At 45.9% G+C, this 137568-nt stretch overlaps 2 protein-coding genes across 8 annotated transcripts; one reads left to right on the top strand and one right to left on the bottom strand.

Moving 5' to 3' along the window:
• Positions 1 to 53092: 53092 nt before the first annotated feature.
• On the top strand, positions 53093 to 99153 carry STAMBPL1 (STAM binding protein like 1). Of its 7 annotated transcripts, XM_043980284.1 has the most exons (12): positions 60214 to 60228; positions 74923 to 75046; positions 77720 to 77805; positions 81988 to 82205; positions 83751 to 83826; positions 86456 to 86551; positions 89655 to 89997; positions 91024 to 91148; positions 93204 to 93341; positions 95719 to 95831; positions 97135 to 97234; positions 98848 to 99151. In XM_043980284.1, exons 3-12 carry the CDS (start codon positions 77776 to 77778, stop codon positions 98902 to 98904), a joined length of 1296 nt encoding a protein of 431 aa, XP_043836219.1. In that variant the 5' UTR covers positions 60214 to 60228; positions 74923 to 75046; positions 77720 to 77775; the 3' UTR covers positions 98905 to 99151. The 7 variants fall into 7 exon arrangements, 6 of the variants coding, with proteins under 6 accessions (XP_043836216.1, XP_043836221.1, XP_043836220.1 ...); XR_006354633.1 differs by lacking the exons at positions 60214 to 60228; positions 74923 to 75046 and adding an exon at positions 53093 to 53461 and having other exon boundaries at positions 93204 to 93345; positions 98848 to 98890; XM_043980281.1 differs by lacking the exons at positions 60214 to 60228; positions 74923 to 75046 and adding an exon at positions 53093 to 53461.
• A 6848-nt stretch (positions 99154 to 106001) lies between these two features.
• ACTA2 (actin alpha 2, smooth muscle) lies at positions 106002 to 119888 on the bottom strand. Its single transcript, XM_043982665.1, has 9 exons — positions 119733 to 119888; positions 112866 to 113022; positions 110689 to 110817; positions 109419 to 109529; positions 108673 to 108757; positions 108105 to 108266; positions 107483 to 107674; positions 106912 to 107093; positions 106002 to 106255 (listed from the first exon to the last, which is right to left on the bottom strand). The coding sequence occupies exons 2-9, from the start codon at positions 112992 to 112994 to the stop codon at positions 106112 to 106114; spliced, it is 1134 nt and encodes a 377-aa protein (XP_043838600.1). The 5' UTR covers positions 112995 to 113022; positions 119733 to 119888; the 3' UTR covers positions 106002 to 106111.
• Positions 119889 to 137568: the final 17680 nt, after the last annotated feature.

The raw sequence follows: 137568 nt of genomic DNA, 5'->3' as shown, positions 1-137568 counted from the left end.
CCTTAAGTGCCCAGCTCCAAGGGTTCTGCGCACGTTGGAGGGCGATCGCTGGCTTGTTGGGTTAGATTGTCGGCCCCCAGGTGTGCGACCCATCCCCAGGACTCCTTCAGCCTCTTAGGGGCAGAACAGAAGGCCTCTAGGCTAGGGCTGCAGCAGCCTGTGACGCTTGCTGTGACTGAGCCAACCTGCATCTCCCACAAACATTTCGTAAGCCTCGAGGATGTGCCTGGGCAAGTCATGTCCTCTCCGAGCTCTGAAGGACTCCCCCAGGCTCCAGGCTGCAGGGGACACGCTGACCTGCATGGGTGCAGGGAGTTCCCTAGACCACAAAACCCCATCCCTCCCCTGCCCTAAATGTACTCCACGCTATTCCGACTGTGCAACACTGTGGTATGGACTGGGGAAACAAAGACCCCAAACCCCCAAACGAACAGTCCCTGCCCTGAAGGAGCCAAGTGCAGCGGCAGCCGGAGAGGCGCAGGGGCCGGATCTGGAGTCAAAAAGATTTGAGTTCAAATCTAGACACTTATTAGCTGTGTGACCCTGGGCAAATCACTTCTCTGTTTGCCTCAGTTTCTTCAACTGTAAAATTGGGGACAACGATAGCACTTACTTCCCGGGGTTGTTGTGAGGGTCAAATGAAATAACTTATATAAAGTGCTTTGTAAGTCTTAAAGCATGGCAGAAATACTAGTTGTTGTTGCCACTACCATTGTTTTTATCCATTGGACGGTCTAAACCTGTCTCTAAAACTCCCCCTCTCACTTCTGGTCCGGCTTCTGTGGCCTAACCCCTCTTCCATAGGAACTGCCTTTCACTGCCCTGAAGTCCCTGATATCTCCAAACCCGAGATTTGGAAATATTTGACTTTGACGGCAGATGGTTTGATGAGTCACCAGTGAGGAGCCTTCTGGGAGGACAGACTGGGATGATTCCAGTGGGTGGGAGGATGAGGGACTAGACCAAAATCTCACTCAGGGACCCCACCCTTTAGTCATAATTGGGACAGTGAATAAACTTAGTAAATAAACTCTAACTATTCAGGCAAATTCAAAACATGCATTTGGGAGCAGCTAGGCAGCGCAGTGTACAGGGTACCAGGCCTGGAGTCAGGAGTTCAAATGCTGCCTCGGACACTTAGAAGCTGTGTGACCCTGGGCAAGTCACTTAACATGTTTACCTCAGTTTCCTCCTCTGTAAAACAGGAATACTAGGAGCACCCGCCTCCCAGGATCAAATGAGATGATCATCATAAAGTGCTTAGCACAGTACATGACACATAGTAAGTACTATCTAAATATTGCCTGTTATTATTAATTCCACACACACACACACACACACACACACACCACTTAGCAGATCTGAATGGGACCATTGACCTAACGTGAGTTTGAGCTTTGTCCCTTACTGGCTGTGAGAGCTTGGACAGATCATCAGTCCTCTCGGGGCTCAGTTTCCCCATCTGTCAAAGAGGGGTTTGGATGAATGGCTCTTCGAACTCTGACTTCTGTGCTCCATGGTCACATGCCATAATTGCCCCCAAACGTACGAGCTCAGCCACAGGGGCATGAGCTGGCACGTGGCTCCTACCTCTAGACGAAACATCGGGGCCATCTTGCCCAACCCCCTTCCTTAAGAGATAGGAATCGAGGCCCAGGAGTTGGTCACTTGCCCCACAAGCAGCATTTGAACCCAGCTCCTCTCAGAACAGGGCCACGATGATTCGCCCTCCACTTGTCAGGGCCAGCCTGTCTGGGCACACACAGCGCCAAGTCCCTGCCCCAGGAGGTTCACATTCTTAGGTAGCCTGTAGGTCAAAAGTAGACACCTGTCAGCACAGGGTGGAGCCAGCCAGAGACAAACCTAGAATCAGGGAGGGCCCTCAACAATTGCAGTCTGTGGCCTCCTGCCATTCCTGACTGTGCTGCTACTGCCCCGCCCACTCAGAGCCCTGACAGGCAACCCCTGTTCCTCCAGACCTTCCCTTTCCTTCTTCCCCCCTCCCCAACCAAGTGGGCTTTCCCTCATCCACGGATTAAGCCATCAGCTCCCAGCTTTCCAGGGTGATGACTCATTATCTGATCAATGAATTATACTACAGTGTTAATGACTGATAATAGATACGGGAGGAGCAGATCATAGTTGTCTTGGGATATAATCATAGCTTTCATTTATGTAGCACAAAGCTAAGGCGACATATATGATCTCATCTGATCCACACACCCCTGTGAGGTAGGTGCTGTTATTATCCCCATTTTAAAGAGGAGGAAATTGAGGCTGAGGGGTTAAATAATACTAATTGCTAGCAGTTCTATAGTCCTTTAAGGTTTGCAAAACAACTTGCAAATATTATCTTATGAAGTATCCATTTGGGGATTTGAACCCAGGTGTCAGTGGGTCCCCAGTGTGGCCCAGGACTCCAAAAGGAAGTCCTAATAGACTTGTTCTGCTCTTCCCTAAAGAGAGGAACTGGTGGTGGGGGTGGGGTTGGGCGAGGGTGGGAGGAGTAATGGGGGAGGGACAGGCTCTTAAGGAACAAATGAGATAAGGAAAAATATACTCAGCTTGAAGTGTAGAATCCCCTAAAAATGGACCTGGCTGCCCCTGAGGGAGGGGCGCCTCCTTACAGGGGGCCTTTGAGCCTCGTGTGGATTTGCTGGGTAGAGAAGATGCTCATTCAGACCTGGGCTGTGCATGCTGAGTCCCTCTCTTCCCTGAAGCTCCTTCCTGAAGGCGAGCTTACAGGGACCACAAAGGGTCAAAGTGTGCCGCGCTTCCACAATTCCACAAAACTATTGTTTCCCCAGTGCCTTGACTCAAAGGGATGACGTCAATCAATGGTGGTGCTTCCAAACAGTCAGCCCCTGAACCTCAAGATATAGGCTTCGGCCAGAGCCAGTCCTTTCCAGGGGCTTACCCAGTCCCAAGGGGGCTTGGTCTAATTTTCAGGATGGACAGAAGGGAGACTTCTGGGAGACTGTCTCCACCCCCTACTCCGGGCAGGGCAGGAGAGGGTGTCAGTGCTCTGTTACAAAGGGTGAGATGCTCTGTCCCCTCTCCCAGGCAGGCATCCAAGACCACATAAGTGGGGCATGCCTGCCTTTTGGCCCCTCTGCTTTGTGAGAGCTTTTACTTGGCAAAGCATCCCTTCAGCCCTGGGAGTGGCCCAAACCCACTGGCCAGAGGCCAGAAATTAGGAGCTGACCTTTTCTTTCCATTAGCAAACCTTGCAATGATTTTAGTACACCAGCCTAAGGACCAAGGAAGCACCTGCCCAGCGTGCACAGCAGGTCCTGGCTCTGACCCCAGGACCCTAGGTGACTTTGGGCAACTCGCTGAAGCTCTCTGATCCTCAGTGTCTTCCTCGGTCAAGAGGCCACTCATTTCCCATGCCTCGAGAGGTCTTATGAGGGAAGTGCTTTGGAAGCAGGATCCGCTCTGAGTATGGTTGCGCCGTGGCTGTGGGGTTCTCCCATCACCCCTTGAGCTTGTTGGGGAAGAGAACATCCATTCTGGTCCCACAACTCATTCCCCGCTCCTTCATTCCACAATCTATCGAGGACTTACTGACATCTCTGGATCCTAGATTTAGAACTGGGAGGGATGTTTATGGTTGGTGAGTCCAGCCCCTCGTTTTACGCATGAGGAAACTGAGGCTCCAAAAGGCCTGGTGACTTATCCAGGGTCACAGTTAATACACCCCTAAGGCACTTCTCTGTGGGTCCTTCTCCAGCCTTCTCTGCACTACACTCCACACCCCCATGCCCGGCAGGACCCTGCAGGCTCAGGGCATTCCAGGGCTAAGGGAGTGGCAAGTTGGTTAAGAAGTGAAACAAACTCTCTATCGGTTCTCCCCAACCCCACAACGGCCTCCCCTTCCCTAACCCATCTTCAGCGTTGGCTCCTGGGATCAGCCGCTCCTGCTGCTCCTCCCGCCTAGAGGGTCAGCGTCCTAACCTTTATCCCGTCTCCTTCCCCTCTACCCTTCAAGCATCAGCCCCCTCTCAAGTATCCACTTCGGACCTTCTCTTTTCTCTCTATTTTCTTCATTGGCCCCCAATATCCAGTGCCTCATGGGGTCCACTACACCCAGTCAGGTTCCAGCCATGCTCCGCAGTATTCTCCCATCACTGCCCTGACACCGAGTGTGCCCTATTCCAGGGCTGCAGACAAAGCAGATCAGTCCTGCCATCGGTCCTCCAAAGTCTGTGTCAGCCTATTGCCCCAAGGTGCCACTCAGCATCACTGTCACTTTCCAATCCAGAAGAACCCTCACCAGCTATCCGTCCCTTAGACGTGTCTTCAGTTAGGTGACGCTCAAGTACACAGAGCCCTGGACCTGCAGCCAGGAGACCTGAGTTCAAATCAGCCTCAGACAATTCCTAGCTGTGTGACCCTGGACAGACCACTTAATCTCTGTATGCCTCAGTTTCCACAACTGTAAAATGGGAATAATAGCACCTACTTCCCAGGGGGGGTCGATCAAATGAGATCCTATTTGTAAAGGATTGAGCACTGTGCCTGGCACATAGTAGGCATTCTAAGTTGTTATTGTCATTAGATTATAAGCTTCCTGAGGACAGGGACTGTCTTTTCCTTTTCTGTTGGTGTCCCCAGCACTTTGTCAGTAGTTAACAAGCATTTATTAAGTGCTTACTATGTGCTAGTGGGCAGCTAGGTGCCCAAGTGGATAAAGTGCCTGGCCTGGAATCAGAAAGAACTTTGGTCAAGTATGACCTCAGACACTTCCTACCTGTGTGACAACCAGGTTTTGCAGTGGACAGAGCACCTGGCCTGGAATCAGGAAGACTCATCTTTCCAAATTCAAATCAGACATCTACCTAGCTGAGTGACCCTGGGTAAGTCACTTCGCCCTGTTTGCCTTAGTTTCCTCATCTGTAAAGTGAGCTGGAGAAGGAAATGGCAAACCACCCCAGGATCCCTGCCAAGAAAATCTCAAATGGGTCACAGACAGTCAGATACAGCTGAAAAATGACCCCACAACAGCATTCTGGGCATTAATTAGCGCAGTGCTTGACCTATACTATGCACTTAGTGACTTTTTATTCCTTCATTCATCTTAGCCACCTCGTAGCGTCCATTGTTGTCTTGAGGTGGAGCACTCCCACCCACATCTTAGTAGCTGACACCTTTCTTAAGGTCTGCTCCTACATCTTCAGCTACTCACTGGAAATCTCCCCCGGGGTCCGTCCCCACCCCCCTCCCCGTCACTTGAGACTCAAAGTGACCCAGCCCCAACCCTGCCCCTCTCTAACCTTCCCACGTCTGTTGATAGTGCTTCTATTCCCCCAGGGACCCACCCAGTCCCAAAGCCTTTGACTCTTTGCCCTTGTCACCCTAACTGTTTAATCAGCCTCTGAAACCTGTCGGGACCAACACCTATCCTTATCTCTCCCTCATTCCCTCTTCCTACCAAGATCCTAACCTAGTTCTATTAACTTTCACCTGAACAACTGCAGTAGCCTCTGACCTGATCTGTTTCCATCACTAACTTGATCAACAACCTTCAACGCTCTCCACTAACTATCCTTCTGAACCCGGCATTCCGGGGCCCCCACAGCCTGGCTCCAACCTCCCTTTCCAACTTTAGTTCATACCCAGATAGACTGCAGCCAGTCTGAACACTTCGCACTTCCTACATCTCATCCTGTTTCCATGTGTTCCTCCAAGCCTGCATCTCCACCTGTACAAACCTTGGGGACTCCCTCCTTCCTCCATGACTTCTCCAGAGTCCCCCAGCTAGAAGCAAGTCCTCCATCCCCACCCAACCCTGTCTTCTTCATCTGATAAATGAGAGGATAGAATAGCTGACCTCGCCTCTAGATCTAAAGCCACGAGCCGAGGATTCCGACATTTCCTGGATATTTCTAACATTCTAACTTGTGGAGTGCACGTCTGTGGAATTAATTTACTAAGCTCCCCAAGGACAAGGACTGTGGGACAATTTAAATCTGCACTCCCCTGATAGCCTAGCATGGTATACTGACTGTAAGTGATGCTTCAACAATAGTTGTTGAATTGAATTATTTGTTGGATGGTTCCTGACCTCAAGAAGTTTACGGTCTAGTGGAGAAGACGATGTAAATGTATAAAAAGGAAACAAAAGCACAAGAGGTATCCTAAGAAAGACGATACTAAAAGACATAAATGGGAGAAAGTGACTCTGAGCTCTTGAGAGGAGGGAGTAATTCCAGTGTTCTGAGACGCTTCTCAGATACTCTCAGCCATCCGCAAGCCACCTGTCCCATGCATATTACACACAGCAGCCCAGAAAATGCCAAACATTGGAGGTCAGAAGAGGGGAGGCTGAGAGGTTAGATGTACTTCTACCCCAGGTACAATGGTCAGCATCTGCTAGCTTTTCACTCTAAGGAAAGAGAACTGGCTGAGATGAGCAGCTGGCTGCCAGAACCACCCCAGAGTAGAAATGGGATGGCTGGAGAGATGGGGGCATCCCCCTCACTGACATGGACACCGGCAAAGGTGGGATGACCACGTGTCAGAGATGTCTTGTGGGGGCACAGGTCTAAAGAGTTCAAACCACGTTCTTCCACATCTAGACAGGTGATTTCAAAGAACCATCGGTTTCTCTGGCCGATGAAGAATTGACATCTGAGAATAAAGTAAAATCAGGAAAAGACTTGAAGGTCATTAAGACCAACCATTCATTTTATAGTGTAGAGAACAATTAATAATAACCAAGGAAACAATCCAAGATATACAATTTATGAGCCAAACAGGCAGAGTGAATGGGTCTTTGCACCAGGCCCAGAGAGCAACAAAGGCCCTTAGAGCTCTAAGGGACCTCAGAGACAAATCCTGCCACAGACACTTAGTAGCTGTGTGATCCTGGGCAAGTCATTTAAACTCTATCTGCCTCAGTTTCTTCACCTACAAAATCAAAATAGTAGGAGTGTCTTTCTCACAGAGGTATTGTAAGGATCAAACGAGATAATAATGTAATGTCCCCTGCAAAGCTTGAAATGCTATCTAAATGTCAGCTAAAAGAGAGACAAGTCCTGGGTGTCCTGGGATGGAAGAGAGCATCTGGATTGGCAACAGTGAGCAGACAGAAGAAGATGTGAAGGACAAAAACAAGTGAGTTTCCTTCCTCTGGGAAACAGAGGCAACAGCAAATAATGTAGGGAGAGAGTGAGAGCCAGACTGGGAGCCAGGAAGACCTGGGTTCAAATCCTGTGTGACCCTAGGCAGGTCACTCTCAGTGCTCTAAGCAAAGCTCAGATACAGGAGACTATATTTCAGAGATGCATTAGTAGACAGTTTTCTCATTTAGGAGTTACTCAAAGCAATGGAATTCCTTGTCCAGTCCCTGTTCTTATCATTCTTCAAAGTTAGCAGTTGGAAGACCCATGCACATGGCTCAATAGAACATCTTACTTCACTTTCTCCCCATCTTCTTGAGAAGTCATCGTCAGATGTACTTTGAAAAATCTTAGTTTCCCCAATATTTAAATGGCCAAAAGACAGCTTTCTAAAGAAGAAATAGAAACTACCAACAACTATATGAAAGATTGTGCAAATCACTCATAACAAGAGAAATAAAAATTTAAATAACTTTGAGCTTTCAACTCACTCCCAGAAAAATTATGATAAAAAATTAAAATAGTCACCACTCCAACAGGATAAATGGGTGTGTATATATATATATATGTATGTATATATGTATGTGTGTATGTATGTATATATACACCTGTAGCAGCAGCAGTAGTAACATTAGTTGTTATAAATATCTGAGGTGGGTTTTGAACCCGGGTCTTTTCTGACCTAATCACGGTACATGCCAGCCTGGATAATAATTTGGAGCTATTCTAGGAAGGGCACTAAACTTTTCCTATGCCTCGATCCGGTGATCCCATTACTGGGGATCTATGCCCCAAAGAGGCTCAAAGACAGAAGGAACAGACTCTCCAGTGCCCAAGTGTTAGTAGCAGAACCTTTTGAAGTAACAACAAAACTGGAATTAAAGGGGGAATCCATCCACTGGAGTATGGCTGAACAAACAGCAACCTCTGAATACGACAGAATGTGATGCCACTTTAAGAAGTAGCAAATATGAGAAATTCGGAGAAACAGGGAAAGAGGCTCTTATGAACTGATCAATGTCAAGACAAGAGAACTATGAGAACAACCTACACCAGGTCTCCAAATAACATAAACACAAAGGACTCTGGAGAGCAGGCGAGCTTGGAACAATTACAATGACTGGAGGATGCATGATGAAATATACCTCTCTCCTCTTAGAAGAGGTGGGGGACTGCTGGTGCAGAATGCTGCATACACTGTCTTGTTTTTGTTTTTGTTTTGCTCGGGGCAATGGGGGTTAAGTGACTTGCCCAGAGTCACACAGCTAGTAAGTGTCAAGTGTCTGAGGCTGGATTTGAACTCAGGTACTTCTGAATCCAGGGCCGGTGCTTTATCCACTGTGCCACCTAGCCGCCCCTGCATACACTGTCAGAAATGATCACTGTGTTAATTGGTTCTGTTTAGATGTCTTTCTTTGTTAAAATAATAACTTCCATAGGGAAATGGCTGTATATCTGGAAATGATTCTGATGTCAAACTAAAGGCTTCAATCAAAAATTTCCTTCATGTTTTATTTTTTGAAGTAAAGTACCTTTCTCAATTCAGACTCAGTTCCCCTAAAAAGAGAAATACCTTTAGTTCACTGTGGGGGTTTCTGGTCCCCACCCAGCCCCAAAGAAAGATTTCAAGGGTATCCAGTGGCATGCTCTGTGGATGGAGGATGTGCAGGAAGATAAAAGGGGATTGCTGGGTTGTACCACAGGATGGAAGACTCCCAACAAGAAGAACAGGGGTCCGTGGAAGAATTGAAGCAGGGCTTTCTCCTCAATGCCAATGAAGGAGAAATCCACCTTTCTCCAAGTACTGAATGGCCCAGCAATGCCCAGCAGGCCCACACTTGGAGTTCCTCGATTCCTCTGCCCACTTGCCCCCACCCCATGACCCTTGGAGAAGCACTATCCCATTGCTGAATGAACTGTGCACCAGAAAGCTGTGTCTGCTTTGATTGCTCACTAAATCTATGAGTGCTCTGGGCAGGAAAAGGGAGCAATCTCTCAGCAGGGCACTGGAGAAAGACAAAGAGACCGGGCCCCTGCAGAGGGTAAATAGAGACATAGGGAAGAAGCCTGGGCCTCTGGAAGGAGGCCCCCGGGCTCTGATGGGGCTTCTCAGTGTGTCTGCAATGCAATGTGGCCTAACTGGTTGGGGAACTGGCTCAGGTTGGAGAGGGAGGGAGGAAAGCCAGGCTGATAATGAGCCCAAGGTGCCTTTTTTTTCCCCCTGCTGTCTGTCATTCAGAGTTGTCCTTGGGACCTTATTTATTTAGCTTTAATCCACTTTGCATTACGGAGAGTTAACTTGTAATTCAGGAAAAAGTCAGTTGAGTAATTGAGTAATTCAAATAGGAGAGGCTGCTTCGTGTTCTACCAGGAAGAGGTGAGGATGCTGACGCCTACCTAGTGAATTCCTGCATCCCCGAGGGTTCCTGATGTCCCTTTTTTCTAAGGTATTGTAGGGAAATGGATCTGATTGCGTGAGTGTTGAGTCTCCCCAAACCAGGACAACAGGTAGTCCCAGTGCTCAGACAAAACATTCAGGCAAGCCTCCAGATGACACGTCACCGCTGTGTGAAATATCCGAATACTGGAGAAAGTCCAAATGCCCCCTTCTCCCACTTTCCCGGTGAACTTCTGATATCGAGGGCAAACGCCCTGGAATCTCTACCTGGTGGAGACAGAATGATTCTCCGTCACATTTAGGCGGCAAAATTTAGGATGAGAAGGATCATTGATCAGGAGATGCACAAACCGATCCCAACTTCATTTGACAGATGAGGAAACTGGGGCCCAAAGAGAGGTGAAGTGATTCCAAGGTCACATGGACACTAAGTGGCAAAAGATCTTAGTATGTTAAGGTCCATGCACCCCCATGGACAAATTTCAGGGAGTCTGTGGACTTGGATGGGGGGGTCACCTTTTAATTCTCACTAACCTCTAACCTAAACTTAGCATTTTTTAAAATTGTGAATGTAGGCAACAACCATTATCCTGAGAAGGGCTCCCTAAGTTTCACCAAAATACGAAAAGAGGATTGAGGACCTTGGTTTTCTTCAATATCCCTTCACTTGCCAGAGAAGGAAACTGAAACCCAGAGAGGTAAAAGTCACTCTGCCAATTTACACAGGCAGCAATTGGTAGAGGTGAGATTCGAACCCAGGGCCTCCGGCTGGAGAATCAGCTTCTCTCCGTCCTACCACACTCCCAGAATAAACAGGAGATCGAAACTGATGTCTCGGAGCTCACACAGGTAGGAGCTGTCTGGTTCCTAAACCCACTTCCCCTTTTTCTTAGTTAAGTAACAAGATCAAGGGATCAAGTAATTTCCTGTTGTAAAAAGTAACGAAATGGATCAAAAATACAAAGGAGGGTTTTTGTCAAATCTGCCCTTGATTTCCAAAGTAAAGGCAGTGAGGAAAGACCATCCAAAGAAGTAATGTCCACCCCAGGGGGACTGACCGACAGGAAGGGAGAGAGGGATCGGGGAGATCCTACCTCGGAATACAGGATGCCCATGGTGCTGAACCCCGCAGACTTTTGAAGAGCCCCCGGCCCGGCTGGCTTCAGCTCTCTTCCCAGGGTCCCGGGGCTGGCCTGAGTTTGCTTCCAATTCACACGAAAATCCTCCAGAGGAGATCGCGCTCAGGAAGCCAGAAAAGGCAGCAGATCCGTGCTTCAGTCACCCCGTACCCCGAGTGCTTTCCCAATCCTTGTGCACAGACAGAGAGCCCCACGCCCTCCACAGCCCAGCCCAACGAGAGAAAAGCCAGCGGTAGCTCACCACAGAGCGCACTAGCTCTGCGAGGTCCTGCCCAGCGGAGCAGGCTTCTGAGTCATCGGCAGCAGCAGCAAGGATGGCTGCCTGCCTGAAGCCAAACACATTTGGCTGGGGGAGAAAAGTCTTCCCAAGTACGGAACCATGGGAGAAAGGAGACTAAGGAGCCATAGCTGAATTGGGACCCTGGGAAATGTAGTACTTGTGACTACTAGAACCCGCCATGGCTCCCTAGTGCTTTGGAATAAAATGATAAAGTGGATCAAGTGCAATGATTGTAAAATACTTTGCAAACCTTAAAATGCTATACCGATGCCAGCTAGTGGTGCAATTATTTTTTGCTAAAAAATAAAATGCAAATTGTGGACTGGCATGTCACACTCTACAAAATTCCTCCAGCCTAGCTTTCTACTGATCTCACATTAATATTTAATGTGTAGGCCGTCTCAGGTGCCTCCAGGTTCCTATTACCTGTTGCTTCATTTATTCTTCTTTTTAAAAAAAAATCTCATCTGATATATTCTGTAAATACTAAGTCAGCCTATGGATGAATTTCCAGCACAGAACTTTAATTAAAATGGCTTGGCGGATGAATACAGTAATTCAATAAAAGAACAATAAAATGGCTGAATGTTGAGTGGTTATCGTGACCAATTTTGGTCCCAGAAAAGAAGTAAGGAAATGGGCCTCCCTTCTTTATTTGAAAAGGAGGGGGACTATTGGTGTGGAGTGTTGCATATACGGTAAGACAGTCACTAGGTTGGCTTTGTCATAAGGGAAGACCCACTGTTGGAAGGTTGGGGATTACAAGAAGCATTAAAATGTGACATTAAAAATGCATCCATAGGGGCGGCTAGGAGTACCTGAGTTCAAATCCGGCCTCAGACACTTAATACTTACTAGCTGTGTGACCCTGGGCAAGTCACTTAACCCCAATTGCCTCACTAAAAAAAAAATGCATCCATGACACTTAAATTAATTCATTTAAAATGGGGTAGCAGGGCAACTAGGTGGCACAGTGGATAGAGCACCCTCCCTGGATTCAGGAGGACCTGAGTTCAAATCCGACCTCAGACACTTTACACACTTACTAGCTATGTGACCCCAGGCAAGTCACTTAACCCCAATTGCCTCACAAAATAAAATAAAAATAAAATGGGGTAGCAGTGTAATAATGGGACACTGAGTCAGATATTAAAAGTTCTTAGCACCTCTTAACAGATGACTGTTACCTCCTACGTTGGTCTCCTGAGGAGGGCCTATGTCATCTTCCTTTTAACCAATCTTTCTCTAAGAAGCTTGTAAAAAGTGACTCAGGAGACATGGTGTTGGGGAAACTCTGCAGTCCTTAGGAGATGTGTTTCTCAGAATGGGAACCAAAGATTAGGGAACACTGGCTATCTCTTAGCAAAAGACCCCCAAGTAGGAAATACTGGGTTCCTTGGCCTGGGTACGAGAGCATCATGGAAACTGTGCCATCTTTATTAACCCTCGTGGTCAAAGACTCCATAAGACACCAGGATTTCAGACTAGTTGCTATTTTCTTTTTCTCTCTCCCCAGCTCACACTCATTCTTCTCCAACCCTGGCTCATGCCTTCTAAAGACTTTCCCCAGAGCATTTTCAAAACCTTCCACACTTGGGAGATTCTCAGGGCAGTTTCATACATGGCCTCCAAAGTGGACTAAGTTTCTGGGCCTCTCATATAAAGACCCCATTATTCATCCCAGCCATACTGGACATAAAAGGTTCTGCAAGCGTCTGCCATCTCCGAACAATTGTATGGGCTCCTCTAGACATCCCATGTCTGAAATGCAGATTTGCTTCCTGTTTACCTGTTAAGATCTGTCTCTTCCTTTCAGGGAAAGCTCAGGTTCAACGTCCTCCAAGAATCCTTCCCAGAGATGCCTCAACTGAAAAGGCTCTTTCTTCCTCCTCAGATTTCTCAAAGGTCTCTCTGGATCTCTTCTTTGCCCCCAATACACACTGCCGTGTTTTATATTCATGTCCTGCCTACTTCCCTCCACCAACCCACTCCTCCAGTGCCCGGAGGTCAAGGGGTATGTTTATTCATCTTTGTATCTCCCCCAGCACCTACCACACTGCCTAGTACAGAGTAAATACTCATTGGGTGTTTGTTGGATGAATGAAGTAATGAATGAATGAAGTAATGAATGAATGAATGCATGCATGCATGAATGAATGAAGTAATGAATGAAGAGGTATGGGTCAGTTTTCTCCTCAGTAAAATGAGAAAGTCAGTCAATACATATTTATGAAGCAAATTTATTATGTTCCAGGTACTGTGCTAACCCCCGGGGACATAAAGACCGGCAAACTGAAGTCCCTGCCCTCAGGGACTTTATAATCTAATGGGAGAGATAAGACACAAACAAATGTAAGGGAGATGAATAGATGGTAATTAAAAGAAAGGAAGCTTTGGAATGAAGAGGGATTGAGGAAGGCTTCCTCGAGAAAGTGGGATTTTAGTTGGACCTTGAAGGCCTCTGGGGAGCCCCTAGGTGGAGATGAGGAGAGAGCATCCCAGGCACGGGGCGGGGGGGGGGGGGCGGTCTCCCCTGAGACCTCTCTGGGACCCCTCCCTCTCCCACCCCAGCCCCCACAATCTGCAGAGGACGGCGGACGCGCCTGGGCTAGAGAATCCAAATCAGGGAAGTGTGAGGCATTTAGAAAGAGGAGTTTAGGTCCCGGAAAAGGGCTGCGGATTTTGCCTGGACTTGACTGCTCTGGCAGAAGCGATTACTTTTTGATTTGTTTTGCCTGAAGTAAAGGCAAGGTTGACGATTATGCGTTCTAGGTTTTCCCTCCAGTTCCAGTTCCAGTTCAGGAAGTCTGTTTGTGGCGGGGGGGGGGGGGGGGGGGGGGACGCTATCAAGACTAAATAAATAGATCAAACAAGGAAGTCCGCGTGGAGAAAAGAATCTAATGGAATTCTGAGGCAGTGCTACTTTAGGGGAGGATCCACCAGGCTTGAAATAAGGACAGGGTTCAAGTCTTACCTCGAGCACTCAGCAGCTGGGCGGCACTGGGCAAGCCCCTTGGAGCTTACTCCATCACATCTAAAATGGGGGAAATGATGCACTAGCTGTGTGACCCTGGGCAAGTCACCAAACCCCAACTGCCTTAAAACATCCAGGGCCATCTCCAGTCATCCTGACGTACATTGTGCTACTGGACCCAGACGGCTCTGAAGGAGATAGTGAGGCTGGTTTGCACAACCCTCCCTTAGTTGAGTCCAGTTCACTGCAAGTCATGACATCACCTCCTGATGCCAAGATCCACTTCGAGAAGGAAGGACAAGCAACAACCTACCACATTGGGCTGCACGGTGCTAAATGTTTAACAACCAGCTCTCTGGAAATACTATGTAGAGCGGCACTTTTAAGTTGGTTTACATTTTCTCCTTCACTTTCTTATGTGTAAACAATCCACAAAAACGTTCGATCAAGACCTTATTCGGGGCTTCTGTTGATTGCTGAGGCGCAAGTGCTCACAAGGAAAATTTAAGTGCCGGCTGTGTAATCACAGCCTTGCACTCTGGCCCAGAGATTCTGGGCTCGTCAGTCGGCTTGCCCCAAATCTTGCCCAGAACCAGGCTTCTCTAGCATTTCCTCGCCATTTTTAAAGCATGTCAGCCCTGTTCCTGACTCTCCAGACCCCTTTTATTTGTTTCCCTGAATTAGAGTGTGAGCTCCTCTAGGAACTCAAGAGGGCTGGGGCTGACCGGTTTGCTTGTATGTGGGTCTGTCTTTTGTCTTTGCTTTTATTTGTAATCTCAACCCTTACTTAGCACAGTGCCTAAAATTAATATGTCCTTACTAAATTCTCATCTAGCAGCCTGACTTGCTAATTCATAGATGACATTATGAAATGAGGGCAGGCACACCTGCTTCTTTAAGTACTTTCTGGGAAAGGTAGTGATAGCAACGGGAAGTGAGACAGTAATTACACTTTGATAAGGCACAGAGGGTGCCCGGGCGAACATGAATGGAAAGAACAGGGTGTAAAGGGGGAGGGGTACAGAGGCAAGATGGCATGGGGATGAGGGATGGCGTGGTCAAGGAAGGCAGGCAGTGATGGGGAAAAGGATATGGAGGGGGGAGAGGCACAGAGTTCCACATAACCACGGATGTGATTTGGCGGTGCTCAGCAGCATGGACCCAAATAGAACAAGAGGGCTGGGGATGGGCGTTTGAAGTTTTATTTTTATAGTATTGTTGTGGGGGAACAGACTGACTGTTATCTGTGCCACCTTGGGGTTAGTTCATTAACATATCCACCTCATCTCAAAATTATCACTAACATTTGGTGTTCGGCTGGTCTGACTGCGGATTTCTGGAGCTTATCTGAGCTTTATGGCGCATAGGAGCAAAAGTCCCCGGAGGCAAGGGCTAAAAGCGCCCCCTGACCCAGCACGATTACAAGGTGGGATTTGTGATTAATATGAGATACAATTTGTAATTAAGCTCCTTTGGTCTTTGGGAGAGTCTGTGTGGGGCCTCTCGTTTCCCCGTATGCCATCTTCCTTCTGGCTGCTGCCACCTTCTACGGGCTACTTGTAAACTTCCTTATACTGATTAGAAAGAGTGGGGAGGGTGGTCAAGGGGACCAGAACAAGATACAATTTGAACACATCCCTATCTATCTGATTATTTATCATCTATGTCTATATCTATCATCAATGTTTATATCTATATCTAGCTGTTTATCTTTCTGTCTGTCCATCCATCCATCCACCTACCCATCTCTTTCTCTCTCCACACACACATATACATACACACATGCATATACACACTATATATGTATATATATATATATACATATATATATATATTTCTATCTTCCTATCTATTCCCAGTGCTTAGCACAGTGTCACAGAGTAAGCTCTTAGTAAATGTTTTCATGCTTTCATTCATTCATTCATTCATTCATTCATTCATTCATTCATTCATTCATTCATTCAGGATCAAAGGAGGGCCCCATCCCCCAAATCCTGAGCATTCTCTTTCCCCAGTTTTCCTTGTGCTGCTCTTAGCTGTGTGCCTATGTCCCCTCTGTCAAATATAAGCCCCCAGCCCTTAGCTCAGAACCTGGTACTGAGTAGGCATCTTATGAATGTTTGTTGAATTGAATTGGAGGCACAGTCATAGAAGGAGGTATCCAGCGGAGAGCTCCGATGACAGCCGGTGTGTTCCACCCGGTTCTCGCCCAGTCCTCAGAGTAGGCCATGGTCTGAGCAATGCACACGATCCTCTCGTAAGGGCAGCGCCTGTTAATCCTCGGCAGTCCCTTGCATTTGGGAACAATTAGCTATCTGCCACATTTCTGGGTTCCCTCGAGTTTTCTCCCGGCCTCATCTCCATCACTTATAATTAGGTTTGGGGTCTGTTTAAACTTATGCCAAACAACAAAAGCAGAACCAGGGGGCTGATCAAGGCAGCTCCAATAGTGGACATGAACACACTCTAAAAGGCCATTGGACTCATTCCTTTCAATAGCCAGTCTTGTTTTCTGATGAAACACATTTTCCCCTTGTCAGTCGAGAGGTGGGAGGCTACAGGAGGGAATGGTCTATATGCTGTGAGATACAGCCACTGTGCTGGTCAGTTTTTCTTATTTGTTTTTCTTTGTTTCCAGAGAGGATTCTGGGGCAGTAGCTGGTGGGGAGGGCAATATCATAAAATACCTCCAGTAAAAAGTTTTAAAAGGAATCAATAAAAAATGTTTTTAATTAGTTCTGGGATTCTGAGATTGGGTTATAATAATGTTCGCTTTGTGCTAATGGAGACTCTTCCAAACCTTGAATCATCTTGCCAATTTTAAACTTAATTTTGATCATTTGGGTCCAAGGAAAACTCTCATGAGAGGCACTGGGATTTCTACTTGACAAAGAAATCAGCCAGCCAGATAAAGGCATCTGGGTATAATTTTAAAGTCTGAAAAAAATGCTTGGAGGAATTTATGAGCTCTTCAGTGTGGCAACTCCCACTGGTGATGCTGACTGCAGCCTGTCCACGCCTGCCCACGCCTGCCCTTTGACATTGGCTTGGGTTTTTTAAACAATATTTGGGGTTTTTCCCCCAATTACACACAAAAGCAATTTTTAACATTTGTTTTTTTAATTCTGAATTCCAAATTCTCTCTCCCCGCCCTGTCTCCATCCCTGCCCCCCCCCCCAGCTTTAGGCAGCAAGCAATTTGATATAGGTTTCATATGACATTTGTTCCCATGTGCCCAGTTCACCCCAGAAGGTTCCACCGACAGCTCAAGACTCCTCTGCACCTTCCTTTGACATTGCTAGGGTACTGAATTTCTACTTGTTTCTTCTTTGTAACTATTCAAATCAAATTACATTTAAATTTAAAATGAATTGCTGTGATAGACTTCGCTCTTCTCAACAATGCAATGATCCAAGACAATTCCAAAGGATTCATGATGAAAAATGCTCTCCGCATCCAGGAAAAGAACTGTGGAATCTGAATGCAGATTGAACCATCCTATTTTCATTTATTTTTAAAATTTTTCTTTCTTGAAGTTTTCCCCCTTTGTTCTGCTTATTCTTTCACAACATGACTAATGTGGAAATGCGTTTTATGTGATTTTATATATATATATCAGGTCACTTGCCATCTTGGGGAGGGAGGAGGGAAGGGAAGGAGGGAAAAAAATTTGGAACTCAAAATCTTATAAAAACAAATGTTGTAACTATCTTGTAACTGAAAAAAAATAAAATACTATTAAGAAAAAAATTAATGAATCTTAGGAAATTTAGTCCTCCAAAGGGGAAGAGCTCGGAAGGACATCTGCAAGTCTCATTTCCAGAAGAGGACAGAGAGCCTCAGAGGCCACACAACTGATCAATGGCAAGCCATTCCTTTAATTCCATTTCCTTGGGCTGATACTCCTGTGTTCTTTCCACCATTATGCATTTTCATGATGTCCATTTTGCCAATACAATAACAGAGTCAGAGAGAGTAGGATCATACTATCCTAGCTGCCCCACATTATGTAAATATTAGCTATTATCATTAATGATACTTTTATATTTATGTTGAATATATTTACATTTGGACCCAGTATCTCCCCCAGTAGAAAGTAAGATCTTGAGGATGGGAATCATTTTCTTTGTACCTGTATTCTCAGCACCTAGCAGAGCATCTGCCACACAGTAGACAGGGTGACACAGGCACCTCGTCTTGTTCTCACGAGGCTTTGTTTCCTTTGACTGTAACACATGCTATCCCTTTAGTTGTTGTCTTCAGAGGTTTTATGGGTCAGCCTCACGTCCAGGTGATCATGGGCAACAACCCGTCTGGGACAGAGATGCTGCCTCAGTGATGACCTGTCAATGACAACGCTATGGTTATCTCTTGAATTCTCAAGGATATTTTCAGGTGTGGGCTTATCATCCAGGAGCTGGTCAGCAGTTAGTCTGTGAAGGAGAATGAGCCCTGATAAAGAATCCTGATCACTAAAGTCAATCTGTTTAGATATTCAGTCAAGGCTGGTTTTTTCCACCGGCAGTTGTAAATTGCAATGTCTCCCATTTCCTTGAAAATTTACATCTGCCAATAAATCTGAAGTCCCTAAGAGTGAGCTTTCTGTGGGTCACAGTATCAATGAGCTGGTCTTGTGTTGATATCCTAAATGTCTCAAACGCATATGACTCAGCCCCTTGTCAGATGCTTCTATGTTGACATGTTATTATTATTTATGTGACCGTGATTATTATTATGTGTGGGAACTCCCTTTGCCAACGCAGATTGCCACTCATCCATGACTCCACACTTAGAGGGTTGCCTCAGGCTCAAGGGACTTGCCCATGGTCACACAGCTGGTGTTAGAGATAGGATTGAAATGTAGGTCTTCCCTCCTCCAAGTCCAGCTCTCCCGTGACATGATAGGCACTTGATTCTCCTGAGGGAGAAGGCCTGTCTCTTCTTAGTCAGAGGCCAGCAGGTAGTATCACTTGGGGGTGACTGTCAACAAAGTGAGAAGCTTGTTCAGACAAGCCGGGAGCCTTTGTGAATGTTTCTCTCTCCTTTGCTATTCATTGGCTTGCTTGCAAAGCACCTACTATGTGGCAGGCTCCATGCTTAGCAATGGAAATACAGGGACAAAATAAAACAAGCCCGCCCATCTTGTATTCCTCCTGCTGGGGGTCTTCCTTCCTTGGTCTCTCACTACAGAGGATGGTGATGACCTCCAGTGGGGGCACACCTGCCTGACCTCACCCAGAGACCCACCCCTCCCCCCACCCAGGAGGGAAGGAAAACATGCTGTGTGGTCTCGAGGACAGGGCTTGCACCATTTCCTGTGCCGATGCCATCGCTGCTTCTGGGAAACAATTGGCTCCCTTCGATGTTTAATTTGGACCTTGGTTCTGTCCAGGTGGAGTTGTGGGAAGCAGACTGGAAAATTAAAAGGCTGCATACTGGGCTCTGGGGGCTCTGAGCAAGACCCTTACAGACTAAATGTTAGGATTCAGAGCTGCCAAGGATCAGGGAGACCATCTAGTTCTACCCTCCCCCTCATGTTACAAAGGAGGAAATTCAGGGCCAGGGAGGGAAGTGATTTACTCAAGATTTCAGAGCTGACGGGAAGCTATACCTGGGGTGAGATGACTTGAGCTTTGTACCAGGATGCTGAACTTTAGAGGGTGCTAAATTGTGATAGACTTAACTCTTCTCAGCAATATGCGATGATGCAAGACAATGCCAAGAGACTTATGATGGAAAATGGTCTCCACATTCAGGAAAAGAACTATGGAGTCTGAATGAAAACTGAAGCAGACTATTTTCACTTCTGTTGTTGCTTTTTTGTTGTTGTTATTGTTTGTTCTTTCTTGCATTTTTTCCTTTGGTTGTGTTTAATGTGGAAATATGTTTAACATGATGGTAATGTATAACCTATATCAAATTGCGTGCTGGCCTTGGGAGGGGGGAGGGAAGGAAGGGTGGGAAAAAAATTTGGAACTCAAAAATACCTTTACATGTCATTGAGAAAATTTTTTTTAATTTTTTTAATTAAAAAATAGAGGGTGCTAATAGCCCTTGTAGATATAATCAAGCTTGGCACTGAGTCACAAGAGAAGTTAGTTCTGATAGGAAGACTGCTTCCTCCCATCCCCTCTTCCACTCTGATACACCAAGTGAGTTCTTCCCTGGCCTGGTTCTGCCTCGCTTACACCCCTGCCTCCCTTTTCCCAGAGACTCCACTGCAGGGCCTTGTATCCCAAGAGCAGGTGTCTCTCTTCTAGGTGTCCCGCCCCCTAAACTGCACTGGGTTTGTCCTGTATGCATTTTGTGGTGCACGTCTCTAGGTGCCAGCATGGCTAATTAGAACTTTGGTGGCAAAGGTGGGAACCTACGCCATGTTCTTCAGCTCCAAACCCAGCACTCCTTCCCCTATGTCACTATGTCATTCCTCCAGCACAATGGCATTGATAAAGATCACTATGCCCAGGGACCCTAAGGCGTGGCCAGTGCTAGCAGTATATCTCTTGAGTTAAAGTGAATGGCCATTTTTCAGATGGGGAGACTGAGGGCTCAGAGAAAAGTGAGGCAGGATTCCAACCCAGGTTTCTTAACTCCGAGTCCAGCCTTCTTTCCCCTGCTCTCTGCTTCTTTCCTCCGTAAAACGAGGGAACTGGGCTGGGTGATCTGGGTCTTGACAGTCTAGCCCGAGCTCTGTGACTAACCGGGTGCTCTTCATCTGTGCTGCCTTGACTGGCCCCAAATCTGGTCCCTTGATGAGGCTGATGATCCAAGATAGCAGCTGGTGGGGAGGCTGGGGCCGTCTGGGTAAGAGGTGGTGTTCACACCAGCTGGGGCTGAGGAGTCAGACTAGATCCCATCCCCCCAGCGTCCCTCGATCAAGGCCAGGTGACTCATTCAATCCAGTCCAAGAAACATTTATGAAGGGCCTGGGATGCAGAAACCAAAACAGAACGGCCCCTGCCCTCAGGGCTCTTATATCCTCCTGGGGAGTAGGGATACCAAACAGGCAAGCGACACAAAGTAATTTGCAGGAGAAGTGGGAATTCAAGAAGGTGGGGAGATGGGGAAAGGCTTCCTGCAGGAGGGGGTCCCAGAAGCGGGCATGAAGGGAGCAGGGATCCCATGAGGCCGAGGTGAGGAGGGAGGCATGGAGATGTAGACGTGGAGGAAGGCACGGCAGATGTGGGGGAGAGCAAAGCAGGAGGTGGGATGGAGAGGACCCAGCCGGACCAGGGCAGAGAAGAGATGAACAGAGTCCTGGGAAAGGACTAGAAAGGCAGGTGGGAGCCGGATGGCAGGGGCTCTAAATGCCAGGCTGAGCACCTCCCCCTTTTCTTCCTCCTCTTCCTCCTCTGTCACTCACACAGGAGTAACCGGCCCCCCTGGGGAGCCCTTTATGCTTGCCGTGGCTGTACTTAGAGCTGGAGGGGACCTTCAGGAGGATCTGAGCCAACCTCCTCTTTTCTAGCTCACGGAGCTGACAGCCCCAGGGGGGCGTGGTTTCCCCAAGATCCCCTAGGGGCCAAATGACAGAGGCAGGATTCAAACCCAGGTCTCATGGAAGCCTTTGTCATTATGCCAGACCTACTCTGAACAGCTCTATCCAGGCCGCTCCTTGAGCAGGAGAGGAAACAGAGGCAGCTTCTGAGCAGCAATCCCATCTGGGAGCGCCTCCTCCCTTCTGTCTTGGACAGACTCTGTCAAGCTCCAGCCTGTCCTGCACCCAGTCAACAAAGCAGGAAATGCCTCATTTCTAAACACAATTAGGAGGAAGCAATTGTAAATCTCCACACCCATCCTGTATCTTTGCCAAGGGGCACAAATATCTCCCTAAGTAACCTTGAGAGCCATTTAACCCAGGACCGTCCTTGCTGCCCTTATCTGATAGCCAGGATGTGAGGTCACATTGGACTAAGTGGTTTCTGAGTTTCTTTCCAGAAGAAATCTGTGGTCTTATGATCTATGTTTTATCTGGCTAAAGGCCCCCCAGGCATTTATTCAACAAGCATGTATTAACTGCCTACTGTGTGCCCTCTACAGCAATTATTGAGCACCTACTATGAGCTAGGCATCGTTAAGTGCTGAAATTAAACGAAACTTTCCTTACCCTTGAGAACTTTATCATCCTCAGATTGCAATATCCAAGAAGCACTCTCTGGCCAGCTAGTTTATGACTCATAAACCTGGGATCTCCCCTCCACCAAGGCAGAACAAAACCCAGCCATGGTTTTAGTAGATCAATCCTGGGCAGTTGCCCAAGGCACCAAGGAGTGAAATGACCCTTGAAGCCAGTAAGTGTAGCAGGCAAGATGTTAACATCAATCTTCTCGACTCCAAGCCCTAGTGGTTCTAACTACTAGGCAATACTACCTTTACAGTGATATACTTGATACATAACTCCAGCTGTGGAGTGGATAGAGCACTGGGCTTGGGAAGACCTGAGTTCAAATTCAGTCTCAGATACTTAGGAACTACATGACCCTAGGCAAGTGACTTTTAACCAGTTTCTCCAATGTATAAAATGGGAATAATAATAATAGCACCTCCATCAAAGGCTGTTAGAGGGTCAAAATGAGATAACAAATATAAAGAACTTTGCAAACCTTAAAGTGATTAGTAAACGGGGGGGGGGGGGGCCTCTCAGGTTGTTTTTGTTGGGGTTTTTTTGTCGTTGTTGTTTGTTGTTTGTTTTTTGTTTTTGTTCTTTTTTTTTTTTGCAGGGCAATGAGGATTAAATGACTTACCCAGGGTCACACAGCTAGTAACTGTCAAGTGTCTGAGGCTGGATTTGAACTCAAGTCCTCCTGAATCCAAGGCCGGTACTTTATCCACTGCACCACCTAGCTGTCCCTCTCATTTTTTTTTTGTTTTGTTTTTGTGAAACAATTGGGGTTAAATGACTTGCCCAGGGTCACACAGCTAGTAAGTGTCAAGTATCTGAGGCTGGATTTGAACTCAGGTCCTCCTGAATCCAGGAAAAGTGCTTTATTCACTGCGCCACCCAGCTGCCTCCATCATTGTTTTTTTGTTTGGTTTTGTTTGGTTTTTTTGCAGGGCAGTGGGGGCTAATTGACTTGCCCAGGGTCACACAGCTAGTAAGTGTCAAGTATCTGAGGCTGGATTCGAACTCAGGTACTCCTGAATCCAGAGCTGGTGCTTTATCCACTTCGCCACCTAGCTGCCTCCCTCATTGTTTTTTTGTTTGTTTGTTTGTTTTTAGTGAGGCAATTGGGGTTAAGTGACTTGCTCAAGGTCACACAGCTAGTAAGTGTTAAGTGTCTGAGGCCGGATTTGAACTCAGGTACTCCTGACTCCAAAGCCAGTGCTTTATCCACTGCGCCACCTAGCCGCCCCTTCATTGTTTTGTTTTTGTTTTTGTTTTGTTTTTTTAGTAAGGCAATTGGGGTTAAGTGACTTGCCCAGGGTCACACAGCTAGTAAGTGTTAAGTGTCTGAGGCCGGATTTGAACTCAGGTACTCCTGACTCCAGGGCCGGTGCTCCTTCATTGGTTTTTAACATGGGCTTAGGATAAATCAGAAGTTTCTCCAAAGATGACCAGATAACAGGACAGACCTGTGGAGGAATCAAGGGATTATTAAAGTTTATATTGACCAACTAGATATCAGGATAGACATACATAAGAAGTAAGGGGAGGTAAAGCTCTACAGCAGGACAGTCAGTTAGCTGTAGCATGCTACCTGACCAGAGCTAGGAGACAGATAACCCCAGAGGTCAGGACCATTATTCCAAATCTAAAATCTCTCTGACTCTCAGGAATATGGCAAGTGCCCAAGCTCTCCCCCAAAAGGAACTTTTCAATTTCAGGTGGACACACCATCTATCCTCTATAAAAGCTTTGGCCTTCCTTCTCTTCTGGAAGGAGGGGAATGTTTCTGAGCCCTCCTCCCCAGGGGCGAAGTCTAGGGCTTACCCCTCAATCACTTTCTCTAGCATCAAATAGAGGACTATTTTAATTCTAACTGGACTGCCTGTGAGAGTGCAATTCTTTACAAAGGAATACTTAAGGATTCCCTACCCTCCTTTCCCCCAGGACAGTTTTGTTGTTTGTTTGTCTGCTTTTAATGATTATTAGTAGCATTTCCTTATTTATGCAATTTCCAGTGATTGGGAATCTGCCTCGAGGTCAGGAAGACTTGGGTTCAAATCCTACTTCTGACATAACCTGGCAGAATTCCAGGCCACAACCGCCAGCTGCAAAAAGGTGCCCACCTACCTTGGGAGAGAGCGTTCTTTCACCAGGCCTTCCTTTTACTGATGAAATCACTGATTCTAACCAACGCACACAATTTCCTCCCACTGATCCTGGATGCTCCATGGTGGGGACCAAAGAGAACAAGTCTCGTCAGTGTAGCTCTCTAATGGACTTAGAAGATGTGGGTTCAAATCTGCCCAGCCACTCACTACTTGTCTGGGCCTCAGTTTCCCCACCTGTTAAATGAGGAGGGTCACCTCTGTGGGCTTTAAGGTCCCTTCCAGACCTAGACTTATGACTCTAGGGTCTCTCACCCCTTCAAATGGTTGAGGACAACCTCCCTTTTCCAAGGTCCAGTCTGGGCCCACTGGGTAGAAGATGCAGGCAGGTGGATCTCTACCTTCTAGAAGAAATGATAGGCCACCAGAGCTGCCAAGGAAAGCTTCCCCAAATGGCTGAAGCAGGCTGAGTAGGTAGTGAGTTCTCTGAAGGTGATGAAAAAGAAGATGAGTAACCCCTCCTTGCTTATTTTTCTTTCTTTCTTTATAACATTCTTTTTAAAAAAAATTTGAATCCCAAATTCTCTTCTTCCCTCCCTCCCCCATTCAGAAGGCAAGCAATAGGATACCCATTATTCATGTGAACTCATGCAAAACATCTTTCCAGATCAGCTGTGGAAGGCACCCTTCTTCTAAGGGAAAACCTTCTTGGGTACACACAGAGTTGGGCGCACTCTGAGGCCCCACCCAGCTCTGGCTTTCTCTAATTCTTTAGTGGATCAGGAAAGGCCCCTACTTGTTTCCTGTCTTGAATCAGAGAGGACAATGGCATTGAGACTTGAGGCTGAGATTATCCTGGATTCTATAACTAAATGGATGACCCTGGATTAATGTCTAGTCCACTGGGGTAAAAGGATGGAGACCTGAGGCGGAGGGAGGGGGACCCTGATGAGGGGTAGCGGAGGTGCCCTGAGGCAGGGGACTTGGGCCTGGGGACTTTCAGCTAAGAACTACCAGAGCATCCTAAGTCCCTAAGGGAAGATGTCATTTAGTTCAACCCTTTCTCTTATAAATGAATGTATTATGAAAAAGAGAAAAGGGGGGAAAATTGTACAACAAATATTTATAGCAACTCTTGGTGGAGGCTAAGAATTGAGAATCAAGGGAACGTCCATCAATTGAGGAATGATGGAAAAAGCTGTGTTATATGATTGCAGTGGAATGGACTTGTGCCACAGGAAATGACAAACAGGATGATCCCCGAAAAACCTTGAAAGACTAATGAACATCAATGTATGGTGAAGTGAGCAGAGTTGGGAGGACATTGTGCATAGTGACAGCAGTATTGTTCAATGAGCAATTGTAAATGACTTAACTGCTCTCAGCAGTGCAATGATCCAAGACGATCCCAAGGAACTAATGAGGAAGCTTAGTATGCACGCCATAGAAAGAACTGATAAAAAGAACACTTGTGGATTGCACATATATAACCTGGTTGTGATCTTGTGGAGGGGGGAGGAAAGGGAGGGAGGGAGGGAGAAAAATTTAGAACTCTAAATCTTATGAAAATGAATGTTGAAAACTACCCTTACATGTAAATGGAAAATAAAATAAATATTTGTTGAAAGAGAAAAAAATAAATTAATGTATTAAAGCTCAGAGGAGGAAGGTCCCACAGGGAATAAGTAGAACCACAGGCTTGGGGACCCAGAGACGAGAAGCTGGTGGTCCAAACCTCTCATTGCACAGATGAGGGACTGAGGAGCAGAAAAGGGAACTGACTTACCCAGGGTCAAGCAGACGTGACAGAGGCCCTCTGGTCCAGCCTCCTCATCTGACAGATGGAGAAATGAAGGCCCCTCGCATGGACTGAGAGCCAGAGCTATCCACTAGAACAGGATCCAGAGACTTCTTGTGTCTATCTCGCCTTCCTCTCTTCTTAATTATTCAAAACCCCCGTTAGCTCCCTGTAGAGACTAGAAAAAGGGCCCTTTATGTGCCTCCAGAAGGGCTTATTCAGAGGAAGCAGGGAAGAAGGACAGGCATCTGGGAGACAAGACACAGACGGGACAATAGGGACCCTGGCTGGCATTTCTGCGTCACCGTGGGGATCGCAAAGTACCGCATATACATGATTCCATTTGGTTTTCCCAACAACCCGGGGCAGAGGGTGGTATCATTAACTCCATCTCTACAGATAAGGAAACTGAATTTCCGTGACTCGCATAGGATCACACACATACTGCCCAGGAGTGATCCAGGTCCAGGTCTTCCTAGTCTAGGTCTAGAGCTCCACCTAGTTGTGCCTATCCACAATCTGCGGGACGTGGGGGACGAGGCTCCCCCCGGGCCACATTTTCTCTAGTGCGGCAGGGGGGAAAACACTGCATTTTGGGTCAGAAGACCTAGGGTTCAAACCCCAGCCCCTTCTTAGCCATCTGTGCTCCGTGAGCAAATCTCTTAAATCCTCCTGGGACTCGGTGTTTTTTTTTTTTTTTCATTTAGAGAGTGAGGGGGTTGGGCCAAATGACCTTTCAGCTCCCTCTGGCTCTAAATCTATGATCCTATGATCCCGAGTCACTTTCCGTCTCTGGCCTCCATTTTCTTATCTGCAAAATGGGAATGTTGTAGCATCTGACTTCCAGGATTCCTCCCATGAGTCCTACGAGTCCATGAGCCCACAGCTACATGAACGCAAAGTCTCATTCCCATTCTATAGCATACTGGGAAAAAGAATGTCTGGTAAAGGTTTCAATATAATATAAACCAGGGCTTCTTAAATTTTTTCTACTCACAACCTCTTTTTGTTGGAAAAATTTTTTCATGACCCTGGATATAGAGGTATACATAACCTTTTACTGTTGCCAAATTTTTCACGACCCCCGCATTCAGTTTATGAATGTAATGGAATACTATTGTGCTGTAAGAAATGGTGAGCAGGCAGATTTCAGAAAAGCTTGGAAAGACTTAAGTGCTGAGTGGAGTGAGCAGAACCAGGAGAACGTTGTACACAGTAACAGCAACATTGTATGATGATCAACTGTGATAGACTTGGCTCTTCTCAGAAATGCAATTATCAAGGACAATTCCAGAGGACTCATGATAGAAAATGTTCTCCACATCCAGAAAAAAGAACTGTGCATTCTGAATGCAGATTAAACCATGCTGTTTCTACTTTTGTTTTTTTTGTTTGTTTTGTTTTTTGAGGTTTTCCCATTTTGTTCTGATTCTTCTTTCACAACATGACTAATGCAGAAATATATTTAATGTGATTGTACATATATAACCTATATCAGATTGCTTTCTGTCTTGGGGAGGGGAGGAGCGAAGGGAAGAGAAGGAGAAAAATTTGAAACTAAGAATCTTTATGAAAACAAATGTTGAAAACTATCTTTACATGTACCTGGAAAATACTAAAATACTTTTATCACTAAAAACTAACTAACTAAATCATTTAAAAATAAGTTTTGATATAAACAATCAAAATTATTTCTTAATTGCCTACTATGTGCTGGACACTAATTAATTCTAATTATATGCTAGGATACAAAAAGAGGCAAAAGATAGACCCTGCCTTCAAGGAGCTCATAATCTAATTCAAGAGACAATGTGCAAACAAATATATCCAAAACAAACTGTATGCAGGACAAATAGGAGATAACTAAGAGAGGGAAGGCACTGAAATGATGAGAGGTCAGGGAAGGCTTCCTGCAGAGGGTAGTTGGGATTCATAGAGGACAACAGGAACAGACATGGTAATCCTTAGGATTGGGTTGGGGGTGGAGGGATGGAGAAAATAAAGTCAAGTGGAAAAAGAAGCAGCCTAGGACCCAGAAATATAGCTAGAAATTCCATCCAAACAGGAGCCTTGACTACCAAAGGCAGAAGAGAGCCCAGGTGGAATGGAGGTAGGGACCAGTAAGACTTGAAACAGGGTTCCACCCACGAGCTGCATGAGGCCACCTCTTCGGCAGAGAAGGAGCAATCGCAGGGCTCAAAAATAACTGCTGGAGGTCTCTGCGACCTCTCCATGGCAAAGGAAGGGGTTTGTGACCAAATGGCTGTTCATTCTGGGTCCCTATTCTAACGCCTCTTGGTCCCCGGTGATGACAAGATTCCCTATGACTAATTCTTTGAGGAGAGCAAATTATAGTCAAGAACAGTCTGAACCAACCAAGCACGTACTTAAGAAGCCCAGGTTACCACAAGGACGGTTTGATGCTCCAGAAGATTCCAATGTAGAACAAGAGCCATTAGAAAAATACAGAAGGAAAAAGAGCCATAGACCCTGGTCTCCAGAAACTTATGGTGTATTTGGGGAAATAATAGCATTGTTTTCCAAATTGTAGGTTATGCCACATTGATAGGAGATAAATCTTCCTGTGGGATCAGGAAAGTTTGAAGCATTGACCAAAATTATTGGATATTTTAAAAATATTTAAAAATAATTTTTGGATAAATATATCCTTTTACTTAATTAAAAACAAAGTTCAAATCAAAATCAACCTGTGAAACTAGCATCAAATTCTTGATGGTGAGGTAGCAGAAAGGGAATATACAGTTGTATAGCTGAAGGCAACGTGCCTCAACATCAGTGGCATGAAGTGACTAGGTAGTTACAAGGCAAGGACCTGTTCCTTACACCAGAGTGAGGACTTGGGCACTTTTATCCTCCAGTGCTGCTTGAAGGCTCTCCACCAGTCCTTCCCTCTGGTAGAGGAGCCTAACCTTTTTATTTATTTATTTTGCAGGGCAATGAGGGTTAAGTGACTTGCCCAGGGTCACACAGCTAGTAGGTGTCAAGTGTCTGAGGCTGGATTTGAACTCAGGTCCTCCTGAATCCAAGGCCAGTGCTTTATCCACTGTACCACCTAGCTGCCTCCTAACCTTTTGACAATGAATTCGGTTCATTGATTATTTGATATTTTATGCATTTTTACTTTATATATAAGTTGTTTTTTGTTATAAAATTGTGAACTCTTAATTTTACTTGAATAAAATGCAAGCTAAGAAAAAAAAGACTTGAAACACTTGGCTTCAGACACTTGCTAGTTGTATGACCCTGGGCCAGTAACCTAAGCACTGCCTCAGTTTCCTCAACTCTAAAATAGGTGTAAGAATAGCACCTACCTGTGAAGATCATCCGAGATAATAATTTTAAAGCACTTAGCGGAATGCCGGGTATATAGTGGGTATTATAGAAGTCCTTGTTTCCTTCCTTCCTTCCTCATCAAGAAGCCTGGGGAGGAGATCTGGGTGGACTGTCTCAAAGAGATAGCTGGGGACAATATAATGGTTCCCTCCGAGGAAAAAAAATAAATAACATTAGATTGGTATTTAAACCCTAGACCTTTAACTCAGACTGACAGTTTATACTAAGCAGAGACAGGGAGGAGAAAGTTCCAAACAGAGAGATTAGTCAAAGAAATAAATAGTAGATGCTGGTCTTTATCATTGTGAAGAAGGGACCAGGCGCTCACACACACACACACACACACACACACACACACACACACACACACACACACACACACCCTCTTTGATTCAAGCTTCTTTTTCTCTGTGTCCTTTGTTTTCTGGATGTGGTATGAGTTAAGGTTATTTTAATTTATGCCCCATGATCTTATATCAATCATTCTATTTCTTGCATCAAAAACAGGAGAGGGTTACGATTAGAGTGCTGGTCTACCAGACTAGGCTGGGCTTTCATCCAATCCTTGACAGAACAGCAAATAGTCTGGTGGACAAAGGATGCTCAGGCTGAGGATGCATGTGCTAAGACATCTCCTATCCTCTCTCTTCATCCCACTGCATCCAAAAGTGACCTTAGAAGTCACCTATATAGTCCAACCCACTCATTTTACTTTTGAAGAAACTGACACCCAGAGAAACTGACTTGTACAAGGCCACACCCCTGTAAGGGAGATACTACAAGTGTTCTCAATCCCGTGTTAGAGATGAGGAAATCGAAGTACAGAGGAGTTGAGTGACTTGCCTAAGACGACACAAGTTAGTGGCAGAAGTAGGACTTGAAATCAGGTTGGTGTCTGGCATCCAGAAAAGCCCTGAAGACAATAGCCAGTAGCCTTATTTTGGAAGTAAACTCCCTGAAATCCACAAACGGGGAGCCTAATGCAGACCTGAATCTGTCCAAAGATGAACAAGAGGAAGGGGCCGTTCTAGATTCTCTCACCTCGGTAAATGTCCCATTGTACATTGACACAGGGCGCCCCCTTTTGGCATTGGCATGCTGTGCAATTCCCACAATCCACAAAGTCTTGCCAAGGAGGGAGGGATACACAGGAAACAGATTCCCCTTGTAAAATCCCTTCATTGCATATTCCCAATGACCCTGGAGACAGGAGGAAGATGTCTTTATGACACCAAAGCGATGAGGCTGTTTGAATGGAAGGTGAGACTTTAAATAACATCCACTTTACACAGAGGAAAACTCTGGATCTTTCTCAAATGAAGCCCGAAAGGGAATCCACCTCCTCCGGGAATGGAAGCTTGGGCTGACAGCCAGGCTGGCCCTCACCTGCCTCCCTACAGGCTGGGTCATTCGTCCAGGATAGCGTACCAGCCTCCTCGACCGTTCCCAAGGTCGTAGTAGTCACAGCTACGTGCTCAGATCTGGAGGATCTCCAAGAACTGCTCTGTGTCCAGACCTCACTCACTCTGTCCAGCCAAGCCTCCTGCCCCATCTATGCCATGGCCCAGGCCTGGTGGGGGCCCAAAAGTAAAGTCCCATGGACCACCCTCATAGAATAGTGCTCTGCACCTGCATGGGCCTGGAAAGAGCAGTGGATGGTTGTGGCCTTGGGTAAATCCCATTGCTGGTCTGAGGCTGCACTTCAACATCAGTAAAGCAAAAGGACGGTCCCAGCTGTGAGTGTCAAATGTGGGATAGGGCACAGCGCCTTGAATCGGGAAGACCAGTGTTCAAATTCTGCCTCAGAAACTGATGAGCTGCCCGAGTACAGGCGAGCCATTTCATCTCTGGGCCTTACTATGTTATCTGCAAAACTGAAGGCGCTTCACTACAGAATGCGAGATTCCCCGCTGCTTCACCCTCTCACTAAAAGTAGCCATTCTCCAGAAAGCTCTTGTGTTGTTGTGCAGTTGTTTTCTGTCATGTCTGGTTCTCTGTGACCCCATTTAGGTTTTCTTGGCAAAGATACTGGAGAGGTTTGCCATTCCCTTTTCCAGCTCATTTTACAGATGAGTAAACTGAGGCAAACAGGGTGAAGTGACCAGATTTGAACTCAGAGAGATGAGTCTTCCTGATGCCAGGTCCGGCTCTCCATACAGCATTGCTTCTACCACCAGAAGCTGCCTGGGGGCTGCTCTTCTCTGGGTAGCCCAGCAGGCCCAGCAACTTCAGATGTCTTTGGGCACCCTGGGAGATAATCTTCTATCCTCAGCAATGTTTGAGGCGGAAGGCTTTGTGAATATCAATAGGCAGCCAGATGGTGTGGTGGGCAGTGCACACACAGACCCCATCTGGACAGAAGGAACAGAACTTCCAGTCTGGATGAACAAAAGTGTGGTGGCTCGGTCCTGCCCTGGATTCAACTCAGGTCAACAAGCATTTACTAAGCACCTACTATGTGTAAGACAGTGTGCTGAGCACTGAGAAGACAAAGTAAGGCAAAACCTTCCAAGTCCACAAGGAGCTCAGTCTAGCGGGGGGGGGGGGGACAGCATGCACCCCAAAAGACAAATACAAGACACTAATTACAAAGTAAATAAGAAGGATTATCTGGGATGGAGAGAATGTGAAACTAGGCCTTTGGAGTGCAGAAGAGGGTTGGGGATGCCCAGAGACAAAGGTGGGGAGGGAAAGGATTCCAGCTGCAAAAGTTCTGGCGTGATATGTGTCTTCAACAATCTTGGACTGAATTGCTTTTGGTTATTTTACACAACATGGCACAGAACAATATCAGCATTGGAAATATTTGGAGGATGAAAATAAGGACAAGAAAGAGAAAGAAAGTGAGCCTGAAGCATTTAAAAATGAAAGAACTGAGTCTTATGCAACCCCATCAATTCTCCAGTCTCCAGCTGGGTCTCATTTGCAATGAGAAATGATCCAACAATTTCTGAAAATCAAATATAGAATGACATTTTGAGACAGACCATAGGACATTTGCTGCAATCAGCCCAGTTCAGAACACATCAAAAGACCACAAAGGAGGCCCCACGCCAAGCACTGCAAGGGAGATCCATTTATTTAATTGGATAAACTCACAGGTTTTTCTAATCCCAGAAAAATAATGTACACAGTAACGAAAACTGAAATAGATACTAGAACAAAGCCAAATGCTGTGTAATTGTGATGGCCATGCTCTTCTGGAGAATAGATTAGGAAATGTACCTCCTCCCTTTTCTTAGAGAGGTGGGGGACTAGGGGTGTGGAATGTGCCATATTCTCCCAGCCATGGTTGGTATAGGTTTGTTAGTTTCACTGTTATAAGGGAAAGCTCATTGCCTGTGGGGTTGGGTCAAAAGAGATGGGACTGGGGGTGGAGATAGAAGTATATCAGAGAATGTTGAAGGTTTGTTTTTTTAAAGCAGCAATAAAAATTTAATTTTAAAACAATTTTAATTTCAAAATGCAGTCAGCATTTACTTAGCACCTACTATGTGCCTGACACCATGTCAGATGGTAGGAATACCAAGTGGGGGAGGGGAAATTGGGAATGAGTATTTATTTATTTTGAAATAAACTTTTTAAAATAGTTTTGAGTTCCAAATTCTGCCCCTCCTTCCCTCTTCCTCCTCCCTGAGGTAGTAAGCAATCAGATATGGGTTATACATGGGCAAAACATGTAAATGTTTTATGTTAATATGTGTTTAAGGCTGAATTTGAACTCAGATCTTCTGACTCCAGGCCCAGCACTGTACTTTACTACTTAGTTGCCCCAGTGAAAGAACCCTTACCTTCAGAAGGCTTATAATCTACTAATTGGACAAAATATGGAAACAGGTAAGTAGATGTATAACAATTTGAGAGGGGGAAGCACTAATTTAGAGGGGTGGAGAGAGGGTCCCTATGGAAGGTGGCCCAAGAGCTGAGCCTCGATTGAGACAAGGAATTCTAGGAGGCAGAAGGGAGAGAGGCACATGCCAGGTCTGGGGGATTGGATGGAATGTGGAATTCGGAGAATGGCCAAGAGCCCAGTGTGGCTGGCCCAGAGAGTGTAGGAAGGGGAATCATATGCAAGGCTCAGACCAGCTGCAACCCAGTTGTCGAAGGCTTTAAATGACAAACTGAAGACAATCTTTTAACCCAGAGCCAATAGGGAGCCACTGAGGGTTCTTTTAAAAATGAATTTATTGGCCAAGATGGCGGAGAGGAAGCAGCAAGCTGCCTGAGCTCTCCTTCTGTTCCCTCAAAACGAACATTAAATCAAGCCTCTGGACGGATTCTGAAACTACAGAACCTGCAAAGAGACAGAGAGACACAGTCCTCCAACCAGAGATAATTTAGAAGACTTCAGGAAAAGGTCGGTCTGACTCGGGCAAAAGGGAGGCCCAGCGCAGGGCAGCAACCCAGCGCCGAGGGGGTCGGGGCAAGTCAGCAGGAGCTGCGGGCCACAGCCGAACAACTGAGGCTCCCGGAACCTGGTTCAAAAATCTGGTGGCCAAGAAGGACAGTGGAAAAACCTACCTGCACCGGCCGAGAGGGCCACGAACGGCGGGATCAGACGCCGGGGTCTGGCGCCTGGCTGGCCGAGCACAATCAGACAGGAAGTGCAGGGCGGGGGATCTCCACACACCATAAAGGCCTCAGAGTAAAAGCCTGGTCACACAGCACCTATACACCGGCACAAGAAGCCCAAAACAGGGACCCTGGTGCCCCCAGAGCAGACCTCAACTTAAAGAATAAATAAATAGGCTGCAATAATGAGTAAGAAGCAAAAAAGAGCCCTCTCCATTGAGAGCTTCTGTATCAATAGGGAAGAAGCCAACACAAACTCAGATGAGGACAATGGCCTCAAATTGGCTACATCTGAAGCCTCACAAGGGAAGGTGAATTGGTCACAAGAACAAAAAGCCTTCCTGGAAGAGCTCAAAAAGGATTTAAAAAATCAATTGCAAGAGGTAGAAGAAAAAATGGGGAGAGAAATGAAAGCAAAACAAAAAAACTATGAAAAAAGAATCAGCAGCTTGGAAAAGGAAGCTTAAGAAAACAAAGCCTTAAAAAATTCATTTGGCCAAATGGAAAAAAAGCTGCATAATCTCACTGAAGAAAACAATACTTTAAAAAATTCACTTAGCCAAATGGAAAAAAAAGTGCATAATCTCACTGAAGAAAACAATACTTTAAAAAATTCACTTAGCCAAATGGAAAAAAAGGTGCATAATCTCACTGAAGAAAACAATGCCTTAAAAATTAAAGTGGGACAGTTGGAAGATAAGGAATCCATGAGACACCAAGAATCAGTCAAGCAGAATTAAAAAAATGAAAAAATAGAAGAAAATGTGAAATACCTCATTGGAAAGACAACTGATCTGGAAAACAGATCGAGGAGAGACAATTTGAGAATCATTGGATTGCCTGAAAGCCATGACCAGAAAAAGAATCTAGACACCATATTCCAGGAAATTATTAAGGAGAACTGCCCTGATATCATAGAATCAGAGGATAAAATCATCATTGAAAGAATCCACCGATCACCTCCTGAAAGAGACCCCAAAAGGAAAACTCCAAGGAATATTGTAGCCAAATTCCAGAATTATCAGGTGAAGGAGAAAATACTCCAAGCAGCCAGAAAGAAGCAATTTAAATATCATGGAGCCACAGTCAGGATTGCTCAGGACCTGGCAGCTTCAACATTAAAGGACCGCAAGGCTTGGAATATGATATTCCGGAAAGCAAAGGAGCTTGGATTGCAGCCGAGAATCTATTACCCAGCAAAAATGTGCATTTTCTTTCAGGGGAAAAGATGGACATTTAATGACATTGGGGACTTTCAATCTTTCCTGGTGAAAAGACCAGAACTGAATAGAAAATTTGATCTCAACATACAAGACTCAAGAGAAGCTTAAAAAGGTAAACAGAGGGGGAAAAAAAGTTACCCTATTAGGTTAAACTGTTTTTATCTCTACACAGGAAGATAATACTCATAACTCTTAAGAACTGTAAATGTATTTGGGCAGAGAGAAGGACTTTATATAGAGGGTATAAATATAAATTGTCTTTGATGTGATGATACAAAAGAATTAAGGGGATAAAAAGGGAGTCTATGGGGAGGAGAGGAAAGGGGAGGTGGAATGGGATGAATTATATCATATGAAGAGGTGGAAAAAAACCTATTACAATAGAGGGAAAGAAAGGAGGGGGGAACATGGTTTCAACCCTATTCTCATTAGATTTGACTCAAAGAGGGAATAACATATACGTTCATTGGGATAAAGAAACTTAACTCATTCTTTAGGGAAACAAAAGGGGAAGGGAAAGGGGGGGACTGATAGAAGGGAGGACAAAAGCAAGGGAGAAAAGGGTAAAGAAAAGAGAGGGGGGTGATAAAAAGGGAGGGCAGATCGGGGGAGGCAGGGGTAAGAAGTAAAACGTCGGTGAGGAGGAATAGGGTGAAAGAAGGGGGGAAAAGTACAAAGGGGGTAAATAGAATGGAGGGGAATAGCCAGTCAGTAATAATAACTTTGAATGTGAATGGGATGAACTCTGCTATAAAACGGAAGCGAATTGCAGAGTGGATTAAAAACCAGAACCCTACAATATGCTGTTTACAAGAAACACATTTGAAGCAGAGAGATACACACAGAGTAAAGGTAAAAGGCTGGAGCAGAATATATTATGCCTCAGCTAAAGTAAAAAAGGCAGGGGTAGCAATCCTTATCTCAGACAAAGTGCAGGCAAAAATAGATCTCATTAAAAGAGATAAGGAAGGAAATTACATCTTACTTAAAGGTACTATAGATAATGAAGTAATATCAATATTAAATATGTATGCGCCAAGTGGTATAGCATCCAAGTTCTTAGAGGAGAAGTTAAATGAGTTACAAGAGGAATTAGATAGTAATACTATACTAGTGGGGGATATGAATCTCCCCCTCTCAGAATTAGATAAATCTAGCCAAAAAATAAATAAGAAAGAAGTGAAAGAGGTGAATAGATTACTAGAAAAGTTAGACATGATAGATGTCTGGAGAAAATTGAATGGGGATAGAAAGGAATATACCTTTTTCTCAGCAGTACATGGCACATTTTCAAAAATTGACCATGTGTTAGGGCACAAAAACATCATAGTCAAATGTAGAAAGGCAGAAATAGTAAATGCATCCTTCTAAGATCATGATGCAATAAAAATTACATGTAAGAAAGAGCCAGGGAAAAGTAGAATGAAAATCAATTGGAAATTAAATAATTTCATTCTAAAGAATGAATGGGCCAAACAAGAAATCATAGAAACAATCAATAACTTTATCCAAGAGAATGACAATAATGAGACAACATACCAAAATCTATGGGATGCGGCCAAAGCAGTGCTTAGGGGAAAATTTATAGCTCTAAATGCTTACATGAATAAAAAAGAGAAAGAGGAGATTAATGAATTGGGCATGCAACTTAAAAAGTTAGAAAAAGAACAAATTAGAAATCCCCAATTAGACACTAAATTAGAGATCCTGAAAATTAAAGGAGAAATTAATAAGATTGAAAGCAAAAAAACTATAGAATTAATCAATAAAACTAAGAGCTGGTTTTATGAAAAAACCAATAAAATAGATAAAATATTGGTTAATTTGATTTAAAAAAAGAAAGAAGAAAACCAAATTACCAGTATCAAAAATGAAAAGGGTGATGTTACCACCAATGAAGTGGAAATTAAAGCAATAATTAGGAAATATTTTGCCCAACTATATGCCAATAAATTTGACAATCTAAATGAAATGGATGAATATTTACAAAGATACAAACTGCCCAGGTTAACTGAAGAGGAAATAAAATCCTTAAATAAACCCATATTAGAAAAAGAAATTGAACAAGCTATTAATGAACTCCCTAAGAAAAAATCCCCAGGGCCAGATGGGTTTACGGGGGAATTTTACCAAACATTTAAAGAACAATTAATTCCAATATTATACAAATTATTTGGAAAAATAGGGGAAGAAGGAGTTCTACCAAATTCATTTTATGACACAAATATGGTGGTGATACCAAAACCAGGCAAAGCAAAAACAGAGAAAGAAAATTATAGACCAATCTCCCTAATGAATATTGATGCTAAAATCTTAAATAAGATATTAGCAAGGAGATTACAGCAAGTGATCACCAGGATAATACACTATGACCAGGTGGGATTTATACCAGGAATGCAGGGCTGGTTCAACATTAGGAAAACTATTAACATAATCAACCACATCAATAAGAAAACCAACCAAAATCATATGATTATCTCAATAGATGCAGAGAAAGCTTTTGACAAAGTACAGCACCCATTCCTAATAAAATCACTAGAGAGTTTAGGAATAGGGGGAGCTTTCCTTAGAATAATAAACAGTATCTACCTAAAGCCATCAGCAAGTATTATATGCAATGGAGATAAATTAGAGGCCTTCCCAATAAGATCAGGGGTGAAACAGGGATGTCCATTATCACCCCTATTATTTAATATTGTTCTAGAAATGTTAGCTTTAGCAATCAGAGAAGAGAAGGGAATTAAAGGAATTAGAATAGGCAAGGAGGAAACAAAACTATCACTCTTTGCAGATGATATGATGGTATACTTAAGGAATCCTCGAGAATCAAGTCAAAAATTACTTGAAACAATTAACAACTTTAGCAAAGTAGCAGGATATAAAATAAATCCACATAAATCATCAGCATTTCTATACATGACCAACAAAGTCCAGCAGCAAGAGATAGAAAGAGAAATTCCATTTAAAGTAACGGTAGATAATATAAAATACTTGGGAGTCTACTTGCCAAGACAAACCCAGGAACTCTATGAACACAACTACCAAACACTCTTCACACAAATCAAATCAGATCTAAATAATTGGAAAGATATCAATTGCTCATGGATAGGCAGAGCTAATATAGTAAAAATGACAATACTGCCTAAATTAATTTACTTATTCAGTGCCATACCAATCAGACTACCTAAAAATTATTTTATACAGCTAGAAAAAATAATAACAAAATTCATCTGGAAAAACAAAAAATCAAGAATATCCAGGGAAATAATGAAAAAAAATTCACAGGAAGGTGGGTTAGCGGTACCAAACCTGGAGCTTTACTATAAAGCGGCAGTCATCAAAACTATCTGGTACTGGCTAAAAAATAGAGTGGTAGATCAATGGAATAGGCTAGGCTCAGGAAATGCAGTAGTAAATGACACTAGTAATGTAGTGTTTGATAAACCCAAAGACTCCAGCTTCTGGAATAGGAACTCAGTATTTGACAAAAACTGCTGGGAAAACTGGAAGATAGTATGGCAGAAATTAGGCATAGACCAACATCTTACACCTTATACTAAAATAAGGTCAAAATGGATACACAATTTAGACATAAGAGGTGATACCATAGGTAAATTAGGAGAGAAAGGAATAGTGTACCTATCAGATCTTTGGAAAGGAAAACAGTTTTTGACCAAACAAGAGATAGAGTATATTATAAAATGCAAAATGGATGATTTTGATTATATTAAATTAAAAAATTTTTGTACAAACAGAAGCAATGCATCCAAAATTGGAAGGGAGGCAGAAAGCTGGGAAACAATTTTTGAGGCCAGTGCTTCTGATAAAGGCCTCATCTCTAAAATATATAGGGAATTAAATCTAATTTATAAGAATCCAAGTCATTCCCCAATTGAGAAATGGTCAAAGGATATGAACAGGCAGTTTTCTGATGAAGAAACCAAAGCTATCTATTCCCATATGAAAAAATGCTCTAAATCTCTAATGATTAGAGAGATGCAAATTAAAACAACTCTGAGGTACCACCTGACACCTATCAGATTGGCTAAAATGACAAAAAAGGAAGATAATAAATGTTGGAGAGGCTGTGGGAAAATTGGAACACTAATGCATTGTTGGTGGAGCTGTGAGCTGATCCAACCATTCTGGAGAGCAATTTGGAATTATGCCCAAAGGGCAATAAAGCTGTGCATACCCTTTGACCCAGCAATCCCACTTTTAGGTCTTTTGCCCAAAGAAATCATGGAAGGGGGAAAGGGACCCACATGTACAAAAATATTTATAGCTGCTCTTTACGTGGTAGCAAGGAATTGGAAGTTGAGGGGGTGCCCATCAATTGGGGAATGGCTGGACAAGTTGTGGTATATGAATACAATGGAATACTATTGTGCTGTAAGAAATGATGAGCAGGAAGAGTTCAGAGAAACCTGGAGGGTCTTACGTGAGCTGATGATGAGTGAGATGAGCAAAACCAGAAGAACATTGTACACAGTGTCATCAACATTGAGTGTTGACCTACTGTGATGGACTATATTCTTCTCACCAATGCAATGGTACAGAAGAGTTCCAGGGAACTCATGATAGAAGAGGATCTCCAAATCCAAGAAAAAAAAAGAAAGAAAGAACTGTGGAGTATAGATGCTGATTGAACCATATTATTTCTTTTGTTTTGGGTGCTGTTGGTTTTTTTTTTCTTTCTATTTTGAGGTTTTGCATCACTGCTCTGATTCTTTCTCTTGTAACAGGATTAATGCAGAAATAGGATTAATGTTATTATGTGTATATATATCTATATGTATATGTATAGAGTTATATAGATATAACCTATATCAGATTACCTGCTGTCTAGGGGAGGGGGGAGGGAGGGGTGGGAGGGAGAAAAATCTGAAATTGTAAAGCATGTATAAACAAAAGTTGAGAACTATCTTTACGTGTAATGGAAAAAATAAAATACCTCATACACTCCAAAAAAATGAATTTATTGGCATCTTTTATTTTTTCATCACCTCTATTTCCCACTTCTCTTACTCAATCACACCTACACCAGAATGTGCTCTACAGTTTGTCAAACACTTTACATACAGAATTTTCTTCAATCTTCACCATAACCCTGGGAGGTAAATAGTTCAAGTATTATTATCCCATTTCAAATATGTATAAGATGAGACCCAGAGAGGTTAAATGATTTACCCAGAATTAAATAACTACTTAAATAAAAAAAATGTAAGTGGTTAAATAAGGTCTGTGGCACTCTCAGTTCTCCTAGTCAGATCTTTCATTTTTTTCTTTTGTTCAAGGTTTCTTATACAAAATGACTAATCTGGCCATGTTTTACATCATTGCCCATGTATAACCCATATCTGATTGCTTACTGCCTCAGGGAGGAGGAAGGGGAGGGAGGGAAGGAAGGATAGAATTTGGAACTCAAAACTATAAAAAAAAAGTTTATTTCAAAATACATAACTACTCATTCCCAATTTCCCCTCCCCCACTTGGTATTCCTACCATCTGACATGGTGTCAGGCACATAGTAGGTGCTAAGTAAATGCTGACTGCATTTTGAAATTAAAATTGAAGTCATCCTGCTTGTCATTTCTGATAGCGCAATAATGGGAATAAGCATTTATATAGTGCCTACTATATCTGTGCTAAGCAATTTTATAAATAATTTTTATAAATCTTATCTCATACGATCCTCACAAGCACCCTGGGAGGTAGGTTCTGTTATTGTCCCCATTTTATGGTGGAGAAAGCCAAAGCACACAGAGATTAAGCAATTTGCCAAGGGTCACATTGTTAATATGTGTTTAAGGCTGAATTTGAACTCAGATCTTCTGACTCCAGGCCCAGCACTGTACTTTACTACTTAGTTGCCCCAGTGAAAGAACCCTTACCTTCAGAAGGCTTATAATCTACTAATTGGACAAAATATGGAAACAGGTAAGTAGATGTATAACAATTTGAGAGGGGGAAGCACTAATTTAGAGGGGTGGAGAGAGGGTCCTATGGAAGGTGGCCCAAGAGCTGAGCCTTGATTGAAACAAGGAATTCAACAATTGGGGGGCAGGAGAAGCAGCAAGTCATAGGACCCCAGATTTAGGGCTGGAAGGAACCTTAAAGACCATCTATCCCAAACCCCTCATTTGTTAGATGAGGAAAGAGAGGTCGAAGAAAGGGAAAGGGGGCTTCCATAACCAATGCTTGATGATTTATTGACTGTTTAAATTCCCAGTCTCAAATCTAGTGGGTTGTCACTTCTGACTACCGGGCTATGTCTTAGTCAATGGCAAAATTCTTGAGCAGAAAAAAATTCCTGGGGCCAATTCACTTCCCACAAATGGCCGGAGCCTCTGCTGTGTTTTACGCTGGGGAGGAGAGAGTGAGACCTGTCTTCTAGTCTTTGCAATGAGCCTCTTCAATGGGCTCACAGCTGTGTGATGCCGCGCCAAGGTGCCCTAAGCTAGAACGCCGATCCGGTTCTTGAAGCCTTCTTTGGTCAGATGGTGGCAATGTGCTACCTTCACCAGTTCAGAAATATGGCATCGATGTGTAGCCTCTCAAGAGAGATGCCCTTTCCCCCAACACCTTCCTTTCCTAGGAATCATTCTCTTTCCACAATAAGTGAGAAGGGATAAGGATTTGGAGAGGCGCAGATTAGGTTCCAGATGGATGGATAATAAGGACCTGTATCCATAATAAAACAAGCGACGTTAGGGACCAATTTATCCATTAATCAGTGAGCATTTATTAAGCATCTGCTGTGTATCTCACGCTGTGCTAGGAGTACAAAGACAGAAATGAATAGTTCCTACTCTCAAGGAGCTTTCATTCTAGAAGGGGAAATATTAAGTAGATGTAGAAGTATAATAAAAAAATATATATCAATCAGTCAACAAGCATTCATTAGGCACCCACTGGGTTCCAGGCACCGGACTAGATTCTGGCGCTACAAAGACAGAAGTTGTGGTCCCTGTGTGTGTATGTGCCACAGTGCGGCCAACACGGCAGAGAAAGAGGGGGAAGGGCTAGCGCGGTGCACCCAAAAGACATGGCTCCTCCTCTCTCACCCTCCCTCCTGTGCAATGGTTTCCCACGACTGGCTGAGCTGCCTCACTCAGCTGTGACCTCCTTTCCCAACCCTTATCTCACCCCTTGGATTTGTTTATCCACAGTGAAGTCGGCTTTGACCCAGCTCGACTCCCTCCTGCTACCTTCACAGGTTCACTTGCTCTCAGCCCCGCAGGGGGCCTCCCAGGCTGTCCAGTGAGCCCCCTTCTGGACATCGGCCCCCTCCCACCACCCAACAATGGGCACGCTGCTGAACCACCCTCTGTGGTGAGGGGCTCACTCCCTTCCTGTTCGTGAGGCAGCTTTTCCACCTTGGTGCCACTTTGGTTGTTATGCTGAGTCTCCATGCCTTGTGTTCCTTATTCTGCTCCAGAGGACGAAGGCAGAGCGAGCCAACCCTTGTCCTCGAGTCAGTCCTTCAATCCTGCTCCCTACCTCCCTCTTTCTTCCTGGGACCCTTAGATTCCATGATTTTCAGGCCCTTCCTCATTCTGGCCACTGACCTCTGCTCCAGCTTGCCATTGTCCCTTCTACAAGGTGACCCCAACTGCTGGACACAGTGCTTGGGTTTGATAGAAAGAGGGAAGGATCCCGTGGGGCGTGTTCTAGGCTCCCCCCAGCCTCTGGGCTTCCATTGACACCACTCCCCAGGATGCCTGAAATCCCCGAGCCTTATGCGGAGACCAGCCCACACCTATAGGGCCACCTCCCACACAACCGCAGTCAGGGCACATTGTGCAATCAGTGGAGCCCAAGAACTCACCCCCTTTTTTGCCTTTCCTGTTACCCTATCACCTCTTAGTGTGTCTGAAGTTTACTACAGCCCCTCCGACTTCTTCACAGGAACTAGCCACAGCACTCTCATTCTGTATGTGTGAGGCTGATTTTTTTTTAACCTATGCATATTTGTAACTATTAAATGTCATTTGATTGTTGTACATAATCATACAAGGATTGCTTGCAGCCTCGGGGAGGGGGGAGGGGAGGGAGGGAAGGAGGGATAAAAATGGGAACCCCAAACTATAAAGAAAAATGTCTATTACATTAAATATCATTTGATTACATTCATTCAATATTTACTCAATGAAGCTCCTTGGGAATCCTGATTCTACTATTAAATATGCCAGCCGAAGCTCCCAGCCTTGTGTCATCTGCAAATTTAAGAAGGGTGACATGGGGGCTGCTAGGTGGCGCAGTGGATAAAGCACCGGCCCTGGATTCAGGAGTTCCTGAGTTCAAATCCGGCCTCAGACACTTGACACTTACTGTGTGACCTTGGGCAAGTCACTTAACCCCCACTGCCCCGAAAAAAAAAAAAGAAAGGTGACATGGTTCCTTTTGCCCAGATCACTAATATAAGTGGTAATAGAGCCAAGCACAGACTCCTGGGTTGCTCACCCCAGGCTGGTGCCTTGAACTCACTGAAAGCAGCTAGCAATCCTCTGCTTATCTGGTCACTTAATTTGCTTTTCCATTCCCAGTTGACCATTTTTATTCAGCCCTTCTTCTTATTTAGACATCTTCCAGAGGAGCAATCCTTTTGGAGATGAACCTGGTGATTTTCTCTGCAGGTGTAGCAACTCCCCCACCCACCCATCCACTGTCCCCACCTCAGAAGCCATAGCTCCTGAAGACTCCCAAAACAAAGCTCCAGACACCAAAGTCCTTGGCTCTGCCAAATGGCTCAACATCAGAAACCACTCATATTTTAGCAGTGGAAATGCCATGAAGGAAGGGCTCTGACCTCCTAAGAACCACGAGGACTTTCCCTCTGGTGGGCAGACGAAGTCACTTGTAGATGTTGCCTTCTCTTATTGGACTGTGAACTTCTTGAGAGCAGGAACTATCCCCTTTGTTTTTATTCCCGGGACTTAGCACAGTCTCTGACACACAGTAAGTGCTTAATACTTTTTCATTCATTCATTCATTCACATCTGGAAGCTGCCTATACCATAGCTCCAATCCCTTTCCCTATCCCTTCCCAGTCTGAAGGTCATTATCCTCGGTAGAGAGAATCAACTTGGACCATCTTCCCCCAGCAGGAGGTTCTCCCCTTCCTGGCCTGGAATTGCTGCAATCATTGATACATTCACCAACCCTGCACCTGTCCATGAGGATCCAACCATCATTAGGCAGGCCAGTGTTCTGCACCTGTATGATGAACACTGCTTCCCTCCATTCTTGGAGGGACACTCAGTTGTTAAGCAGCCCAGCATTGGTTGCTTGGTTGGAACTAAAATTAAAACTATGGAATGCTTTGAGAATTTGGGGAAAGCAAGTATCGTTTCAACTTTTTATTTTTTTCCTCATTGCTTGGCGTGGCATATATTTAATAAATGATGTTCTAGACCATTCTCTTTCCTAGGCATCAGTTTCCTTCTCAGCAAATTGACCTCTAAGGTCCCTTCCAAGTCCAACTCCACACTATGATTGATGTTAGAAACTCTAAGGCCTCTCCCAGCTCTAAATCTCTCACGTGGTACAATAGTTGGGGGCGGGGAGAAGAAATGGTCTTGCCTAATTACTTGAGCTGGAGGTGAATGCGTTGAAGAGCCAGGTCTGGCCATTTTGTTATCGAAAATGTTGGAAGAAAATGGGGCTTTGAGGATGCAGCCTTCCTGCCAAGGGCTGGTGTGGTTGGATCCCCGACTAAGAAGAATAAAGATGGCCATTCACTGTTGACTGTAGGCTTTGTCCATTGGGCCATTTCACCCACAGGAGTAGTAATCCAGAACCAGAGGTCCCATATAATTCAGAGCAACCATGTGACCGAGAAGTAGGAAGACCAGGGTCTAGGGAGCGGGTGCTAAAAGCCACAGGGCCATGACCTTTCCCCCTCAGAACTCAAGGGGTTCTCTGCTCTCACTTCTTGAGAGCAACTTTTTAAAAATGTGCAGGTGTGTGTGTGTGTGTGTGTGTGTGTGTGTGTGTGCTCGTGAGCACCTGAATCTGTACATGAACGAGTTCTCTCTTGCCCCCACTCTCTCCCTAATAGGTTCCATCAGGTTAGAGATGTTTTCTTAAACTCTGTGCTGCTCCAGGTGCCAAGCACATGGCTTTACATCGTGTCTTTTCAAGGTGCAGGGAAAGGGTAAGGAGTCAACCAAAGACAATGTTTAAGCACCTACTGTGTTCCAGGTACAATGCTGAAGCTGGAGATGCCACAAAGGCAAGAAACCTGCCCTCCAGAAGCTCCCAGTCAAAGTGCTCATGATCTCATCAGAGTAGAGAATTTCCAGGGTGGAAAGTCTCTCTACTGAAGCGAATGCAAATCAGCAACTCCACCAGGACAGTCTTAGAAAGTGGTCTGGGGCCATCGGGAGATTAAAAGACTTTCCCAGAGTCACACAGGGTCTGTGTCAGAGGCAGGCCTTGAACCCTCCAAGACCATCCCAGAAGCCATCAGCAATGGCTGGACATTTTCTGTCTTTTCAGGAAGCTCCCCTCCGAGTGACCATTTTGGGCTTTCCTGTCACCTTCAAGTCCAGGTGCTTCCTCTGCACCTCTGCTTATGAGGAGAGAAGGGAAGAACAGAGGCTTCAAGGCAAGGTCATCTGGACTGGATGTTTATATCACAGGCTTGGAGGCTAGAAGTGACCTCTGTGACCAGTCTACACCTAAACAAGCATCCCTTGGAAGCATCATCAGTGAGTGGCTATCTGACTCTGTGGAAAGACCTCCAGTGAGGAAGACCACCCCACCCCCACCACCTCTCAGAGCATCCCATTCTTCTGTCCCTGGGGCAACTCAGATTATGAGAAGATTTTCCCGTATACCCAACTTAAAGCTGCCTGTTTGCAGTTTCTCCCCTCTGCTCCAGGTTCTGACCTCTGTGGCCCCTTCCATGTGGAAGTCCTTCAAACAACTGGAAGACTGCTGTTGTTTGCCATGCCCTTTATGACTTCTTTGATTTGATATCCCTTTCACTAGGGTGAAGTCCAGCTGATTGGTGGCTGAGTGTGAGCAAACTGGCCCATTTAGGCTACCCTGTCTCCTGGCCAGTCCTAGACACCAGACTGACCTTCCCTCCACCCTCCCAACTATTTGATCATCCACTCAGCCCATCCCACCATTTTGTCTCCTTGGTACAAGTGAAACAACTCCACTGTCATTGATGGAGAAAATAATTTATTACAGAAACACTGAGAGATCCTCCCTCTTTTTGTCTCTGTCTTTCTTCCAGTTTCATCTTACAAGGAGATGAACTGGCACAATCAATTGAGCCCCATGCCAACCTTTCTGCAGTCACTTTTTACTCCATCTCCTCAGCTTTATGAGTCAAAAGTATTCATAATTCTCCAATTTCCCCCCCATAAAATTTTGCAAATCAATTTGTATTCTGAACTGGCATCACCCTTGGCTGCTATATCTCTCCACTTGGCAAAGGGATAAGTGTTTGCTAGTTTGTGTGGTTTCTAGGTTCTTTTGGCCTCCCCATTCTGGTAATTTCTGTACAATAATGAAACTTAGTAAATGGTGAGGGTCTCTATTGTTATCTGTTATTTTATCCATTTCCCATGTTCAGCATCAATATCTCATCTGGGTCAGGATTGAGCTATTTTATAAGCTCCTACTTACAGATAGAAGAGAATTTAGAGGCCATCTGGTCCAGGTTCCTTATTTTACAAATGAGGAAACTGAGGCATGGGGTTATTAAGTAACTTCCTCAAGGTCATATGGATAGTAAAATGGCAAAGCTTAGATTAGAACCTAGACTTCTGACTCAAATCCACTGTTCCTTCATACTCTGCTACCTTCTTTAAGGTTATACCAAATCTTATCTTTATTCTTTTTCTACTGAATCTTTTTATTTTGATGATCTTTTCTCTAACCAGTTAATGGTCCAAGAGCACACAAACTATAGATCCCCAATTCAGAAACTCATTTCCTGTTTCTTAAGATGTCATCAGTTTCACTTTTTTTCTGGGAGAAGGGGAGGGGGGGATGTTGCCTTGTCTGAGACCTTCCAAGTATAATTTATTCTGGATTACCTCACTGACTTCTTTGTAGAATGTCTTTACCCTTCATCATTAGCTTATTTATTTATTTTTTTTAGCAACAAACATTTATTTTATTTTTTTCCAGTTATATGTAAGGGTAGTTTTAAACATTCATTTTCATAAGATTTAGAGATCCAAATTTTTCTCCCTCCCTCCCTTTCCTCCCCCCTCCACAAGATCACAACCAGGTTATATATGTACAATCCACAAGTGTTCTTTTTATCAGTTCTTTCTATAGGGGTGCATAGTAAGCTTCCTCATTAGTTCCTTGGGATTGTCTTGGATCATTGCATTATTGAGAGTAGATAAGTCATTCACAATTGCTCATTGAACAATACTGCTGTCACTACGCACAATGTCCTCCCAGCTCTGCTCACTTCACTATACATCAATGTTCATTAGTCTTTCCAGGTTTTGTTATTTCCTGTAGCACAAGACCATTCCACTACAATCATATACCACAGCTTTTTCCATCATTCCTCAATTGATGGACATTCCCTTGATTCTCAATTCTTAGCCTCCACCAAGAGTTGCTATAAATATTTTTTGTACAATTTCCCCCCTTTTCTCTTTTTCATGATTACTATTGTTAACTGTTTCCCTTCTATCCTATTCCCTTCCCCATGATATTTATTCTATTATCCATCTTCTTTCATACTATCCCTCTTCAAAAGGGATTCGCTTCTGTCTGTCCCCTTCTCCACTTTGCCCTTCCTTCTTTTGCCCCTCTCTCTTTATCCCCTTCCCCTTCTATTTTCCTGCAGGGTTATTACTTCCTTGAACCAATTCTGATGAGATTGAGGTCTTTGAGCCAATTTTGATGGGTGTTAGGCTCATTTACTGCCCAGATTAAATAGATTACTCCATCAGTTGGGGGTGTATGTGTGTGTGTTAGTCCCTCCTTGAGGCAACTCTGATGAGTTTAAGGTCTTTGAGCCTTTCCTGATGAGTGTAATATTAATTTACTGCCACGATTCTCTCCCATCTCTTCCCCCACTCCATAAGCCTTTTCCTGTTGCTTTCATGTAGGATTTCACCTCTGCCCTTCCCCCTCCCCCAGTGCATTTCCCTCACCCCTCAATTTAACCCTAAGGATGTCATCACCTAACTAGGTGACACAGTGGACAAAGCATCACCCCTGGACCCAGGGGGATCCCAGCCAAAACTCAGCCTCAGACACAAGACAGTTGCCCACTGTACAACCCCAGGTATGTCCCCCAGCTCCAATTTTTTATGGTTCTCTAGGGTCTTGTATTTGAAAGTCAAATTTGCCATTCAGTTCAGGTCTTTTCATCACAAATATCTGAAAGTCTTTTTCATTAAAGTCCCATTTTTTCTGCTGAAAGATTATGCTGAGTTTTGCTGGGTAGGTTATTCTTGGTTGTAATTCCATTTCCTTTGCCCTCTGGAATATCATATTCCATGCCCTCCGGTCCTTTCATGTAGAAGCTGCGAGATCTTGTGCTATCCTCACTGGGGCTCCACAGGACTTGAATTCTTTCCTTTTGGCAGCTTGCAATATTTTCTCCTTGACCTGAGGGCTCTGGAATTTGGCTATAATATTCCTAGGAGTTTTCCTTTTGGAATCTCTTTCTGGAGGTGATCAGTGGATTCTTTCCATTTCTATTTTAGCTTCTTCTTCTAGAATTTCAGGGCAATTTTCCCTGAGAATATCTTGGAAGATAATGTCTAAGCTCTTTCCTTGATCATGGTTTTCAGGTAGACCAATAATTTTCAAATTATCTCTCCTGGACCTATTTTCCAGGTCAGCAGTTTTTCCCAGAAGATATTTCACATTGCCTTCTATTTTTTATTCATTTGGATTTGCTTTATTGTGTCTTGGTTTCTCATAAAGTCACTGGCTTCCATTTGTTCAGTCCTCATTCTTAGGCAATTATTTTCATTAGAGAGCTTTTGTACCTCCTTTTCCATTTCACCAATTTGACTTTTCAAGCTGTTGACTTTTTTCTCATGTCTATCCTGCATCACCCTCATTTCTCTTTCCATTTTTTCCTCTACCTCTCTAACTTTATCTTCAAAGTCTTTTTTGAGCACCTCTATGGCTTGAGACCAATTCCTATTTTTCTTGGAAGCTTTAGATATAGGGGCCCTGATGTTGACATCTTCCTTCCTCTGAGGGTGCCCCTTGGTCTTCTTTGTTACTGAAAAAACCTTCTATGGTCCTCACCTTTCTCTGTCAGCTCATCTTGCCTTTCTTTTACTTGACTTTTAGCTCCTTACAGTGGGGCACTGTTTCCAGGCTGCAGTATCCCAGGCTTAAGAAGTCCCACATGGTATGATTTAAGGAGGATCAGGTTCTTCACTCACCTGCCCTGTTCCTTGATGCGTAGATGACCCCAGAGTGATTGCTAGCTCCAACGAGCCTGTGCCCCTCCCCCACCTGGGCCACTGCTACTCAAGCCTACCTCCTGGTTCTTAGCAGGGGTGAAAAACCCAAGTTCTGCCTCAGCACCAGCATAGACCCGTGTAGTCTCCCCCCTGCCCAGGGCTCAGCCCTCTCACCAGACTGTGAGCTTAGTTCCAGATGACACTGGCGCTTCAGCTGATTCAGAGGCTCTGGGGGTCTCCTTCTCTGATGAGGCCTTCCTGGGGCTGGATCTGTGTCAGGGTGACTGTGGGGTTGGGCTTGACTCCTGTATCAGCACAGCAGCTCCCTCCTTCTGACCTTCCAAGCCGTTCTTGGTTAGAAGATGATTTCAGCACATTCTTCTGTGAGTTTTGCTGCTTGGGGCATTTTTCTATGGGGTTATTTGGATGTTTTTTGGAGCAATCGTGTCATGAGTTCAGGAGCTCACTGCCTTTCCTCCCCATCAATAGCTTTTGATGCCTAAATCACAATTATCTTCATTTAGGACATTCCACCTCCTGCCTCAGCAACTTCGCATAGGCTGCCCCCCTCTCCTGGTCAGTGTCCACATCTGGAACCCACCTCCTCACCTTTGCCTCTTAGAATCCATCCCAACATACACACTCAAGTAGGTATAGCCATATACTTTTGCCCTGAGGGGGAGGAGGGAGAGAAGGGAAGGGGGGAAGGGCAGCCTGGGGGAGAGAGCAGTAAAAAGCAAAACACTTTCAAGGAAGATGAAGATGTTCTGCATTACTGCACAAGTATGACATATTGAACTGCTTGATCTCATAGGGAGGGTTGAGGAGGGAGGGAGGAAGGAAAATTTAGAACACGGAATTAGCTCAGGGACCCTGATCTCATTGGAGTGGGCTCATGGAGGGAATAGCTTTCATACCCAATTGGGAGGAATAATCTATTTAACCCTGCAGGAAAGTAGGAGGGGAAGAGGCTAAGGAAGGAAGGGTGAAAAAAAGGGAGTGCAGAGTGAGGGAGAGGATAGTCAGAAGTAAAACACTTCTGAGGAGGAATAGGTAAAAATAAGATAGAGCAAATGTCATGGGAAGGGAGTGGGATGGAGGGAAATAGTTATGATGATTGATTATAATGGCAAAACATATGGTACCTACTTTGCTGGACTTTTATGAAGAAAATTCTCTGTCAAGCTTAAGGTACTATATACAGGTTATAATGAACAGGATACTATCAGAAAAACCTGGAAAGACCTACATGAACTGAAGCAGAGTGAAATGTACTGTATACAAAATAACAGTAATAGTGGAGGATGATCTGCTGGGAAGCATGTGGTTATTTTCATTTATTTTTTTAATGAGGCAATTGGGGTTAAGTGACTTGCCCAGGGTCACACAGCTAGTAAGTGTTAAGTGTCTGCGGCCAGATTTGAACTCAGGTACTCCTGACTCCAGGGCTGGTACTCTATCCACTGTGCCATCTAGCTGCCCCCATGTGGTTATTTTCAGCAAGGCAATGATCCAATATTACCCTGAAGGACTTATGAAGATTGCAGCCCATCTGCCGAGAAAGAACTGATAGTATCTGAAAACAGGTGGAAACACATTTAAAATTTTTTTTCTTTTCCTCTTTGACAGTTCCTTAATCTGAAATTTTGGTTTTCTTGGCTGTTTACTCTCACAACTAGCTAATACGGGAATTTTTCCATGACTACTCATATATAACTTATTTTGAATTGTTTGAGTTCTTGTGGGTGGGGGGTGGGAATGGAGGGGGGAAGAGAAGTTGGAACACAAAGTTTTTTCCTCTACCTCTCTAACTTTATCTTCAAAGTTTTTAAAAAATTGATGTTAAAATTTTGCTTTTACATATATTTGGAAAATAAAATTCTATTCAAAATTAAAAAAAGAATCCATTCCTCAAAGCTCAAATACCACCTCCTACATGCAGTCTTCCCTGATTTCCCCCTGCTGCTAGTGCCAACCTCAAAATTACTTGAGTTTTAGTTTATGTATAGTTTATACTTACATATACTTACACATCTTTTGTTCCCCTCCAAAGAATATTTTACAGGGCCCATTTATTTCTTGTCTTTGCATCTCTGGTGTCTAAAATATTTAATAAATGATTGTTGATTGATCTTTTCAAATTATTAGTTAAAAACTTAATATTGAACACTGATCCAGGGAATTCACCTTCCTTAGTAAAGATTTGCATTTAGATTAGTTAATTGCAATGAATTAAAACTCAAACAAACAACCGTTCTCCATCCCTCTAAGTCTCTAATAGGATTCTCTGGTTGTCTATTCATTCTCATCTCACCTCTGTGGGACAGCTAGCTGGACATAGATAACTGGACCTCCAGTGAGGAAGACCAGAGTTCAAATCTGGCCTGAGATACTTACAGACTGTGTAACTCTGGTCCAGTCACTTAGCTTTTCTCAACATCAATTTCCTCATCTGTAAAATGGTGACAATAATAGCACCTTCATCCCAGGGTTGTGGTGAGGGCTAAATGAAGTGACAAGGGTGCCGCACTTTGCAAGTCTTAAAGTACAATGTAAATGTACTATCTATATAAAGTTGTCTCCAACAACAAGAACAGCACCGGTGTAAAGATAAACGACTTTGAAACGCTTAAGGAATCTTAGAGTTTCAATGACCAAGGGAGGATTCCAGATGCCAGGCAGAGGTGGTGGATTTGAGGTGCAGAATGAGCCACAAGGACAGTGTGGGGTTTTGTGTTTGCCTGACCCTGCTCATTGGCCACCAGTTTTGTTTTTGTTTTCTACGTTTAAATGGGAGGGGTGGGAAGGAGAAAAAAATCAATGCTTGTTCATTGAAAAATAAAATGTGATGAAAAAAGTAAGATTCTCCTGCATGGGAGAACCACAACCTATTTACAGCTCCATGTCTGATTATCAGCTAATTAAGGAGCATTTCTTAAGCAGAGGTTGTGCTCTTGTAGGCTGGGATCAAGACGGGGCAGCGAACAGGGACTGGACTTGTGATTTCACAGATGCAAGAACCAGGAAAGTTCCTCCACCAATGCAGACTGGCACTCTCTCCTGCGATGGGTAGCCTGGGAGAGTCGCCAGGAACTCCAAGACGTTAAGCCACCGGCCTAGGGTCACACACTCAGGGTCGGACTCAGGGCAGGAACCCAGGGCAAGCCTCCCTGGTCCCGAGTACAGCTATCCAGCCCGAGCCACAATGAGCTTACATCCTCTGGGAGCCAACGAGCTCGCTTCCTGTTTTCTGCCAGGATGCATCAAGGCTGAGCGTTAATCCTTGGGAGCAAGCAGCCCGCTCCCGCCTGGCTCTCGCGCCCCGCTTCCTTCCCCTCGCTCCCCGCTCCGAGTCCATCCCAGCAGGGGCATCGTTTCGTCCGGGTGACCTTTCTCAGCTCCTAGGCGCTGAGGGGCCCTGGCCCTGTGCCCTTGGAAGGTGCCTCCCTTTACCTGCCCGCGGCCTCAGGATGCTGCGGTGGCAGCCGCTGGAGGAGGAAGAGGAGGAGGAGGCGGGGCGGGGGCGGGGATGCAGGGGCGGGGCCGGGACCGGGCCGAGGCGGCTCCGGGGCGGGGCCGGGCCAGGGGCCATAGAGTTCATGAATCCTGGCAGAGAGGGTGTTTCAGGCCCGGCTCTGCCGCAGGTAACCCGCCCAGCCGCTGCCCAGGGGCGCCCAGGAGGGAAACGGGACTCACAGAAGCCTCGGGAGGAGGAGCGGGAGGCGGGCGCTGCCCCAGACACACGATCGCGATCGGGGAGAGCCAGGGAGGAAGGAGCAGCAACCCCTGGGGAGCTGGCGGGCTGGGAAGGGGAGCCGGCAGTGCGCAAGTAGGGCGGGCTGGTGGACGGCTAGGCGTCCAGGCTCTTCCTCTGCTCTGCTTACTCGCGGTGTACCTCCGATGCCCGGCCGGCCGGCATAGGACTGGCCCACTGACCCCGACGAGGGATCCTGCGCATCCCGGGCTGCTGGTGAGCAAACGTGTGTGTGCGCGCGCGCTTGCGCGTGTGATTGTGTATGCGTGTGTGTACGTGTGTCTGGGGTGCGCTTGTCCGCACTCACGCACGTGTGTCTTTGTACGGGGATGGGGGGGGGGGTCTCTTGTATTTCCCCACGCTTGTCGCTCTGTGTACGTGTGTGGTTGTGTCTGGTAGCCTTTGTATTCGCGTGAGCTTGTGCGGCCGTGAGCACCTGCTCGGGTCTCTGGTCCGGGATGTTGGGGGGAGGGGGGGAGGCGGAAGTGTGCGCATTGCTGACAGCTCGCTCCCTCCCTCCCGAGTGGCCGCGAGGAGCCCAGGTGCCAGTGGAGGAGGCCCCTTCTGAGCCCTGAGCCCCGCATCCCCAGCTGGCAGGAGCCGCAGAGGGGGATTCCCCAACCCCCCACCTCCATCCCACCTAGGACAGGCGAGGAAAGTGAGGCAGCCAGAGGGAGGGAAAGGTCACACACGCACCGAGTGAGGAACGTGGAAGCCATCTCTGGCTACTCAGGGGATGGAAGGGAGCGACCTTTCGCCCCTTGGGGAAGACGGGCGGAATTGACCGTGAGCTAGGAGTAGTAAAGTAAGCCAGCAGCTGTTTGTGATGAAACTTCCTCTGCAGTCCTCAGGGGGGATGCCACCGGCCGGGTAAGGTCTGATATGCACGCACGCTCGCTCGCTCGCTCACTCACTCGCTCGCTCACTCACTCACCCCACTCTGGACCAGCTCCGGTCTGTGTGAGACAGAGCTCAAGCACTTGCCGGAGCGTGTGTGTAAGCGGGGAGGGAGGGGGCTCAGAGAAGAAATCCCAGGGCTCAGTGGTCCAGGCTATTCATGAGCCACTCTCCGAGACTCCTCCAGCTCGCGATAAATAATTTAAACAATAAATAAGCGCCATCAGGGCTAGTCTACTCAGAGATGCTGGAAGAGGGAGTATTCAATGTGGGATTTTCTAGAGGCACAGAAATTACCGTGACTGTTGTTGCCTTAGATTCAAATTCCTCAACCCGAGGGGATTAAAAACAACTCTGTGCTGTTAATATTTTATTAGTACAGATTAACAGGGTGAGGCAGCCTGACATTCTTAGAGCTAGAAGGACCGTAGTCCAAACCCTGTCCTCATTCTACAGATGGGGAAACAATTCTATAGAGGCTTGTGACTTGCCTAAGGTCACACAGTCCAACATTCTGGGGAAATGCTGCAAGTTCCAGAGAAAGAAGGCAACAGAACTGTTATTTTGAAAAGCGAGCACTCTGATTGCCAGAGCCTGTCATTGACAGTGAAACTGACTGATGTCAGGGCAGGAGGGCTTTTTTTTTTTTTCTAGATCTAACACTGGTCCCTGAATGTTCCTGGTCACACTGGGCCTTCCTATTGTGGGAGCAGAGTTCCCAGCAGAGCAAACAGATGGGCAAGAGTTTGACTGAATGTTTCTTCCTAAAGTTTTGTAGGAAAAAAGCAAACTGCTTTCCAGTGTACCTTCTTTACTTGTCTCTCTTTGCTTTAATTTCTATTTCTTGTGCCCAAGTATTTCAACTACTCCATTGCTCTCATTCTCTTTATCCTTTTTCCATCTTTCTCTTTCTCTCCTCCCTCCTCCCAGTCTGATCTTTCCTTCCCCTCTCATAGTCCTGTTCCCTCCTCTTTTCTCTTCTCTCCTCTCTCTCCTTTCCCCTCTCCTCCCTCTCCATCCTTTCTTATCTTTTCTTGAGCCTTGGAGTCACTCACCAATTTAATGTTCTCAGACGGGATGCTAACTTTAGCTCCCACAATTATACCCTGGGACTGTGGCAGCAGAGAATCTTGGAGCTGAAATTGACCTTAGCCATCCTAGCCCTCTTTTTGCAGGTGAGAAATCTGAGTCCCTGATCTGGGAGTGGCTTATCCTGTCACCCAGCTGGGCTGAGAACCCAGGTCTCCTAACTCCCAGTGCGGGCTTTTCTCCCCAGGACAAGGATGCACATTCTAGCACATTACGCTGTCTGGTTTCTGGGCTTATTTCAGTTGATGCCCCTCTTCCTCCTTTAGACTCACTAGCTAGGTCATTTTTGCGTGTCCCTCAGAGGTATTCTCTTCAGGACACATCTCAGGTTGGATGGCAAAGCTGAGCCATGTCCCTTTGCCCGACAGGTCATTTAACAGATAAGGTCACTGATCAGAGAGGGGGGATGATCAACCCAAGGTCACACAGCCACAATGGCAGAATCGAAGTTTTGGAACTGAATACACCTTAGAGGTCTCCTAGTTCAAATGCCTTATAGGGAGCAAGCTGTGAGCAGAGGCAAAATGCCCACAGGTGGGAAACTGCAGGATTGAAATCCAGATCCATAGTCTCTGCCTCCAAAATCAGCTCCCCTCCCTTCTAATAAGTGTCAGGACCAGCACTGGCCCAAGCCTCCTAAGGTCCTCCCTGCAGGCCTTTTCAGTAGGCATTGGCACATCGTAGGGGCCTAATAAATGTTTATTGACGGACTGTGAAAATCCCAGGGACTGGGATTAGGAATGGGGATCCTGGTGCATCTATAGACCTGCCACAGAGAAGGGAGTGTGACTTTGAACCTTCGGTGCTGGCTGTTGGGGCAGCTAGGTGGCAAAGTGGCTCGAGCATTGGCCCTGAAGTTGGGAGGACCTGAGTTCAAATCTTGCCTCAGATACTGCCTAGCTGTGTGACCCTGGACAAGTCATTTAACCCAAATTGTTTTAAACGTCTGGAGCCATCTCCAATCATCCTGATATAAATCCTGCCACTGGACCCAGATGGCTCTGGAGGAGAGCGTGAAGTTCGTGGCCTTGCACAGACCTCCCTCGCTTAAATCCAATTCACTGCAAGTCATGACATCACCCCAATGTCATGGTCCTGGACAAACGCCTGGGTCTCCCCTTCCCACAGAGCTCCAAAGATAGAGAAGAGCAAGCCATTATTTTACAGATGAAGAAACTGAGGCCCAGCGAATTTAGGTGACTTGCCCAAGGTCATGGAGTGAGTGTCAGAAGTGGGATTTGAACCCAGGTTCCCTAACACTAGAACTAGCGGTCTACATTGGAAGACACAGTTTTCTTTGTCAGGAGGGATTCTCCTCGTGGAGGCCAGCTGGATGAGCTTTGAGCAGAGTGACCCATTCATTTCCCTCCCACCCCCATCCCCTCCCTTGGTCTGCCCACTTACCAAAGAGCCAAGATTCAAATTATTTGTTAATATGTTCTGCATAATTATTTCTAAAGTTAAAAATAGCCAAACGCGCATTATTTTGGCCCATTGGTGCAGGTTGCTTAGCGACATGGTTCAGGGTGAGTTTTGTGCTTCCTTGGTAACCCCTGTGTTTTCTAGGCAGCCCCTTGTGCTAGAGAGAAGCATCCTGGCCGCCCAGGCTTCCGTGAGCTCCCCCAGCTGTCATAAGACTGATAATAAGTGGAAAGAGGGATGGCCTGGGAGTCAGGAGAGACGCAGGTTCGACTCCGCACTCTGACACCTTCTAGTATGGGACCTCGGGCTCCTCAGGGGGCCTCAAAAGCCTCTGTTTCTTCATAGGGAAAATGGGGCTATAGTCCTTTTATGCCTTGGCAGAGAATCCTAGACTTGCCATTGGCAGGGACCTTAGAGAGTTTAGGGACCGTGCCCATCATTTTAAAGGTGAGGAAAGTGAGGTGACGCACGTTCTACTGGACTGCGCTGCCTCCCCGTCAGTCTTCGAAGGGGAGGAATCTGTTACACTAAAAAGGCTGTAAAAATGTGAGAGATTTGTACTGAGATCGCTCCTTTGAAAAGCAGGGCCTCAAAGGCCCCATTGTCATTGCTAGCATTCATACTCCCCAGATGGTGAAACCCGGGCCACGGAGGGAGAGTGAGCTGTCCAAGGTCACACAGCAGGGAAGAGCCCAAGCAGCAGCTCTACTCCCAAGCTGGGCTCTCTCCACTCCCTGCAGGGCAGGAGTCAGAAGACCTGGGGGAAAGGAAGAGAGATGAGGATGAGGGTGACCACTTACAGAGGCCTCTCCCTGAAAGGAGAGAGCGTGGGCAGGGAAAGCCCCCACCCTCCAGGAGAAAGCCTGGCCTTTGAGGCAGGGATGGTTTTGTCTTGGAGCCCCCAGACCTGCCAACGGGCCTGGAACATGGCAGGCACCTAAAACATTTTTTTTTTTTTGGTGAGGCAATTGGGTTAAGTGACTTGCCCAGGGTCACACAGCCAGTAAGTGTTAAGTGTCTGAGACCAGATTTGAACTCAGGTATTCCTGACTCCAGGGCTGGTGCTCTATCCACTGCGCCACCTAGCTGTCCCCACCTAAAACATTTTCTTGAAATGATTTGATTGGTTTAGGAGAGAGAAAAGGGAGCAGAGGAAGGGATGAGTTTGAGTCTGGACACAGGGCCAGAGATTTGGAAGTAGAAGGAAAATTCAAGCTCGACTCGTCTGAACTCTTCAATGTTTTATTTATTAATATGTATTTACTTTTGTTCTAATGGGTTGACATTTTAGATACCTACTATTTTAAAAAATGCTTTATATTGGGGCAGCTAGGTGGCGCAGTGGATGGAGCACCGGCCCTGGAGTCAGGAGTACCTGAGTTCAAATCCAGCCTCAGACACATAACACTTACTAGCTGTGTGACCCTGGGCAAGTCACTTAACCCCAATTGCCTCACTAAAAAAAAAAATGCTTTATAGATTTATTTATACAAAAGTGGTTTAACCCACTAATTTTATGGATGAGAAATCCAAGGCTGAGGGAAGTTAAATGACTCACCCCAAATCACACAGGTAGTGAGCATCAGAGTGGTTATTCAGTCATGCCCAACTCTTCGTTGACCCCCTTTGGGGTTTTCTTAGCAAAGATACTGGAGTGGTTTGCCATTCCCTTCTCCAACTCATTTTACAGATGAGGAAACTGAGGCAAATAGGGTTAAGTGACTTGCCCAGAGTCACATAGCTAGTGTCTGAGGCTAGATTTGAACTCAGATCTTCCTGACTCCCAGCCTGGCGTTCTCTCCACTGCACCACGTAGCTGCCCATCAGAGGCAAGATTTGAACCCACATCCTCTGACTCCAGAACCAAAGCTCTTTTATCTCGATTCCCCCAGAGCCATTAACAGACTGTGAGCTCACCCAGTCTGTCTCATTATCTCAATATTTCAGCATTCCTCTCTGTGATCCTTAGTTCTCCTGATCCCTCCTCAGGATTCTTTTGCTCATCATATTTCTTTCTTTCTTTTTTTTAGTGAGGCAATTGGGGTTAAGTGACTTGCCCAGGGTCACACAGCTAGTAAGTGTTAAGTGTCTGAGGCCGGATTTGAAGTCAGGTCCTCCTGACTCCAGGGCCAGTGCTTTATACACTGCGCCACCTAGCTGCCCCCATCATATTTCTTTAACGTGGCTGAAGCTGTAGTTTCCCTAGCAAGGGTTTAATGTTCAGAAAATGATCAAAGTGCTTCCACTTGACCACCTGCAAAGTCTTTCCCAGCCATGATCTCAAAACACTTAGTCCTCCGAAGAACCCTATAAGGGCAGTAAGGTGGGTGTTACCCCATTTTACAGATGAAGAAACTGAGGCCCGGTAAGGTTATGGGGCTTGCACGCATGCCCAGGAGTAGGAATTGAACCCATGCTTTGCCCCTCCAAATCCAGGGTCACAGAACCCCAGGATAGAAAGGGCCTTTGAGGCTGCTCTGTTCTGCCACATTCCCAGAGAGGATGCCCAGCCTTTGCCTAAAGACTCAGACCCGTAGGCAGGCTGCCCAACTTTGGGATGGCCCAAGTGCTTCAAGCCTAAATGGATCTCTGTGTCTTCCCCCTTTGGTCCTGGTTCTTCCCTCTGGTCCCCCTTCCTCATGGCAGCCCCTGGAAGGTTCAGAGGCGGCCAGCAGACCCCTCTTGTCTTCTCCAGCTAAGCCTCCCCAGGCCCTTCCTCCCACCCTCCCCGCACACTCTCTTTCTGGTCTTATGTAAGGCGATGGGTGAGCCCCTCCCCCTTGCACACGCTGCCCGCAGGGAGCCAGCCGCACACCCTTTCCATTAGCCCTGCTGCTTAATGTGCTGGGCACCAGGCCCTGCTCCGGATTGTTTGATTGGACTGTCTCCACTAATTCTGAAACAGGAGACCTGCTGTTAGTCATTTTTCATTAACCTTCCTCATGACTGGGCAGAGTGTGGGGAAGCTTCCTGTTTGTTCTGTCACCACGAGGGTCCAGAGAGAACCAGCACCCACTTTCTGTCTCCAACTAACTGTCTCATTTACCCATCCGTCTCTGTCTCTCCCCCTGCCTCCCTCTCTTTCTCCCCCTCCCCCTCTCCATCTCTGTCTTCTCTCTTTCCCTTCCATCTTTCCTCCTCCCCCTCTATCTCTGTCTCTCCTCCTACTTCCCTTTCTCTTCTCCCCATCTCTCTCTCTCTCTCTCTCTCTCTCTCTCTCTCTCTCCCCTTACTTCCTCCCTTCCCCCTTTGCACCTCCTTTGTGAGGCCAGCCATTCAGACTGCACAGAGCATCCCTCCCTCCAGCTCACAGGAAGGACCAAGGGCAGAAGGGGCGGGCTTCTGGGTGGGAAGGACCCAACACAGACTTGAAGGACTTCTGTGGTTTGATTCATCTTGCTAGAGCGATCATTTCCTGTGCATTTTGTCATCTTGTTTTTATGAGCGGGGAGCAGAGAGGTTTTCTCCTCCATCAGATGAGGGCCCAGCTATGTGAATAACTCCCATTTATTTATACGGTGCATTAAGGCTTACAAATGCTCTGTCTCCATTAATTGCTCCACTGGACCTCTGAGGTAGGTGCATGATTATTTCCCATTTTCCCACTGGGGAAACAGAGGAGAAGTTACTTTCCCGAGGTCACACAGCCAGTGTCCAAGGGGAGATTTGAACCTGGGTCTTCCTGACCCAGGGTGTGATACTGTCACCCCTCTGCTATAGCCATCCCTGCTTTCTAGCCTACGAATAAATGATATGTAATGTAGGTTACTGGGTCCCTTAGTAAAAGAGTGATGGATTTCAGGGAGAGACAGTGGATACTGTAAAGAAAACCTCTTTGAACTGGGAGTCAGAAGCATGGGCTCTGATGCTCACTGTGTGGTGCTGTGCAAACTGCTGACTCCCTCTGGGCCCCAGAATTCTTTTTTTTTCTTTTTTTTTTTAGTGAGGCAATTGGGGTTAAGTGACTTGCCCAGGGTCACACAGCTAGTAAGTGTTAAGTGTCTGAGGCCAGATTTGAACTCAGGTACTCCTGACTCCAGGGCTGGTGCTTTATCCACTGTGCCACCTAGCTGCCCCTCTCAACATTTGTTTTCATAAGATTTCTAGTTTCAAATCTTTCTCCCTTCCTCCCCTCCCTCCCCTCTCCCCAAGACAGCAAGTAATCTTATATAGGTTATATATGTACAGTCACATTAAACATATTTCTGCATTAGTCATGTTATGAGAGAAGAATCAGAGCAAAATGGAAAAACCTCAAAAAAGAAAAACAACAACAACCCAAACAATAGAAATAGTATGGTTCGGGGCAGCTAGATGGCGTAGTGGATAGAGCACCGGCCCTCGAATCAGGAGTACCTGAGTTCAAATCTGGCCTCAGACACTTAACACTTACTAGCTGTGTGACCCTGGGCAAGTCACTTAACCCCAATTGCCTCACACAAAAAAACAAGAAAGAAAAAAAAAGAAATAGTATGGTTCAATCTGCATCCAGAATCAACAGTTCTTTCTTTTTTTCCCTGGATTTAGAGAGCATTTTCCATCATGAGCCCTTTGGAACTATCTTGGACCATTGTATTGCTGAGAAGAATCAAGTCTATCACAGTTGATCAACACACAATGTTGTTGATACTGTGTACAATGATCTCCTGGTTCTTCTCATCTCACTCATCATCAATTCATGCAAGTCCTTCCAGGTTTCTCTGAAATCTGCCTGCTCATCATTTCTTACAGCACAATAGTATTCCATTACATTCATATACCACAACTTGTTCAGCCATTCCCTAATTGATGGGCAATCCCTCAATTTCCAATTCCTTACCACCACAAAAAGAGCAGATATGAATATTTTTGTATATGTGGGTCCTTTTCCCTTCTTTATGATCTCTTTGGGAAAAAGACCTAATAGTGGTATTGCTGGGTCAAAGGGTATGCAAATCTTTATAATCCTTTGGGCATAGTTCCAAACTGCTCTCCAGAATGGTTGGATCAGTTCACAGCTCCACCAACAATGCATTAGTGTTCCAATTTTCCCACAGCTTCTCCAACATTTATTATTTTCCTTTTTTTTGTCTTATTAGCCAATCTGATAGGTGTGAGGTGGTACCTCAGAGTTGTTTTAATTTGCATCTCTCTAATAAATGGTGATTTAGAGTATTTTTTTCATATGGCAATAGATAGCTTTGATTTCTTCATCAGAAAACTGCCTGTTTATATCCTTTGACCATTTCTCAACTGGGGAATGACTTGTATTCTTATAAATTTGATTTAGTTCCCGATATATTTTAGAAATGAGGCCTTTATCAGAAGTACTTGCTATGAAAATTGTTTCTCAGTTTTCTGTCTCCCTTCTAATTTTGCATGCATTGCTTCTGTTTGTACAAAACCTTTTAAATTTAATGTAATCAAAATCATCCATTTTTGCATTTCATAATATTCTCTATCTCTTGTTTGGTCATAAACTGTTCTCCTTTCCAAAGATGTGAGAGATAAACTATTCCTTCGTCTCCTAATTTACCTGTGGCGTCACCTTTTATGTCTAAATCATGTACCCATTTTGACCTTATCTTAGTATAAGGTGTAAGATCTTGGTCTATGCCTAGTTTCTGCCATACTATCTTCCAGTTTTCCCAGCAGTTTTTGTCAAATACTGAGTTCCTATCTCAGAAGCTGGAGTCTTTGGGTTTATCAAACACTACATTACTAGTGTCATTTACTACTGTGTTTCCTGTGCCTAGCCTCCTATTCCATTGATCCTCCACTCTATTTCTTAGCCAGTACCAGATAGTTTTGATGACTGCCACTTTATAGTAGAGCTTCAGATTTGGTACCGCTACAGAGTTTCTATGCCTCGCTCAATCATTTTTTAATGTATTTCTAGTATGTCGTACATTAGAAAAAATTCAGTATATCACAAGCTGTCTGATTCTATAAAGTCTTTGAACCACATTTTTAAATGGCGGGCACAAACTTCCTCTCGGACCTGCACAGTCCGCACTGCTCCAAATACCAGCAATGGAATGTGTCCGTTGAGCTGGCTTTTGGAATGGCTGTCTCTCCTTTGGAATGAATCCCCGAACGTCCAATGTGCCCTTTTTAGTATAACGAGAAAGAGCTAGCTAGCGATCACTTGTGTATACATGTGTGACTTACACAGCTTCTACATCCTATGAGACTTTTATTGACACTCAGAGACTCAGGTCCCAGACGCAGCTTCCCAACAGATTTTGACAGAATTCACTGATCTCGGGAAAAGTTCTTTACCTGGAAGGGACTCTAAAATTGACCTGGTGGGTTCTCATTTTACAGAGAAGAAAACAGACCGCTGGTGAAAGGTGACTCACTGACTGTCACATCACTCGTGTGAGAGCAGGTGCCAGAGTTGGGGTCTCCTGAGTACCAGTAGGCTCAGAAACTGTTTTTAGGAAGCACCATCGCAAAATCTCGGGGTTTTAAGGGACCTTGGAGATCATTTCATCCAAACTGACAGGGTTACTCCTATAACACTGCAACAAGCGGTCCTCCAACGGTAACACTATACCTAAGGAGTCTTTCTGTATTTATTTATGGAAAATATTTATAATTAAATGAGGGCAGCTAGGTGGTGCAGTGGATAAAGCACTGCCCCTGGATTCAGGAGGACCTGAGTTCAAATCCGGCCTCAGACACTACTAGCCTAGTAGCTGTATGACCCTGGGCAAGTCACTTAACCCTCATTGCCCTGCTAATAATAATAACAATAATAATAATAATAATAATTTTAAATGGGTTTTCACAGCCAAAGAACTGATTCCCTAGTGGGCAATGTCCTGGCCACAAAGGTCTCCATACTTCACTCTCCTAGTCCTCATGTAGCAGACTAGATCTGTTATTAGGTTGATACTTTAATCCTTTCCAGTCTAATCAAAACTGCTCAGGCTTCTGTGCTTCAAGCAAAGTCCATGAGGACCCAGGGCTGCCTCCTAATACTTAGACCTAAGGCAGAGGCACAATAAGCTGGACCCAGAATGTACTGGGGCTGGGGAGGGGGGATAGACTGGAGGGTGCTGGGAAGATGGCATGATGTTTTTAGGAATTCAGAATGCTCCTCAGCTCAAATAGCCTCCTTCTCAAGGATGTCATATGGTCAGAGGCCTTGGAACATCACCAGCTCTATGGGATGTCATGATCCCAAAGGCAGTAATAGAAAGATGGGTGATGGACACCATGGAGCCTCAACATATTTCCAGTGTTGGATGATGTCAGAGGAACAAGGGCAGGGACTGTTTTTCATTTCTTTTTTTTTTTTTAAATCTTCTACTGCCCACGATGCCACAAAGCCTTGAACACTGAGAGCACCAAGCAAATGTTTGTTGAATGAATTTTGTATTCTTGATGTGGTTCAAGTCTAGGAAACATATGAATTCATAAGGATGTTGACTGGGCATACGCTGGGGTAAGGAATCAAAGATGAGCAGCCCGAGGGATGTAGAGATACCCAAGAAAGCCCCCCCCCCATGGTTGGGCAGGAGATCAATGGCAGAACATGGGCAAGACTCACAAAGGGTGAAAGGCCCCAGATGGGCTGAGACCTGTCTGATGGGGAGGGGGCATCCACATGACAGATATCTCCTAAACCAGAACGTGAGCAATGATTCATTGCCACCATCTCACAGCCTCTGGGATCCTGTCTCTGAGGCTTGTGTGACCTTGGGCAAATCTCCAGGCTTCTTCTTCCCCATCTGGAAAAGTGAAGGGTTTGGATGGGATTATTCCTGAGGTCCCTTCCTGCTCCAAGTCCTATGATCCTCCTGACCCTGAGTCATCAGGCAAAGCTTAAATTGGGCTCAGCACATTCTGCTGAAAGAGGCAGTAACATGTGTGATGCTTTAGAAAGAATTTGAGCCAAGCTACTTACAATGGTGGGGAAGAAAAGAGTTGGCACTTAAAGGGATAAACCCTCTGCCTCCCAAAAAAATTCATTGGGGGTCACCTGCTTCTGCTGCATTTGGCCAGAGGACCCCCAGTACCCAGAAGGGCCTCCCAGACTTCTGGGGGAAGGGCTGTCCTTCCAGGTCACATGAAGCCCTTCTCCATTCGGCTCCAGCCAGTGTCCCTTTCCGGCGGAGGGTGAGCTGCTTCCCCCAGCTCAGTGATGTTCCTGGAGTTGGAGGAGCCATCAGCCCATCCTTTGTGCCATCCAGCCCAACCCAAGTCACAGGAGCCTTGGTTCTGAAGCTCAAAGGGACATAAGTCCATCCCCTCCCTCCCCATACCTTCTCCTTGATAAGAAAAGCCAGAGTGGGGCAGTGGCTTGTGATCAAGCTGGGATTTCAGCCCCAAGCCTCCTACCCGCCTTCAGGGCTCATTCATTCCTCTGATCCCAGCTCTCCCTTCAGGTCTCTGCTCAGGTCTGGTCTGCTTCAGAAATCCCGACTCATGACACTATAGCAATATGGCATTTTGGGTAGCACGTCCAGTGAGTAGCCAGTCTAGTCCTTTGTGTGGCCTCATAGGACCTTGTAGATGAATGAACAATGGGGCTGCACCATGAGGATGTGGGGTCTCTGGTATGCAGTATAGACTTGAACTGGGCTCTCTCTACAGGCTCCCACTAGACAATCTTCTGTACAACATGGCGGTGGGGCTAGCCAGGCAAGGGAACATGGTCCTTTCTGTCCTCCTTCCTTCCACAGTATGAGGGGGAAAAGCAAGCATTTCACAGCCGTCTCTCTCTCTGTCACCATCCTCACTTTCCACAGTCTGACACATGTCAGGGGGCTAGATGGGAGCCATAGGACCTGTCTTCAAATCTCCATTCGGCTGCTTTCCTCCTGTGTGACCCTGGAAAGATCGTTTTAACTCTCCCGCTCTCCATTTTCTCACCTGTAAAGTCAAGAGTTGGACTGGGTGACTTCTTGATCCCCTTCTGGTTCTAACAGAGAGGTCCCATGACTTTTGAACCTGATATCAATATTTCCAAGTGAGTCATTTCCCAGAAACATTCACAGAGTGTAGAATGACTTCCTGAGGAAGTGACAAGCTCCGGTTCTGCCGCTGGCAGGAATGAGACTCTGCAGACCAACAGTCCTGGGAAAGAGTCTTCTTGCCCAGAGGGCTTTTTGACCCAGCACACTCCACATTCCGCTCCTTTGGTTTTTGTTTTCACTTTTTAAGTATCTAATCTTCCAATCCTGACCCATTTTCCAGTTTAAAAAGTTCAGTTTCCCTACTACGGAATGCTAATGAAAAGGAACCTGGAGGTTTTAATTAGCAATAATTGTACCTATTTACATTTCTATGGGGCTGGAAGATTTACAAAGCACTTCCTCCCACAAACCTGGGAGGGCAATTTTCCAAGTATTATCTACATTTTACTGGGAAGAGAACTTGCTCAAGGTCACACACCTAGGGAATGGCAGAACTTGCCTGTGAACTTGGGTCTCCTGGGACCAAGACCCACGATGACAAGCCTGGGGCGGTGGAAAGAAAGAATGTGGAGTCAGAGAATCTGGTTTGGGGCTCCAACAGCCCCTGGCTGCATGACATCGGGCAAGTCCTGTCACAGCTGTGTGCCTCAGTTTCCTCATATGTAAAATGAGGGGGTTGGGCTCAGTGGCCTCAAAAGTCCCTTCCACCTCAAAGCCATGATTCTAGGAGATGAGGGGTAGGGTGGGACAGTGGGGAAAGCACTGACCTAGATCCAAATGCTGGCCCTACCATTCACCAGCTAAGTGACGTTAAGCAAGTGGTTTAACATGCTCTGAGTCTCAATTTCCTCATCCAGATATGAGAGATTAGATTAGTTGGACACACACACACACACACACACACACACACACAGCAAGAGGGAGAGGGAAATCAGGGAATCATCTCATTAACTCATCGTTAAGTTTGAAGAAGGACAAATGACTTTTGCTCCCCCTCCCCCGTAGTGTTTTCCTTTGGAGATTGTCTGCCTCAGATGCTTACCAGTTCTGTGACCCTGCACAAGTGACTTAACCTCTCTATGCCTCGATTTCCTCATCCCTCATAAAGTGAGGGTAATAATGGTACCTGTGCCCCAGGTGATAAGGGCCAAAGGCTAACACCTGTACAATATTGTGCAGCTCTTACTCCCTATAGAAATATTAACTCTTCAGAATCAGGAGAACATTGTACACAGTATCAACAACATAGTGCGATGTTCGACTGCAATAGACTTAGCTCTTCTCAGGAATACAATGATCCAAGACAATGCCAAAAGACTCATGAGGGAAAATGCTCTCCTCGTCCAGAAAAAGAACTATGGAGTCTGAATGCAGATTGAACCTAATGCTAATTTTACTTTTTTTTCTTTCTTGAGGTTTTTCCCTTTTGTTCTGATTCTTCTCTTACAACATGACTAATGTGGAAATATGTTTAATGTGAATGTACATATATAACCTATATCAGATTGCTTGCTGTCTTAAGGAGGGGGGAGGAAAGAGAGGGAGGGAGAAAAATTTGAGACAGCCTTGAGGAACATGAAGACCCAGAGTTCTGGGGTATGATGTCATCAGTGGCATCAGACTCATGTAGAAACAGGGGCCACTAATGCATCTATGAAAGTCTCTACGGGCTGCATGCTGACTTAGCTTCAAAATGTGATTTTAGCTGTGTTTTCTTGTATTTTTATTTATCTTGTTAAATATAGTATTTCCCAACGACATTTTTTCCATTTTATTTTTAATTTTTCTCAATGACATGTAAAGATATTTTTGAGTTCCAAATTTTTCTCCCACCCTCCCCTCTCTCCCCCCTCCCAAGGCCAGCAAGCAATTTGATATGGGTTATACATTACTATCATGATAAACATATTTCCACATTAAACAGAACAAAAAAACTCCAGAAGAACGAATAAACAAGAAAATTTTTTTAAAAAGCAACAACAAAAGTGAAAATAGTATGCTTCAGTCGGCATTCTGACTCAATAGTTCTTTTTCTGAATGTGGAGAGCATTTTCCACCATAAGTCTTTTGGCATTATCTTGGACCATTGTATTGCTGAGAAGAGTTAAGTCTATCACAATTGATCATCACAAAATGTTGTTGATACTGTGTACAATGTTCTCTTGGTTCTTTTCATTTCACTTAGCATCAATTCATGTAAGTCTTTCCAGGTTTTTCTGAACTCCATCTGCTTATCATTTCTTACAGCACAATAGTATTCCATTGCATTCATATACCACAACTTGTTTAGCCATTCCCCAATTGATGGACATCCCCATAATTTCTAATTCTTTGCTACCACAAAAAGAGTAGCTATGAATATATTTGTACATGTGAGTCTTTTTCCCTTTTTTATAATCTCTTTGGGATATAGACCTAGTAATGGTACTGATGGGTCAAAGTGATAGCCTTTTTTTTTTTTTTTTTAGTGAGGCAATTGGGGTTAAGTGACTTGCCCAGGGTCACACAGCTAGTAAGTGTTAAGTGTCTGAGGTCGAATTTGAACTCAGGTACTCCTGACTCCAGGGCCAGTGCTCTATCCACTGCACCACCTAGTTGCCCCAGTGAACTCTTTTTTTTTTTTTTTTTTAGTGAGGCAATTGAGGTTCTTTTTTGTTGTTGTTTGTTTTTTAGTGAGGCAATTGGGGTTAAGTGACTTGCCCAGGGTCACACAGCTAGTAAGTGTTAAGTGTCTGAGGCCGGATTTGAACTCTGGTACTCCTGACTCCAGGGCTGTTGTTCTATCCACTGCACCACCTAGCCTCCCCAAAGTGATAGCCTTTTGAACATGGTTCCAAATTGCTCTGCAGAGTGGTTGGATCAGTTCACAGCAATGCATTAGTGTTCCAATATCCCCACATTTTCTCCAACATTGATAATTTCTCTTTTTTGTCATATTAGTCAATTTGATAGGTGTGAGGCGGTACCTCAGAGTAGTTTTAATTTGCATTTCTCTAATCATTAGTGATTGAGAGCATTTTTTTTCATATAGCTGTAGATAGTTTTAATTTCATCATCTGAGAACTGATTGTTCCTATCCTTTGACCATTTCTCAATTGGGGAATGACTTATATTCTTGTATATTTGATTCAGTTCTCCATATGTTTTAGAAATGAGGCCTTCATCAGAAATACTGGCTGAAAAGATTGTTTCCTAGCTTTCTGCTTTCCTTCTAATATTCTTTACATTGGTTTTGTTTGTGCAAAAACTTTTGACTTTAATGTAGTCAAAATGACCCACTCTACATTTACAAGGTTCTCTGTCTCATCTTTGGTCATAAATTCTTCCCGTCTCCACAGTTTGGACAAGTAATGTATTCTTTTCTTTTCTAATTCGCCTGTGGTATCACCCGTTATATCTTGTACCCATTTTGACTTTACTTTGTTGTATGGTGTAAGATGTTGGTCTATGCCTAGTCTCTGCCATACTATTATCCAGTTTTCCCAGCAGTTTAAAATAGTGAGTTCTTACTCTGGAGGCTAGAGTCTTTGGGTTTATCAAACAGGAGATTGCTTTATTCATTTACTGCTGTGCTTTGTGTGCCTAATCTAATCCATGGATCCTCCTCTCTATTTCTTAGCCAGTACCAAATAGTTTTGATGATTGCTGATTTATAATATAGTTTTGTTTGGTTTTGGTTTTGGTTTTTTAGTGAGGCAATTGGGGTTAAGTGACTTGCCCAGGGTCACACAGGTAGTAAGTGTTAAGTGTCTGAGGCTGGATTTGAACTCAGGTACTCCTGACTCCAGGGCCAGTGCTCTATCCACTGTGCCACCTAGCTGCCCCTATAATATAGTTTTAAATCTGGTACAGCTAGGCCACCTTCCTTTGCATTTTTTTTCATTAATTCCCTTGATATTCTTGACCTTTTGTTCTTCCATGTGAATTTTGTTTTTTCTAGTTCTATGAAATACTTTTTTGGTAGTTTGACTGGTACAGCACTTGTGGGAAACGTGGGCCCCACCCCTCAAAAGTTTAAAATGCTAATATCCACAAACAGGGGTGGGGCTCCTCCCAGTCTAAAAAGGGGCTGCCTCCCCTCTGCTTCCCCAGTGAACCAAATCACATGATGATGGAAACCCCAGGCTGGTTACCTGTGGGAGGAGTTTAGAAGGCTATCTCTGTGTCACCTCCCCCCATTGGCTACACTGCATTCTAATTGGCTAATTTTGGGCACCAGTGTCTTGGTTCAAAGATTGTAATTGGGGAAGAAGGGAAGGGCCAGCTGTGTTAAAGGATAAAAGGGCTCAAGGGCCCATGTTTCACCCCCATTCCATTAGGGAATAACCCATTCTCTCGAGAATGTAAATAAAGACCTTTGATACTTCTCCAAACCTGAGTCCCAGAAATTTTTAAATGGGATTTCTCAAAGCACTGAACAAGTAACTTAATTTATGTAGAATTGTCATTTTTATTTTATTAGCACAGCCTACTCATGAGCAATTTATATTTTGTTTTGGTATGTTGTCTCATTATTGTCATTCTCTTGGATGAAGTTATTGATTGATTCTATGATTTGTTCTTTGACCCACTCATTCCTTAGGATGAGATTATTTAGTTTCCAATTCATTTTTGGTCTATCCTTCCATGGCCTTTTATTACACACAATTTTTATTGCGTCATGGTCTGAAAAGGATGTATTTACTATTTCTGCCTTTCTGCATCTGACTGTGAGGTTTTTATGCCCTAACACATGGTCAATTTTTGTGTATATGCCATGTACTGCTGAGAAAAATGTATATTATTTTCCATCCTCATTCAGTTTTCTCCAGAGTTCTATCATATTTAATTTTTCTAAAATTCTATTCACTTCCTTAATTTCTTTCTTATTAATTTTGTGGTTAGATAGATTTATGTAGTTCTGAGAAGGGGAAGTTGAGGTCCCCCACTAGTATAGTTTTGCTATCTATTTCTTCCTGTAACTCACTTAACTTTTCTCTAAGAATTTGGATGCTGTTTCCCCTTAAGTTTTTTTTTTTAAATATCACATCAGAATCCCCTTATACCTACACTTTCTATCTGTGTGTACTCCTCCTATCTGCCTTAATAAAGATACAATTCTCAAGAGTTACAAATATCTTCTTTCCATGTAGGGTTGCAAACATTTTAACTTTATTGAATTACATGTTCCACCACCACCACCACCACCACCACCACCACCCCGCTTTTTTTTCCTTTTCATGTGTCTCTTGAGTCTTGTTTTTGTAGACTGAATTTTCTGTTCAGTTCTGGACTTTTCATTAAGAAAGTTTTAAAGTCTCCTATTTCATTGAATATCCATCTTTTCCAATGAAAGATTATGTTTTCTTCTTCCTCTCTTCTTTGGTTTATAAAATCCTTTTAAGGTTCAGTTCTGCTCCTGGGGTACAGTATGCACTGTCCGGAGCTTCTTTTGCTGGGGGTCAGGGGCCGAGTCACCATCTTTCTGTTCTGAGGTGTCAGCAGCTTGTGACTTCTCACTGCACAGGAGTGGCGCAGCTTAGCTGGGCTTGTTGGGTAGCCATTACCCCAATTTGTAGATTGCCTTATGTGTTGGGGCTGGAGGTCTCACAACTAGCCTGCTGTGGTACTAGCTTGCTGTGCTAGGACTGTGGGTCCTCAGCTGCTAATCTGTGCTGTGACTATGAATCCTTTGTTGGCTTGCCCTGATGCCCTCTGCAGTGAGCTCTGCTCCTCTTTTACCCAGATGAAACAGACCTTTCCTGAAGATCTAGGTTTTCTTAAATCGGAAGATTGTTTCACTCTTTTTTTTTTTGCAGGTTTTACAGCTCTAGAATTTGTTGAGGCTAAATTTAATGTTGTTTCTGAATGAAATTTGGGAGAGCTCAGGCAGCTTCCTGGTTTCACCCCAACATCTTGGCTCTGCCTCCCTCCCAATGACATTTTTTTTGGGTGAGGCAATTGGGGTTAAGTGACTTTCCCAGGGTCACACAGCTAGTAAGTGTAAGGTATCTGAGGCTGGATTTGAACTCAGGTCCTCCTGACTCCAGGGCCAGTGCTCTATCCACTGCGCCACCTAGCTGCCCCTCTCCCAATGACATTTTAATTTGGGCTGCAGTTGAGAATATTAGGGGTAGAGAAGAGAGAGAGAGAACCAAGAGAAAGATCAGTGTCCTAAAACACACAGAGAAAAGGGAGTATCCAGGAATAAAAAGTCATCAGTTTATCAGCTGCTGCAGAGAGGAAAATAATGGAGGAATAAGAAAATACCACCAATATGGCAACTGAGAGACTGTTGGAAACCTTGGCAAGAGCTCTGAGTGATAAGGTCAGCAGACAGATTGAAAAGGGTTGAGGAGAGGGAGGGAGGGAAGGAAGGAAGGAAGGAAGGAAGGAAGGAAGGAAGGAAGGAAGGAAGGAAGGAAGGAAGGAAGGAAGGAAGGAAGGAAGGAAGGAAGGAAGAAAGGAAGGAAGGGAGGGAGGGAGGGAGGGAGGGAGGGAGGGAGGGAAGGTAACTCCACTTGGGCTACTCCCATAGAGCTTCCAGCTGCTTCCACTACTAGAGACTTGCTGCTGGCTCCAGCTCATTTAACCTTTCCCCTTCCTTTTCCTTCCCTCTTTTACTTCCTCAAACCTGTCTGCCTACATTCAACGAGGCTAGAAAGATCAGCAGTGGTTTCCAGCTACAGACAGAGAAAATAGCAGCCTCGTGGCCTGGTTTCCTGGGGCTCCCAGACCTGAGTCAGCTTTGCTTCTGAGGACCAAAGGTTATTTTTAGGTTGGTGGAGGCCTGTTGGGCTGGGAGGGTGCAGACGGAATCTCAGCCCCCTGGCCATTCCTGCCTCCAGGCACTTTCTCAGGTTGTTCCCCTCTCCTATAGTGACATCCCTTTACCAGTCCTCCCCTTTGTTCATCCACATCTGATTTTCCTTTGAGACTCATTTCAAATCCTCTCCTCCTGCCCCTTCCCCACCCCTTCAGGAAGCCTTGGTCTCCCCTTCCTCTAAACATCCATCTTCACCCTTAATCTCTTTGGAAAGAATATTCAAATCCTATTCTGTTGTTTACTAGCTCTGGACCCAGCATGTGACCTCTCCTGTCCTCAGTTTCCTTATCTGTAAGATGGGGAGATGGACAAAAATGAGGATGAAAGGTTAGTCAGCTGGACAATGGTCAGAGGAAGGCAGCTAGGAGAGTTAAAAGCCTCCTCTAGGTGCAATTGGAGTGTTTTGTCTGGAGAAGACTCAGGATGGGTGAGGAAGTTGTTGTTAAGTCCTGGATACCCATCACAGGAAGAAGTATCTGACTTCTAGGCTTGGTCCCAGGGAGCACCGGACCTGACACATAGTCAGCCATTTATGAATGCTTGTTGACTGACTCACTGGGGGCAGTGGGGGGAAAGTTGCAAAGAGGAAAAACTGGCCTGTATCTAAGGAAAGGCACTCCCAAATGTGACGGGCTGTCTTTGGAAGTAGTGAATTCCTCACTCCCTGGAAGGGTCTATAGGCAGAAGCCAGATGATTGTGAGAAAATAATTATTAGTAATGGATTTTGAGGGGGACCCAGGGACCCAGTTCGAGTTGGATTTCTCTAACTCCCCACTTCAGAGATCAGTATTAGGAGGGAGGTCAAGGCAAATCCAAGGAATGGAGATAAGACTCTTTGTGTCCAGGCCAGTGAAGTGAGGGGATTAAAAACCACCCCTAGGGGCAGCTAGGTGGCACCGTGGATAAAGCACCGGCCCTGGATTCAGTGCCTGCTTAGACTTGTCAGTCTTAGGTGGTCTCTGTGTTTATGGTATCTCTTTACTTAGATAGGGTTTCTAGGTATCTCGTCATCTAACTTAAACATTTCAGTTATTGATGACCAGTTAGGGTCTCTGTGTCCTGTCACCTCAGGCATAAGTGTTAGTTAATGGTAGCCTCAGTCTCTAGGTAACAACAAACCAGAGTTTGGATTCTTATCTATTAGGTGCTGTTGACGAGGGCCTAGATTTGAGGCTTATTAATCTCCTTTCAGGGCTGGGGTCTTCAGGTTATCTATTAGCCCCTCTTAGAGTTCAGGTCTTAATTATACTAGATCTCGGATTTGTCTGTTAACCCTTCCTGCTCCTCCATGAAGGATACTTTACCGGTTAAACCAGAAATGGAAAAGAAACAGCTTATTAAGCTTTGTCACACCAGATACAAAACTCACTTTAATTTATCATGGGAACCTTTGGGGCCTAGGTATGGTTCCTTTAACTATCAAATGCTGAGGGAGTTAAAATTAATCCTAATGAACAAAAGCCCCAATGATTTACCCGGCTATTGTGGAGTAGATTAACAAACTTTGAGACTATGCCCAGAGAAAAGTGCCCAGCTTCTCTCTTCAAATTTGCCTCAATTCCTCTGGCTTCTCTGGCTGAGACACCACGTTGGAATGTTGTCACTGAGCACACGGAGTCCGTGGTCCCACCCCTTCTGTCAGACTCCGTTTTATTTCTGGAGGTTGAGGCTCAAGCTCTTCTCCCCTGGGACCCCACCTCTTGCTGTTCCCATGGCCAAGCCTCTTGTTCCTCCCGCCATGGTGAAGATGATGACTCTTACTCCACCCACTCCTCATGTGGCTATTAGGGTGGAGGAGCTAGATCTCTGTACTGTGTGTATACCACCCACAGACACTCCCATGGCTTCAACAGCCAAGGGGCCATCTTGTAATTCCGACCTTTCCTGCTCCCAGGCTCCTAAATCAATCTCAGGTGAAAGTCTAGTTTCAGAGAGAACAGAGAAGCTTAACACCATCCTTCCCTACAAGAGATGTTTTCTGATGGATTATGTGGCTTAGATGCCTTAAATCCTAGAGATGCACATTTCATTTGTAGTCATTTTGTTAATCAATCTTGATCAGAAATAAAGAGGTATTTTGCACAGCAGAGTCCAGGATGGAATGCCTTGAGTACAGAAAGGAAAAAAAGAAATGGACAAGAAGCAAGTGCCAAATACCACAAACTCTGAGGAAACAAACACAATTCAAAGTATTTTAGCTTCTCTACAGTAAATATCCAGAAATTTTCAGCCAAGTGGCTGAGACTCACCATCAGTCTTCATGAATCTGGTAATACTGCCATAAGCAAAGGAATACTTTGCAGGAGTGTCGGACAAGTCAGCGAGACCTTAGAGAGAGATTTGGGAGGTTTAGAAGCTCCCAGAGGGGGCAAAACCAAAACAGTTCTAGATTCCCTCAAAGGAATAATGCTAGCGAGCAAACCCAACTCTGAATGTCCAACTCAAATGCTGCCTAAAGGTTCTTTGGGGGTGATTGTATCTACATTTGGAATGAATAGGTTTTTATCATCATGGGGATTGTTGTTCTTTTAAAATTGTGTTTCAACTTTTATATTAGAAAGTGCTCTGATTTTTCACGAAGAGAAAAACTTCTGCTAGTGCACACTACAGATAAACATATGGATTGTATAGACTTATCTTATACATAAAGGATTCGTGGACAGAGTACATTGATTCCCAAGGTAATGTGATTTTAATTATTGATGGAAATCATATAGTAATGAATAATGTTCTTAGTCATTCACATTTGTCATTTACTTTCTATGTGATTGTACTTATATACTTGTAGTATTGTTTGGAATTATTGTATGTTGTAACTACATTCTGGGTCAAATTCACATTTTTTTGCTATCATATTATCCTAAATAGTTACATCCATATGAGGCTTTGATCATTGGAACTTACTATTTAAGATATTATGGGGGGGCAACTAGGTGGTGCAGTGGATAAAGCACCGGCCCTGAATTCAGGAGGACCTGAGTTCAAATCTGGCCTCAGACACTTGACACTAGCTATGTGACCCTGGACAAGTCACTTAACCCTCATTGCCTGTAAAAAAAAACCAAACAAGATAATTATGGGGATGTGTGATCATCAGAGGAATACTGCATTACTCCTGACACAGTGAGTCTTGGTGCCATGATCCTGAGAGGCTTGGCATGAATAAATAGCAGGTGGCGAACTGTCTGGGAAAGGCTGGGAGAAATTCTTTGGCAAGAGCTGAGGTAGGGTTCTCCTGACTTAATTTCCTCAATATGGAGTGGAAGCACATCCCACCTAAGCTGAATTTGAGCCTGATTCAATACACCTGGCTGTCTGCAGAACTTTTGCCTGGAAATGTCATGAAATTTGGGAAAGATTTATCCTTTCTTACTATTCTTACTATTCTTTTTGGGTAACTTCCCTGTAATCATCTCAAATGTCATATGATGAACACAGTATTGGATTTAGAATTGGCATCTGTTACCAGCTATGTTAGATTCTTTAATTTCTCATAATAGCATGGGGATAATTGGGCAAATGATGCAAAGAGTGATGACACCAGGATATGAATCCTTTTCTTAGTTAATATCACAATTGTCTCAGTCCTGTATTAAAGGAGGGTATATCAGTATGACTTGTGGACTCTTTTGCAAATGCCTTAGAGAGACATCCACTTTTGTTAGAAGTTATTACAGCTGAAGTAAATCTGGCAACTTTTATATGATTTTGTTTTTGTATTAGAATACAAATTATAAATAGGAGTCTGAAATTCCTTAGTGGAATTCTCATCCTCCAGATGGGGGATTGAAATAATGTTCTACTTTTTGTTTTTATTCCATCTGAGCTCCATATGAAACAACTGGATGATCTATAATTGTAAAATCTCTAAAAGGTTTCAAATTTCATTAGACATGTTTTTGAACTAAATTTCATTGTTTGATTTGGTTATTGGCAACGTTATTTAAAGTTGTATTAAGACCAATTTTGTAGTAGACTTTCCAGCTGAGATTTTCCAGCTGAGGAAGAACTTCTAACAAACCTGGGAAAGACTTCTCTGCAATCACACCTGAGACCACACCTGGAATACAGAGCTACGTCAAGATGGACATCTCAAGAATCCTCAGTAGGAGATGAAACTTCCAGAGACTTAGACATTTTTCTTTTTGTTTTCCTTTTCCCTGTTGTATACACTATTTGTAATGTCTCCTTCCTAAAGGGGACTGCCCCCTTTAGTTTTGTCAATGTGTCACTCATTTTTGTTTCTTTTTATTCCCCTACACATTGTTAACCATTATAAGCCCCATAGTTAATATTAATTTGATTCTTTGAGGAAAGTTTCTTGTATATATCTCTTTTGTTTTGTTTTTGCGGGGCAGTAAGGGTTAAGTGACTTGCCCAGGGTCACACAGCTCGTAAGTATCAAGTGTCTGAGGCCAGATTTGAACTCAGGTCCTCCTGAATCCAGGGCAGGTGCTTTATCTACTGCGCCAACTAGCTGCCCCAAGGAAACATTGTTTCTCAATGAGTCAGATGTGAGAAAATAATTATTAATAATGGATTTTGAGGGGGACCCAGTTCTAGTTGGATTTATCTAACTCTCCCCACTTCAGAGATCAATGTTAGGAGGGAGGTTAAGGCAAGTCCAAGGAATGGAGATAAGACTGTGTCTAGGCCAGTGAAATGAGGGGATTAAAAACAGGGGTCTTGCTCTCTTTCTTTCTGGGACTCTCTTTAACTTACCTTGAGCACTCTCCTCTCCCCTTTGGCTCAATACACTGGCTATGTAATTGCTTAGACCTACAAGCCTATGACTAGTGAGGAAGTTAGGGAAATGCCATGTGGTCAATTCTTTACTAATATTGAATATACTTTGGGGCAGCTAGGTGGTGCAGTGGATAGAGCACTGGCCCTGGATTCGGGAGGACCTGAGTTCAAATCCGGCCTCAGGCACTTGACACTTACTAGCTGTGTGACCCTGGGCAAGTCACTTAACCCTCATAGCCCCACAAAAAAAAAAATAAATAAATAAATAAAAAGATCAGTCCTGTCAGGCAGGACTTGAGGTTTAGAGTTCTTGACTCCAAGACCAGTTCTCCGTCCGCTGCACCAGAGCACTTCAGACGATCACTCATGTTAATTGATAAGTTTCAGGAAAGTCCAAAGCAAAGAAATAAATCAACAGCCAATGCAGCTTCATGCTGGCTGATCAGCACTTTCTAAATGAGCTGGGAGCTCTCGAGGGTGGGACTGCTTCCATTTTACCTTTTTTGTCCCTGGCATCTGCAGACTCTTCCTTCAGAAACGTTGGCCAAGTTCAGTCAACTCCAGATCTTGGACTGATTTTTTCCTCTGGTTTTATCTTTTTTCAACAGATGCAGGGATTGAAAAGACACGCTGAACATCTTTGTTTGCAGACGGACAGACCACCATGGACCAGCCTCTGACTGTGAGTTCTCTGGTATGTCACCCATCCATATGGTTGATACGGTATGATACCCATTAAGTTCTTTTTAAAAAGGTGACCATGCACACTCAAACACAAAGACTTTTACTCACATTCTCTCACACTCACAAATATCCTCACATACTCTTTCTCTCTCTTACACACTCACAAACACAAAGACTTTTACTCACATTCTCTCACACACTCACAAATATCCTCACATACTCTTTCTCTCTCTTACACACTCACAACACAAAGACTTTTACTCACATTCTCTCACACACTCACAAATATCCTCACATACTCTTTCTCTCTCTTACACACTCACAACACAAAGACATTTACTCACATTCTCTCACACACTCACAGATATCCTCACATACTCTTTCTCTCTCTTACACACTCACAAACACAAAGACTTTTACTCACATTCTCGCACACACTCACAAATATCCTCACATACTCTTTCTCTCTCTTACACACACTCACAAACACAAAGACTTTTACTCACATTCTCACACACACTCACAATATACTCAATGTTCTTTCTCTCTTTTATACACACATTTACTCATTCTCAAACACACATATATTCACATACTTTGTCTCTTACACACACAGACATTTACTCACATTCTCATACACACTCACACTATACTCAATACTCTGTCTCTTACACACAATTTACTCATTCTCAAATATACATATACTTACATTTTTTTTTTTGGTGAGGCAATTGGGGTTAAGTGACTTGCCCAGGGTCACACAGCTAGTAAGTGTTAAGTGTCTGAGGCTGGATTTGAACTCAGGTCCTCCTGAATCGAGGGCTGGTGTTCTATCCACTATGCCATCTAGCTGCCCCCATATACTTATATACTTTGACATTTATTCACATTCTCACACACACAATATATACTCACATACTTTCTCTGTCTCTTACACACACACACACACACACACACACACACACACACACACACCCCTGTGGCCATTACTTGCTTGGGGGCGGCCTAGCAGAGGCCTCTCTGTAGCCACCTGCCACTCTCCTCACCTCCTCCTTTGAGGAAGTGATAAATAACAGCCACCGCCTCATTAGGACTAAAAATAGCTGGGCTGCTCTGTGCAGGCCAGTGCTTTGCATGAGGCTGGCTGGTCATGGGAGGAAGGCCAATGAGGGGCACTCTGGGTAGAATTGGCTTCTGTCTGCTAAAGCAAGTGCTGGATATGTGTATCATTGGGCCCAATGGGCTAAGTTGATTCGTGTTTGCCAAGTTAGGCCCATCAGGAGGCGTCCAGCCATCCAAGGACCACTTGGGCTGCTCCCCAGCCCACCTTGGGGCCACTTTTCCAAATGGGGAACCTGGAATCTTTCCGGGGAAAGTTCAGTTGCCAACACCCTCAGAAACATAACAAAGCATCGTCATGGTGCCGCTGCCCGAGACAAGACTGGGTTCACTCACTTTCATTTCTCCTCCCAGAAAATGCCTCATTCTTCTTTTATTGAATCTCTAGTTTCTCTTTGAAGGGATGACTGACTTCCTGCCCATGCCCAGCCTGCAAGCTTAGATGAGGATGTTATGTAGAAGGAAGAAACGCTTTTTAATGTAGAGCTTGGCAAGAGGCAAGCAGACGTAATAGAAAGATCGCCCCATTTAAAGTCAAGACAAACCTGGGTTTGCATCTTCTCTCTGATTCTTGATAGTTGTATGGCCTTAGATGAGTCACCTTTACTCTGAGCCTCGATTTCCTCGTCTGTAAAATGGTGATCATCATATCTGCTTGATTCACTTCTCAGGGTTATTGCGATGCTCGAATGATACAGGATTGCTCCTCAGGACTCTGGATAAACTTTTTGAGGGCAAGGCTATGGCTTTTTTTGAACTCATTTATTCTTTTCAGTGATCAAAAGCCTATGGTCTACTCCTTCCTCTTCCTCTTGACCCCACTGGATAAAGAAAAACCTAAACTTGCAACCACTATACTCAAGCAAGACAATTCTTCATGTGGCCCCATCAAACACATTACAGTGCCTCTTGAACCCTGAGTCCACCTCCCTCTGCCAGGGGCTGGGCAGCAGATGTGCTTTCATTTTTGTTTCTGCATCCCCTCATCCAGAGAAGAGGATGAAAAAGCAGACTACAAAAAGTGTTTTCTCAGTACCTTAAGGTCCCATATAAATATCAGAGGGAAAGGTCTTAGTGCATTAGGGAGGCCTGTTTCTGGGTGTCTGCAGCTCCTCAAACAGGAAGGATTGTGGGGTACCAACTACTAAGGTTCTATGTCACAAAGTAGGGAGAGGAAGGAAAGAAATTGCATTTGTTTGTTTGGGTTTTTTTGTTTTACTTTTGCGGGGCAATGAGGGTTAAGTCACTTGCCCAGGGTCACACAGCTAGTAAAGGTCAAGTGTCTGAGTCCGGATTTGAACTCAGGTCCTCCTGAATCCAGGGCCTGTGCTTTCTCTACTGTGCTACCTAGCTGCCCCCCCACCCCAAGAAATTGCATTTATTAAACACCAGCTATGCTACCTGCCAGGCTCTGTGCTAAGCACTATACAAATATCTTCACAACAACCCTTGGGGTAGATACTCTTATTATCCACATTTTACAGATGAGGGAAACGTAGACAGAGACTGAAGGGTCACACAGCTAGGAAGTGCCGGAGGCTAGATTTGAACTCAGAGCTGATTCTAGGCCCAGACTTTCTCCTCTGCGCTACTTGGGTGCCCAGTATAGGCAGCAGGGTGTCAGAAAGAGCAATCGATTTGGGGTCAGAGGACCCAGGTTCAAACCGAGCTCAGCCAATCACTGTGACCTTGGGCCAGTCTCGGCCTCTCTGGGACAGTTTCCTCATCTCTGAAAAGGGAGAATTTCTGAGGTTCCTCAGAGCTTTAGCTCTTTGGTCCCAGGAGGAGGAGGCTCAGAGGACTTCCCTAAAATGGCATGAGACCTTCAAAGAATTCCAGCAGGTGTGGAGATAATAACCATCCCAGGGATGAAGAGAAGAACACCAACAAATAGAGCATGCTTCACACGTAGCTCTTAATCTCACAACAGCCCTGTGAGATAAGGGACCCATTTTACACATGAGGAAACTGAGGCTCAAAGAGATTAAATGCCTTGGTCACACAGAATTAGGAAATGTCAGAAGTGGGATTTGAACCCAGGCCTCAATGATTCAGTAAGTTGAGTGATTTGGGTCAAAGGAATATCCCCAAGTAAAGAACCCTTCCCGGATCCCTATTTAGGGGGACTCATAACCAGTATTTAGTAAATATTTAGTGAACCCTCTGGAGCTCTTAGGTATCATATTTATCTTCTACTGGGACAGATTTTCAGAGGAGCCAGTCAGGTTTAACTAGTGTGGACCATTGGTGCTTTGTACCAGAGAATAAACATTTAGGAGTAGCACTTCCTCACCACAATAGTTTGGTTTTTTTGTTTGTTTGGTTGGGTTTTTTTAGCACACGCCACCTCCTCCTTTTTTTTTTTCCTCCTTATCTTTTATGTGGCCTCAGACTACCAGTCCCTGGGTCCCTCATTCTGGGCTCATCTTTTCATGCTTCTTCCTCTCCCTTCTTCTCCCTTCTCTTGGGAACTGAGAGGTTGAGGAGTGTTGGCCAGGTGAGACACCAGAGGGACCACTCCGTCTCATGCAGACTGTCTTCCTCTCTCCTCCTCCCCAGTGTTTTGTCTTGGTTGTAATAATACCTGGTTAAGACACATTCCCCTGGAAAGTAAGCCCTGAGGGAAGGGGCTGTTTCCCCTTTTTTGTCCTTAAATCTTTGGGGCCAGACAGAGTCCTTACATGGTCAATTCTTAGTAAAGGCTTATTGGGTCAGATTGGACTGGAAGTTCTATGTGGCCACCAAGTTGTTGCGTAGAAAGGAAAAGGAATCTTAAAGCAGGACACACAAATGTCCTCCTTTAACCGTCACAAACAGTGATGAAGACACTGGCCCAGTGGAAAGTGCCTGGGCTTGGAGTTGGAGGACTGGGCTTTGCCACATAATCGCTGCTCGACCCTGAGTGAGATGCCTCCTAGCCAGAAACCAACGATCCTTTGTCGGAGCTGGGTGGGCCCCCATTCCAGGGCTGACCCCCCATCCTGCCTCACCCAGGAGAAGGCTGGCAGGTCCGTCATTGCTGGAGGCTCCCTAGCTGCCGTTCCCTTGATAAGAGATCCCTGTTGCTTTACAGAAAAAGTTAGCTGCCGGGCCGGACCACACAGACGTGTCCCTTAGTCCTGAGGAACGTGTCCGAGCCTTGAGCAAACTGGGATGCAACGTCACCATCAACGAAGACATCACTCCCCGCCGCTATTTCCGGTCCGGGGTGGAGATGGAGCGAATGGCATCCGTGTACCTGGAGGAAGGAAACTTGGAGAATGCCTTTGTCCTCTACAATAAATTTATAACGTGAGTCTTTTGTGCTTACCGCGTGGTGCACTGGGCAGCCAGAGGGGGAGGCCGGCTCCAGCCCTGGCTCTGTCAATGGCTACTTGTGCCACCCCCAGGGAAGCCTGAACAGGTCTGGGACCTCTATCCATTTTCTCTTGGAGAAAGTGGCCAGTGTGCGGTGGGGTGGCAGGGGGGTTAGGTATGGGAGGTCACCGAGCTCAGTGGGTAGACTGCTGGCCTGAGGAGGATGGAATGTAAACTGCTTGGGCTTCATTTTATCTCAGCATCCAGCATGGTGCTTGGCACATTGCCGGAGCTTCATAAAGGCTGGGTGATGGATGGATTCTCCTGGAGTCAAGTCCTGCCCCTGTGACAAGTGACTTAGCTCTGGGACCATGGATCAAAATGAACAACACCAATAATAATGACAGCGATAACCTCTAGCATTCGTTTATATAGAACTCTGAAGTTTATAAAGTGCATTTCCTGTTACCTCCTTACAACAGCCCTGGAAAGTAGGTGCTGTTATTACTCCCATCTTACTGATGAGGAAACTGAGGCAAATGAGGGAGCAGTGACTGGCCAGGGTCCCACAGCCAGCAGAGAAGGCTTAAAGAGGTTGGGCGACTTCCCCAGTGTCTCATAGCCAGTGGGCGGATGGCAAAGCAGATGGGCTTGGGTTCGGGAAGATGAGTTCAGATCCTGCCGCTGACACTGCTGTGTGACCAGCACATCACTCGGCATCTCTGAGTGTTTCCTCTGGATACATTGCATCCACTTCATAAGTTATATTGATGACAATATGTTCCATTGATGTACTTCCCCATGTGTAGCCTCGGGGAAGTCACACAGCCCAGCTGGGTCCCTGCCATTGCTGGGAGGAAGGTTCATTACGGTGTTGACTTCTGAGCTGTCTCTGGAGCCCTGCTCATCTGTTGATAGAGGCTCCTGTTTTCTGCCGATCTTCTGGGACTGGGAAGGAGGCTTGAGAAAGGGGCTGGATGAGTTCTTTAGCAACAGTCGAAAAACAAGCAGCCTCATTCCCAGCGGCTGCCAAGGAGGGCATTAAAGGGGGCCATACCTCCCCTACTCCCCTCCAGTCCAGGCTCCACGTCTCAGCCTGGCAGATGGCTTTCCCTCCCACTTGGAGGGGCTTTTTGTTGTTTTATCGTCCCACCCCCTGCCTCAGGGCACAGGCCTTTTTCAATCCTTTGGGGGTTGTGAGGCCAAAATTACAAGTTGATAAAATCTTGTTGACATCTCTGTTCTGTGCATTCCTAAGGAAGTGGGAAAGAGGCACCTCAGCCTGGGGTGGGGGAGACTAGCTAGAGACCTCTGGCTCATGCCAGCACCCAGTTCATGACCTTGGCCTTGTTCTAACCCTTCCCTTTTGAGCTGAGCCGACTAGTCTAATGTCTTAGCAAATCCAGCAGAGGAAAACCAGGCAGGAACAGGAAGGAATGAAGCATCTCATGTATGAAAAATATACTCTTCCTTTCTTCAAGGATGTCATCTACCTAATGTTGCCATGTAACACAAAAGGTCTCCTTTTCCCTCTTCCAGACTGTTTGTAGAGAAGCTGCCCAGTCACCGAGACTATCAGCAGTGCGCAATCCCAGAAAAACAGGACATCATGAAGGTACACAGGGTGGGGGTAGGGAGCTGCCGGGCAGCAGGCTCCCCTGCCCTGCTTTTGCTGCCTCCTTTCCCCCATCCCCATCACTTTCCCCACACCCCAGCCCTTCAGTCATTTCGCTTTCTCTTTGGCCACGTGGGAACCTTTACTTGGTCACTGTGGGGTAGGGGCTTCACTGACACTAACCGCACCAGGGCAGCTGATGAGGGGGCCACCCACTCAGTCACTGGATGGTGGCGAAGCCATCCTTCCATTCATTTCTTCTCAGAGAGAAGAAGCCCCGAGACCCACTCCACCAGCAAGGTGTCAAGCCTGGCATTCTGGCCATGTTGGATCACAGCCCCGGGCTCCATCCCTTGTGAGGTGGGGGTGGGGGCCATTCTAATTGTTAAGACAGCTGGAAAAATGCAGCCAATGTGCCCCGGTCAAGTCATTTTCACCCATGTGTGCCAGGCTTTAGAGCTAGAAGGGGGAGTTAGAGGGAGAGGATATTCCAGATGGGGAGGAAGAGTGTGGCGATGGGCTGGGCACTTCACTTCTTCCTCCAATGGCTTGTTGTGGTGCTGACCCCGCACAAGTGCCCTGCTCAGGAGCCCAAGCTCTGGCCGATACCACAGGGCTAGAGGAACTTTGAGGGTGGGCTCGGGGACAAGCCTAGCCCTAAATGTGCTTAGGAGCAACCCATTAGCCCCCAAGAGGTTCAGCCCCATAATGACGGCCACCAGCGGATCCCTGTTTTTCTCAAATAGCCTGATTCGCAAGACTTAGAGAGCTTATGGCTCCCCCACAGCCATGTCCTGGCTCTCTGAGGGCTGAAGTCCGCATTTGTTTTATTGTGAAAATTGCTGGACACACACCCTAGAAATCCCTTCAGTACACAGGTCAGCAGGTCAAGTGCATGTGATTCCATCAGTGCCCCAACTCCCTCCACAATACCCACAATGCCAGCACTCTCTAACCTAGCAAGTCTCCATGTGCAGCCCGAGGCTCAGACATGCAACGCTCTGTTCAGGGCCACAAAAGGGTCCGAGGTGGGATTTGAACACAGTTCTTCTTGCCGCCAGGTCCAGCATTCTATCTACTAGGTCATGCCCACAATAGAAGAGCCAGTCAGCAGTCATTTATTAGTTTTGGTTTTTTGTGTTGGTTTTTTTTTTTTTTAGTGAGGCAATTGGGGTTAAGTGACTTGCCCAGGGTCACACAGCTAGTAAGTGTTAAGTGCCTGAGGCCAGATTTGAACTCAGGTCCTCCTGACTCCAGGGCTGGTGCTCTATCCACTGTGCCACCTAGCTGCCCCTAGCAGTCATTTATTAGTTAAGCACACACTTACTATGGGCTAAACACTGGGGTAGAGATGTGAAGAAGAAAAACAGGTCGGAGTGCCAGTTCCAAGGTGTGGACAAGATGGGGGCAGGCCATCTCAGAGGGAAGCGTCTAAAGGAAGCAGGGGAGGGGAGGGGAACAGACCCAGAAAGGCTTCCTGAAGAAGGAGGGAGCGGAGCTGAGTCTTCAAGGAATCCAGGAGCCCGCTGAGGAAAGTAGAGTCTGGGCCGGTGGTTGGTATTGGGGACTTCCCAGCGAGGAAACCCTTCTACCTTCTTTACCATTTATAGTCCTAGAGAGTAGCCCCGGGGCCTGGACTTCCCCAGCAGAGGTAGGACTCGGCCCAAGACTCCCTAGCTCCAAGGCCAACTGTAACTGAAGTCTGGTTCTCATCATTTCTGCTAGTCTGTTCAACACTTCCCAAGCTGTTCCTTCTGAAGGAAGGGAGGCTCTCTCCCTGAGCCAGCCACACATACTTTTCACTTAGAATAAGCATCATGTTTTCCTTCCGGTCCTGCCGATGGCTGCTTGTCTTCATTCAAGCCCAGCTGACCTTTCTCCAGGGGCCATTTGCCTTTAAGAGAAATGCAAATTATCTACTCTGAGGAGAGGCAGTATTGCCTAGTGGGTAAAGGGCTGGCTGGAGTTCAAGTCCTGCCTATCATACATCTTTTAGGCTCTGTGACCTGGGACAACTTATTTAATGTCCTGGGGAATTTGCTGAGCTCCATCAGTGAAGGGAGTTTCCTTGAAGCCAATGAAAACTTGAGTTGAGACCCTCCATGCCCCCATCCCCAAGTTCCCTTGTCTGAACATTTTCAGATAGTCTTTTACTCAGAACCAAAATCCCCGGGCCTGAATCTTGTCTTTGCCAATCACTACCTGTTGGGGGCTTAGCAGTGCTATGGAGAGCACCTGCCAAACTTGGAGTCCCGGGTCTTGTGTTCAAATCCTAACTCTGACACTTAATTGGCTTGTGACCTTGGAGAAGTCTCTCAATCACTCTGAAAGTCAGTTTCTCTTCTTTAAAATAAGGGGTTTCACTAGATGACCTCTCTGGGATCCTAAGTCACTGCTGGGCCTCAGTTTCCTCCTCTGTACAATAAGGGATTTGAACTCAGGCTCTCAGTTCATGATCCTGTATGGTATTGTTTGGGCTCTTAAGAAAGACAGATTTATTTTGCATTTTTCCATTTGCTTTGGTCTTCCTTGACTCACTCTGCTCCCCAGCTGTTGATCTGAAAGTGTCTTCCTGAAATCAATATGTGTATGTATTTTACTGATCAATATGTGTATGTATTTTTAAAAGAAACTCAAGGAGATTGCCTTCCCAAGGACAGATGAATTGAAAAAGGATCTTTTAAAGAAATATAACGTAGAATACCAGGAATGCTTGCGAAGCAAAGTAAGTCGGACAGCTGTGTTGTTCATTGTCTTTTTTCTGCGCCGAACATTTCTTTCAATTTCATTTCTGTGTGATGCATCTCTCAAATGTCCTAGGCATTCTGATGAAAAATTAACACCATGATGATGTCAAAAGTCAATGAAAAATTCATGCCCCTAATTCTTATAGCAGAGCATCCCCCCCCCCCCCGCCCCTCCCGGGCCTGTGGTCTCGCCACGTCTCTGCTGCAGCTGATAAAGCAAAGTGTTAGAAAATGGATTTCTGGCCATGATTTAAAGTGGGCACTTTGCCCTGAGTCAGCCCACCTGGCAGGAGTACAGATGGAGCCTCTGGGTCTGAGTGGAGACAGCTCAAGGGTCAGTGGAGAAGAGAAGACAGTCCCTGGCAGACTTAGGTCAGAGGAGGAGGTTCAGAATCTTGGCTTGGGTCATTGGTGGGTCAGGATTGAACAAGGGCAGCCCCGAAGGTTGGGCATTGTGCTCTCTTTTATCACTGAATCTGGAGTCTCATGGCTGTACCCCAAGTTCTGCTGAAAATCATCCCTTCCAGCAGGGAGGGGGGCATCTTCCAGACACTTCTCTGGGAAGAAGCATGGTCCCAAACACAGGAGAGGGAGGGAGGGCGGAAGGGAGGCCCGTACTCAAGACCTCAGACTTCAGAACATGGACCCACCTTCCTTTCTTTCCCATTTTTCCAAAGGCATGTTCTGTTTTGCTTGTCTCTTTTGTTTGGTCAAGGCTCTCGAATGACATTATTGCGTGGTGCCACATCGGTATTGATTTTGGAAATGGTTGTCCCACACTTCTTAGATATAATCAACCAATTTACAGACATTTATTAAGCACCTACTATGTGCAGGATCGTTGGCTTAAAAGTACAAAAGCAAAATATTCCCTGACCTCTGGGGGCTTACAGTCTTTCAGGGGGAGATAAATGCATACATATGTAGGCATATACAAAATCAAATATATAATATGGGGAGGAGGAACATTGGCATTGGGAGGGGGATCAGGAAAAACTTCTTGTAGAAAGTGGCCTTAGAGTTGAGTACTGAAGGAAGCTGGGATTCTGAGGCGCAGGTAAGGAGGAACTAATTCCAGGTGGGAATGACTCCAAACAAAGACATGGAGGGGAGATGGAGATGAAGCATTCTAGGTGGGGAACAGCCAGGTAGGCCCATATGGCTAGACCAGAGTGTGTTAGAGGATGAGTAATGGATCATGTGGTTGGAAAGGTCAAGTCGGGGCCAGGTCCTGCAGAGCTGCAAATGCCAAGAGGATGAGTTTCTATCTGGTCCTGTAGGTAATAGAGTCATTGGAGTTTATTGAGGTGGAGTGGGGGGGGGGAGGGACGTGATCAGACCTGCTCTTGGGTAATCACTCTGGTAGCTGTGGGAGGGATAAGTGAGAGTGAGGAAGAACTCGAGACAGGTGGACCAATGAGGACACCAAACAGTCAGCCCAAGAGATGGGGCCTGAATTGTTGAGGGAAGAGAAGCCAGGCTGCTAGTGGTTGAAAAGAGAGTGAGTGAGAGGAGAAGAGGTGGGGCAGCCTGAGGCCACAGGGTCCACAGAGAGAATGCTTGGCTTTGAGTCTGAGGTTCCAAGTTCATATCCTGCACCTGCCTTACTCTTGTATGACCTGGGCAAGTCACCTCCCGAGGCTCTCCCTGGCCTTCAGGTTCCCATCTTTAAAAAGGAGAACGTTGAACTGGAAGTCTTCTAAGGCCCCTTCTAGCTCCAAATTTCAATTTAATTAATTTTTTCAACAAACATTTATTAAACGGTTACTGCATTTGAGGCACTGTGCCAAGCACTTTACAAATATTACCTCATTTGATCCTTAAAGCAATCCTGGAAGGTAGGTGTTATTGTTATCACCATTATGTAGTTGAGGAAACAGGCAGACAAAGGTTAAGTGACTTGCTCAGGACCACATGGCTAGTAAGTATCTGAGGCCAAATTTTAACTCAGATCTTCTTGATCCTGACACTGGTCTCCACGAATAAGACACTATCTCTTAGCTCTGGTCATTTTTTTTTTTTCTGGCTGGTCCCCCTGTCTAGAACACACCAGTGAACTTCCTGGCTTCCTTTAAGTCCCAACCAAAACCCTGCTTTCTACAGGAAGCCTTCCCCAACCCCTCTTGCCTTCTTTCTGTTAATTATTTTCTATTTATTTTCTATATAGCTTGCCATATGTTATATCTCTATCTATCTATCTGTATCTATACACATATACATGTACACATACATAATTCTTTACATATTGCTTCCCCCATTAGATTATACACTCCTTGAGGGCAGAGACTATCTTTTGCCTCTTTTTGTATCCTGGTCACTTAACACAGTGCCTGCCACATAGTAGGCGCTCAACAACTGTTTATTAATTCATTGACTCCAAGGCTGTAACCACTGTGCTACCGAGCTGCCTCTAAATCTAGTGCTTTGTCATATGACTTCCTAGGGTCAGACGTGATATTAGGGGTTGGAAGAAAGCCAGAGAAAAGGCAATCAGAAACATTTATTAAATGATCACTGCGTTCCTTTCTCTCTGCTGAGTGCCAAGGATACAAAGAAACGTCAAAAGAATCCCTGCCCTCAGGGAGCTTATAGTCTAACGGGGAGACAGTATGTACAAGATCCACAGAGTCACCGAACGGTGGCCTTAGAGAAGGCTGGCGAAGGGATCTGCTGAGAAGAGGACATCCTCAAACATCGCGCTGGCTGAGGGGTCCTCCCCAGGTGTGAAGCAATCGCCATCCCGACCTGGGGCCCGGGGTCCAAACCCCAGCTTGGCTCCTCAGTCCCGTTGTGGATCAGGCAAAGCCCTTCCCCTTCCTTGCCCTCAGCGCCCTCATCTATAAAATGAAGCAGGGCTGGCTCGTTCCCTTCTGGATCCCAAAGAATATTGCCGGGACGCGCCTCAGCTACTGTGGGGATTGGGAAACCTTCCCCGGTGCTTCTGAGGCGCTCTGGGCACTCGGGGGGCCCGGCTCGGGCTCTCCTCGCACAGCAGAGCCCGGGGGACCCTTTCCCGGGCGCAGCCTCTGCCGCGGGGGCGCCCGCTTAGCAAAGCGCTGGCTTGCGATGCTCTCGTTTCAGAACAAGCACAAAGCGGACGCGCTCCGGAGACTGGAGCGGCAGCGCCTGATCGAGGCGGAGAAGCAGCGGATCGCGCAGATGCGGCGGCAGCAGCTGGAGACCGAGCAGTTCCACTTCTTCGAAGACCAGCTCAGGAAGCAGGAGCTGGCCAGAGGCCAGCTTCGAAGCCAGGAGGCGCCCGCGCTGTCCGAGCAGATTGACGGCAACGCCCTGCCTTGCCTCGACCCCTCCCTCCGTGTCTTTTCCGATCGAGCGCCTAAAAGCGACGTGCCGGCCTTCACTGGCCAGTCGCCCCCCGTGAACAGAGCGCTGAAGCCGGCCGCCACTCTGAGCGCCGTCCAGAGTAAGTCGTGGGACGGCCCTGCTCTGCGGGAGGCTGGACCACTGGCGCCATATTTTGGGGTGGGGACTGGGTGTCGTCCGACAGTTTGCTGAAGCCCCTTTCAAATGTAACCTCACCTTCCATGGTGTGCCCATGAGGTGTCGAGCGCAGGCCAGATTAAAATATAATAACAAAACAAATAAAAAACAATGGGACCCAAATAATGTTAATATGTGGTTTTCTAAGTCAGTGTGTGGGGGCAGGGATCCTTAGGTGTGGTTTCATGGCCCCCATTTCTATTTGAGTTGGACACCATCAGTGTAAAGTGACCGTTTAATAATAAGCAGTTATTCTATGTGGGAGCGATGTTTCAACGATTGATCTCCCTGTGCTTTGGAATCTCTATGATGACCAGGTTGGCATTGAAATACTTTGACTTTTAAATTAAATGCTTTTTACTGGAATCCGGCTTGTGTTTCCAGCCTGATTTCCCATTCCTTCTCTCCGGGTTCCAGCCGAATTGACCCATATTCTGGTCCCCAACCTGGGCATTCTATCTCCCACCTCAGCCCCTCTGAAATGCACTCTGTTCTATTTCTTGGAACCCTCCACCCCCTTCAAGGCTCAGGTCCTGAACCACTTCCTCCAGGAAGACATTCCTGAAGCCCCTGCCCATCAGTATTCTCTTCCCCTACAAATCACCCCGCCTTCTTAGCTACTCCCCAGTAGGAAATAAATTCCTTGAGGGGAGGGACTGTTTGAAGGGACTTTGTCTCTCCAGTGCTTGGCATAGTAGGCTGGGGATACTGGGCACTATACGTGTGCTTTGTCGAATTGACAGGTTTGAATTCCAGCAAGGATCTTGCTTTAACAGCTTCCTTTGTCTTAGCTCTTAGCTCTGTACGTCTTTAACACAAAATGAGGTCCCTCAGGAAATGAGATCCGTCTTTTGCCATGGGTGCTCACTCCTGTGTTCTGCTCCCAAGAATGTTCCAGGACTACACTTGGCCTAGCCTCCAGCTCCTTGTCTCTCCCTGTCTCTTTCAGACCTGGTGGTGGAGGGCCTTCGATGTGTCCTGCTGCCCAGGGACCTTTGCCACCAATTCCTGCTACTAGCGGAGTCAAATACAGTGAGGGGGATAGAAACCTGTGGAATTCTCTGTGGAAAACTGGTACGTGGGCTTCAGCCTTTAGTCTCTGCCCAGTGGGGCAGTGAATGCTGCCATCACTGACAAGATTAATGTACGCTGACCTCTCGATAGTCCTGAGGTTGGCAGAGCTCCTCACAGATTTCCTCATCCGATTGAGTTTAAATCATTCCTCAGGGCCTCCAAAGGGTCTGGGATCAGCCCAATTAACATGCTCCCTCCCTGCAAACAGGTCACTCTCCATCTGTGTCTCCCTGTCCTGCTGAACTCTCATCCATGGCCTCCCATAAGATGCTGTGAGGAGTGGAGGGCAATCCAACGGGCTAGAAACATTCCTTGACTTCCCCTGGTGTTTCTAGGATTCCGCTGGGGCCCACAGACTGTCCGTTGGTTATTCCTCTCTCTTGACTACCATTTGGTGTTGTTCATGTTAAGGTCAAGAGTGATGCAGTTCATGGACTTGAGTGGTACATCACGGGGTCGTAGCATGTCAGACTGAGCTAAGAGAAACCTTAGGGCCAGTCTGGTCTACCCCAGATGAGAGACGGGAAGGGATGGGCCAAAATCGTCGGTCCCTTCAGGGCCTAGATCCATGTTCTGTGATCTTTAACACCTTCAGTGGTCCCTCCTATAGAGATTAGGTACCATTACTGTATCTTTAAGACCACACACATCTTTGAAACAGTCAAACCAAGATTTCTTTGTTTTTTTTTTCCTTTTTTTCTTTTTTTTTTAGCGAGGCAATTGGGGTTAAGTGACTTGCCCAGGGTCACACAGCTAGTAAGTGTTAAGTGTCTGAGGTTGGATTTGAACTCAGGTCCTCCTGACTCTAGGGCCAGTGCTCTATCCACTGTGCCACCTAGCTGCCCCACAAACCAAGATTTCATACCTGCCCCAAGATATGGTCGAGGTATCTACAATCTGTAAGAGAGAGGCTACTGAACCTGGTGTTACAGATAATGGGATCCTGGGTATAAGTCCAAAAGTGAACCCAGAGGCCATCTAATCCAACCCTCTCATTTTACAGAAAGATCCAAAGAGGCTAAATGATTTGTCTAAAGGCACACAAGGTGTAAGTAGTAAAGCTAGAATTTTAACCTAGACCCTGACTCCAAATTCTTTTCACTGTCTATTCATCAGCCACTAGCCAAGGATCTTAGGCTGAGTGCCTACAGCCACGTGAAAGTTTATTGATGATGTAAAAACTGTGATTATTAGCACCCTCTCCCCTGCTTTCTGCCAGCGTCCCTGCAGAAACAGAAGGGACCACATGGAACTGGTGATTTTTCTTTATTTCATAAGTTGCTGTGGCAGAAGAATTCTTCCTAATGTGGCCAGCCTCCTGGTGAAGGGCCTCTCTGTACCAGCCCAGGCTGGTCTCCAAATAGTAGGCACAGGCTGCAGCCTGTTACCTATCCCAGCAAGGAAATGTCTGAGGCAGATTCAAACCCAAGGTCGTCCTACTTCCAGGTCCCATTCTCTGTCACTACAATCAGGAAGCAAAAGCTCATGTGAATACAGGCCGTATTCATCAGCAATTATCAGATAAATCTACCCGGCAACTGTCTGAGACCCTAAATCTTCTGACCAGGATTTTAGGTTGTATCCTGCCTACCCTAGAATCATCTGTTAGGGTATAGGCTGCAAAGGCCATACCCCATCATTATTGATATGATCACAAATAATACCTTTTTATAAGGGAAGGAGGTGGTGAGAAGCGTTAGAAAGCTATAGTGAACATCTTTAGTATTCAAAATCAACGTCACAGAATAAAATAGCCCTGAAAAGGGGAAGAAAGGAAGGGAGGGAGGAAAAAAGAAAGCAAGAATGGATGGAAGGAAGGATGGAAAGGAGGGATTTGTTGCTTCGTACTATGGGTTAAACAGGAGGTTCACCCCTAGAATGACAAGATTTGCCTGGGGTCTCTCTGCCCCTTGGCACCCACTCTGCCTGTCCCTTGGGCATTTCCTGGGCTGGGACCTAACCTTGGCAGGGGACAGCGTTCTCTCCCTGTTGCTCCTTTCTTTCCTGGTGTGAGGATGCTTGCTGATGAGCGCCTTCTCACTGCCCTTCTTCCAGACACACAATGAGTTTACAATCACCCACGTCATCGTGCCAAAGCAGTCAGCCGGCCCAGACTACTGTGATGTGGCTAATGTGGAGGAGCTGTTCAGCGTTCAGGACCAGCATAGCCTTCTCACCCTGGGATGGATCCATGTAAGTAAGTTCCACACCTCCCTCCCCAGCTTCCAGGGTCTCGTCTTCAGTTGTCCAGGTTGCCCAATGGCATCTGCTTTTGGGTTCTTGTGCTAATTACGTAAATACAAATACTGGTGAGGCTGTGTCATAGCTGTAAGAGCCTGGACATCAAGAAAGGCCTGGATTCGAATTCCACATCTTAACTTGACTAACTTGGTGACCATAATAAGCAAGCCCCGTAGCTTCTCAGAACCTCTTTCTCTGTGAGGGGGCGTGTGATAATGGTTACAGACCTTCCTCACAGGCGTGCTGCAGAGCCAGTCTGTGAGTTGAGAGGAGCCCCGGCGCCTGCTCTCTATCCTGAGCCCTCACTAGCATCTTTGTCTGACAAATGCTTATCCACTGCCTGAAGTCCTGCTCCAGAAAATGGGAACCTGCTCTTCCCTTCTCATCTATTCAAGTCCATGGAGATGGCTGGTTCAGTCAAGACTGGCTTCCATGGGGATTATTCAGTGACAACCAGAAATATCCGTTTGATGGATGAAAACATTCGCTCCAAATGAGCTCTTGCCAGGGGCCACGGGCTGCTTCAGGAGGTAGCAAGTTCTCCCTCATTGGAGGTCGTCTCCCTTTTCAAAGAGCTGGTTTTTATTCAGGTCCGGTTTGGGCTAATTGACCTGTGATGCACTTTCTTGCTTAGAGATTCTGCTATGCTCATTGATCTTTGTCCTGTCAGAGAACTGGAAAACCTTAGATCTAATGTTGGAAAGGACCCCAGGGCCCATCTAGCACAACCCCCTCATTGTACAGAGCAGGAAACTGAGGCACAGGCAGTTAAGTGATCTACCCACTGTCACATAGACAATAAACACCAGATAAAAAACTTAAACCAAATATCTCCCTGGATTCTGGAAACCTTGCTCTCTGTGCCATGAACAAGTGGCCAGCCTGTTCTCTTGCTGAGACAAAGTCCTTGTGGGTGACAGTTCCGAAGAAACCCTATTCTTAGCATGTACTAAAGGCTGTAGGTTCCTAAAATCTGGCCTGCTCTGGCCCTTACTTCTCTGCTGTCCCCCAAGATTAGTTGCCTTTGTCCTTCATCTGCTGGGTGAAAGATAAAGCTGTTTAGTAGTCCTGGGTGACTTCTTCAGGCAACCAGAACCCCTGGCTGGCCTTGTCCCTTGTCCCTTGAAGAGGAATAGCCTGTCAGCAAAATCCTCCATCCAAATCGCTGTGCTGCCCGTGCTGAAGAGAATGTGTATGTCATGGGCAGCTTGGGATCACCACGCAGAGAGAAGGTGACCCTTTGCATTCAATCCTGAGCCAAACGTTATGTTATTAGCTGGCTGTATAATTTCATTGAGAAGATCTTGATACACTTCCCACCATAAAACAGAGAGGGTTGTGCTTTGTTTTGGTCTTGGTTGTGTTTGCCTACTAGGGTTTTTCTTCCAGATTCCTATACGTGTTACCTCAAATCATCTTGGGGTAGGGGCATGTCCGAGGGAATTGGGGCCAAGGGGAGAGACGTGCTAATTCGGGCAGCTCTCTCATGCTCATAATCATTAATAACAAATACTTGATTATTAGATTTAATATTAAATAGTTTGGGGCCAATTTGTACACACCTTCCCCTCCCCCCCAAGATGACAAAGCAGAGGGGATTATTGCATGAACATCTAGGGCTGAACTCAACTAGCCTTCATCGATTTCAAGAAATTTACCTGAATTTATGGAAGCAGCTTCTTGGCTAACAGCCATGCTGACATTGCGCTGTGTCAAAATTAGTGAGAAGACCAGCCCGTGTCCCTTCCTTCATATCAAGCTGTTCCCTCCTGTGCCTCAAAGTGAAAAGTCTGTAAGGAGGGGCTCTCTTTGAGACCCCCTGGAAAGGTGTCTGGGTGTATGAAAGAGCAACAGGGCCTGGGAGGAGTCGGCAAAGTGAATTTAATTTTACCTTTGGGGTGGCGGGTCCCTGCGATGCAGCTGAAGGACCCAGCAGCCCCTCAAGCCCCAGCTCATGGCCCAGGCTCCCAGGGCTCACGGGCCCCTCCCATTGCCTCCTCAGACAACTTTTGACTTGCTCGTGGCTGACAGAGAAAAGTGCCCATGGCCCCAGTCTACAGGAAGCGGAGGGGGACTGAGGCAAGGAGGAAGCAAGAGAGGCAGAGGGGAGGGGAGCAGAGGAGCACCGAGCAGCCCCTCTGTCCAGCGGCTGCCTCTAGAACCTGGCTGTGGGGAAGGGAGCCCATTCTCCAGATGCGCTGGGGAGCCCTTGACCCCATGCGGGAAGCAGAGGAATTGTGGGGGGCCTTGGTTCTTTCTTCCATAAGGAAGGGCAGGGAGGGCACAGTTCGGGTTTTCTCTAGCCAGAGTTCTCCTCCTCTCTCCGTAGACGCACCCGACGCAGACGGCGTTCTTGTCCAGCGTCGACCTCCACACCCACTGCTCCTACCAGCTCATGTTGCCCGAAGCCGTCGCCATCGTCTGCTCGCCCAAACATAAGGAGTGAGTCTGGGAGGCCGAGGCCAGGCACTGGGTTGAGAGCTCTATGATCATTCCCTCGTTTGATTCTCACAGCCACCCGGAGTAGTGGGTACTATTATTATTCCCATTTTATAGATGGGGAAACTGAGGCAAACAGGGTGAAGTGACTTGCCCATAGTCACACAGCTAGGAAGTATCTGAGGCCAGATTTGAACTCAGGTCTTCCTGACTTCAGCCTCAGCCCCCTTTCCACTCTGCCCAGCCTCAGTTTCCTTTTCTATAAACTGAAGCAGTGGATCTAGGTGGTCTTTGACATTTGTCTCAGCCCCAAATCTGTGATCCTGGGGACCAGCAGCCCTTCACTGTCTGGCTCCTGCCCCAGATTACCAATTGCATATTATCCCCCCCTCACATATCATGTTCCAGCCAAATTGGCCCACTTGCTGTCCCTCAGACTCGACATTCTATCTCCCACCTCCTTGGCTTTGCGCAGCCTGTCCCCCATACCTGAAGTACACTCCCTCCTTCCTGCCTGGTTTCCTTTGAGGAAGGAGCTCAGGTGCCGCCTCCTACAGGAAGTCTTCCCTGATCTCCCCAGATGTCAATGCTTTCTCCCTCCTAAAACAATCACATGCATCTTCCTCTCTGTGCATGTTATCCCTCCCCCCCACCACATAGAATGGGAGCCCCCTGAGGAATGGAGCTATACCCATACCTCCATACCTCCCCATACCCACTCAGAGCCTGGCACAAGTCAGTGCTTCCAGAGTTGGATGGATCAGACAATCCTTGGAGCCCCTGGAGGGTTCAGGACAGATGCTACCATTTCCAGTCATGGATGGTTGTGGCCACAATGGGTGCTCTCTTCTGAGCTGGCCTCTTTGAAAAGAGGAGAAGTTTCCATGGTCCTCCCCAAAGTCTCTCCCCCCACCCCAAATTCCCTTTTTCCTCTTTGGTCTCTGTCTCATATGAATCTACTTACTGGTTTGCTGGGATCTCTGGAAGGCAGGGATTTGGGCTTTGCCTTCCTCTTTCTCCCCAGTGTGTAGCAGTGCCTGACCAATAACGAGCCAAATAAGTGCTTGTTGACTGACCACAATGAGTCTCTGCCTTGGAGCAGCTGACATCCACGGGAGAGATTCACCATTCATGAGCCTCTAAGGAAAGGCCCGACATGGCCCTCAGTCACACACTAAGTACTTCTGTGTGCTGGCACTATACACCCCGAGGGTAAAAAGATCAAAGAGAACAGGCCCCTGCCCTTCTGGAGTTTATTTCTAAAGAGGGAAGCAGTGTGTGCATAGTCTGTATTCTCTCCTTCCAGTACGGGCGTCTTCAGACTCACCAGTGCTGGGATGCTGGAGGTCTCTGCTTGTAAAAAGAAGGGCTTTCATCCCCACACCAAGGATCCCAGGCTATTCAGTGTAAGTAGAGTATTGGTTCATTTTTGGAGAAATAGAGGCTAGAGTGCTTGGGAAGACGTGAGTTCAAATCCCACCACTGACAATTTCACATCATGCCCCTATAGAACTTATCTACTAAACTGTAGACAATTTGCCATCTATTTTAGTAGAGGAGATGTTCACACTGGGAGTTCTCCATCCTGATAAAGCATAGCTTCTTTGTGTATGTATTATATGTGTATATATACTCATCATCAGGACGAGTGATTCAATATGGTGCCATTGTTCATTGCTATGGAATGGGTCTCATCATTCACAGTTCATACACTCTCTGATTTTTGTCTCTGATCATTTATTTCTCACCTAGTGGCCCCCAATTAGAGTCAGTTAAAGGTCTACCCTTCCCCTACCTGACATGGCGCAGGGAGTTGACTTCATGGAAATAGGTCAAATAACCTTACAGAGGAGAATAAGTTAGTTCCATGGTTAAGCTATTTGACTTGCATCTTGGGCCCCCTCAGATGGCGTACATTACAGTGAATTACATGACATTATGGAATGGAGAGGGAATCATGTATTAAGAATGTTAAAAAGTTTGGCAAAACTGGTTAATTGGCATCATGAAGATAAAACTCCCTTGACCACATTTCCCCCTTTTGTCTTGTTGCTTTGGTGGTGAGTCGGACAGCCTTTCTGTTTCTGTGTTTAGAGAATCCCAGAGCTACTCACATATCAAATTGCTTGAGGTCCATGATCCCATTAATGTGGGTATTGCCCCCAGCCCAGCCCAGCTACACCATCCAAGCAGTGCTGTCACAGAGTCAGACTGAGATCTAATCTAAATGTGTTGTATTGAGGAGAGTTCTGGCCTCTGGGTTCAAGTCTTGCTTCTGACTCACACTGGCTGTTCGACCCTGAGTAAGTCAGTGCTCTGGGTACCTCTAAGACGCAGAAGGTGCTGACCTGCACTGGTGGAGGGAGTGTCCTCTCTGGGAGTTCCTTAAAATCACAGGTCCAGTACCTCCCACTGACTAGTGGTATGTAGAGATCTTTGTGGCTCCCAACTTTGCCCTCTGTAGTGTCCTTCCCAACTCGGGGTCCTCTGTAAATTGGAGGAGTGTACAGTCTGTGCTTTTATCCAGCTCATTAATAAAAACACTGAATAGCCCAGGGTCAAGCCAGCAACCCCAGAGCCAGTGTTCTTTTCACGGTCCCTCTGCTTCTCTGTGATTTGGGGTAATCCTGGATCACATGGAGGTGGCCCCCCGCTACAGGAATCCATGGGGTCTGTACAGACAAATCTGCTAACACTGCCCAGGTGGAGGACCAACTCCCACCCAAGTCACTTCACCCCAGGGTTCTTCCCTCCATGCCATACTTTGCCTCTTTGTTTTCCTGCAGCCTTTTTTGGGTAGAAATAAGTGAAATGACTTTCTTTCCAGTGGTTGTAGGGAGAACACCCACATACTCACTCCCCTTCCACCTTTGTCCCTCTAATGAAAACCAACCTGTTGATAAGTCATTCTTGAGTTGAAACCCAGGGTTCCATCCACATAAAATCAGGCGACAAACATTAAAAGAACATTCCGCTAGTCAGATATTTTCAACCTCTAACACATAACTTTCTTCCCTAGACATGCAAGCATGTGGTGGACCAAGACATAAGCGTCACAGTGCTGGACCTGAGGTGATGAGGCCCAAAGACAGACAGATACCCTGGCCCTGTGGACATGCGGCTGTCAGATTTTCTTAAGACGTTTTCAGAACTGATGTTTTATATTTATACATTTTAGATCAGATGGTTTGATATTTATTGTTTTCACCTATTTTGCTGTTTTCTTTTGGGAATGTTCCAACTCGAGACAGACAGAGCTCATGGTGACGGTAAACTGGAATCTCCTCGTGTACCAAAAATAATAAATCGAGTTGCAAACAGCAACATGGTGATTGGCATTTCCATGAGAGTCATCAGAGGTTTGGCTATTTTCACTGAGGTCTTGGACTCATCATCCCCTTCTTCTTGGCAAAGTGTTAAACCAAACAGTTAAATGAAATTTCTGAGTATTTGTTCTGAACAGAACTCCCATTTAACTGCTGTGATGGAGCAACGTGAAGACCCTGAGACCCTTCTGATATCATTTTGCTCAAGTTCAGCCTTCAGTGTATCCAAATTGGAGCATAGCTCACAACATCCAGAGAACAGGGGGGCAGCTAGGTGGTGCAGTGGATAGAGCATTGACCCTGGAGTCAGGAAGACCTGAGTTCAAATCCAGCCTCAGACACTTGACAGTTACTAGCTGTGTGACCCTGGGCAAGTCACTTAACCCCAATTGCCTCACCATAAAAAAAAATCCAGAGAACAGACCTCCAAAAAGAGACAGTCCATATTTATGGACACCAGAAAGCACGTGTTTAGTGAGACAACTGCAGACTTTGTCAAGAGATTGGATTTAGGGACAGCTAGGTGGCGCAGTGGATAGAGCACCCTGGAGTCAGGAGGACCTGAGTTCAAATCTGGCCTCAGACACTTGACACTTAGTAGCTGTATGACCCTGGGCAAGTCATTAACCCTCATTGCCCCACAAAAAGGGTTCAAACAGAAAAGAGGAGAACAAGGGTGAATGCTTGGATGAAACCATAAAGCCAGATTCTGTAGAACCACCAAATTGGCATTTAAGGGAAAGATAATGGAAGGTACTACTTCTCAAGAGCAGATTGAGAGAAATGCTTATGGGTGCTCCAGAGGCAGAGGGGCTTCCATCACCCAAGCTCCCTGAGCAGAGGCTGGACAAACACTGGCAGGAGAGGGGATAGATGGGGCTCACGTTGAGGGATGGAGTGGGCTAGGTCTGAGGCTCTTCCCCTCATTTCTCTGTTCCATAGACCCCTTTAGCAGTCTGGTGATGTCTCTGGACCCCTCAGGATCATCCTTTTAAACTAAAATCAATAGGATTACAAAATAAACCAATTATATTGAAATACTTACCAAATGTTTTTTGTAAAAATAAGTTCATGAACCCTGACGATGATGATGGTAGCTAGCATTTGTGTAGCCTCCAAGGCTTCCAGAAGACTTTACCTATATTACCTCCTTTGATCCTCCCAACAACCCTGCGAGGTAGTTGGTGTTATTATTAGCTTCGTTTTTTGGATGGTGAAATGGGCTGGGAGAAGTCAAGTAACATTTTCAGGGTCACACAGATAGTAAGTGTCTGAGGCTGGATTTTAACACAGACCATCTCTAAGGCCACTTCCAGCTTGGAGAGTCTGAGTCTGTGACCTAAAGTCTGAGACTGGTAAGAAGATAGTAAAAGAAGATTGTAGCCAACCAGCCTGGTGTCTGTTGTCGTGTTTCCTTGGACATTCTGCTGCCAATTATTAACGGTAAGGTTTTAAAATTTACTTTATTTTATTGTTTTATTATGTTTTTGTTACCTCTTGATTCCAAATGTCTCCCTCTTCTCTGTCTCTGTCTCTCTCTCTCTTTCCCCTCCCTTTCTTACTCATCCCTTGTAACAATGCTTTAAAAAAATTTTCAGCAAAACCCAACACATTGGTTCTGATGGTTTAAGTAGTATGCCTCATCCATAGTCCCCTGCCTTTACTCAATGAAAGTCTAGAGTTAGGATGAGTCACTTTGACATTTAATACCCATAGGATGCTCCTGATGGATTCACACAGAGCGATGTAGCAAGAGGGTCAAGAGCATTAGACCCAGACTCAGGAGACCTGAATTCAAATCCTGATTCTACCATTTGCTACCTTTGTACCCTTGATCCCTCCCCCTCTCTGGGACTCAGTTTCTTCATCTATTAAATGGGAGAGTTGGGCAGCCCTGCTGCGAGTGCTTTTCTCCTATTGCCCTCCCAGGTGGTTTCCAAGGCTGGCCTGGAGCACAGGCGGAAAGCGCAGGAAGTGAGGGGGCAGAGAGCCCCCTATGCAGAGAGCTCTTGGGAAGGCTGCTTGCATGGTTTCCATGGCCCCTCAGACCTCCCCAGGGTCTTCTGGAGGGATCTCAGTGCAGGAGTCTGGCTGAATGCCCGTAGATACCACCTTGGATGAGACGGCTGGTGAGGTCCAACTCCTCTAACTCCGACTCTCAGAGCCAATTGTGTGGCCTTGTTACTGGCCCCAGAGCCTCAAATGACCCAGAAGGTTAGCAGCTAAGAGCAGGCCAGCAGCTGGTGAGCAGCCGGAACAAGAGGCAAATCGATGGAAAAGCAAGAACATTCTGCCTCGAGGTTTCCAGAGAGACCCAAAGGGAAACGCAGAGATGTGGCTGGACAAAACAGCCAGCATCCCTTTGCAAGGACCAATCAGGAGAGAGTCAGCCTCTCCCCCCCTCACCAGGAGGGCCATGATCTTTCCTGAGAAGGGAGGGGACATCCTGCTGCCCCGGCACCTCCTTTAAAAGAGAGTGAAAAGACTGCCCTGGAATCAAAGCACAAAGGGAGAATTTAGGCAACAGAAAGTTTCGTTGTTAAGGGTGAACCCAATTAACGGGACTTCCAGAAGGGCTTTCTTAGAGTGGAGTGCCAACTGAAAGGGCCCCAGAGACTGTCACATCCAGCCTGGGCCTGAATCCAAATCCACTCTAGAACACGGAGTCAAAGGACTTGGGTTCCAATTCAACCTCAGTTGCTCTTCAGTTCCTCTGCACCTCAGCTTCCTCGTGTAAAATGAGAGGATAGGTCTCAGTAGCTGCTGTGGGTCTTTCACTTCAAAATCCTGTGGGCCCAAGAAGAGACCCATAAATTATGCTTTTTTTGAGGGGCAATGAGGGTTAAGTGACTTGCCCAGGGTCACACAGCTAGTAAGGGTCAAGTGTCTGAGGCCAGATTTGAACTCAGGTCCTCCTGAATCCAGTGCCAGTGCTTTATCCACTGCGCCACCTAGCTGCCCCCCATAAATTATAAACATTTACCAAAAACAAGGCCAAATATTAATCAAGAATTAGAGTGCTGTTGGGGCAGCTAGGTGGTGCAGTGCCTCTCTGGGCCTCAGTTTTCTCATCTGTAAAAGGGCATTTATTCTACCAGAGCATCTCTCCACATTTATTGACCATCTGGAACAAATGGAGTATTTCATAGAAATCATTTCAGAAAAGGAGAAGCTCAGAATTCTTTCCTCAATGAGATGAAGCCGATGACTGATTTTTGTCTACTGCTTTGAGGATTGCAAAGCCCTTTGGAACCATTATCTCACTTGAGCCTGTCAGGCCAGGACTGTTGCTGTTATTATATTCTCATATTACAGATGAGGAGACTGTGGGTCAGAGAGTTTAAGTGATTCAGGTTCACATGAATAGCATGGACCATGCCAGTGTGAGAAATCCTGGAGGGGAGGAGGCGCTAGTAAATATTTAACAACTGACTCTAACTCGAGACACATTTTTAACTTTAATATGCATCATCAACATTTTCTTCATCACTTTCTTAACTCTAGACAATCACTCAAACAATAAGCCAAGCCCAAGTGCATAACATTTGTCCATTTCCAGGGTATAAATGCTCACACTGAAAATTTAACAACCAGCTTTCAGGATGACCTGGCTCCAGTACACTCCTGCATCTCTCCCATGCCATAGGTTCCTGGGCCTCTTCCCCCCCCCCATTACCTAAGGAGCCCCACTAGACTGTAGAGCTCCCCAGCCCATATTAGGGGACTGTTCCTGCCTCTATCCTTGCCATCCCACCACCAGCTTCTTGCTACAGCTCTGCCCCCATCCCACTGCCAGGCCCCACCCACCCTCTTGTTTAGTGTAGAACCTACCTTGGGACACAATTCCAAGCTCCACTCCCATGATCTTTTGGGTCTTTTCTTCCCTCCCCACCTTCCCTCCCTCCCCAAACTACCTTATATTGATTTTTCTGCATTCTATATGCACCTATATGCTGCCCTTTCACATGGAGACAGAAAAGTATATTGATTCAAGGAACACAATGTGGTAAAGCTGTAAGAGCTCTGGATTCAAAAGACCTGGATTCAAATCCTGATTCCATCACTTCCACCTACCTGGCCTTGGACAAATCATTTAACCTCTCTCAGGACAGTTAGGTGACACAGTGGTTAGAGTGCTGGACTTGGAGTCAGGAAGATCTGAGTTCAAATTCAGCTTCAGATATTTACTGGCTGTGTCACCCTGAGCAAGACACTTAACCTCTCTGTGCCCTGGTTTCCTCAACTTTAAAATGGGGATAAAACCAGGCATCTACCTCAAAGGGTTGTTGGGAAGATAAAATATTAGTAAAACACTTATCACAGTGCCTGGCATATAGTAGGTGCCATGTAAATGCTTATTCCCTTCCTCCTCTGCTCCTCATTTCTCCTCATACAAAACGGGGGGAAGGAAAATGGATGATCTCTAAAGTCCCTTCTAATTCTAGATTTCTGGATCCTCTAAAAGTAGTACGTGGAAAAGAACAGCTCCTCAAATACTCCCGTTTCGGAAGGAACAGACTACTTAAAAAGAGCGAGTATTGCCTGCAGGTGAGACGGATGCCTGCCCTGCGTTCTTCTCCATTCACTCATTTACGTAGAACTGTTTTTAGGGTTCTAAGGTTGTAGCTAAGAAACTACAAATCAAAGAACTATTTGGGGACAATGGGAAAATTATGTCTCGTCGGCGTCACACCAGACACAATAGTGAATTAATCTGAGGTTTCTTACCTACGATTATGTATGAGCTGATGGACGGGAGGAGGGGCTAATTTGGGGCCAGATCAGGAGAATAAGAAGACACCACCTGAGAAACTGAGTGAGAAGGGAAGACGGATGAGCAGCTCAGAGAAGAGAATGCTCCCTGGTGCTTGAAAGAAGCAGAGAAAAGCTCTTCAGGGTCAGACAGGCTCGGTGGCTGCTGCTGGGAGCTCACTGGAGGATAGTCTGCAGCTGCTAGAAGCTGCTCGTCGCGCTGTTTAAAGAGCTGGCTGAGTGTGCATACCTTGCTCTTCAGCGCCCTCTAGAGCTCGAGATTAGGGAAACGCCGCAGGGGCTTGACTGCATTGCCCTCTGCTGCCCCCTCTGGCCTGAAAGGGAATAACTCCTCGGAGCCAGGAGAACAGGTGGGCAGTTCTCTACCTGGAGAGACCTGCTTCTCCCTGATACCATTTTCTACTGTTTCAGCAGCTTCCCGCCACTGAGATAATAGTGATAATAATAATAGTAAAGATAACACGGCTTGAGAGACCCCACAGGAGCATTCGGTGAGAGAGGAGAGGCTCACCCCAAAGGCACGATGCCCAGCAGATGACTAGACTGAAGGGTCAGCTGCATCCCAGTGCCAGCTCAGTGCAGGCACTTTAGTGAATGCTGGTTGATCGGTTCATTAGGCCTGGGCCAGAGCTCCGGCTCCCCCATCCTGGTTGCAGCTCTGTCAGATCTTAGATTCTAGGGGTTTTAAACAAAGAAATGAAGGGGTGTTTAATGGAAACCAGAGCCACTTATGTATGATGCTGTCTGGAGGAGGAGATAGAGAAACCTTCTCCCCCCTAGGTGAGGCAGATCTTCCCTACTCAGCCTCCCCAGGTTGAATGAGCTCAGAGAACCGCTAAATTCTGTCTGATTAGAGGAGGTTCATGCTAAAAAGGGCTTGGAATCTCTCCAGTCCAATTCACCTGAGCTCCCTTCATATCTTTTGGGCTCTCTGAGGCTGCATTAGTCATCCTTTGAAGGAGGCTGACTCAGATATAGACAAGCTGATGACTTCCAGACATGGGTGTTAGCCGGTTCTCCCTCTTCTAGAAAAAGGTAAGATAGTGGTTTCACCAGCAGGACAATTCGTTCTTTTTTTTCTGCACCCAATTCTAAAGCTAAGAGGGTGTAAGTGATTGCTACTGTGAAGCAGCAGTGGGAGCTGACCTCACCCTAGGGCTTTACTGTTTGCAAAGTGAGTTATGTCATCATCGGCACCATAGGCATTTAGGCAGCACTTTATAGTTATATGATCTCGTTTCATCCTCATGATGGCCATGGGAGACCAGAAGTAAAAGCACCGTCATCAGTCCTACCCTGCTATTTGCTGGTAGCGTGATGACCTTGGACAAGTCACTCCTCCCCTTGCCTCAGGGTCACCCTATGTGAAATAAGGGGTGTAGCTGGCATTTCTCTTTCTAGTTGTCAGCTCCTTGAGAAGAGGGGCTGTCTTTTGCCTTTCTTTGTATCACCTCAGCACAGTGTGTGGCTCATAGGACGTGTGCAAAAAAAAATGCTCATTGACCGACAAAAAAGCACTGGTTTAATGCCTTGGGCCAGACATTTTACATGTGAAGGAAATCCAGTCTCAGACAGCTACAGGTTGTGTGTTCCTGGGCAAGTGACTTCACTTCTCTGACTTCCTCAGTTTCCTCATTGGACTCAGTGACGCCTAAGGCCCCTTCCAGCTCTAAATCTATGATTCTATGGACCGCGTGACCTTGGGCAAATCCCTTCCCCCTCTCCCAGCCTCAGTTACCTGATCTGGGAAGGGAGATGGCTTCTAGCTTTAAATAGATGGAGCCTAAGAATAGATATTGAGTAAAATGCTTTTCTGTGTCATGATGGGCATTTCTGCCTCTGAATTCCAGAGAGGCAGCGCAGGACCCCAGAAAACCCAGGGGATCCAGAATCAGAGTCCTGGAGCTAGTCTCAGAGAAGCCACTGAAGGTCCCTGGCTCATCCCCAGGAGAGGAAGCAGACACCTGCTGGTGTCATACGCAGCGCCCTCCCACAAGAGGGCGTACTGACAGCAGTGGCCGAGGCCAGGCCTGCTGCCCGTTGCCAGTTCAGTTTACTTAAGAAGCACACGGAATCCAGTGAGAGCCTTTATTCAGAAAGTTTGGGAATGGAGCTGCAAGCGGGGATTCCTGACTACATTCACAGTTGTGTGCAGAGGACAGACGGGCGGCAAACGGGACGGACTTAAAAGCATTTGCGGTGGACAATGGAGGGGCCGGCCTCATCGTACTCCTGCTTGCTGATCCACATCTGCTGGAAGGTGGACAGAGACGCCAGGATGGAGCCGCCGATCCACACCGAGTACTTGCGCTCCGGAGGGGCGATGATCTGCAGGAAGGATGGCAAGCACAAAAGAGAGAGGGCTAGGGATGGAGACGCCGAGGTCAGCGGGGAGCGCCTATGATCCTGGAAGCGGTGCCATGGCAACCAGGGTCGACTCCCAGCTCCGGTACAGCTCCCTAGGAGACTCTGGGCCAGAGGGAACCCCGATTTCCTCGTCTTTAAAGAGAAGGTTCCTGAGACCAGATAGTTCTAGAACAATCAGTTATCCAGGACACCCTACAGGAAACTGAGACCTAAAGAGGTTCAGTGACTTCCCTGAGTCACAGGTAGCAAACGGCAGATGGGGAATTGAACCCCTAGCCTCCAGTATACTGGATTCAGAGTCCGAGGACCTGGGTTCAAATTCTGCCCCTGCTATTTACTGGCTATGTTTGTCTCCATGGTAAAAATAATCTCTCTCTCTCTCTCTCTCTCTCCTCTCTGACTTAATTTCTTCTTCTATAAAAGGAGGGGCCCAACCAGATACCTCTAAGTTCCTTTCCCACTCTCCATGTGATGCTTCCAAGGTTTCCCTCCCATTCTGGCATTAAGATAAACCCTTCAGGATCACCTTGGTGGTCCTTGAGTTCTACTTGACTTCACATTCTGCAGAGTTAGGGCTCCATGCACAGGGGACTAGGGGACAAGGCATCTTCCCTTACCTTGATCTTCATGGTGCTGGGTGCCAGAGCTGTGATCTCCTTCTGCATCCGATCGGCAATGCCTGGGTACATTGTGGTGCCCCCTGACAGGACATTGTTAGCATAGAGGTCCTTCCGGATGTCAATGTCACACTTCATGATGCTGTTGTAGGTCGTCTCATGGATGCCTGCAGACTCCATCCCTGGGGGAAGGAAGCCACAGGAGCCACATCATTGAGGGGAGGATATGAGAAACCAGAGGTTAGAACAACAAACATCATAGCCAGAAGTAAGGAACAGGACTCTGCGACTCCCAGAGTCCTCTGAAAAGCAAGAAGAGTAGTCTTTGCATGGCTTAATCCATGCTTAATTGTAAAAGAAATGGGAGTCCTGGCTAACCAGCCTCCCAGAGGACCAAAGGATAGAGCCTCCTCACATCACCACCACCACCACTACATCATCAAGAATAATAATATTAGAGAAGAATGAAGAAGAGATAACACTTACACGGTGCTTACCATGTGCCAAGCACTATGCTGAGTACCCTAAAGAAAGAAACCTAGTTGCCCAAGAAAGGCCCAGGGGCTCTTACCGATGAAGGAGGGCTGGAAGAGGGTCTCTGGGCAGCGGAAGCGCTCGTTCCCAATGGTGATCACTTGGCCATCAGGCAGCTCATAGCTCTTCTCAAGGGAGGAGGAAGATGCAGCCGTGGCCATCTCGTTTTCAAAGTCCAGAGCCACATAGCAAAGCTTCTCCTTGATGTCACGCACAATTTCCCGCTCAGCTGTCAACAAGAATCAGCCCTCAGCACTTTAGAGAGAGGGGAGCCCAGGCTATGATGCCTAATGTCTTCTCTCTAAGGCTGTGAGTACATGGGGCAGGGGCGGGGGGCAGGGGTCGGGGTGGCGGTTCCTTCATACAAAGGAAATGAACCTTGAAAGGGGGGAGGGGAATTATAATGGCCAGGCTTAACCCCCTTCTTTGCAGAAGTGGGGGACAATTGGTGCGGAACACTGCACATACTATAGGACATAACGTATAAATTAGTTTTTCTGAGTTGATTTTTCCTCCCCTTCTCCTGATCATCTTTTGTTATAACAAAGAGTGGAGAGGGAGGACAGTGCACAGACATATTGGGGATGAAGTGGATGCAAGAATAGAGGATATCGATAAACACTTAGAGTGGGGACGGAGTAGAACGCAGCATCCCGTACCGGTGGTCACAAAGGAGTAGCCCCGCTCGGTCAGGATCTTCATGAGGTAGTCGGTGAGATCTCGGCCGGCCAGATCCAGACGCATGATGGCGTGGGGCAGAGCGTAGCCCTCATAGATGGGCACGTTGTGGGTGACGCCATCTCCGGAGTCCAGCACGATACCTGAGGGGACAGCCACAGAGAGGGGCATCACTGGGGGAAGGAAGAAGGCTCTTTCTCCTACAGTGGAGGAACACTGGCCTGAGCTTGGTCAGGTGATGGAGTCAAGCTTTTACACATTGTGAACATTGCAACCCCTCTACAACCTAGTAGATTGTTGCTGAATGGCTTTGGCAAAAAAAAATTCATCTGCTGGTCCTTGAATAGCACACCAAGAATTGGCATATAGGGCTGGTGGGACAGAGCTGGCTTCTTTGGCAGAGCCTCCCAGAGCCCAGCCTCCCCTCTAGGACACAGTGAGCCTTTAGACAGGTAGGTTATGGGAGGACCCCATGTGTAATTGTAGCCAAAATAGTAATGACTGTCCCTTCCTTCAAACTGGGGTATTTGGCCTCTCCTGGTCACCTACCAGTTGTACGTCCAGAGGCATAGAGGGACAGGACAGCTTGGATGGCAACATACATGGCTGGCACGTTGAAAGTCTCAAACATAATCTGCAAAAAGAATGCAAACCTTAGTATTACAGTCATTCCCATTAAACACTTGCTTTTCAAGACGATGAGAGGTATTTGATGAGAGACACTCCACCCCTGGGGATAAAAATAGGAACTGTGGGAGAGGGGAGGGTTGTTTTAAGGTGCTTAATACATGCTTCTTGAATTGAAGTTGCATTTATTAAATGCCTACTGTATGCCAGGCACTGTGCCAAGTGCTGGAGTGAATTGGTAGTGCCATTTTAAAAATTCTATCACTATTCTTCTTAATTTTGCAGCCAATCAAAGGAGGGAGGGGGTAAAGAACATACTCCCTGCTCAGCCACGCCGGCCTTATAGAACACAGAGAGGGGAGAGCTGGAGTGAGCATGCTTAAGCCAAAGGTCAAGTAGCTGGAATGTGTAAGATTTCAACCAGAGGCAGCAAACCACCCAGTGACGGACATGAAACTTCCCCCGTCCTGTTCTAGGAAGTAGGAGAGCCCGCCAGTGTTAGGTGGGACTCAGGGGTTCAGGGCCAGCTGGTGATCTCTCTGCCCCTCTGTCTCGGGTGAGTACAAATGTCTCTGCCCTGCCCAGAAGCCCCAGTTCACAAGATCTACCCTCAAAACACACACACACGAGAGGCTCAGAGATGAGCAGGACCACACGCCGGGCTGTACCTGAGTCATCTTCTCCCGGTTGGCCTTGGGGTTCAGGGGGGCCTCAGTGAGCAGAGTAGGGTGTTCTTCTGGGGCCACACGCAGCTCATTGTAGAAGGAGTGATGCCAGATCTGCCAGGAATCAAGGAAAAGAAAGGAGAGATCATTGCCACCCCATGATCACAAGAGATCTTCCCTAGGCCCGTAGAGGGCAGTAGAGCACCTCATCTGATCATGGCTTTACTATGGGGCTTCAAGATTTCCATGCAACAACTTCATAAAGAAAGTAGATGGTAGAAATATTAACCCCATTTTACAAGCGATGTTTGTGCTTTATTTTCCCTATTAGGCTCGGTCTCCTACTTATTATTACGAGGTGGTGCACTATGGATGTTAAAAAAGGCATACATTGTCAGACATAGCCAATGGGTTGATCAGTTTTGCTCTATTTCACCACTTTTTTTAAAAACCAGGGAATATTCTATTGTAGGTGGGGGAAGAGTGGAAGAGTGAGTCATTGGAAAGTTAAAGCATCAATATAACATTTAAATATTTTAAAAGTAATAAGACTATAAACTCCACAGGGGCAGGACCTTTCTTCTTCGTGACCCCTATAGCACCTCCAAGAACCTCACACATAGCAACTGATCAATCAATCAACAAGCATTTATTAAGCATCCACTATGTGCCAGGAACTGTGTAGTCACCAAGGGCAAAAAGACAAAAATAATACAGTCCCTTCCCTCCAAGAGCTAAGGATCCCCGTATTCTGGTAGCATTGAGATTTCCTCCTGGTGGACATTCCTTCTGGTGAGGCAGATTGAAGCCCATCCAATGCCCATCCCATGCAACCCTCATCTGTGCCTAAGGATAAAAATAGTGAGCACTCCATCAATGAACCTCAAATAAAGAATTGGATGAATGGGTGCAAGATAGGGTGGATTCATGCTCTTAGAGAGTGATTTCTTTGTTTTTAGTTTTCTCTGTATGTGTCATATCCCTCCCATGCCCAAAAGAATGAAAATTCCCCCAGAGCCTATTTCATTTTTGTGTTTGCATCCCAGAGCCTAGCCTCATGCCCAATTCTGATGAGGTTTTAAAAAACATTCATTGAGTTGAGTCAAACAAGGTAGACTTCCTTTGAGAAACATTTTTTAATGATTTTCACTATCAGCCAAAGACTAACCCAGTGACAGTCTAGAGGTCAACCAGCCTGATATCTGGGGGGTTGGAACCTTGGGCTAAAATAAACAGACCTTATGTGCTGAACCCTTCATCCAATGGCCAGTACCTTCTCCATGTCGTCCCAGTTTGTGATGATCCCATGTTCTATGGGATATTTCAAGGTCAGGATTCCTCTTTTGCTTTGTGCTTCATCCCCTACGTAGCTGTCTTTTTGACCCATGCCCACCATCACCCCCTGAAAAGTACAAGAAAGGTAAAGTCATTCTCTCATAAGACCTTTGAAAGAAGCTTAATGAAACAAGACACGAGTAAAGTCTCTAGCCCTGGACACTCTTCTGATTGTGTTCCATTGGGTTGATGAGATGCAGATCTTCTTCCCACGAGGGCCCATGTGACTCTCCATCCAATTTGTCAATTGCCCTAATTCATAGTGGGAAGTTCAAACACCCAACATTCCTTGGTGTTAGCACTCCTTAGCTGAAGTACACCAGAACCCTTCTATATCATGGAAGGTGGACTTTGTGAGCTGCTCAGACCAAAAAAGAGTCTTCTGGTAAAGAACAGTTCCAAACTTAGCTAGATGAGACCTTGGATAACAGACAGAATCGAGCTTTTCCAGCTTGGTAGGACCTACCAGAGAATGTGCTGTACTGGCAAGGTCTTTGAGAACCCGGGGAACCTCAGTGTCACATCAAGGCATCAATGAAAGATGGGGGGACCTATCTAAAAAGGGGCATTTCAATCCCCAATTACAGAGAGAACAGTTTAGTCCAAAAGCTATGGAAAAATTGTGAATGAATTAGTTCCCCAAATAGGTGTGGGGCATGTAGAAATGCAAGTGAGTGAAAGGAGGAGGGGGATAAAACAATTTCTACCTGTGCTTGGGACAGACCCTAATAGGGCACTGCTGTCAAATACTTGGGTGTGGTTATGGCCCTGAGCACAGAAGACACCAAGAAAGAGCACCCTCTCCCCCCAAGCCATCACATCTTGTTGGGGATAATGTTACTGGAGGCAGATAGGATGTTAGTACTCAACATTGGTCCGTCCTTCCTTCCCTCCTTTCTTCCTTCCCTCCTTCCTTCCTTCTTCCTTCCTTCTTTCCTTCCTCCCTTCCTTCCTCCCTTCCTTCCTCCCTTCCTTCCTCCCTTCCTTCCTCCCTTCCTTCCTTCCTTCCTTCCTTCCTTCCTTCCTTCCTTCCTTCCTTCCTTCCTTCCTTCCTTCCTTCCTTCTTTCCTTCTTTCCTTCCTTCCTTCCTTCCTTCCTTCCTTCCTTCCTTCCTTCCTTCCTTCCTTCCTTCCTTCCTTCCTTCCTTCCTTCCTTCCTTCCTTCCTTCCTTCTTTTACCAGCCTCTATTTCATTAATAATACTCAGAGCTATAATGGGTTGATCACCCGTACACAGGCAAAGGTCTGTATCCCTTAAATACCCAAACCCTAGTGTAGACAAATATTGCCCCTGGGCCATTCCCATCCCATGGTTCTGCCAAATCACCTTCCGGACTATGACAACACCATCAATGAGTGAAGATAAGTTACTCTTCCCCTGATGACTTCCCTATCCATCTTGCTTTCTCTTTTCCTATCTTATCTTCCCCACAAAAAAATTACATTGCATGAAGCTATCCTTTGTTATTCCACAATAATATTAGCTTTTTAGACAAAATTCTCCAGGATGAGGAAGTGTATTTCTGTAGCTAGAAAAGTGCCAAATAAATCAGAAGAGTATGTAAATGTTTTTGGTGGTGATAATGATGCACACTGTGTCAGAGAGCAAGGAAAATATAGCATAAACTATTCTAATTAATCCCTGAATAACATACATCTGCCAGACACAGACCAACCTCAACTGCATTGTATCCACATGGTGATTTTTCAAAAACAAAACAAAACAGCCTTCAGGCAGAAAGGCAGAAAGCAACTGTGTGTCTCTATGGACATTTGGGATGTAGATGTTGAATTTGCATACACTTTACAAACTCGTAGAGTCTCAGACTCGGATGGGACCTCAAAAAACAGCTTGCTCATCTCATACCTGGACCAAAATCCCTTTTAAAACATCTCTGATGAATAATCATCCTGCACTTTCTTGAAGATGACCAGGAAGAAGGAAACCAGCTCTCACTGGTAGGACACTTCCCCTCCTGACGTTAATCTGAAATCAGCCTCTTCTTACAGATACCTTCCACGAATTGTCCCAGTTCTTCCCAGATTTTTGCTTTGGTTCTATTGGAATGTCTAAAGCACTGCCCTCTTGCCAATGGGGAGCAAGTGCTGGGCTCACCTGATGTCGGGGACGGCCGACGATGGAAGGGAAGACAGCTCTGGGGGCATCATCCCCTGCAAAGCCCGCTTTACAGAGCCCAGAGCCGTTATCGCATACCAGGGCAGTGCTGTCCTCCTCTTCACACATCTTCCCCAGCTGCTGTCCTCACACAGTCCTGCAGGGAGAGAGAAGAAACCCAGCCCACCTGTAACCAAACAGCCTCGAAGGTAGCTATGTGCTGGACACCCAGGCGGTCCTTTTCCCAGATCACACAGGTTGGTTGGGTAAGACCCGGCTGAGGGCGAGCAGACCACAACATCATAGATTCTCCGAATCACACACTTGGGAAGGGCCTGAGAGGTCAGCTAGGCCAGCTTATACAGAATCTCCCTCCAGTACACCTGAGCATTGACCAGTCATTTTTGTAAAGATGTCCTGTGAGGGAGGAGCCCTGCCCTCCCGAGGCAGCCCTCCCTACTTGGGAACTTGAGGGATAGAACAAAGGACTTGGGGGTCAGAAGACTTGGCTGTGGTTCCTGGCATGATGACTCACTAGCCGTGACAAGTCACGGTTATCCTCAGTTTCCTTATTAAATAAATGGGGTTAAGGATACTCCCCGCCCCCCCCAACCAAGGGATGTTGTGGGCAAAGCCCCTTGTAGATTCTGAAATGTTCTAGGAAAGATGTATTCACAACACTACTTGGTTTTTTTGGTTTGGTTTTGGGTTTTTTTGGTGAGGCAATTGGGGTTAAGTGACTTGCCTAGGATCACACAGCTAGTAAGTGTGAAGTGTCTGAGTCTGGATTTGAACTCAGGTCCTCCTGAATCCAGGGCCAGTGCTCTATCCACTTTGCCACCAAGCTGCCCCCACAACACTACTTGTAAAAGCACCTGGACATAAAACCTGATTTTCTATTTCACTAATATACTTTCTTTTAAAGAAAAATTCTGAGAGAGAGAGAGAGAGAGAGAGAGAGAGAGAAAGTTAGAAAGCCCAAAAAAAGGAAGGAAGGGAGGGAGGAAGGAAGGAAGGAAGGAAGGAAAGAAAGAAAGAAAGAAAGAAAAGAAAAGAAAAAAGAAAGGTTAAGGAAAGAGGGGGAGGGAAGGAAAGAAAAAGAAAGAAAAAAGAAAGAGAGGAAGGAAGGAAGCTTTGTGTTTGAAAATCATTACATATGTAAAAGATAGAAATAAATATTTAAAAGAAATTAAAATCTCATCTAAATCATTCCATTCTAGACCCATGATTTCATTGATGTCTGTAACTTTCATTAGTGTGTACAAACTCCTTCTTCCAATGCAGACTGGCTCCTGTTCTGAGTTTTGGAGACCTGCCTGGGGCATTGTAAGGTGACATGATCTGACCAGGGTCACACAGCCAGAGAGTCAAGGGTAGAATTTGAACCTACATTATCCTGACTCAGAGAGTAGTTTTCTATCCATTATAACACATTGCCTTTCCATCTAAATATTGAAGAAATCATTTAAAATTTGACTCATTTACCTTCACTAAATGAGCTCAATTTAGCAATAAAAAAAATTTAAATTCATTTCACCCAACATGATCAAATGCCCACTGGGGGAGATACAAGTTTAAGGCCAAACCCAGTCCTTGGACATCTGGGTGCACGGTCTAGCATTGTACTGTGGTTCAAGGGTGTGGCTCTGGACTAACTGGGAGTGGGCTGGGTCCAGCTGCCTGGAGTAGGTGGCATTGGTGTTAGGCTCTGAAAGCTGAGGAGAGATGAAGCTAGTGAACATCAGGAATGAGGCTCTCCTAGCCATGGAGAACAACCAACACCTTCTGGGGAAAGATTTTCTCATCTGAGCATCTGCAGTTTATCCTTGTGAGATTTTAAACAGCTTGTAAGTAGAAATTGTTTCACTGATCACCTCTGTCTCCCAAGTGACTGGAACATTGTAGATGCTTAGCAAATGCTCATTGATTGATATCCTTCCCACTTCATTGAAACCCAAGGGGGTGGCAAGATAACTCAAGAACATTCCAAAGGGTAGGAGTGGAGTGTGGACTGGGCCATCTAGCCCATCCCCCTCACTTTGGAGAAGAAGAAACCAGAGCTCGGAGGAGGGAAAGGGATTCAGTCACACAGCCAGTTAGTGGAGAGCCAGGACTAGAATCCATAGCTCTTTTTTGTTTGGTTGGGGATTTTTGTGTGGGTTTTTTTTTTTGTTTTTGATTTTGGTTTTGGTTTTTTTTGGTGAGGCAACTGGGGTTAAGTGACTTGCCCAGGGTCACACAGCTACTAAGTGTTATGTGTCTGAGGCCAGATTTGAACTCAGGTCCTCCTGACTCCAGGGCCCATACTCTATCCACTGCGCCACCTAGCTGGCCCTTTGTTTTTGTTTTTTAATCCATAACTCTTGATTTGCAACCTAGGATTCCTTCTACTATCCTAAACAGAAATAGAAGAGATGCAAAGACTTTTGCAGGGGAAAAGCCCTTCCACTGGCAGCTTGCCACAGGGCAAGAATTCAGGTTTGGGCAGGTTGCTAGATCCTAGCTCAAAAGCTGCAAGAGACCTCAGGGTTGTATGGTCCAACAGAGGAGAAAACTGAGACTCCCGGGTTTAAGCAGCTTATATAATATCATACAGGTAGTAGGAGCCACAAGTGGTATTTGAACCCAGGGCTGCAGATTGCAGAGTCAATACTTTTTCACTCACTGTACCTCTCTTTAAAGTAAGATGGGTTTCCAACAACTAGGTTAAGGTGACTTTGGGGGAAGGGAACTTTAGTTTAGAAATAATTTCATTTTGTGAGTGGGAGAGTGTTGGGATCCACAGTTCCAAGGAGTGGTCCCAGAGGAAAACAGAAGCCTGAAGTTTGGGGGGTGATTCCCTTAAAAAGTCAAAAAAAAAAAAGAAAAAAGAAAAAGAAAATCTCTTCTGGATACGTCAATCCAAGACCAAGGTTTAGGAAAAGAAGAAGGAAGGGAGGAAGGGAGGGAGGGAAAGATGAAGGAAGGGAGGAGGGAGGGAGGAAAGGAGAAAGGAAGAAAAGAGGTAAGGAAGGAAGGAAGGAGGGAGGGAAGGAAAGAAGGAAAGAAAGAAGGAAAATAAAAAGAAAACAAGACAAAGAGAAAAGATGAAGATTTAAAAAAGAAGAAACAAAAGAAGAAACAAGCAGAAGATGGTGATCTTTATGAACTAATATCTCAAAATTCGATTCAATCCAATCAATTTTGAGTATAAGTAAATATCCAGCCCATTCAGAGAATACATACTCAGCACTTGTTAAGTGCCACGCAGGCCCTGGGAGAGGTGCTGGGGAACACCACCAGTAGCAGCACCATAGTCACTACATACTCAAGCCTGAACAAACCATCTTGAGGGGAGGCATTGTTTCACTTTTGTCTCGGTGTCCCCGGTGTTTATCATAGCTCCTGACATACAATGAAGGCTTCTTGATTTATTGGTTAATGTCTGACAATAGTAATCGCTGACATTTCTACAGAGGCTTCGAAGCCCTTTACATGTATTATCTCATTGGAACCTCAGTTCAGCTGTGTGGGGGCACATATTAATTAGACCCATTTTTCTGACCAGGAAATTGAAGCTCGGGGAGTTTCAATGACTTGACCAAGATTACACTGGTAATAGAGCTAGGGGCTGAACCCTTACTGTCCTGTAGGAGAGTCAGAAATTCTACACTTCCCAAATGTTTGGGAAGTTTGCAGGCACATGTTTACTTTTAGAATATCATTTGTGGGGAAAGCACTGGGCTTTCAAAATACATTCAAGAGCATTGTGGGTTCCTTTTACATTTTGTTCTTCTCTCCAACCAAATTATCTTTCACATCTGTTCCTCAATACCTCACTTCCCACCCCAACCAGGAGTGTACAGAAATGTGTAACAATTGGCTTTCACACACACACACAAAATCAAGACATTTTTAAGTTTACTCTTCATTATTAACATTTTCACACTTTCCCATCACTTTCTTAAGTCTAGGAAATCAACCAAACAATTACTCAAGCTCTGATTTGCCATGTTCCACTCTCAGCATCGGCCAATGCTCTGACTCTGTGCAGCACACCCACCCCTGCCCCATCTTCTCGCCAGATCTGATCAGCAGAGAAAGAGAGAAAAGTGAGGGGAGATCACAAGCTCAGAGATTTGGAGCCAAAAGGAGACAGGTCAACTGGTCCAATCCCCTCATTTCGCAAATGAGGAAACTGAGATGCCCGCATGGGGAATGGGATTTTTCTCAGCATTGTGAAGATAGTAGCAGAATCAACTGATTAGGATTCAGACGCATTCTCTCTATCTCTCTGTCTAAGTCTCTCTGTCTGTGTCTCCCTCTGTCACATGCGCATGTGCACACACACACACACACACACACGCACACACACACCTCCAAATGAAAAGACTTAATGGAATTGTAAGGGCCAAGCCTGAATCAAACGAGGTGAGTATGGACCGATATATATCTCAAACTTGGCTGAGGAGGTGTTTTGCTGAACTCCTTATCATTCTCCCTTGTAAAAAAATCTTTGTTGCAAGGGGTGGCTCCCTGGGGAAGGGGGAAGGAAGGGGTCTATTCAGAAAGAAAAGTGATATGAAAGCAAACGATATGGATAAAAATGAATATTGTTTTAGAAATGAGAACTCACATTTGCCTCTTTGAAGTTTACAAAGCTCTTTCCTGGAGTAATCCTGTGTGTTCAGGCCAAGAGTTTTGCCCATAGTCACACAATTATGAGAGCATCCCTCCCTGCTGCCTCCCTGGGACATTTGTAACCATCCTATAGCACTGCCTTCCATCACTGATTGGGAATCCTGGAGGTGCCCTCCTAGTCTCCTGCGGGATGAAGGTGACATCCCTCGCCATGGAGAATATGGGAAAACCCGAACGCAGGGACAATATTCGGGTGAGTTTTTATTTGAGAGGCAGCTCAAATTCTGGGCTTGAACTTGGCGCCGAATGGACAGGATCCAGCCCAGCCTCAGCCCCAGCAGCCGTGTGACCTCGAATCATTCTCTCGACCTTGCAGAGCCTTGGTTTCCTCAGCTACAGAATGGGCAGGATCATTTTAGCGAAGCTGCTTCCCAGGGTTACTGTGAGACGCCAGTGAGCGGATGGGTGTCAGATGTTATACAGACGTTAAGGCTTGTTACTTTCTAATAAATAAAGGAAGGGAGCTCATATGCCCAAGGAGGCTTATCCGGTTTCTTCAAAGCATTCATGGGGTGGGGGTGGGGAGGGGCAGGACCCAGCTGGGTTGCTCCCCTGCCACAGCCGGTGGGTGATCTCCAGCCCATCTCTAACCTGAATGAGCAGGGGAGGGTTTGGGACAAACCACTTCCTAATTAGGCAATCCGCACTGAAATTGCTGCTTTTGGAACCAAGTTCCAGGTCAGGGGGTTGCTCCAACCAACGGGAGCTCAGCCTGTGCCAGAACGCCCAAGGGGAGGGGCGGGGATGGGGGGAGGGGGAGGGGATGGAAGGGAGGGAGTGGGGGAGGAGGGGAGGGAATGCTGCAAGAGCCCCAGGCTTGCCAGGCTCCAAAACAAACCATATTTAGGCATGAAGAATGAAATGGGAAGAAGAAATCCACTCAAGAAAAAGGCCCCAGCCAGACTTCCTGCTCAGGCCTGCCCTGCCCTGGGCTGGTGAAGGGCCCCATCAGGAGCCCCAGGGTCCAGGAGCAAGAACTGAGCCAGGCCCCCTGCAGGACTGAGACACACCCTCAGGCCAAGCAAGCACCCAGGGGAGCGGTCCGGAGGGCAGAGCCAGGACGGGCCCCAGAGGAGAGCTGGTCCAGCCCCCTTCTTTTACAGCTGAAGAAACTCCGACCGACCAGGGCGGCAACCTGCCTGAGGGTGGACGGCTAGCCAAGTGTCAGAGCTGAGACTTGAACCCGGGGCTTTGGAACTCTCCAAATTCAGGGCTAGAGGCTCCAATGTCTTTATACTTTCTGACATGCGTGCAGGGCTTGCAAACCACTCAATACACCCACAAGGCAGGATTTTACGGATGGGGAAACTGAGGCCCAGAGAGGTTACATCACGCAAGGGTCTGAGAGAGAACTAGAATCCTGCCACTCTGCACCTAATAATAACCCTCACAACGGCCATTTAGGCACCTTGTCTGTATCTTCTCATAGAGCCTCCTGGCAACCTGGGAGGGTTGGGTACTATAGTAGTATGATTTCCACTTTGCAGAGAGGAAAACTGAGGGTCCTGGAGGCTGAGTGACTTAACTTCCTCAGGTCATACAGCGAGTAAGTGTCCCAGGTGGGACCTTCACAAGGGTCTCCCAGACTCCAGGTCCAGTGCTCTAACCACTCCCTGACACTCCCTTACTGACCACTACAGAGAGGATCCACATCATAGGAGCCGACAGCCCTCTAACAGACATCGGTGTCAGAGCCAGGGCATCAAAGCCCCTCATTTCCAGAAACCTTGCAAAGGCCAATCCCAAAGTCAGCTTGAGGGAAGCATCCCTGCCAAATAAGCCTTTGATCGACTCCGAAATGGAGGGGGCTTCCCTGGAAACCTCTGCCGGCCTCCAAGCAGCTGGCTACAATCTCCCCGTCTCTGGCCCCAGGCTCTTTGCTGGTACACACTGGATGTTACAGCTGACATGCATGAACCATACCCACCTCCCCCTGCCCCCGACCGGTGCTGGCTCAGCCTCTCTGCCCCCAGACCATCCCTGCCCACAGACCATCCCAGCAACCAGCCAGATGGGGCTTACGTCCAAAAGTCTGCAAGCAGACTCCACATGGCATTCATTTTCTGTGTGCAAATCTATCATGTGAATTCTCTCCCCCACCCCAGTGCCTGCTCCAAGCTCCAGCCCCTGGAGCCCAGGGGACCCTGACCTCTCCCTGAGCCACCTTCAGCAGCTGATCTCACTTACCCTGAACGAGCGTGGCTGCTGGGCTTGGCTGCTCCTCAGAGAAGGCGTTTGTCCTGGGAAGCTGAAAGCTCGTAGGTTATATAGCCCCTTGCTCTGCTCTCCTCCCACCAGCTTCCCAAACAAGGAACAGAGACAGGCTTGAGCTTCATCTCTTAGGCTAACACAGCCATATAGGGACCTCAGAACAAAAACCTCTCATCTGGGTGGCCCAGGGCCCGGGTCTCTGCTACTGCATTCCGCTCGACGGGAGCAGAGCTGGGCTGGCCGGTAGGAATATACACAAAGCTTCAGGCCCCTGACTGCTGCCCGGAGACACAACCCCAGGGAGGGGAGCACAGATGGAGAAGGGGGGAGAGATGCAGTAAATGGGCCACAAAGAGGCCTGGGGCTTGGAGAGCATGTCAAGGTGCCCCCCTGAATTGGGGAGGTTGAAAGTCCAAGGCTCTAAAGTGGGAAGATGCCTAAGCCCACTCCTTTCGTGCCACAGATGATAGAAGCTGGGGCTCAGAGAAGGCAGAGACTTGCCCATAGTCACGAAGGCAGCAGGATTAGACACACCAGACCACACTGGGGGCATGGAGGGGCAAAATGTGTAATTAAGCTAGAGTCAGGTTGGGAAAGAGTTTATATTAGATCCTAGCAGTCATGGGAAGCCCCTGCAGCTAACTGAGAAAGAGTGGGGTGGGCAGAGGGCAGCGACACGGTCAGATCTTCAGTTAAGGGAAGTCACTTGGGCATTTGTGTGGATGGTGGATCTGGAGTATTAGCATCAAGAGCAGAGCCTCCATTCAAAGTCACATGCTCTGACTACAGCTTTTTTTTACCACACCACCTCACTGGTCTTCAAGGGCCAAAGGCTTTATCCAGCCCCCCTACTCCTAGAAGAGGGCAGGCAGGTGCTTAATAAGAGTTACCATTTATATATCACCGTAAAGTTTTCAAATTGCTTTACGCATGTTATCTTGTTTGACCCTCACATCAACCCTGTTAATAATAGTACCTGGAAAAAGGTACCATCATTGTTCCCATTTTACAGATGGGGAAACTGAGTCAGAGAGGAGTTAAATGACTTGCCCAGAGTCACATAGTAAGCTACTAAGGAAGAACTCTGACCTCTGGTCTCCCTGACCTCGACACCCCCCTCCCCCCATCCCTGAGACAAGTGCTCTAACCACTGACCCACCTAGCTTCCATTAGGGTTAAGACATCAATTTAGGGCAAGATTCTCAAACACATGATAAATTAAAGGGATTGGTGATGAATGTCTAGAGCAAGGAGCGAAGATGAGCTGTGCTTCATTCATAACAGATACAACTCATTTGATGTTGATAGACTTACTAGAGTGGTAGAGCAGAGAAATGTCATACATATGGTTTACATAGGTTCCAGCCTTGTTAATCCATTGTTGCTGATTGTTGTTCATCCTTTGTTCTGAACAGGACCGATGACGTCACAGGTGACATCTTGACTTGCCCCTGAATTGTATTTAAGTGAAGCAGATTTATGCCACATTCTCTCTTCCAGAGTCATCATAGTCCAGTGGCAAGACAAAAGTCTGGAGGGCTAGTGATGGCCCGAGATGCAGTGGAAGAGCTTGGTGTCTTCAATGTCTGACCAAGCTCTAGGTACTCCCTAGGACCTGCTTGGGCCATCTTCATGGCCATTGGAACAAATTGTTCTCATCTGCCCATTCCAGCAGGGAAGCCATCATATGATTGAAGTAGGCACCTCCCTAATTCACCCAAGGGTTTGGGCCAAGCACTTGACAAAGTTGTTGGTGTTATTCTTTTTTCTTTTTTTAGGCTTTAAGATTTTATTAAAGTATATTAGAAGTCAGTATAGATAGAGCATATGTCTCTGAAAGAATAGAAAAAACCCAGCTTAGACCTATGCACTCGTGAGAGTGAGAGAGAGAGAGAGAAAGAGAGAGAGAGCACGCTCCTTCCCTTAGCCACTCACGCTTCTAAAGAGCCAGAGGTTGAGTCAGTTCGAGCGGAAATTCCATGTGGGACCAGAAGAGAGGTGGTCCCCACACATAGCTTCCAAGTTAATTGGCTGGTCGCATTCAGGTCCATTGATTGACATGACTTAAAGGCGAGCCATGAATAGAGGCAACTTCCAGGATGCCAATCTGACCTTAGAAACCTCAGAAAGGTCATTGGTGTTATTCTTGTGAAAAAGGTGGAGACATGTAGGCCAGATGACATTAGTGCCATTTGGCCCCAGTTGAGTGGCCAAGCCAAAAGAGCAGCCATTAGTAGTTAGATCCAAGCCAGCTTGTAAGGAGGTCTCCAGTGAAGTGCTCCAGGGGTCTGTTTGGTTCTCAGCTGGTTTATCATCTTTATCAGTGATTTAGATGAAGAAATGGGTAGTCTGTTTATCAAATTTGCAAGCAGTGCAAAGCTGGGAGGGACAGCTAACCCATCCAGAAACTGGGGGAGGCTTCACAAAGATCTCGACAGCCTAGACACCGAGCTACGTTGAGTAGAAGGAAGCATAATACTGGTGGATTTAAGGTCTTATTACTGGGTTTAAAACAGCAGCTTCACAAGTACAAAATCAGGGAGGCAACATTAAGCTGGAGCTCATCTGAAAGAGACTGTCTATCTATCATAATAGCCAGCATTTACATAATGCCTCAGGCTGACAAAGCTTCATGCATACCATTTCATTTAATCCTCACATCAACCTTGTGTGTAGGTGCTATTATTATCCCCATTTGACAGATGAGGAATCCGAGGCACAGAGAGGTTACACAACTTGCCCAGGGTCACCCAGCTACTAAGTGACTGAGGGAACATTTGACTTGAGGTCTTCCTGACAGGTAAAACCAGCCTACCACACCACCTTACTGCTGTAAAGAATTAATTGTGATTTGAGGTTTTTATGAGCCCATCTTTTGTGGTTTTTTTGTTTTGTTTTGTTTTTTGTGGGTTGGTTTTTGGTTTTTTTTTGGTGAGGCAATTGGGGTTAAGTGACTTGCCTAAGGTCACATAGCTAGTAAGTGTCAAGTGTCTGAGGCCGGATTTGAACTCGGGTCCTCCTGACTCCAGGGCCAGTGTTCTATCCACTGCACCACCTAGCTGCCCCATGAGCCCATCTTTTGACTAGAATTTTAAAAACCCCCAGCGTATGCACTGGCTGGGGCTCAGATGCCTCGCCTCTGCACCAGCATGGTGCTCCACCCACTGGCTGTCGCTATGGCACTGGCACCTCATGTCATCATCACTCGCCTGGCAAAATTATAACTGGAAGCCTAGTGAGGGCAGTCATGTAACTCAGTCAGGGCTGCCAGCCAATTATCTTGGGGCTGTGTGTGGACAGCCCGAGGTGTGCTGGGAAGGAGAAGGGAGAAGATTTGCCATTCTGGCATTTGAGCTGGAAAGAGATGGGACGCAGTTGTATTCTCTACTGAGCCCTGGGCAGTGGTGTGATAGTAGGTCATAAAATGTTCCTTTCCCCATTCCCTTTTTCCCTTTTCCTTAATTCTACTAATCTTACTTGTGTTTTTAAGTTCGTTCTTGTTAATAAACCCTGTTCTGTTTTTGAAAGAGGCTGTTAATCTCTTTCCTTGCCCCAATATTGTGATGAGCCATCTAACACTCCCCAATTAAAATTTGGTGCCTACACTGCCTACTTCAAAGGTAATATTGGCTTGTGAGGGCAGTCAATTTTCATCATTCTTCTCATTCTCAAAGTAAGATTTAACCTGACTCGCATTGTTCAATTGCTCTCAGAAATCTCTTTTTACGAGTAAGTGCCCTTCTGCTGGCCTCCTCTGTATTCTCCTGCCATGATTGGACTTGACATATCATTTATTTCAGATTCCTTTTTGGAAGTCAAGTGTTGGAGTCTGCATCTCTTTCAAATGAAGCTTTGTTGAGGCAAAGACACATTCCCTATTGAATTATTTCATCAGATGTAATTTGAGATGTGTCTAATTATGACAGTAATAAAGGTTTGGGGCATCCAAAAGCAGTGGGATTGAACCACTTTGATTAGCTCCCATATTAATTAGTGCTATGTATAGCCATCCATGTGATTGCATTTTCTCAGTGCCATATGTATTCATTCACATAAGCAGATGCTACCGTGCATTGATGATGACAATATAGTGAATAACTGTATCAAGAGACTATTTTGCCTCCTCGTGTCTAATGAAACACACAGCTTCCCACTACATGACATTCAGGGTTTTACACCCTGTAGGAATAAGGGGGAAAGAAAAGCTATACACAGGGCATTGCAGATGATTGAGCCTTCCTGATTCCTCTGTCCTGATTCCTCCACAACAAAGAGAAACATTTAAATGCGAAAAACAAACAAGTATGTGAGGGAGCAGCTATCTCATGCATGTGTGTTGAACACCAAAGAGTTGTTGAATTCTCCAGGAACCAGGCTAAAAGATGTCAAGAATGAGAAGACTGAACTTTAAGTTTCTATAACTCAAAGGAAAATTCTACCAAACTCTCAATACATAAAATAGCACCATTTTTAAAAAACCCACAAAACTTCCTAAACAATAAACAAAAGGATCAAATCTTAGGGTCACTCTTCTCTAAGAATGTTTTCATTAACTTTCTCATTTTTATTTTTCTGTGGAGATTATCATGCCAGTGAGGATCCCAGTTCAATTTAGCAATAAGCTAAAATACTCCATTTTCTTTCTTCTTAACAACAGCAACAACAACAAAAAGCCAGCATGTTCATTTTGCACAAAGAACCATGTGTTACATGATCTGGAATTAGATTGTAATCTCCTTGAGGGCAGGACATTTTTATCCCTAGAACTTAGCACAGCGCCTGACACATAGTAGGAACTTCATAAATGTTGATTGATCGATCAATCGATTGATTGATTAATCAATTGATTGATTGAAATGACAAAGTGCAGAGAGAACAGTCCTTGGAGCCTGGAAGATTGATTCATGTCGGGTCCCTACCACAAACTAGCTATGAGATCCTGGCAAGACAGATAAGCTCTTGGTGCTCTAGACAACTCTCTAAAACCATAAAATGCAGAGAAAGTGCCAACCTGCACTGATGAATGGAGTTTACTCACTTGGGAGTTCCTTATACACACACAGGTCCAGTCCCTGTCCTTACAGAATGGGTAGATTCTGTTCATCCTTTTGCCTTCATTTGTGCATTCTTTTAGTTGGCCATCTTTTGGATTGTCAAAAGAGATCTTTGTTTTTACATTCTATGATGTTATTCTTTACATTTCAAGGGGAAAGGGAAGAAACAAACATTTATTAAGTGCTTACTGTGTGCCAGGCTCTCTCTCTCTCTGTCTCTCTGTATATACAAATACATATACATGTACACACATATATACATATACACACTTGTATTATATACATCATATGTAATCATATAATTAATATAACACATAATGTATAAACATATAATATATTTATACAACTTATGTTATAATATTAACAGTTAATTCTTAATAATCCATTAATGATTAATAGTATAATATAATATATATACATTATGTGTGGACCATGTGTATGTTATATATTTATGTACATATATACAATGTATGTGTGTATGTACATGTGTTTACTACAGAGACATGTATACACATGTTGTATATTATATTTTCAGATAAATGAAAGTAATGTTTATAGAGAGATATATACATATCTTTAAGGGCAGGTAGGTGCTACAGTGGCTAGAACAGCAGGTCTGAACTCAGAAAGGCTCATCTTCCTGAGCGCAAATCTGACCTCAGACACATACTAGCTGGGTGAACCTGAGAAGTCACTTCATCCTGTTTGCCTCCATTTCCTCATCTTTAAAATGAGCTGAAGAAGAAAATGGCGAAGCACTCTAGTATCTTTGCCAAGTAAATCCCAAATGGGCTCATGAAGAGTTGGACCTGACTGAAACAGCAACCAAATGGAAATATGCTTTATATGACTTCACAAGAATTCTTTTTTAAAATAAAAGTATTTTATTATTTTCCAGTTACATGTACTTCACAAGAAGTATTGATATGTTTCTTGCCTTCTCAATGAGAGGGGGAGGCACTGGAGGGAGAGAGAAATTTTGGGACTCAAAATTTTAAGAAATTAGTGTTATAAATAAATAAAAGAAGAAAAAAATAAGTTGCTATGGTAGAAAAAATAACTAATTGCCTGGCAATTAGGCTCACTGCTTTTAAGGTGTTCCTTAGAACACCAGAGAATTTGGACTGGAAAGATGAACAAAGACATGCCAATGTCTTTCTAATGGCCCTGGGCCTGGTCAAGCTAGATATGGCAAACACTGACTGGTGGGAATCCCAGGGCCTCAGAGAGAGACTTGAGTCAGCGAGCTGGAGCACCACATTGAATCAAATCATCATGGCATGACTGAAGATGACCAGAGAGCTAATGGAATCAACAACAGCCCTTTCCTATCAAATAGGATGAGAGGATCAGGGATCTAGAGGTAGAAGAAATGTAAGAGGCCCATACATCTGGTTATTGTTGGAGGTCATTGAAACAGAACCCATTTCATAGGTCTGCTTTAATAGGTCACTCTATATTTTCACCTCTGTGAAGGGTCTGCTTTAATGAGTAATGCACTGTAGGTATGTTCTTCCCTCTTTTCATCTTTTCAGAACTTTATAGCTGCAGACACAGAGACCAAGTGGCCTCCCAGTTCTCAGAGATTGCCAGGTTGTGAACTCTCTGACCTAGAGCTTTCCTCCTGGGATCATGGAACAACTTGAATTTTCTTGGGAATATATTTGTTAGAGGAGGGGTGTTGATCAAGCCAAGTCATGCGCCAAGTCTACAAGAGATGGGTGTTCCCAGTTTGTCACTGACCCATGGAGAATTCTCCCAAACTAAAGGTTTTCTTTTCCAGCTGTCACCAGCTGTTGACCGGAACCCAGCTCCAGAATGATCTGATTTATAGCAAACATACGTGTCTATGTCTGTGTATCCATGTTGGAAGACGCAAGAAGGAAACAGCAGGAGCTGGACAGCCTGACAACACAAGACAACACAACCCAGAGCAGTTAGTATGGTGCAACTCAATGTAATTCAATACACCACGCAATTCAACACAACAGATTTCAAGAGAATCTTTCTGTATTTCAATGACTCCATGATCTCACTGATGTGGTTATGCCCTCCACTGAAGAACATCACAACCTGTCCACACCTTCTCAGCCTGTGCTAGCTTTGTCCACTCCCATTCACAAATCATCCACGGGGAGCTCACCCAGCATGGTGGGCTGGGGCTGGGGGCTTCCTCTGGCTTTTGTCAAGCATTACTATGCACCAGACCCTGTGCTAGGTGCTGAGGATGCTGGGAAAGAACAAAACCAGTCCCTGCCCTCAAAGAGCTCAATTCTAATTGAGGCGATGACATAAGTAAGTCAGTACACACAAGATAAATGCAGAGTAGGCAGAAGGTCACCTTGGAGGGGGAAGGTATCTCTTGGCATCATTATACAACCGTGGACCCCAGGGAGCAATCCACTGATGGTCACTCTGCTCCTACTACATGACTGCACAATCTCCTTTTCCTGTCCTGCATCTCTCTGATGACATCCTCCTCCTCACCACTTCTCTTATCTTTTTCTTTTTTTTTAGTGGGGCATTTGGGGTTAAGTGACTCGCCCAGGGTCACACAGCTAGCAAGTGTCAATTGTCTGAGGCCGGATTTGAACTCAGGTCCTCCTGAATCCAGGGCCGGTGCTTTATCCACTGTGCTGCCTAGCTGCCCCTCTCACCACTTCTCTTGTCCAATTCTTCCTTGGCAATCTCCTGTAGTCTACTTACAGCTACCATCTCTCCCTCCATTGACCTTTATGGGACCTTTGACTTTAACCTTTCAGAGCTTTTCGAAGGAATCCTGTTATCCCCAGCCACATTGCTGTTCAAAAGATGGGTCTTTGCTGGAGGAAGTCACTAAAATCCCACACAGTTCACTAAAGCAATCCAATCCAACTCTCCTGCAACTCAATTCTGGGTCCTGCCCACTGACCATTTGTGGTATCTGATTGGACTGTCCGTCTGAACCAAGGAGGAGGTAAAAGGCACTTTTCATTCACTCGGTTTTCCCTCTGTGGTTGGTTAAATAAACATAGCCAATGTGTGTCTGAGGTGGAATTTTAATCCAGATCATTCTAACTCCAGATCTAGCCCTCTATCCACCACACTAATGATAACAATCGTTTCCCCCTTGCCTTCCACTGAAGCAAATTCTTCTCCCTTCAACAGTAACCCCTTCTTGTGCAAAGAAGTAGATGTTTTCCTTGGCTCTGTTTTAGGAGAAGGCTCAGACCTCAATTTGCACCCTGGAGTGAATATACAACAGATGCCAAGGATAGATGATTTTAAATGACAAGACCTGGATTCAAATCCTGACTCTACCCTTCACCTGGTGTTTGATCTTAGATAAGTCACTTCACTTAAGCCTCAGTTTCCTCATCTATAAAATGGGGTGGTTCAACTAAATGACCTGTCAAGAAGCATCTTCTCCACACAAAATCTGTGCTAACAGATTATAGCCTAAGGGCAAGTCCTATAGATTCCAGATCAGTCATTTCGCTGCTCTGGGGCTCAGTTTCCCTCTCTGAATTATGAAAAGTTTGGTTTAGATACCTCTAAGTTTTCTTCCAGTTCTAACATGCTGTGTCTCTGTAAAGATTTATCCAGGTAGAGTTTTTCTTAGAAAGTTTTTATTTTTAATGCCTGACACTAACCAGGCAGAATGTAAGCATTTCATGAGCTGAAAATAAGTGGCTAGACAGCCCATTAATATTTTCATTGTCTGGCTAGAGATTTACGGTGTGTTAGCCCCATCCAAGACCGTGCAGTGAAGGAAAGCAGTTAACTGAATGAGTTGAAGCCTTGTGTTGGGGAGTATGCAGGAGAGCGGCCAGTTCTCCATTCAGGCTGTAAGCCAAGACTCATTTCTCCACAGAGTCGGGCAGTTAGTAGGGCAGGAGCATCGATGACTCAGTTACAGGGCAGTGACATCTGTAGGCAGGATTCGGAACCTTAGCAGCAAATGAGATCACTCCGGAGCACTGAGCAGAAGCCGATCCATTGAGTTATGTTCTGTTTGAGAGCACCCGTGGTTCTTTTCTGTAGCTCTCCAGCTCAACCAGAAGCCCCAGAGCTCCAGCTAAACCTGAGGCAGGTGGTGCAGTGGATAAAGCACCAGCCCTGGAGTCAGGAGGACCTGAGTTCAAATGCAGCCTCAGACACTTGACACTTACTAGTTGTGTGACCCTGGGCAAGTCACTTAACCCCAATTCACACACACACACACACACACACAAGCAACCTTGAGACACTGTCATGAGGGCAGTATGGGTGTCCTACTAGGAAGAGGAGGAGGAGTAAAATAATAAAATGATAATACCTTGGGCAGCTAGGTGGGGCAGTGGACAGAGCACTGGGCCTAGCATCAGGGAGACATGAGTTCAAATCTGGCCTCAGACACTTACTAGCCGTGTGACCCTGGGCAAGTCACTTCAATGTTTGCCTCAGTTTCCTCATCTGTGAAATGAGCTAGAGAAGGAAACGGCCAACCACTGCAGTATCTCTGCCAAGAAAATCCCCAAAACGGGGTCCTAAAGAGTTGGACATGACTGAAGTAATGAATAGATAAAAGCCTGAATGTATACCGGGCTTTGGGTTTGCAAAACAATCAGAGCTATTGTCTTATTTGATCCTCATGACAGCCTTATGAAGTAGGTGCTGCTATTACTCCTATTTTAGATCACAGAGCTCAGGTCACACAGCTAGAAACAGTGTAGGGCAGCCCTTAAACCACTCTTCAAAGGAGAGAAGCTCAATCAGCCTACCATCGGACAGGTTCCCGTTTTACCTATAAAGGCGTGCTCTTGTTGGACTTTGAGAGGCCACATTAACAGGAGGTAAGCTTCTTGGGCAAAAGCCCCTTCTGACTTTGAGTTGTCACATTTGCACATAGAAAGGCCAGGAAGAAAGCTTAGCAGAAATGATGACCTTATTTCCTGAACGTGGGCTACCTCTGAACCTTTTCTGCACTCACTCATCTAGAGGGACGATCTGCTTTGTCTTTGAATTTTAAATTTGAGAGACTTTGAGTTTAAAACCTGGGGAACTAGGAACACTAGAGCCATTTCATCACTATCTGCTTTCTATCCTAGTCTTCAGAGATGAAAACTGGAGAGTTGCCATGAGCTAGGATGACGTCTCCATCCAATGTATTGAGCCAATGAGCGCTTGGTGGTGGACTCCTCTCTATCTTTGGAGGCCCTAGTCTGGGAGTTAGGAGACTCCCTGAGTTCTCTTCTGGTTCTGATGGTCTTTGACGCTGTGTTTACTGGTGCTACCAAGAGCCAGTCAACAGAGACTTGAGCCAGCATCCCTGGTGGAGATACATAGCTCACCACAAGACAAGTAAGGAGACAGAAGGGTACAGTGAGAAAAGTGCGAAAATGGGAGTAACAGGACCTGGGCCTGAATCCTGGCTGCTTGCCTCAGTTTCCTCATCTGTAAAAGATAAGAGATCAGCTTTAAGTAATAGGCAGAACATGTACAGTGCTTCAAGGTTTACAAAGTGTTTTACCACCATTCTCTCGTCTAACCCTCAAGAACAAGCAAATCTCCAATCCCAGAAGACACGATCCCATTTTGAAGGGGAATTTAATGGAAGAAGAGACAATCAGGTTCTTACAAGGGTGAATCTTTTCCCCAAGAAATGTGCCCAAACACATAAATCTGACATTTCCCTTGACATCAGGCCACGGAGCAGGAATTTGGCAGAGGAGAATCCATGCAGGAGCTGTGCCGACTTCATAGCATCCTTCAGTAGTTCTCTTAGACATTTGGAGATAGCTCCAAATCCCGTTTAAGGAAAACAATTTGAACAATTTCAAGCAGTCTCTCAGTGATCTCATGAAGAGGCCTGACAAGGAAAACACGACAGGTTTTTAGGGGCTTGAGGTTTGGGGTTGTTTCTGGGGCATTTGGAGAATGCAGGAGGAATCCGAGTGAAACTTCCAGCTCTTCAGAGGCGCATAGCTGGTTTTGTGAAATGCCAACCTGGATCAGCTAAGGTAGAAACACATTCCAGGAAAATGTGGGAGTGATTGTGTCCAATCCATCTGGGAGATGGGAAGGGGTGTGTGTGTGTGTGTGTGTGTGTGTGTGTGTGTGTGTGCCAAGGGGAGCTCATCACAGTGGGTCACTTTAACAACCCTTGTTCCTTGGGTGACACCAAGCCATTCCTGAGGACCTGGGTGCTTCTCAGTTTCCCGCTCAGTGTGGAAAAGGGACCAGCTGCCCCACAGGCCGTGGAGTCAATGGTAAATTGGTCTCTGCATGGGTCCGGTCCTGACTTTGATGGTTACTTTGGCATCCAAATGAAATCCACATTCCTTTCTGCTTAGTCCATCCAATCTGTCCCCACTCTACCCTTGCAGCTTTATCTCATATTCTCTCCTCTGTGTACTTCATGCTCCAGACAAACTGGATGACCCACACTGTCCCCTGTACATGCCTCCCTCCTCTCTGCCTTTGATCAGACTGTTCCCTGTGCATGGGATGCCTCAAGCTGTAGAATGCTGTGAGCCACCCTTCTCTGTGAAGTTTTCTCAGATCTACTGCATGTAGTAATGACCTTCATTGATTGGACCTCCCCAGCATTCTGCGCATTTATAATAGTAGATCAGTGAATCATCCTATCTCTCTCTCTCTTTTTTTTTTAAGTGAGGCAATTGGGGTTAAGTGACTTGCCCAGGGTCACACAGCTAGTAAGTGTTAAGTGTCTGAGGCCGGATTTGAACTCAGGTACTCCTGACTCCTCCACTGCGCCACCTAGCTGCCCCACCCTATCTCTCTTTAAAGTAATTAGAATAGCAAGATGAGGCTACCTCTACTTAAACGATCAAAAGGCATTTTAATTAGGTGTGAAAAATCCTTGATCAATTTAGAAATCCCCAAGGATAATTGCAAGGATGCTCCTATTGGAAAGGACACTCAGTCATGCCCTGTGGATTCTGTATAAAGTATCCAGACAATTCAAAATCTAATGACTCAAGTATCTAGTGGCAGAAAGGAAAGCCAAACTCCTGAGGAATCATTTCTTGTAGGAGAAGAAAGTGCCTTGACCTTAGCCTCTTTCTCCTCCTATAGCTAGAGAATGGCCTTGTGAACTTTGGAACATTAATGTATCTGGATTTTTCATTAACATTCTAGCAGAGTCCCTGGGTCAGCAGCATCCGGTAGGTCTGCATGGGGAACAAGGAATAAAGTAAGCATTCTGATGACAGACGGCGACAAGACTCTATAAGAAAGGAAGCACAGATTACACCATGATTAGAGATAATTTTGTGAGTATCTCCCCATGGGGAAAAGGGACTTTTAGCAGATAGCAGCTACCCCTTGCCACATGTGCGCTAAACAGGAGTCCAATTTCCCCTGCACTCTGTATGCATTCTTAGAAAAGTGTGTCACAGCCTTTGGGGAGGAGGGGTTGTACCGACAATTCTTAGTTTGCCACTTTAGTCATTTACTATCTCACCCCTATAAAAAAACTGATTAAGTTTGGCTTACTAATAAATATCTACTGATAATCATGAAGGGAAGCCCACCAGTGGGGGCTCTTGAGCTCAATCATTAGAAGTACTCCACCCCACCCCCTCCCTCAGAAATACCCCTATTTGGGGGGGGGGCAGTAAGGGTTAAGTGACTTTCCCAGGGTCACACAGCTAGTAAGTGTCAAGTGTTTGAGGACGATTTGAACTCAGGTCCTCCTGAATCCAGGGCCACTGCTTTATCCACTGCGCCACCTAGCAGCCCCCAGTAGATTTTTCATAAATGTTTACCTAGTTGAGATATTCTGCAGACTGATTCAGTGACCAAGAGATTCTACAGCAAGCTCATGAGGTCAGAGACTTAGAGGTGTATCTTAAGATTTAAAATTAGCAGGGGCATTAGAGGTCATCTGGTCTAAGGCCCCTCATTTCATAGAAGGGAGAAGGACGAAGGGAAAAGTCTAGGTCAGAAATGCCTGCGTTCATCCGGGGAGTAAGTGTTGGAGAAAGAGTTTAAATCCAGGTGCTTTGACATCAAATCCAGGGCTTTCCCCACTAACACTGCTCATTCAGACCCTCATTTTAACGATGAGGAAACTGAGACCTCTCAGATGGAGTGACTCTCACGAAGTAGCCAGGATCTGAACTTGGGCCCCTGACTCTGAAGCTGGGGCTTTGCTCACCATGCTTCAGAGTGCTGGTTCCCTCCTTGGGTTAATCTGCTTGAGACAGGCACTCAGAGGTGAGCCATGATTGGTGACTGCTCCTTTTGCCAGAACCCTTAAAAATATCTGCAGGATGATCTCAGAGGAGGCTATTTTGAGAAAGTTTTCTTGACTTATTTTAGGAAAATCATTGATAAGAAGTCTGAGATAAGATCAGCTCTTTGGGTGGCAGGCTTCCTGCACCACATTTCAGGGCTGGGGTTGGGCCACACTTGGCATTGGTGGCCTCCCCAAACAGAGTTGCTGTCCCAGGCCTGCGTGGGGGAAGGGTGCTCTGGGAACTTCTGCGATGGGAGAACAGTAGTGGACCTGATGGTTCTGAGCTTTGGGTCTCTTCAGCTATTGATCCGATCCAGTCCATTCCAAAAAATATTGATTAAACTTTTATCGAGGCAGCTCGGTGGCCTAGTGGCTACACTGTTGGACACAAGACTGGATTTCAAACCTTGTCTCCCTCTCTAGCTGTGTGACCCTGCTCCAGTAACTTCACCTCTCTCTGCCTCAACATCCTCTCTGAAGTGGGCACAGTAATGGCCCTTACCCTTAGTAAAGGAATATTTGACATTCTAATGGAGGAAATGACAGGCTTTATGCCCACTGACATCCTAGAGATGGTAAGAGGGAAGTGAGGAAGGGCCCCTGGGATCAAGCTAAGGAAGGGCCACACTCTGAGTCACGAAGGGACTGCTCACATGGCAAGGATTAGAGACCAGTGGAACGCCTGAGAGCAGCGTTACCTCGCGGCTTCCATTCTGGATTTCCATTTATTTTATTTTTATTCATATTTTTAAAATTTATCCTTTCCTAATGGATTCCATGGATCTCTAAGGTCCCTCATAGATACATACATGAAATTAGGAAATATATGTGTGTATATATAAAATATATCACATGTATACACACATACAAATATAAATGTATATTTACCATAATCCACATGCTGAGTAGGGACAACTGCAAGGCCCCTGAGTATTGACATACCCAGAAGACTGAAGCTCTCAGCAGAGGCCTTATGCTAATTACACAAAAGATACTCTAAGATCCCGGTTTTCAGATTCTTTGGTGCTAAGTCACTCCATTTTCTGAGCCTCAGTTTCCCCACTTACATAAAGAGGGGTCGTAAGATCATAGATGCTGGACTGTAAGGGAACAGAGAAGTCATTACGCCCATTTTGCAGATGGAGAAACAGAGGCCAGAGGAGGGAAGGATTAAACACCTAATGAGTGAGGTGGGATTTGAACTCAGGTCTTCCTGCCTCTTTGTCCAGCGTTCTATCCTCCACACCCCTCTGACCCCATGATCATTTTCTGCATGTTACTGGACTTTCTGACATTGGTCCCTTCTGTCTTTTGTTTGTTTGTTGTTCAGTCGTGTCAACTCTTCATGACCACATTTGAGGTTTGTGGGTTGTTTTTTTTTGGTCAGAGACACTGGAGTGGCTTACCATTTCCTTCTCTAGCTCATTTTACAGATATAGAAATGGAGACAAACAGGGTAAAGTGACTTGCCCAGGCTCACAGAGTCAATAAATGTCTGAGGCCAGATTTGAACTCCAATATTCCTGTCTCCAAGCCTGGTGCTCTATCCACTGTGCCACCTAGCAGCCCCTCTCCTGTCTAACATTCAATAATTCTTTGAAGGGTGTACATGGTGACCATCAGTTAAGTCCGTCTCTAAGGTCCTTTCCAGTTCCAAGCCTGACCCCCCCCCTTCCTGAGCTCCACATTCCCTAGCCCTTCAGTCCAAGCAGGAGTGGGGTACATCTACCAGTGAGTCACTGAAAGCCACCCAAGCCATCAGCCCATCGACACTTCCTTCCCAGGCCCAACAGGGAATCCCGTGCAGTCTCCCATCCCAGGGGCAGCATGAGGGACCAGGCAGGGTGACAGTGCAGGGGCAGCAGCCGGCCAGTGTGGGCTCCAGGCTGCTACCACGGACAACCGTCAGTGGGGAAATGTTTGTTGTTAGGACTCTGTGACACTAGGGCCTCTCCTCCCTCCCTTGTGCCGATGTGAGCGGCAGCTTGGGGACAGTGAGACCTGAGGAATGCTCGCTCTGGATTCCGTGGACATATTTGTCCATATCTGGCTTTTCTGGGAGAGAAGGGCAGGGTCCGGAGGCTGCCCTGGGCTTCCTGCAGAGGCTGGGGTGAAGGCAATCCCTGCAGCCCCACAGTCAAAATACCTCTCCCAAGTCCCTTGACTTTATAAGGACAGACAGCTCCTGATGGAGCCAAGGGCCTTCAGGCCTTCAGGCCGCCTGCTCCCTGGCTGCCCTGCAATGAGTCCCAGCTAAAAATGTCTCAGGCTCCCTCGGACCATAACCAAGTAGGCGAATATTACCCACTTCCACTGATGGTTTTTAAAGTGATTTTTTTTAAACTCTCAGAGATTGCAAGGGGCATGACAGAGGACCATGCACAGTAAGAGATTTTATTACTTTATCACGAGCCCAATTGTACAATGAAAACTCCACTGGCCTATCAAGCGAAGCAGGCCGTTGGTGCCTCTGAACCCTGAAAAAGCTAGCCAGTGAAGGCCGGCAGATCAGGTACACTGGGGAAAAAGAACCTTGGGCTGCACACTGACCTCTGTGTCTGTTCCCCCATTTGTAAAAAGGGGGAATGGGACGAGACAGAAGTCAGAGAGCCGGCCCTCCCAGCTCTGACATCCTGATAGTCTTTGAATGAGTAATTTAGCTAGGGCTCAGGGAGGAGCCCTCAGTGAACTGGGTCCCCTGGAAGACAGGAGCGAAGGCCTAAGATGTGCTGCTCCTTTTTCCATGCTGGTTATTCCTCAAGACCAAATAGTTCACTTATAATCAAGGCTTCTGGTTGCTGAGTGAGAAGGAAACGCAGTCCTGAAAGATCCAAAAGGATTAAAATAGATTTCTGAAATGGCCTCCTTGGGCCCTCTCCAATAAAGGTCTCCATCTTTGGGCTTTGCATTCTGTCCTGGTTTAAAAGGACAGGGAAATAGGAAGAGTGTTGTCTTCAGGTGTGATTTCCATCCAGGCAACTTTGTTCTTTTTTGTTAAAAGTGCTTATTGATATTTCTTCTTTTTAGGTTTCCCATTTTTCCAAATATCTCTCTCTCTCTCTCCTTTCCTGTGCAGAGAGATGATGCTCAAGGAGCTAGCTGTATATGAAAGAAAGAAAGGGAGGGAGAGAGAGAGAGAGAGAGAGAGAGAGAGAGAGAGAGAGAGGGAGGGAGGAAGAGAGAGGGAGGGAGGGAGGAAGGAAAGAAGGAAGGAAGAGAGGAGAAAAAGAGAAAGGGAAGGAGGGAGGAGTCCCATGGAAGGCAGCATGGGAGAGTGGATAGAGAGCTGGCCTCAGCTTCAGGATATCTGAGTTCTCATTGTGGGGCCTGGGGCAGACGATCGATCCATTCCTCTGTGTTCCCAGGCAACACTCCTACATTTCAGAGAAGGCAGCCATTCACATTGGTAAAGGGCATTTCTTGGCCAGTTGCTCCCAGTGCTGGTGGGATGATAGATCTGGGCACAAAAAAGAAAAAAGAACATGCAAGGGGCAAGGCGGCAGCTGTCATTATCTCTACTTTACAAGTGAGGAAACTGAGGCTCAGAGAGAGAAAGCAGTTGGCCTGTGTGAAATTTGAATTCAGGCACTCCTGACTCCAGGGCTGCTTCTCCTCTGTCTCTCAGTGGGGAAAGGATTCGAAAAGAGACAGCCAGGGAGCAGGCAACGCAGAGAACGCTGAATGTGGGGATTTCATCTGAACAAACATGAATCGGCCCCGAGGGGCTCTAAGCTCCCATTCTAGGTGCTGATAGGGGCCTTGCCACCAAGAGGGTCACAGTCTGAGCCCCCTCATTTATTCATTCAGCAAGAATGGATCCGCTGCTTACTATCCGTCAGGCACTGTGCTGGGGGCCAGGGAGTCAGAAAGAAAAATACATTCTGGAGACCAGGGGTGGGGAGAGATGTACAGAGACAAGCACATTCAAAACCAATACAAAATGTATGAAAAGAATTCACCAGGAGCTGGGGGACCAGGAAGAGCCTTCCATGGGAAGCTTGGGGGGAGTGCAGGGTTGATTCCAAGGGGCAGAAGCAAGGAGGGAGCAGAAGAGGGAGGGTCTTCTCTGCATGTGGACCAGCCTTTGCAAAGATGTGGGGACAGGAAGTGAAATATTGGGAACAGAGAGCAGCCAATGTATCACTGGGTCTGGAATGCATACCCCAGAAGGGGAAGCAGTGGGCTTGGAAGGAGGGTGTGGGAGGAACGTGGATTTAACTCTTGAGGCAGTCGGACATCAGCGGGGGTGCGGGTGGGGGAGAGGGTGGAGCCTGCTCCTCTGAGGCCACAATTCATTAACGCAAGGCAGGATGCTGGATGCATCCAGGGATTCCACACTGGGATGGTTTCCAGAGCCCACTGAATGTTGACCCCGTGTCTCTCCCCCATGAATGGAACAGCTTCCCACACTCTCTTCTAGGAGGCTCATCATTCTCATCAGAACAAAAACAAACAGGCTTAGACAGAGATCTTGAGGGATTTCACTTCCCTCAAAGAGGAAATGACTGGTCCTGGGTGTGGTGAGACCCTGGCG

This window comes from Dromiciops gliroides, chromosome 2, assembly GCF_019393635.1.
Source record: "Dromiciops gliroides isolate mDroGli1 chromosome 2, mDroGli1.pri, whole genome shotgun sequence".
Lineage (NCBI taxonomy): Eukaryota > Metazoa > Chordata > Mammalia > Microbiotheria > Microbiotheriidae > Dromiciops > Dromiciops gliroides.
The sequence above is the reverse complement of the archived record's forward strand: the minus strand, read 5'-3'. Positions and strand labels throughout refer to the sequence as shown.

What these genes read in the sequence shown, in the direction of transcription:
- ACTA2 (XM_043982665.1), bottom strand. Translation starts at nt 112,994, where the DNA reads ATGTGTGAAGAGGAGGACAGCACTGCCCTGGTATGCGATAACGGCTCT. An exon ending in TCGGCCGTCCCCGACATCAG is followed by an intron (nt 110,818 to 112,865) that starts GTGAGCCCAGCA and finishes TGTACTTTTCAG; the next exon opens with GGGGTGATGGTGGGCATGGG. An exon ending in CCAGCACCATGAAGATCAAG is followed by an intron (nt 106,256 to 106,911) that starts GTAAGGGAAGAT and finishes TCCTTCCTGCAG; the next exon opens with ATCATCGCCCCTCCGGAGCG.
- STAMBPL1 (XM_043980281.1), top strand. Translation starts at nt 77,776, where the DNA reads ATGGACCAGCCTCTGACTGTGAGTTCTCTG. An exon ending in CTCTGACTGTGAGTTCTCTG is followed by an intron (nt 77,806 to 81,987) that starts GTATGTCACCCA and finishes GTTGCTTTACAG; the next exon opens with AAAAAGTTAGCTGCCGGGCC. An exon ending in AGGATCCCAGGCTATTCAGT is followed by an intron (nt 97,235 to 98,847) that starts GTAAGTAGAGTA and finishes TTTCTTCCCTAG; the next exon opens with ACATGCAAGCATGTGGTGGA.